The sequence below is a fragment of the Astatotilapia calliptera genome, chromosome 9 (assembly GCF_964374335.1).
Source record: "Astatotilapia calliptera chromosome 9, fAstCal68.1, whole genome shotgun sequence".
Taxonomy (NCBI): domain Eukaryota; kingdom Metazoa; phylum Chordata; class Actinopteri; order Cichliformes; family Cichlidae; genus Astatotilapia; species Astatotilapia calliptera.
The window spans coordinates 7,325,656-7,469,834 of NC_137430.1; the positions used below are offsets into that span (position 1 = coordinate 7,325,656).

Genomic DNA, 144,179 nt, shown 5'->3' on the forward strand with positions numbered 1-144,179 from the left:
TAAAAGTGGATCATAAATTAAAATTATTGGGAAGAATTCTTGCTAAATTGTGGTAATTACTGAACCATGTGAAACAGCAATCCGAGCTCAGCTTTACCTGCAGGCTCACACATCTCTGTTCTGAAACCTTTTACTGAGGTTTAAGTTGGGGATACATTTTTGCAATCTATCCCCAACTGAAACAGCCCACATATGCCCTCTCATCTCGTAATCCTATGACATTTACTCAACACCGATATCCAGGACTAGGACTCAAATCTGACACTGCCAATCTCAGCTCTGAGCAGCCAGCCAGCATTATTATTAATCACTTTACCATCTACTCTACATATCTCAAGGTCTTACTCTTATCTAATGTGGAATTCAGTTGCGAGTGAGGGCACGAGGACAGAACAAACGACACCCTGTGGAAGACAGCCAGAAATGAATAAAAAGTAATGATTAAATGCAGAGTGTTGTATAAACACATAAGAACCGAATGAAAACCAGAATCCTGTCTGTGTACACATGCAAGGAACTGGGATTGTTCTCAGTGTACTTATTAAAACAGGCAACATAGACAAAAGCAACACGTAAGAAGAAGCGCAACTTGTGTAAAATAATCAGCATTATATAATGACGGTTTAGATACCAAAATCAAGGTTGTGAAGCCTTTGAACTTCTATATGTGACACTGGACTATACAAATTCTGCAAGTTCTTCCTGGAGAACTTGAAACATCCGTTTAAAGAACTAACAGGTAAGTGATCTCAGAGTTAACTGACACACTTTTGGACAGTGACTGTAGACTTGATGTGTAGTATTTATGAGAGAGATGTTAACACTGTAAAGCTCTCCGGTTTACATTTCTGGAAGACTTGTAAATACTTGATCTGACGTTCTGTGTGTACTTCAAAGGAACCTTTTAAGAAATGTGAATTACTGCCATCTTGTGGTATTGGAAGTCAAAGGAATCTGCGCTTTCTTTATTTCGTATTTATCTACATACATAGTCGACAATGTTGTCAAATAAATCGAAATATCGGCATTAAAAATACTTTTAACAAAATGTTAAAACCCCGCATCCATCAGGTTTTACCTTTGGAGCAAAAAGAAAACAAATATAGACTTTTGTTAGTAACTCTGGAGTTAATCTTCCATTATCATTTCATTATATGTTTGTTTATGATGTTCATCTAAAAAAGTATTAGACGTTCAATAAATATACAGAGGATATACGGATGCTTAGCCACTAATGCTCGGCTGAGCGAAGAAGCGATGCACGACGGTGACGTAGTATAAGTTGTCGTGGCCGAGTGGTTAAGGCGATGGACTAGAAATCCATTGGGGTCTCCCCGCGCAGGTTCGAATCCTGCCGACAACGTGACTCTGTTTTTGTCCGATCTTTATCGAGACTGAATCTACATAAACTACGTTATGGTGGCGGCCATGTCTGTTGCAAAAAGCTACATTCAGAACTTTCCCTGTGCTACTGTGCTAAATATCTTGAATGTTGCTGCACAGTATTATGCTTACATCAGGTATGTTCCTGAATGGCAGCCACAAGATTAGGTAGAGCTGCAAATCATTCCAGCTGGATTCATTTTGTGTAGATTCCCACATATCTAAAAACATTTATTGTCCACAGCCCTGAGGAGAAGGAGTCTTTTAGTGAAATTATTTTTCTTTGAAGGAGAACATTAGAAAACAGCAAGGGCATTAGGGCAGCACTGCTGAAACATTAAATGAACACTCATTCGTAAATTTGGGCTACATGGTGGCATGTGTCATCTGTTTAGAAGGTCTAGGCTAGCTTTCTTCTTAATGGCACACCCTGTTCTTTAAATCATATTTCAGGTTGTTGTGTCAGTACATAGTAGGTGTAAAGTATTTATTTACTATTTGAAATCATGACACTAAAATTCCTATTTACAAAGGAGCAGAATTCTGAAATGTTAAATTATTTAGCAGATCTCAGGGACACATGGGTCATCCATGTGTCCCTGAGATCTGCTGAATACAGTCGAGGCTATCCTTTCTCAGAGGGATCTGCTGATAAAGTGCTCAAGTTTTCTCATGACAGCAGTGTGCTGGATTCAGAGTTTCTTCCTGTTATGAGAGCTAACACAATGCATTTCTTATGCCTCAAATGAGAAATGTAATCATGTCACTTGCTGTTTTCCTCTCATCTTTTATTGTATTGCACTAGATACTCTCCTTATGTTCATGGGTCAAAGGAACCCAACATATAAGCTGCCACATCATTTCTGCAGTTTAAGATGCACAACAAATAAGAGAGATGGGATCACTGACCTATGTGGATCCGACTTGTTTGTCCAGCACATCCCACAGATGCTCAATTGGATTTCAACTGTGGAGAATTTGGAGGCTAAGTCAACACCTCAAACTCATTGTGGTGCTCCTCAAACCACAGCCATCAGGGAATACTGTGTCCATGGCAAGGTGCTCTGCAACAATGGTTTGGTAGGTGTCAAAGTAAAATCCATATGGTTGACAGGACCCAAGGCTGGCCTCCTGATGGCTGGCCTCCTTTAGTGCATCTTGGTGCCAGGGGTTCCCCAGGTAAGCAATGCAACCATCCAGGTTGATGTAAAAAAGAAAGTGATTCTTTAGACCAGGCCACCTGGTCCATCATTTCTCTGTGGTCCAGTTCTCATATTCACGTGCCCATTTTTGGCGCTACTGTTGGTGGACATGAGTCACCATGGGAACCCTGACTGCTGTGCAGCTATGCAGCCCCATACTAACAAACTGTGATGCACTGTGTATTCTGACTCTTTTCTATCAGAATTACCATGACACTTTTCTGCAATTTGACCTTTAGCAGCTTGTTTGTTGGATCACAGCACAGAGGCCAGCCTTGGGTCCCCATGAGCATCAGTAAGCTTTGTCCACCCATGACCCTGTTGCTGGTTCACCACTGTTTCTTCCTTGGACCACTTTTCGTAGATTGTGACCACTGCAGACTGACATGTGACTTAATGTTTTGCATAAGAGTAACTGTTCTGCTCTCTCTGGCATTATATATATGCAGCTCTAAAGCTTCATACAGGTGAGTTACATTCAGACTGCCATAGCTTTAACTTGTTTGAGGGGCTGGGACATATAAGCATGCTTGAGTGATCAGAATAAAAGCATTTCTGAAGTAATAAAGGTCTGTAATGACGCACTGTAGTAATGATGGGAGAAGATTATGAAATTAGATCTAAGGAATATCCCCTTATTACACATATTGTCTTATCTTTGATATAAAATGACTTTCTTCCATTATTGTTCTGTGACAAAAAGAGCTGCGATGGCCGGGAATCGAACCCGGGTCAACTGCTTGGAAGGCAGCTATGCTTACCACTATACCACCATCGCCTGATACACATCTGGAATCAGGCTTCTGTTCAGGCAGCATTTCAGCCGGGGCTTTACACGGCTGAGAGAGGAGGGGAGTGGAAACAAGGAGGAACAAAGCAAGAGAAGAGAAGTGAAGTGTTGAGTGATGCTTGCTTCAGTTAGAAACCAAAATCTTCTCTCACATCCTACTAATCCTGAAGTGCTCACTCACCAAAGTAGCTGCCTAGGTGGAAAAAGTAGACTTTCTTTACTTAGGAGAAGTAAAGTAACCTGTATTAAAACACTCTGCTAAAAGTTGAAGTATCTATTGAACTTCTTTACTCAAGTAAAAGTGAAAATGTACCACCTCTGAAATGTACTCAAAGTAAAAAGTAAAAATATGTCTTGACTGATTTCTGTTCTCCACACTGACAGTACACTGATTATGCTGTCTTTATACTTTGCTTGTGATGTCTGTGGACGTTCCAGATATTTAATTCCTAGTGGGGCGCTTTGCCCTTTGGAGATGGTCTTGAGTTGTTACATGAGCCAAGGTGTGAAAAAGACAGCTGCGATGGCCGGGAATCGAACCCCAGTCATCTGCTTGGAAGGAAGCTATGCTTACCACTATACCACCATCGCCTGATGCGCATCTGGAATCAGGCTTCTCTTCAGCCAGCGTTTCAGCCAGGTCTTTAAACAGCTGAGACAGGAGGAGACTGGAAAATAGGAGGAGCAAAGTAGCCAACGAGGCAAGAGAAGAGAAGTGTTGAGTGATGTTTACATCATGGAAAAGAAAAGATGAAAACTAGTTGTATTAAAATCCACTAGATTGTGCATCTTACCACACACCCCCTTAATGATTTTGGTGTGCTCTCTCCAAAGCTCTCTCCTTGGCTGGGAAACAAACCCACATCACACACTGGGAAGGCAGCTATGCTCGCCACTATAAAGGCACCGCTTTGAATACATCTAAAACTTGCCTGCTGACTCAGCAGTGTGGCCTCCACGTGTGACTACATCTGGGCAGAGAGGAGAGTTTAAAAGAAGGTAGGAGAAGGAGAAGAGTGCATCAGTTAATACGTGTTTCTTTCTCTCCGTTGTGATGACAACTGAGCCCCCTTTTCCAAACATTTAATCCACTATTAATATTATTATAATCTGAAAATACCTGCTTCCAAAGCTGTAGTCCACTCTTTCAACAGTCAATTTGCAGCGTGTTTAGTTTTGCCTACAGAAAGGGAGTTGTTTGTAAAGGGTAACTTTGAGTGCACATGTAAGCAAAAGAAACATAACATGAGAACTTTAGTAAGAGATCTAAGTAACAGCCACTTACTCCACACTATATATTGTCTTATCTCTGATATAAATTGCCTTTCCTCCATTATTGTTCTTTGGAAAAAGGAAACTGCGATGGCCGGGAATCGAACCCGGGTCAACTGCTTGGAAGGCAGCTATGCTTACCACTATACCACCATCGCTTGATGCACATCTGGAATCACATGATCCATGACCATGAACACCACAGCTGCTGTGCACCAGTTCAACACAGTGCTTTACTTTAAATCCATCACAGTACAGTAAGCTAACCTGTTTATCCTGCACTAACCCTCAGAGGATCTTCAGGCAACATTTCAACAACAAAGCATACCCCACTTTCCTTTGATCAAATCCCACTGAACATCCTTACCTTAAATCTAACCTCTCTTCTTCCTCTCCTGTCTTTCTTATCTTTCTCCATGCAGCACATTCATGGACAGAGCCTGGTCAGTCCTCTGTGTACGGCTTGTTTAGTGACTCCCAAATACACAACAGTGGCAGTATAGGTTAAAATTTTACAGTTTTATTGTTGTTTACTATTGCTGGGGGTTGCTGACAGCTTTCTGAGTGGGAAATCTGAGTTGAAGGGACATTCCAGAATCAAATTCTGACTGGGAACTCCTGACTTATTCAGGAACGCATCATAAAAGCCATTTAGAGCCACTAGAGGCTAAATGTTGTCAGCATTAACTGAAACAAGTAACATTACTGCTTAAGTTAAAAACAAAACAAACAAAACATGGACATGTTATCAAAAATATATGTGGACACTTTTGACAAATACAAAAAAATGAAATGTCATTTTAAATGATATATATACTTTGATTGGGAATGGAGGCCGTACTGCTTTTTAAATCGTTTAAATGTCTTAGCCAATTACGGTAGAGCATGACAAACCTAAAGTGTTCTGACTGCCGTGGAGCCCCGTAACACTCACACTCGTTGCACTGCCTCATCTTACTAACAGATGTCACCGTCGAGTCATTTCAAGCAGTTATTCGATAATTTATTCTTAAAACTATTTTTTCTTTATAAATATATTTTCATATTTAAGTGCCCGTTACTGTGCTTATATTATTACGACCCCTCGTTGTCACTGGTAAAACTGACAAGGCAGCAGCCACTGATTGAGAGTGATTCACGTTCTGTGACTAAAATATGTAAAATATGTTTATGTTACTATTCAAAAGAGCAAGGCACAAAACAGGACGTTGAAAAGAAGAGCGCTGTGGCAGATTACAGTCGGTTACAGCATATTACATGAAGTTAAATATCTGCTGGTGTAAAACACACTTTAAGTATACTTTAATGATTATTTCTTTAATACACAGGATGCGTTCAACAGCTGGCCTCACGGTCATTTTGCAATAGGGGATGTAGCTCAGTGGTAGAGCGCATGCTTTGCATGTATGAGGCCCCGGGTTCAATCCCCGGCATCTCCAGGCTTTTGAAGTGCTGAATCAGCCTGGTGCCGCTTTGCAGCATGTCGGATTCTCAGTAAGGTAGTACACGTAGACGTGAAACGTGTGGTGTGTGGAGGTAAAAACAACGTATCCACAGTCAGTCGTGCTGCTGTCTTTGTACGCTGGTAGGTAAAATATTTGAAGACAAACATTAGATCTAATCACAGTCTTAACTACTTTTTAAAGTATTTTTGTTTTCATTTTCTCTAAAAACTTTGAAGAAGCCATAAAAGCTTCCATGCTTATGTGCAGATCAATAATATTTTTTGCCACTTCATGTCCTGACTAGTTTTCCTCCCTCGCTGAACTCTAATAAGTCTGCAAGCTTTGCAGTGTATATGAGGAACAGACGTGGAGAGGGCAGCAAATCAAGTCTATTCTTCTTTCTTGCAGCATTACACGTTCTCGAGACCAGGAGGCACACGAGGGCACCAGAGAGAAAGAAATCCTCAGTTTTTTAAGTGTTCAGTGAGCCTACAGCAGCACATGTCGAGATCTCGTTCTAGTACTTATGAAGGCTGCCGGCAGGTGGCAGTATCTGTCTGCAACGCTCAGTGGAAACCGTGACCGTGACAGTAAATACTGCAACTTTCATTGACAGGCACGTCTCTGGGCTGAGTTCACCGCCCACTCACATGTGACGCTTATAGAAAGAGGAAGAGTGGGCCCGGGCTGCAGATAGGACACAACACTTCACACCACACGGGTTTCCCTGATGCAAATTCAGTAGCAGATACTGCCCATGACTAAATATGAACAAATAAAAGTTGTCTAGTGGCGAACTTTGCTACAGCTTGATTCACGTTTGATCTCTGTGATCTAGCTGCTAGATTGGGGAATTCAGGAAAACCCACATGAAGAGGCTTCCAATGAAAAAGCTAGTTTGGGTTTTTTAAAACTTTTTTTTTTTATCGCTGTTTACTGCTGAAATATTGTAGAAAATGCGGCATGAGCATTTCTAGTCATGCAGTTGTGATTCATGTAGAGTGATTAGTGCTGGGTAAATCTGATCAGATTTGCTGAAATGTGGGAAAACTGAGAGTTAGAAAGTCAACTGGGAATTCAAAAGAGTTGTTTCAGTGAGAGAAAGCTGATGTTTCATACTCTGTAATCACCTTTTAATTTTGGTCCAGACTGAAAGGTTTCGACAAGTTTTGCATGTTAGTGCTGTGGGATAGTGCAAATGTTGGTTTCAAGCCGATAACCAGTAAATACTAGGTCAGTATTGCTGATACCAACACTGATACCCATACTGATGATCTACAGAGGTAGTGTTTATAAGGGAGAGCGTTGTGTCATGATTTATGGGATCACCAATTTGCTAATTCTGAACACATTTTAAAGAGCACTAAATCACTTTGGTTTTTATTTTCCACAATAATAAGGTAATAGAACAAAACACATCTTCCAGCTGAGTTTTGTTGTTCATGTATTTCAAACATGGGACTTCATAAAGACCTTCGGCTTCACTTCTGTTGTTTAAATGAGTCATGAGGGATAAATAAAATAGATATGACAGTCAACCAAAAAAGGTTCAGACATTTTTCAAATTGCGTATTACATATTTCGTTTTTTCTTTTTATAAAAGGATAATTTAGTGAACACACTTCAGAGGGCTACATACTGAACTTAGAGTACAGAAACGTTAGAAGTGTTGATATTTGGATTGATCCAGCCACCTCTATTGCATGGATTGTTGTGCATTTGGACATTCATAAAGTCCAGCAAGTTCATATTTGCACTCATGTCTGTAATTGCAGGTGGATTTTCTCTCTCCTCCTGGTTTGCAGTCCCCATCAATCACTACCCTTCTAATGTGTAAAAGCCATAATAATGATAATGATAGTGCAGAGTTGTAGTTAGAAACAAGGTGATTAAGGACCATCAAAGTAATTTTAAAAGATCTTAAAATCTGGTCTAAAACTTGCTGGAAGTTGGTACAAAATGCTGAAACAGGAATTGTTCTAGTTAAAGGCCTGGTCGGGGAGTTCTGTAGAGTCGGCAGTCTTTCAATGCCGTTCTGCTAAGGCAGGTGAAAAGGTAGTAATATCTCCACATAACCTTCAAAATAAAACAGGAAGTAAACCTAAAGGGGGACCAAGAGCAAACTCAAAATGAAAGAAGCAGATAGCGGGGAACAAAGGAGGCACATGAATAAAGACTAACACTCAGAAAAACAAGAACTGAGGATTTACAAGAAAAATGTATGATTACCAATAAGAGGCACAGAAAAAGCAAAAGCTAAGGATATTAAACAGGAACCTCAACAAGAGCAGTATGAACTCTGACCTTTCATCTCACGTGAGCAGAGGGGGGTAGAGTAGCCAAAATTGTAATCAAGTAATATTGGCACTACTTCATGGTAGTTTTACTCAGGTAAAAGTAAAAAGCAGCCATCCAAGAAATTACTTAAGTAAGAGTAAAAACGTTTTTTGTAAAAAAGGCTACTTGAGTAACTGATCATAGCATCTGATTTAATGTTTAAAAATGAGATAATCAGACAGACAAAAATGTAGTTTTGTGCAAGTTTGGGTATTTTAAAAGCAAAAAAAAAAATACTATTAAATACTATAAATAACATGATTACAAAATAATAAATCTAAGCAGAGGAAACACTTTTCCAAATCCTTATTAAACTAATATTTAGAGTAGGTATTACCTATGGTGCTACTTTACTTCTCCAAATGGCACAATAGGCTCAGCAGATAGAATAACATTAAAACAACAAACCTTATGTACGATTGTAGGTTTGTGTCTGTGTCTCATGCATTTTTGGTTAAAACGTGTTTATCATTCATTCCCTGGAGTTACTCACACTGAGTAGAGTCGTCAGAATTTTTTCTCAAGTAAGAATATTACTCAAGTAACAGTTAAAAGCACAGTGTAGTAAAATTACTCCTAAAAGTTATTTTTTTCTAAAACGTTACAAGTAAATGTAGCTACGTAAATGTAATCAGTTACTACCCTTCTCTGCACGTGGGTTATGTGTTCTTATGCTGATGTCATTATTCGAAACTTTGCTAACGTCATGAAGAATCTATGGCAGAAAAGAGGGAAGTGTTTGTTAGAGCCCATTTAAACTCTGTTGTATAATCAGAATCTAGGTTTCACTGGTAAATGGGTTGTCTTACCCCAAAAAGCCAAATAGAAAAGTTGCAACAGAATTACATTCATGATTTCAGTAGACCACCTTGATATCTGAACTAATTACAGTGATCTAAGGCTATATGTCATTGGATGTTAAATGTTTCATTGTATCATTTGTTGCATCTCTGATGGAATGCTTGTGTTTTTTCTGCACATTATTTGCATTTTTCCATTAGTACAGATGTAACATACAGGTAACATTCAGGTATCAAATGTTAGCGCTAACAGTCATGATTTTAATAAACCGATTCTCAGTAATGCCTCCCGTCTGTTGCTCATTCTAAAAAAAACTGTCAGCCCAGCACCAGGAGCTCCTGCAGACGTGGGAGTGGTGACGGTTAACGGTTGTAAGAAAAAGAAAGTAGAGGCAGTCAGCTGACTGAATGTGAAACATACTGACATACTCAAGTTTTGAATTTCATTCACCTTTCCAGGAATCTCCCTTAGTGAGTTCAAAAATGAATAGCAGCTAACGAGTTATGGCTGCAGTGACATATACACAGACAATTTGGGATTTTTGAGTTCATTGCTTTTATTGCAGAATGACATTTTGAAAACTCTTGGTAATTTCTACACTTAATACTAAAGAAATAGAAGTAAATTATTGTTGCTTTCAGCAGAAACACACACTCGCAAAGTGCCCAAAATGCTGAGTTTATCTTATTTAATTACATGTAAATTTTGTTTCATAATTACAATGTAAAATATTAAATTCAGTGGAATCTGGTCTGGTTTACTTGATATAAATTTGATTTGTACTGATCACATTTTCCTTTATGATGAATTATTAAATTAAATAAATCTTTGATTTGACAAATTTCAGTTGCTTCTTCATGTTCATTGACGGTGCATAATGTTTTTGTTTTAGCGAGGCATGAAATATGGGCTTTCTCTGAGAGTTGGGAACTCAAAAGAGAAGTGAAGCTGCATCCAAGCCTTATATCACCAAGCAATGCAAAGCAATACATTGGTGTAAAGCACGCTGCCACTCGAACAGCGGAGATGTGTTCTCTGGAGTGATGAATCGTACTTCTTCATACTTCATCGTACTTCTTCATCTGGCAATCCAACCTGGGTTTGGCCTGGATTTGGCAATTGCCAGGAGAACACCAAGTGTAGAGTTTGGTGGAGGGGAATAATGGTGTTGGGTTGTTTTTAAGGAGTTGGGCTCAGTCCCTTACTTCCAGTGAAAGGAACTATTAATACTTCAGCATACTGAGACATTTTGGAGAATTTCCCAACTTTGTGGGAACAGTTTGGGGATGGCTGCTTCCTGTTCCAACATGCTCCATAAAGACATGTATGAGAAGGGTTGGTGTGGAAGAACTTGGCTGGCCTGCACAGAGTCCTGACCTCAATTTTGGTCCAGACTGAAAAGGCTGGACTAGTATTGCACATATTGTTGAATGTTTAACTGTATAATTTATTGCATGTTTTTGAAACATAGTGATATACTCAAGTTTTCAGTTTCCTTTCCAGGAATCTCCCCAAGCAATTTCAAAAACGAATAGCTGCTAAAGCTAAGGCTGCAGTGACATACACACAGACCATAGGATTTTTGAGTTTATTGCATTTATTGCAGAATGACACTTTAAAAACTCTGGGTAACTTTTACACTTATTACAAAAGAAAACAGAAATAAATCACTTGCTTTTTTTCCCTTTCAGTATAAAGCAGCGCATGCTTCATCTCAGTGGATGTACAGAACATAAAACAAAATCACTCATCGCATTCATTCCACAGAAGCTTCATTTTGCAAAGCACAGTGTTGCCAAGAATATTCCACGGGAATTAACAGGAGGACGTTCGAAAAGAACTACACATCATACATGTTTACACACATACTTTAAGACACAGCTTACACTTTAAGTAACTCAAATGATACAATAACTTTTTTCAGAAGGTTTTAGGAGAAAAGAAAACAGCGTGCATTTATCACCATGAACCCAAACTGAAATAAAGTACAAACATCCCACAAAAGAAGTGTGGGAAATTATATGTAGAGTATAATGCTTATTTATTCACAATGCATCCAAACACTGTCCTGCAGCGTTTTCTATTTCAGGCCGAACTGGACCCATTCATTCCAAGTCACACTTGCTGTTTTACATCATTACGAGTCATGTTGGCTATAGCTGTCCACGAGTCTCAGCCATTTATGTGGCTTTAAGAACAGTTCAGTCTTATAAATGGTGTTGTCTGGTCATTTGTTAGCCATACTCTGAGGAAGGCGGTCCCGTCACCAGTTTAGAGTAACCCGACAAGGCCCCTAGGTCAATGTACAGCGAGCCCTTCCTCCTGATGTGTCCAGAACCTTCAGAGTACAGAGAGGATTCTGCAGAGAAGACGAGGTAAATGTTAACGTTAAGTAGCCAGCTTATTATTAATAACAGAGAACAAACTGAGCTCGGCACTAAAGGCTTTACCCTGCGTGGTGTCGTGGTGCTGACTCTGCTGCCGTAGCAAGGTGTGGGTGGCCTCTTCCAGGGCCGAGTCAAGACTCCAGCAACGCGGCTGATCCTCTCTAGGAGGGTTGATGGCGTCATCCTTTAGTAGCTCAGATGCCGAGCTCCGCAGCGCAGGGTTCCTCTCTAGGGCTCGCTCCAGGAAGGACCGCATAACTGGGCTGCAGTCCTCCGCAATGTCCTCCAAAGGAGGGGCCTGCTTGTGGATCTGTTTGGAGACAGATAGACTGTCATTAAAGAAGAGAAAAACAAAGCTAGCACTTCCAAATAACTCAAGAAAAAAACAGCTATGCAGAACCGAAGCTGCCCTTTTTTTTCAGTGGCCATGTGAGCAGTGGTTTGTAAAAGCAGTATGGTTACAATAAACAGGAACAAGGAGCAGCTGCAAAGCTCAGCCCGTACAAGTGACTTGGCCCTGTAATGCTACTTCTCCATGACGGCAGTTTCAAGTGGAAGTGAGTAAACGGCCAGAGCAAAGAAGCTGATAATCATTTTAAAAACAGAAATGGGACTAGCTAAAATGGAAAGAGCCCATGTAATGGAACGCTTTTAGAGTGGTGAATGACTAAATAAGCCACAGGTCACCCACTGCAAACATCCTCTTTATCGCCTGGCAATCTTGACTGCGAAGGGCGTGAGCATGTTGTATGCGGTAAGTGTGTCACTATTTGACTCGCAGGATACTAACAACACAGGACTGTCTCTGCTGAGGCATGTAACAGAGGCATATGTCTCCAATGGTAATTGGTAACCAAGGAGGATTTATACCTGCAGCTAGGAAAGAGCAACATTAACACTAAAGGACTTGTTTTTCCTAATTGTCTCTTTCCTTTTAGGTCTGTGTTGGCCCAACATACTCAGTGCTATTCAGTGTGCACCAGCCACTGAGGTGCAGGTAGCATACAGTGGGGTTGTTGTTGTTTTTTTAAGAGCAATTTTAGGAAAAAAGAAAAATCAAGAAATGAAAACAAACAAAAACAAAATTAAGTGATGTACTAATTTGCTGTGTAATAACTATTTCATGGGAAACCTTTCACAGTTTATCTACAAACTGATTTACTATCATGCAATCTAGCATTAAGCATAAAGGTCAGCTCATGCTGATGGGAAAGTACTTGGTCATAAATCAGAGCACTGAAACTTAAGAGATACCGACGTTTCCAAATAAGGCAAACATCAGCATCCAACGTCTCTGGTGCGCAAATTCAAACATGCCCTTTTCCTCCCAATATCACAAATTCATCCTGTGAGGACCACAAATATCTGCACCAACCATTCTGGTTGCGTTCATTTCCCTATGATGTGATTTTCATGTGCAGTACTTACAATGTACAGGTAGGATGGATATGCAGTGCGTGGGTATCTCCTGACCCAGGGAGGACTACCGGTCTGCATGTGAATGATGGTGGTGCCCAGGCTGTAGATGTCTGTCTTGGTGCTGTGTCCTCGACACAGAACCAACTCTGGACTCATATACATCTGAAAGAAAGACAGGGGATGTTTAGTGGGTGACTTTTAACATGGCTGCAGATCAGAATGGCAGAGAGAGAGAGAGAGAAACAAGTTCCCTTTTTATTCAGTGCGACAGTCAAATTCTCCGTGTCAGCGAGACACAACAAACAGGAAGTGACCTGTTGTTAGTGTAAAAGGGGTTTTCTGCCTGCAACCAAACAAGCAACCTGCAGACCCACGCTGCGCATGAAAAAAGGTAAGGGAAGTGCAGAAGTGTGTTGGCCTTTGGAGGGTGAAAGGTAAACACACCAGAGTTCATCTCTTTGTGTCTTTCTGCTGGAAATTCCAGCTTGCACTCCCATGTTCATGTAACTCTGAGCAGCCCAGCATATTTACAGGCTGTGCCTGTAAATACGCACAGGCTGTGCCTCTCTTATTATTACTCCTGGGTGTCTGCCCTGGGACTTTCCACAAGCACTTGAGAGGCCCGGGGGTGCATGTACACAGAACTATATAGACTGTCACACAAGCATGGGAAAGCAAGGACCAGTGGGTGAGAAGGTGTGTGCAAAATCTTCATCCTAAAAAAAAAAAACAACTTAAAGAGCTGAAAGCCCTGAGCATCAGCAAGCTATTAATAGTGGCTGTGAGGCCAATGAGTGCACTGACTGCTCTAAATTAATGCTTGCCAGTCACTGACTCTGTAATCATTTTGGAAAAGCACACAAGTGCTGACAAGTCGTGGGACTAATTTGCTAAAATCCCTAGGGAAGTCTAGTGTGAGTCACGTGTCAACACACGCTCCAGATCAGCAAAAGAAAAGCAAGCATTGATCGGAGAGCAATTACTCAAAACAGAAGGCCCGCATTCATTACAGGGCTACACTTACATCTTTTAAGGAGGAGCGGCTTATTTCCTTACCTCTGTTCCTCTCAGATCTCTGGGAATGTATACATCATCTGTCATCTGCACTGTCAGCCCAAAGTCCACTAGGACTGCTTTGTCTGACATCAGGACAATGTTGCTGGCTGTGGAGAGATGAAAAGGAAGGAGGTGTGATTCAAGTTGGTGCTTGAACTGATAAGATTTCAGTTTCAGGTCCACTGAGTCTGTATTGATCTTAAGCATGAAAACGATAAGTAGGTCACAGGCTTTGACGAAGGAAATTGCCACGAAGAGACTCATCCTTGTCCCTAAAATGTCACCAAGGTTTAATTACATATTTTGACTGCAGGCAGGAAATGCTAAGAACCGCAGCTTGTCAGAGGGCCAGAATGGTCATTTTAATAAGTCACTTGCCTCTCTGGACCATAATTGTAACCCTGACTGAGCATGAGAAGCAGGCTGGAATTTCCAGACAGCCAGCGAGCCTTTAAGCAGTGAGGCTGACAGACAGCTCTGCAGAATGCTTTGATCCCAGCAGCACTGCTGTGGTTCCTCAGCTGAGCTCCACCTGCAGTAACTAGGGCGTATTTGTGTGATCTGTCATGATAGCTACCAGTCACTGTGACCAGGCTACCTTTGAAGAATTACTGAAAAAGCATTAGTCAATCTATCAGATTCCTATGATCTGCTTGGTTTGTGGCTGTTCCCTGATTCATTCTTTTCAGCGAATTGAGTTATTTACAAGAGCAATATCCGTCTGTGGCTTGAATTTGACGCATAGAAGATACAAACTGTAATTGCATAATTTCCTGTAACCTATGTACTTGTTCAATACCATGGAGCACATCCATCAAGAGTAAGTGACACACATCTTTTATGCTTACGTTTGATGTCATGGTGAATGACGTTGTGTGAGTGCAGGTACTCCAAGCCCCGCAGGACTTGCTTGGTCACCCAGATGATTTCGAACTCTCTCATTGGTCCGCAGCTGTCCAGTTTCTCCAGCACAGAGCCGCCTTCGCCGGCCTCCATGAACAGGTGGATGCTCTGGTTCCAGAGCAGAACGCCGTACAGCTCGGCGATGTTCTCATGGTGAAAGCGGGCCTGAAACTCTACATCAGCGGCTTTGAAGTTCTCCATGGGGATCTAGCGAGGGAGATAAGACACATGATCACAAATAGCCCACCGTTTTGGGAAACATGTTCATCTTATTTCTTGGAGTGAGTTAAAAGGCTCGGTGACACCATTGCATTTGACTGTTAAATATGAAGCCAATGAGCTAAATGAGACATCCTGGGGACTGCTGGCCAAATGGATCCGTGTTTGCTTACAGTGACAACAAACTGACTTTTCACATTTTGCATTTTTATTGGCAAGGGTGGCTTTATTTGACAGTGCACAGAGGATTTATCAGTTATTGGTAGAGCTAGCTAGCTCGGTAAAATGCATACTTAGATCTGTCCATATATTTTCTTCCACTTCTGTATTGTGGTTTATCTGGAGCCCATCCCAACTCCACACAGAAAGGCCCCAGCCGGCCGGTGGATTTGAACCCAGGAATCCACAGTGCTAACCACCACACAGTGTGAGAGCAAAATGTGCTACTTACATATAAAATGCTGAAGTTTTGGACCCTGCCTCAAGTGGCGATTTAAGGAACTACAATTAATGGTTCATTAGGGCCCGAGCACTGAGAGTGCGAAGGCCCTATTGTATCTGCTCCGTTTCTTATTATTAGGGCCCGAGCACTGACAGTGCGAAGGCCCTATTGTAATTGCTCTGTTTATTATTAGGGCCCGAGCACCGAGAGTGCGAAGGCCCTATTGTATCTGCTCCGTTTCTTATTATTATTATTATTATTAGGGCCCGAGCACTGACAGTGCGAAGGCCCTATTGTAATTGCTCTGTTTATTATTATTATTATTATTATTCCGGCAAATGAATCGGCCTTTTGAGGGCCTAAACATGCTCGAAAACTCTTGAAATTTTGCGCACGCGTCAGGTCTGGTGAAAATTTACGTATTTTAATGGTTTTACATATGAGCACTGGGAAATGGCTCTACAGCGCCACCTATGCCTTGTTAAATGCAGCCCTACGACCACATCGTTTGAGCTACATGTATGAAATTTGGCACACATGTGTATCATGCCAAGACGAACAAAAAAGTCTGGGGGCCCATTGACGCAAACCCAACAGGAAGTCCGCCATTTGGAAGAGAAGGTGATATTTTGGCTCTAATTTTGCCATTTCCATGCCTCGAACTTTTGCGAACTCCTCCTTGGGGTTTCATTTCTTAACCTTCAAATTTGGACAGTGTCAACTACACCCTTGTGCCATGTTAAATTGCGGAGCTTTTGAGTTTTCACAATACTATGAGGCCGTGGCGCCATGGCGAATTTCGATGACTCGCCATGAAAATCTTATTGCCTCTCATTTTGTCATACATTTTCTGACCTTGACCAAAGTGAACACATATGATAAGGCTCCACCCCTGAACATATTTCAACTGCCATATTTGACCTCAAGGACAGCGCCACCTAGTGGGAACAGGAAATGTCATGTTTTACACTTTGGGGTACAGTATAGTAATGGGTGACATCTGCAGCCTCAAATTTCTCCAGGAAAGCCTTAAGGAGTTGGTCTTGGGTTACAGTGAAAACTGTGAGTTTTCGCGAAAGGGTGTGACCCCAGCAGCATGGCGAACTTTGATGTCACGCCATGAAGAAACAAATTAGTATAACTCAATGAAATCCAGTCTGATCAGTACCAGACTTTACAGGCATGATGTCAGACCCGCCCTGAACAGATTGATGTGCCCATTGTCGGAAATACGGACAGCGCCACCTAGTGGCAACAGGAAATGTCATGGCTTTAATTTTGTTGTACTGATTTTCACAGGTTCATCCTGGCCACCTCAAAAGCGGTGAATATCACCATCAGTCCCTCGTGATGCTTCAGTGCAAAAATTGTGACTTTAAACTGAACGGCGCACCCTGGTGGCAACGCTGTTCACGATGAAAGATGAAGTGGCTTTTGAGGGTCTTGGCAAGTTTATAGAGGCTTGAAATTTGGCACACACCTCCAATGTGACGAAGGCTTTGTTGTTATGTGATCATTTTCATTGAATATCCCAAAATGGCTCCACAGCGCCCCCTACAATATTTCAAAACCACAGCCCCAGCTCTGTGTTTTATGTATGAATCTGAAACCTGGTAGGCTTATAGGAGATATCAAGATGTACAAAAAAGTCTCTTGGAGCAATATCCCAAATCCAACAGGAAGTCAGCCATTTTAAAATTAATGTGCAATTTTGGCGACATTTTCTCCTCTTTTCAGGCTTCATACTTTGACGAACTCCTCCAAGGGATTTCATCATATTGAACCATTCTCCAGTGTGTGGAATCTAAAGACCTTTGTGATGTTAAATTGCGAAGCTTTTTAAGTCCAGGGAAACGGGGTGGTTATGGCGGCACTTAGAGTTTGAATCACTCGCCAAAAAGCAGTAATCTGCTGTCACTCAAAAACACAATGTCCAATCTCTCCCAAACGTCTCGGGTGTGATGAGACTCGAGCTTGGAAGTGTTTGTTATGCCATTTGTCAGTAATGGTTAGAGCGCCACCTAGTGGGAGGACTATAATGATGATTGAATGAGATGAAATGTTAGCTGGTGGTTAAATGCATGAATTCCATCAATGTGACATCAGATCGGAGGTGCTGGTTGTAGGTGTTGGGCGTGGCTCGACGCGATGGGGTGCGAGGGCCCTCATAACGCTGCTTGCAGCTTTAATTAGGGCCCGAGCACTGACAGTGCGAAGGCCCTATTGTAATTGCTCTGTTTATTATTATTATTATTATTATTATTCCGGCAAATGAATCGGCCTTTTGAGGGCCTAAACATGCTCGAAAACTCATGAAATTTTGCACACGCGTCAGGTCTGGTGAAAATTTACGTATTTTAATGTTCTCCGACATGGCCAGGGAAAATTAGCTCAGTAGCGCCACCTAGAAAAATGAAAAACGCGAGCCCCCGGTATGGGTATTGCCTACAAGTTTGAAATTCGGTACACCTATATAACGTTCAGAGTCGAACAAAAAAGTCTATTATGGCAATGTCCTAAACCCAACAGGAAGTCCGCCATTTTGGATTGAAGGTGACATTTTGGCTCTGATTTTACCGTTTCCATGCCTCGAACTTTAACGAACTCCTCCTTGGGGTTTGATTTCATAACCTTCATATTTGGTCAGTGCCAACTACACCCTTGTGCCATGTTAAATTGCTGAGCTTTTGAGTTTTCACAATACTATGAGGCCGTGGCGCCATGGCGAATTTCGATGACTCGCCATGAAAATCTTATTGCCTCTCATTTTGTCATACATTTTCTGACCTTGACCAAAGTGAACACATATGATAAGGCTCCACCCCTGAACATATTTCAACTGCCATATTTGACACCAGGGACAGCGCCACCTAGTGGGAACAGGAAATGTCATGTTTTACACTTTGGGGTACAGTATAGTGATGGGTGACACCTGCAGCCTCAAATTTCTCCAGGAAAGCCTTAAGGAGTTGGTCTTGGGTTACAGTGAAAACTGTGACTTTTCGCAAAAGGGTGTGACCCCAGCAGCATGGCGAACTTTGATGTCACGCCATGAAGAAACAAATTAGTATAACTCAATGAAATCCAGTCTGTTCAGTACCAGACTTTACAGGCATGATGTCAGACCCGCCCTGAACAGATTGATGTGCCCATTGTCGGGAATACGTACAGCGCCACCTAGTGGCAACAGGAAATGTCATGGCTTTAATTTTGTTGTACTGATTTTCACAGGTTCATCGTGGCCACCTCAAAAGCGGTGAATATCAACATCAGTCCCTCGTGATGCTTCAGTGCAAAAATTGTGACTTTAAACTGAACGGCGCACCCTGGTGGCAACGCGGTTCATCATGAAAGATGAAGTGGCTTTTGAGGGGCTTGGAAAGTGTATAGAGGCTTGAAATTTAGCACACACCTCCAAATGTATGAAGGCATTGTTGTTATGTAACCATTTTCCTTGAATAGCGCAAAATGGCTCCACAGCGCCCCCTACAATATTTCAAAACATCAGCCCCTGCTCTGTGTTTCATCTATGAGTCTGACACTTGGTAAGCTTGTGTAAGATATCAAGATGTACAAAAAAGTCTCTTGGAGCAATATCCCAAATCCAACAGGAAGTCAGCCATTTTAAAATTAATGTGTAATTTTGATGACATTTTCCCCCCTTTTCAGGCCTCATACTTTGACGAACTCCTCCAAGGGATTTCATCATATTGAAGCATTCTTCAGTGTGTAGAATCTAAAGACCTTTGTGATGTTAAATTGCGAAGCTTTTTCCGTTCAGGGAAACGGGGTGGTCATGGCGGCACGTAGAGTTTCAATCACTCGCAAAAAGCAGTAATCTGCTGTCACTAAAAAACACAATGTCCAATCTCTCCCAAAGGTCGCAGGTGTGATGAGTCTCGAGCTTGGAAATGTTTGTTATGCTATTTGTCAATAATGGTTAGAGCGCCACCTAGTGGCATGACTATAATCCTGGTTGAATAAGATGAAATGTTAGCTGGTGATTAAAAGCATGAAATCCATCAATGTGACATCACATCGGACGTGCCGGTTTGAGGTGTTGGCAGTGGCTCGACGTGCCGGGGGTGCGAGGGCCCTCATAACGCTGCTTGCAGCTTTAATTAGGGCCCGAGCACTGAGAGTGCGAAGGCCCTATTGTATCTGCTCCGTTTCTTATTATTATTATTATTATTATTATTCACCCCAAACAAGGGCCTTTTTGAGGGCCTAAACATGCTCAAAAACTCATGAAATTTTGCACTCATGCCAGGTCTGGTGAAAAATTTTGTATTTTAATGGTTTTACATATGAGCACTGGGAAATGGCTCTACAGCGCCACCTATGCCTTGTTAAATGCAGCCCTACGACCACATCGTTTCAGCTACATGTATGAAATTTGGCACACATGTGTATCATGCCAAGACGAACAAAAAAGTCAGTGGGCCCATTGACGCAAACCCAACAGGAAGTCCGCCATTTGGAAGAGAAGGTGACATTTTGGCTCTAATTTTGCCATTTCCATGCCTCGAACTTTTGCGAACTCCTCCTTGGGGTTTCATTTCTTAACCTTCAAATTTGGACAGTGTCAACTACACCCTTGTGCCATGTTAAATTGCGGAGCTTTTGAGTTTTCACAATACGGTGAGGCCGTGGCGCCATGGCGAATTTCGATGACTCGCCATGAAAATCTTATTGCCTCTCATTTTGTCATACATTTTCTGACCTTGACCAAAGTGAACACATATGATAAGGCTCCACCCCTGAACATATTTCAACTGCCATATTTGACATCAAGGACAGCGCCACCTAGTGGGAACAGGAAATGTCATGTTTTACACTTTGGGGTACAGTATAGTGATGGGTGACATCTGCAGCCTCAAATTTCTCCAGGAAAGCCTTAAGGAGTTGGTCTTGGGTTACAGTGAAAACTGTGAGTTTTCGCGAAAGGGTGTGACCCCAGCAGCATGGCGAACTTTGATGTCACGCCATGAAGAAACAAATTAGTATAACTCAATGAAATCCAGTCTGATCAGTACCAGACTTTACAGGCATGATGTCAGACGCGCCCTGAACAGATTGATGTGCCCATTGTCGGAAATACGGACAGCGCCACCTAGTGGCAACAGGAAATGTCATGGCTTTAATTTTGTTGTACTGATTTTCACAGGTTCATCGTGGCCACCTCAAAAGCGGTGAATATCACCATCAGTCCCTCGTGATGCTTCAGTGCAAAAATTGTGACTTTAAACTGAACGGCGCACCCTGGTGGCAACGCTGTTCACGATGAAAGATGAAGTGGCTTTTGAGGGTCTGGGCAAGTTTATAGAGGCTTGAAATTTGGCACACACCTCCAATGTGACGAAGGCTTTGTTGTTATGTGATCATTTTCATTGAATATCCCAAAATGGCTCCACAGCGCCCCCTACAAAATTTCAAAACCACAGCCCCAGCTCTGTGTTTTATGTATGAATCTGAAACCTGGTAGGCTTATAGGGGATATCAAGATGTACAAAAAAGTCTCTTGGAGCAATATCCCAAATCCAACAGGAAGTCAGCCATTTTAAAATTAATGTGCAATTTTGGCGACATTTTCTCCTCTTTTCAGGCTTCATACTTTGACGAACTCCTCCAAGGGATTTCATCATATTGAACCATTCTCCAGTGTGTGGAATCTAAAGACCTTTGTGATTTTAAATTGCGAAGCTTTTTACGTCCAGGGAAACGGGGTGGTTATGGCGGCACTTAGAGTTTGAATCACTCGCCAAAAAGCAGTAATCTGCTGTCACTCAAAAACACAATATCCAATCTCTCCCAAAGGTCGCAGGCGTGATGAGACTCGAGCTCGGAAATGTTTGTTATGCCATTTGTACATAATGGTTAGAGCGCCACCTAGTGGAACGACTAACTAATCATGAATGAATGAGTTGAAATGTTAGCTGGTGGTTAAATGCATGAATTCCATCAATGTGACATCAGATCGGAGGTGCTGGTTGTAGGTGTTGGGCGTGGCTCGACGTGCCGGGGGTGCGAGGGCCCTCATAACGCTGCTTGCAGCTTTAATTAGGGCCCGAGCACTGAGAGTGCGAAGGCCCTATTGTATCTGCTCCGTTTCTTATTATTATTATTATTATTATTATTAGGGCCCGAGCACCGAGAGTGCGAAGGCCCTATTGTATCTGCTCCGTTTCTTATTATTATTATTATTATTAGGGCCCGAGCACTGAGAGTGCGAAGGCCCTATTGTATCTGCTCCGTTTCTTATTATTATTATTATTATTATTATTATTATTATTATTATTCACCCCAAACAAGGGCCTTTTTGAGGGCCTAAACATGCTCAAAAACTCATGAAATTTTGCACACATGCCAGGTCTGGTGAAAAATTTTGTATTTTAATGGTTTTACATATGAGCACTGGGAAATGGCTCTAGAGCGCCACCTATGCCTTGTTAAATGCAGCCCTACGACCACATCGTTTGAGCTACATGTATGAAATTTGGCACACATGTGTATCATGCCAAGACGAACAAAAAAGTCTGTGGGCCCATTGACGCAAACCCAACAGGAAGTCCGCCATTTGGAAGAGAAGGTGACATTTTGGCTCTAATTTTGCCATTTCCATGCCTCGAACTTTTGCGAACTCCTCCTTGGGGTTTCATTTCATAACCTTCATATTTGGTCAGTGTCAACTACACCCTTGTGCCATGTTAAATTGCGGAGCTTTTGAGTTTTCACAATACTATGAGGCCGTGGCGCCATGGCGAATTTCGATGACTCGCCATGAAAATCTTATTGCCTCTCATTCTGTCATACATGTTCCGATCTGGACCAAAGTGAACACATATGATAAGGCTCCACCCCTGAACATATTTCAACTGCCATATTTGACATTAAGGACAGCGCCACCTAGTGGGAACAGGAAATGTCATGTTTTACACTTTGGGGTACAGTATAGTGATGGGTGACATCTGCAGCCTCAAATTTCTCCAGGAAAGCCTTAAGGAGTTGGTCTTGGGTTACAGTGAAAACTGTGAGTTTTCGCGAAAGGGTGTGACCCCAGCAGCATGGCGAACTTTGATGTCACGCCATGAAGAAACAAATTAGTATAACTCAATGAAATCCAGTCTGATCAGTACCAGACTTTACAGGCATGATGTCAGACCCGCCCTGAACAGATTGATGTGCCCATTGTCGGAAATACGGACAGCGCCACCTAGTGGCAACAGGAAATATCATGGCTTTAATTTTGTTGTACTGATTTTCACAGGTTCATCGTGGCCACCTCAAAAGCGGTGAATATCCCCATCAGTCCCTCGTGATGCTTCAGTGCAAAAATTGTGACTTTAAACTGAACGGCGCACCCTGGTGGCAACGCTGTTCAACATGAAAGATGAAGTGGCTTTTGAGGGTCTTGGCAAGTTTATAGAGGCTTGAAATTTGGCACACACCTCCAAATGGATGGAGGCTTTGTTGGCATGTGATCATTTTCATTGAATAGTGCGAAATGGCTCCACAGCGCCCCCTACAAAATTTCAAAACCACAGCCCCAGCTCTGTGTTTTATGTATGAATCTGAAACCTGGTAGGCTTATAGGAGATATTAAGATGTACAAAAAAGTCTCTTGGAGCAATATCCCAAATCCAACAGGAAGTCAGCCATTTTAAAATTAATGTGTAATTTTGGCGACATTTTCCCCTCTTTTCAGGCTTGATACTTTGACGAACTCCTCCAAGGGATTTCATCAGATTGGACCGATCTGAAGTTTGTGGAATCTAAAGACCTTTGTGATGTTAAATTGCGAAGGTTTTTACGTTCAGGGAAACGGGGTGGTCATGGCGGCATGTGGAGTTTCAGTCACTCGCCAAAAAGCAGTAATCTGCTGTCACTCAAAATCAAAATGTCCAATATGTCCCAAAGGTCGCAGGCGTGATGAGACTCGAGCTCGGAAATGTTTGTTATGCCATTTGTCAGTAATGGTTAGAGCGCCACCTAGTGGGACGACTATAATCATGATTGAATGAGATGAAATGTTAGCTGGTGGTTGAATGCATGAATTTCATCAATGTGACATCAGATCGGAGGTGCTGGTTGTAGGTGTTGGGCGTAGCTAGACGCGATGGGGTGCGAGGGCCCTCATAACGCTGCTTGCAGCTTTAATTATTATTATTATTATTATTATTCACCCCAAACAAGGGCCTTTTTGAGGGCCTAAACATGCTCAAAAACTCATGAAATTTTGCACACATGCCAGGTCTGGTGAAAAATTTTGTATTTTAATGGTTTTACATATGAGCACTGGGAAATGGCTCTACAGCGCCACCTATGCCTTGTTAAATGCAGCCCTACGACCACATCGTTTGAGCTACATGTATGAAATTTGGCACACATGTGTATCATGCCAAGACGAACAAAAAAGTCAGTGGGCCCATTGACGCAAACCCAACAGGAAATCCGCCATTTGGAAGAGAAGGTGACATTTTGGCTCTAATTTTGCCATTTCCATGCCTCGAACTTTTGCGAACTCCTCCTTGGGGTTTCATTTCTTAACCTTCAAATTTGGACAGTGTCAACTACACCCTTGTGCCATGTTAAATTGCGGAGCTTTTGAGTTTTCACAATACTATGAGGCCGTGGCGCCATGGCGAATTTCGATGACTCGCCATGAAAATCTTATTGCCTCTCATTTTGTCATACATTTTCTGACCTTGACCAAAGTGAACACATATGATAAGGCTCCACCCCTGAACATATTTCAACTGCCATATTTGACACCAGGGACAGCGCCACCTAGTGGGAACAGGAAATGTCATGTTTTACACTTTGGGGTACAGTATAGTGATGGGTGACACCTGCAGCCTCAAATTTCTCCAGGAAAGCCTTAAGGAGTTGGTCTTGGGTTACAGTGAAAACTGTGACTTTTCGCAAAAGGGTGTGACCCCAGTAGCATGGCGAACTTTGATGTCACGCCATGAAGAAACAAATTAGTATAACTCAATGAAATCCAGTCTGATCAGTACCAGACTTTACAGGCATGATGTCAGACCCGCCCTGAACAGATTGATGTGCCCATTGTCGGAAATACGGACAGCGCCACCTAGTGGCCACAGGAAATGTCATGGCTTTAATTTTGTTGTACTGATTTTCACAGGTTCATCGTGGCCACCTCAAAAGCGGTGAATATCACCATTAGTCCCTCGTGATGCTTCAGTGCAAAAATTGTGACTTTACACTGAACGGCGCACCCTGGTGGCAACGCGGTTCAACATGAAAGATGAAGTGGCTTTTGAGGGGCTTGGAAAGTTTATAGAGGCTTGAAATTTGGCACACACCTCCAAATGGATGAAGGCTTTGTTGTCATGTGATCATTTTCATTGAATAGCGCGAAATTGCTCCACAGCGCCCCCTACAAAGTTTCAAAATATCAGCCCCTGCTCTGTGTTTTATCTATGAGTCTGCAACTTGGTAAGCTCATGGAAGATATTAAGATGTACAAAAAAGTCTCTTGGAGCAATATCCCAAATCCAACAGGAAGTCAGCCATTTTAAAATTAATGTGTAATTTTGGCGACATTTTCCCCTCTTTTCTGGCTTCATACTTTGACGAACTCCTCCAAGGGATTTCATCAGATTGGACCGATCTGAAGTTTGTGGAATCTAAAGACCTTTGTGATGTTAAATTGCGAAGCTTTTTACGTTCAGGGAAACGGGGTGGTTATGGCGGCACTTAGAGTTTCAATCACTCGCAAAAAAGCAGTAATCTGCTGTCACTCAAAAACACAATATCCAATCTCTCCCAAACGTCGCAGGTGTGATGAGACTCGAGCTCGGAAATGTTTGTTATGCCATTTGTCAGTAATAGTTAGAGCGCCACCTAGTGGGACGACTATAATCATGGTTCAATGAGATGAAATGTTAGCTGGTGGTTAAATGCATGAATTCCATCATTGTGACATCACATTGGACGTGCTAGTTTTAGGTGTTGGGCGTGGCTCGACACGCCAGGGTGCGAGGGCCCTCATAACGCTGCTTGCAGCTTTAATTATTATTATTATTATTATTCACCCCAAACAAGGGCCTTTTTGAGGGCCTAAACATGCTCAAAAACTCATGAAATTTTGCACACATGCCAGGTCTGGTGAAAAATTTTGTATTTTAATGGTTTTACATATGAGCACTGGGAAATGGCTCTACAGCGCCACCTATGCCTTGTTAAATGCAGCCCTACGACCATATCGTTTGAGCTACATGTATGAAATTTGGCACACATGTGTATCATGCCAAGACGAACAAAAAAGTCTGTGGGCCCATTGACGCAAACCCAACAGGAAGTCCGCCATTTGGAAGAGAAGGTGACATTTTGGCTGTAATTTTGCCATTTCCATGCCTCGAACTTTTGCGAACTCCTCCTTGGGGTTTCATTTCATAACCTTCAAATTTGGACAGTGTCAACTACACCCTTGTGCCATGTTAAATTGCGGAGCTTTTGAGTTTTCACAATACTATGAGGCCGTGGCGCCATGGCGAATTTTGATGACTCGCCATGAAAATCTTATTGCCTCTCATTTTGTCATACATTTTCTGACCTTGACCAAAGTGAACACATATGATAAGGCTCCACCCCTGAACATATTTCAACTGCCATATTTGACATCAAGGACAGCGCCACCTAGTGGGAACAGGAAATGTCATGTTTTACACTTTGGGGTACAGTATAGTGATGGGTGACATCTGCAGCCTCAAATTTCTCCAGGAAAGCCTTAAGGAGTTGGTCTTGGGTTACAGTGAAAACTGTGAGTTTTCGCGAAAGGGTGTGACCCCAGCAGCATGGCGAACTTTGATGTCACGCCATGAAGAAACAAATTAGTATAACTCAATGAAATCCAGTCTGATCAGTACCAGACTTTACAGGCATGATGTCAGACCCGCCCTGAACAGATTGATGTGCCCATTGTCGGAAATACGGACAGCGCCACCTAGTGGCAACAGGAAATGTCATGGCTTTAATTTTGTTGTACTGATTTTCACAGGTTCATCGTGGCCACCTCAAAAGCGGAGAATATCACCATCAGTCCCTCGTGATGCTTCAGTGCAAAAATTGTGACTTTAAACTGAACGGCGCACCCTGGTGGCAACGCGGTCCACCATGAAAGATGAAGTGGCTTTTGAGGGGCTTGGAAAGTTTATAGAGGCTTGAAATTTGGCACACACCTCCAAATGGATGAAGGCTTCGTTGTTATGTGATCATTTTCATTGAATAGCGCAAAATGGCTCCACAGCGCCCCCTACAATATTTCAAAACATCAGCCCCTGCTCTGTGTTTCATCTATGAGTCTGACACTTGGTAAGCTTGTGTAAGATATCAAGATGTACAAAAAAGTCTCTTGGAGCAATATCCCAAATCCAACAGGAAGTCAGCCATTTTAAAATTAATGTGTAATTTTGATGACATTTTCCCCTCTTTTCAGGCTTCATACTTTGACGAACTCCTCCAAGGGATTTCATCATATTGAAGCATTCTTCAGTGTGTAGAATCTAAAGACCTTTGTGATGTTAAATTGCGAAGCTTTTTCCGTTCAGGGAAACGGGGTGGTCATGGCGGCACGTAGAGTTTCAATCACTCGCAAAAAGCAGTAATCTGCTGTCACTAAAAAACACAATGTCCAATCTCTCCCAAAGGTCGCAGGTGTGATGAGACTCGAGCTTGGAAATGTTTGTTATGCTATTTGTCAATAATGGTTAGAGCGCCACCTAGTGGCATGACTATAATCCTGGTTGAATAAGATGAAATGTTAGCTGGTGATTAAAAGCATGAAATCCATCAATGTGACATCACATCGGACGTGCCGGTTTGAGGTGTTGGCAGTGGCTCGACGTGCCGGGGGTGCGAGGGCCCTCATAACGCTGCTTGCAGCTTTAATTAGGGCCCGAGCACTGAGAGTGCGAAGGCCCTATTGTATCTGCTCCGTTTCTTATTATTATTATTATTATTATTATTATTATTATTATTCACCCCAAACAAGGGCCTTTTTGAGGGCCTAAACATGCTCAAAAACTCATGAAATTTTGCACACATGCCAGGTCTGGTGAAAAATTTTGTATTTTAATGGTTTTACTTATGAGCACTGGGAAATGGCTCTAGAGCGCCACCTATGCCTTGTTAAATGCAGCCCTACGACCACATCGTTTGAGCTACATGTATGAAATTTGGCACACATGTGTATCATGCCAAGACGAACAAAAAAGTCTGTGGGCCCATTGACGCAAACCCAACAGGAAGTCCGGCATTTGGAAGAGAACGTGACATTTTGGCTCTAATTTTGCCATTTCCATGCCTCGAACTTTTGCGAACTCCTCCTTGGGGTTTCATTTCATAACCTTCAAATTTGGACAGTGTCAACTACACCCTTATGCCATGTTAAATTGCGGAGCTTTTGAGTTTTCACAATACTATGAGGCCGTGGCGCCATGGCGAATTTCGATGACTCGCCATGAAAATCTTATTGCCTCTCATTCTGTCATACATTTTCTGACCTTGACCAAAGTGAACACATATGATAAGGCTCCACCCCTGAACATATTTCAACTGCCATATTTGACCTCAAGGACAGCGCCACCTAGTGGGAACAGGAAATGTCATGTTTTACACTTTGGGGTACAGTATAGTGATGGGTGACATCTGCAGCCTCAAATTTCTCCAGGAAAGCCTTAAGGAGTTGGTCTTGGGTTACAGTGAAAACTGTGACTTTTCGCGAAAGGGTGTGACCCCAGCAGCATGGCGAACTTTGATGTCACGCCATGAAGAAACAAATTAGTATAACTCAATGAAATCCAGTCTGATCAGTACCAGACTTTACAGGCATGATGTCAGACCCGCCCTGAACAGATTGATGTGCCCATTGTCGGAAATACGGACAGCGCCACCTAGTGGCAACAGGAAATGTCATGGCTTTAACTTTGTTGTACTGATTTTCACAGGTTGATCGTGGCCACCTCAAAAGCGGTGAATATCACTATCAGTCCCTCGTGATGCTTCAGTGCAAAAATTGTGACTTTAAACTGAACGGCGCACCCTGGTGGCAACGCGGTTCATCATGAAAGATGAAGTGGCTTTTGAGGGTCTTGGCAAGTTTATAGAGGCTTGAAATTTGGCACACACCTCCAAATGGATGGAGGCATTGTTGTTATGTAACCATTTTCCTTGAATAGCGCAAAATGGCTCCACAGCGCCCCCTACAATATTTCAAAACATCAGCCCCTGCTCTGTGTTTCATCTATGAGTCTGACACTTGGTAAGCTTGTGTAAGATATCAAGATGTACAAAAAAGTCTCTTGGAGCAATATCCCAAATCCAACAGGAAGTCAGCCATTTTAAAATTAATGTGTAATTTTGGCGACATTTTCCCCTCTTTTCAGGCTTCATACTTTGACGAACTCCTCCAAGGGATTTCATCAGATTGGACCGATCTGAAGTTTGTGGAATCTAAAGACCTTTGTGATGTTAAATTGCGAAGCTTTTTACGTTCAGGGAAACGGGGTGGTTATGGCGGCACTTAGAGTTTCAATCACTCGCCAAAAAGCAGTAATCTGCTGTCACTCAAAAACACAATATCCAATCTCTCCCAAACGTCGCAGGTGTGATGAGACTCGAGCTCGGAAATGTTTGTTATGCCATTTGTCAGTAATAGTTAGAGCCCCACCTAGTGGGACGACTATAATCATGGTTCAATGAGATGAAATGTTAGCTGGTGGTTAAATGCATGAATTCCATCAATGTGACATCACATTGGACGTGCTAGTTTTAGGTGTTGGGCGTGGCTCGACACGCCAGGGTGCGAGGGCCCTCATAACGCTGCTTGCAGCTTTAATTAGGGCCCGAGCACTGACAGTGCGAAGGCCCTATTGTAATTGCTCTGTTTATTATTATTATTATTATTATTATTATTATTAGGGCCCGAGCACTGAGAGTGCGAAGGCCCTATTGTATCTGCTCCGTTTCTTATTATTATTATTATTATTATTATTATTATTCACCCCAAACAAGGGCCTTTTTGAGGGCCTAAACATGCTCAAAAACTCATGAAATTTTGCACACATGCCAGGTCTGGTGAAAAATTTTGTATTTTAATGGTTTTACATATGAGCACTGGGAAATGGCTCTAGAGCGCCACCTATGCCTTGTTAAATGCAGCCCTACGACCACATGGTTTGAGCTACATGTATGAAATTTGGCACCCATGTGTATCATGCAAAGACGAACAAAAAAGTCTGTGGGCCCATTGACGCAAACCCAACAGGAAGTCCGCCATTTGGAAGAGAAGGTGACATTTTGGCTCTAATTTTGCCATTTCCATGCCTCGAACTTTAACGAACTCCTCCTTGGGATTTGGTCCTATAAGCTTCAAATTTGGACAGTGTCAACTACACCCTTGTGCCATGTTAAATTGCGGAGCTTTTGAGTTTTCACAATAGTATGAGGCCGTGGCGCCATGGCGAATTTTGATGACTCGCCATGAAAATCTTATTGCCTCTCATTCTGTCATACATGTTCCGATCTGGACCAAAGAGCACACATATGATAAGGCTCCACCCCTGAACATATTTCAACTGCCATATTTGACATCAAGGACAGCGCCACCTAGTGGGAACAGGAAATGTCATGTTTTACACTTTGGGGTACAGTATTGTGATGGGTGACATCTGCAGCCTCAAATTTCTCCAGGAAAGCCTTAAGGAGTTGGTCTTGGGTTACAGTGAAAACTGTGACTTTTCACGAAAGGGTGTGACCCCAGCAGCATGGCGAACTTTGATGTCACGCCATGAAGAAAGAAATTAGTATAACTCAAGGAAATCCAGTCTGATCAGTACCAGACTTTACAGGCATGATGTCAGACCCGCCCTGAACAGATTGATATGCCCATTGTCGGAAATACGGACAGCGCCACCTAGTGGCAACAGGAAATGTCATGGCTTTAACTTTGTTGTACTGATTTTCACAGGTTGATCGTGGCCACCTCAAAAGCGGTGAATATCACCATCAGTCCCTCGTGATGCTTCAGTGCAAAAATTGTGACTTTAAACTGAACGGCGCACCCTGGTGGCAACGCGGTTCATCATGAAAGATGAAGTGGCTTTTGAGGGGCTTGGAAAGTTTATAGAGGCTTGAAATTTGGCACACACCTCCAAATGGATGAAGGCATTGTTGTTTTGTAACCATTTTCCTTGAATAGCGCAAAATGGCTCCACAGCGCCCCCTACAATATTTCAAAACATCAGCCCCTGCTCTGTGTTTCATCTATGAGTCTGACACTTGGTAAACTTGTGTAAGATATCAAGATGTACAAAAAAGTCTCTTGGAGCAATATCCCAAATCCAACAGGAAGTCAGCCATTTTAAAATTAATGTGTAATTTTGATGACATTTTCCCCCCTTTTCAGGCCTCATACTTTGACGAACTCCTCCAAGGGATTTCATCATATTGAAGCATTCTTCAGTGTGTAGAATCTAAAGACCTTTGTGATGTTAAATTGCGAAGCTTTTTCCTTTCAGGGAAACGGGGTGGTCATGGCGGCACGTAGAGTTTCAATCACTCGCAAAAAGCAGTAATCTGCTGTCACTAAAAAACACAATGTCCAATCTCTCCCAAAGGTCGCAGGTGTGATGAGACTCGAGCTTGGAAATGTTTGTTATGCTATTTGTCAATAATGGTTAGAGCGCCACCTAGTGGCATGACTATAATCCTGGTTGAATAAGATGAAATGTTAGCTGGTGATTAAAAGCATGAAATCCATCAATGTGACATCACATCGGACGTGCCGGTTTGAGGTGTTGGCAGTGGCTCGACGTGCCGGGGGTGCGAGGGCCCTCATAACGCTGCTTGCAGCTTTAATTATTATTATTATTATTATTCACCCCAAACAAGGGCCTTTTTGAGGGCCTAAACATGCTCAAAAACTCATGAAATTTTGCACACATGCCAGGTCTGGTGAAAAATTTTGTATTTTAATGGTTTTACATATGAGCACTGGGAAATGGCTCTACAGCGCCACCTATGCCTTGTTAAATGCAGCCCTACGACCACATCGTTTGAGCTACATGTATGAAATTTGGCACACATGTGTATCATGCCAAGACGAACAAAAAAGTCTGTGGGCCCATTGACGCAAACCCAACAGGAAGTCCGCCATTTGGAAGAGAAGGTGACATTTTGGCTCTAATTTTGCCATTTCCATGCCTCGAACTTTTGCGAACTCCTCCTTGGGGTTTCATTTCATAACCTTCAAATTTGGACAGTGTCAACTACACCCTTGTGCCATGTTAAATTGCGGAGCTTTTGAGTTTTCACAATACTATGAGGCCGTGGCGCCATGGCGAATTTCGATGACTCGCCATGAAAATCTTATTGCCTCTCATTTTGTCATACATTTTCTGACCTTGACCAAAGTGAACACATATGATAAGGCTCCACCCCTGAACATATTTCAACTGCCATATTTGACACCAGGGACAGCGCCACCTAGTGGGAACAGGAAATGTCATGTTTTACACTTTGGGGTACAGTATAGTGATGGGTGACATCTGCAGCCTCAAATTTCTCCAGGAAAGCCTTAAGGAGTTGGTCTTGGGTTACAGTGAAAACTGTGACTTTTCGCGAAAGGGTGTGACCCCAGCAGCATGGCGAACTTTGATGTCACGCCATGAAGAAACAAATTAGTATAACTCAATGAAATCCAGTCTGATCAGTACCAGACTTTACAGGCATGATGTCAGACCCGCCCTGAACAGATTGATGTGCCCATTGTCGGAAATACGGACAGCGCCACCTAGTGGCAACAGGAAATGTCATGGCTTTAACTTTGTTGTACTGATTTTCACAGGTTGATCGTGGCCACCTCAAAAGCGGTGAATATCACCATCAGTCCCTCGTGATGCTTCAGTGCAAAAATTGTGACTTTAAACTGAACGGCGCACCCTGGTGGCAACGCGGTTCATCATGAAAGATGAAGTGGCTTTTGAGGGGCTTGGAAAGTTTATAGAGGCTTGAAATTTGGCACACACCTCTAAATGGATGAAGGCATTGTTGTTATGTAACCATTTTCCTTGAATAGCGCAAAATGGCTCCACAGCGCCCCCTACAATATTTCAAAACATCAGCCCCTGCTCTGTGTTTCATCTATGAGTCTGACACTTGGTAAGCTTGTGTAAGATATCAAGATGTACAAAAAAGTCTCTTGGAGCAATATCCCAAATCCAACAGGAAGTCAGCCATTTTAAAATTAATGTGCAATTTTGATGACATTTTCCCCTCTTTTCAGGCCTCATACTTTGACGAACTCCTCCAAGGGATTTCATCATATTGAAGCATTCTTCAGTGTGTGGAATCCAAAGACCTTTGTGTTGTTAAATTGCGAAGCTTTTTACGTCCAGGGAAACGGGGTGGTTATGGCGGCACTTAGAGTTTGAATCACTCGCCAAAAAGCAGTAATCTGCTGTCACTCAAAAACACAATGTCCAATCTCTCCCAAACGTCTCAGGTGTGATGAGACTCGAGCTTGGAAGTGTTTGTTATGCCATTTGTACATAATGGTTAGAGCGCCACCTAGTGGAACGACTAACTAATCATGAATGAATGAGTTGAAATGTTAGCTGGTGGTTAAATGCATGAATTCCATCAATGTGACATCAGATCGGACGTGCTGGTTTTAGGTGTTGGGTGTGGCTCGACGTGCCGGGGGTGCGAGGGCCCTCATAACGCTGCTTGCAGCTTTAATTAGGGCCCGAGCACCGAGAGTGCGAAGGCCCTATTGTATCTGCTCCGTTTCTTATTATTATTATTATTATTATTATTATTATTATTATTATTATTATTATTATTATTCAGGCGAAACAAGGGCCTTTTTGAGGGCCTAAACATGCTCAAAAACTCATGAAATTTTGCACACATGCCAGGTCTGGTGAAAAATTTTGTATTTTAATGGTTTTACATATGAGCACTGCGAAATGGCTCTAGAGCGCCACCTATGCCTTGTTAAATGCAGCCCTACGACCACATCGTTTGAGCTACATGTATGAAATTTGGCACACATATGTATCATGCCAAGACGAACAAAAAAGTCTGTGGGCCCATTGACGCAAACCCAACAGGAAGTCCGCCATTTGGAAGAGAAGGTGACATTTTGGCTCAAATTTTGCCATTTCCATGCCTCGAACTTTTGCGAACTCCTCCTTGGGGTTTGATTTCATAACCTTCATATTTGGTCAGTGTCAACTACACCCTTGTGCCATGTTAAATTGCGGAGCTTTTGAGTTTTCACAATACTATGAGGCCGTGGCGCCATGGCGAATTTCGATGACTCGCCATGAAAATCTTATTGCCTCTCATTTTGTCATACATTTTCTGACCTTGACCAAAGTGAACACATATGATAAGGCTCCACCCCTGAACATATTTCAACTGCCATATTTGACACCAGGTACAGCGCCACCTAGTGGGAACAGGAAATGTCATGTTTTACACTTTGGGGTACAGTATTGTGATGGGTGACATCTGCAGCCTCAAATTTCTCCAGGAAAGCCTTAAGGAGTTGGTCTTGGGTTACAGTGAAAACTGTGACTTTTCACGAAAGGGTGTGACCCCAGCAGCATGGCGAACTTTGATGTCACGCCATGAAGAAACAAATTAGTATAACTCAATGAAATCCAGTCTGATCAGTACCAGACTTTACAGGCATGATGTCAGACCCGCCCTGAACAGATTGATGTGCCCATTGTCGGAAATACGGACAGCGCCACCTAGTGGCAACAGGAAATGTCATGGCTTTAATTTTGTTTTACTGATTTTCACAGGTTCATCGTGGCCACCTCAAAAGCGGTGAATATCAACATCAGTCCCTCGTGATGCTTCAGTGCAAAAATTGTGACTTTAAACTGAACGGCGCACCCTGTTGGTAACGCGGTTCACCATGAAAGATGAAGTGGCTTTTGAGGGGCTTGGAAAGTTTATAGAGGCTTGAAATTTGGCACACACCTCCAAATGGATGAAGGCTTTGTTGTCATGTGATCATTTTCATTGAATAGCGCGAAATGGCTCCACAGCGCCCCCTACAATATTTCAAAACATCAGCCCCTGCTCTGTGTTTCATCTATGAGTCTGACACTTGGTAAGCTTGTGTAAGATATCAAGATGTACAAAAAAGTCTCTTGGAGCAATATCCCAAATCCAACAGGAAGTCAGCCATTTTAAAATTAATGTGTAATTTTGATGACATTTTCCCCCCTTTTCAGGCCTCATACTTTGACGAACTCCTCCAAGGGATTTCATCATATTGAAGCATTCTTCAGGGTGTAGAATCTAAAGACCTTTGTGATGTTAAATTGCGAAGCTTTTTCCGTTCAGGGAAACGGGGTGGTCATGGCGGCACGTAGAGTTTCAATCACTCGCAAAAAGCAGTAATCTGCTGTCACTAAAAAACACAATGTCCAATCTCTCCCAAAGGTCGCAGGTGTGATGAGACTCGAGCTTGGAAATGTTTGTTATGCTATTTGTCAATAATGGTTAGAGCGCCACCTAGTGGCATGACTATAATCCTGGTTGAATAAGATGAAATGTTAGCTGGTGATTAAAAGCATGAAATCCATCAATGTGACATCACATCGGACGTGCCGGTTTGAGGTGTTGGCAGTGGCTCGACGTGCCGGGGGTGCGAGGGCCCTCATAACGCTGCTTGCAGCTTTAATTAGGGCCCGAGCACTGACAGTGCGAAGGCCCTATTGTAATTGCTCTGTTTATTATTATTATTATTATTATTCCGGCAAATGAATCGGCCTTTTGAGGGCCTAAACATGCTCGAAAACTCTTGAAATTTTGCGCACGCGTCAGGTCTGGTGAAAATTTACGTATTTTAATGGTTTTACATATGAGCACTGGGAAATGGCTCTAGAGCGCCACCTATGCCTTGTTAAATGCAGCCCTACGACCACATCGTTTGAGCTACATGTATGAAATTTGGCACACATGTGTATCATGACAAGACGAACAAAAAAGTCTGTGGGCCCATTGACGCAAACCCAACAGGAAGTCCGCCATTTGGAAGAGAAGGTGACATTTTTGCTCTAATTTTGCCATTTCCATGCCTCGAACTTTAACGAACTCCTCCTTGGGATTTGGTCGTATAAGCTTCAAATTTGGACAGTGTCAACTACACCCTTGTGCCATGTTAAATTGCGGAGCTTTTGAGTTTTCACAATACTATGAGGCCGTGGCGCCATGGCGAATTTCGATGACTCGCCATGAAAATCTTATTGCCTCTCATTCTGTCATACATGTTCCGATCTGGACCAAAGAGCACACATATGATAAGGCTCCACCCCTGAACATATTTCAACTGCCATATTTGACATCAAGGACAGCGCCACCTAGTGGGAACAGGAAATGTCATGTTTTACACTTTGGGGTACAGTATAGTGAAGGGTGACATCTGCAGCCTCAAATTTCTCCAGGAAAGCCTTAAGGAGTTGGTCTTGGGTTACAGTGAAAACTGTGAGTTTTCGCGAAAGGGTGTGACCCCAGCAGCATGGCGAACTTTGATGTCACGCCATGAAGAAACAAATTAGTATAACTCAATGAAATCCAGTCTGATCAGTACCAGACTTTACAGGCATGATGTCAGACCCGCCCTGAACAGATTGATGTGCCCATTGTCGGAAATACGGACAGCGCCACCTAGTGGCAACAGGAAATGTCATGGCTTTAATTTTGTTGTACTGATGTTCACAGGTTCATCGTGGCCACCTCAAAAGCGGTGAATATCAACATCAGTCCCTCGTGATGCTTCAGTGCAAAAATTGTGACTTTAAACTGAACGGCGCACCCTGGTGGCAACGCGGTTCACCATGAAAGATGAAGTGGCTTTTGAGGGGCTTGGAAAGTTTATAGAGGCTTGAAATTTGGCACACACCTCCAAATGGATGTAGGCTTTGTTGTCATGTGATCATTTTCATTGAATAGCGCGAAATTGCTCCACAGCGCCCCCTACAAAATTTCAAAACATCAGCCCCAGCTCTGTGTTTCATCTATGAGTCTGAAACCTGGTAAGCTTATGGAAAGTATCAAGATGTACAAAAAAGTCTCTTGGAGCAATATCCCAAATCCAACAGGAAGTCAGCCATTTTAAAATTAATGTGTAATTTTGGCGGCATTTTCCCCTCTTTTCAGGCTTCATACTTTGACGAACTCCTCCAAGGGATTTCATCATATTGAACCAATCTCCAGTGTGTGGAATCTAAAGACCTTTGTGATGTTAAATTGCGAAGCTTTTTACGTTCAAGGAAACGGGGTGGTCATGGCGGCACGTGGAGTTTCAATCACTCGCCAAAAAGCAGTAATCTGTGGTCACTCAAAATCAAAATATTCAATCTCTCCCAAAGGTCGCAGGCGTGATGAGACTCGAGCTCGGAAATGTTTGTTATGCCATTTGTACATAATGGTTAGAGCGCCACCTAGTGGAACGACTAACTAATCATGAATGAATGAGTTGAAATGTTAGCTGGTGGTTAAATGCATGAATTCCATCAATGTGACATCAGATCGGAGGTGCTGGTTTTAGGTGTTGGGCGTGGCTCGACGTGCCGGGGGTGCGAGGGCCCTCATAACGCTGCTTGCAGCTTTAATTATTATTATTATTATTATTCCGGCAAATGAATCGGCCTTTTGAGGGCCTAAACATGCTCGAAAACTCATGAAATTTTGCACACGCGTCAGGTCTGGTGAAAATTTACGTATTTTAATGTTCTCCGACATGGCCAGGGAAAATTAGCTCAGTAGCGCCACCTAGAAAAATGAAAAACGCGAGCCCCCGGTATGGGTATTGCCTACAAGTTTGAAATTCGGTACACCTATATAACGTTCAGAGTCGAACAAAAAAGTCTATTATGGCAATGTCCTAAACCCAACAGGAAGTCCGCCATTTTGGATTGAAGGTGACATTTTGGCTCTGATTTTACCGTTTCCATGCCTCGAACTTTAACGAACTCCTCCTTGGGGTTTGATTTCATAACCTTCATATTTGGTCAGTGCCAACTACACCCTTGTGCCATGTTAAATTGCGGAGCTTTTGAGTTTTCACAATACTATGAGGCCGTGGCGCCATGGCGAATTTCGATGACTCGCCATGAAAATCTTATTGCCTCTCATTTTGTCATACATTTTCTGACCTTGACCAAAGTGAACACATATGATAAGGCTCCACCCCTGAACATATTTCAACTGCCATATTTGACACCAGGGACAGCGCCACCTAGTGGGAACAGGAAATGTCATGTTTTACACTTTGGGGTACAGTATAGTGATGGGTGACACCTGCAGCCTCAAATTTCTCCAGGAAAGCCTTAAGGAGTTGGTCTTGGGTTACAGTGAAAACTGTGACTTTTCGCAAAAGGGTGTGACCCCAGCAGCATGGCGAACTTTGATGTCACGCCATGAAGAAACAAATTAGTATAACTCAATGAAATCCAGTCTGTTCAGTACCAGACTTTACAGGCATGATGTCAGACCCGCCCTGAACAGATTGATGTGCCCATTGTCGGGAATACGTACAGCGCCACCTAGTGGCAACAGGAAATGTCATGGCTTTAATTTTGTTGTACTGATTTTCACAGGTTGATCGTGGCCACCTCAAAAGCGGTGAATATCAACATCAGTCCCTCGTGATGCTTCAGTGCAAAAATTGTGACTTTAAACTGAACGGCGCACCCTGGTGGCAACGCGGTTCATCATGAAAGATGAAGTGGCTTTTGAGGGGCTTGGAAAGTGTATAGAGGCTTGAAATTTGGCACACACCTCCAAATGTATGAAGGCATTGTTGTTATGTAACCATTTTCCTTGAATAGCGCAAAATGGCTCCACAGCGCCCCCTACAATATTTCAAAACATCAGCCCCTGCTCTGTGTTTCATCTATGAGTCTGACACTTGGTAAGCTTGTGTAAGATATCAAGATGTACAAAAAAGTCTCTTGGAGCAATATCCCAAATCCAACAGGAAGTCAGCCATTTTAAAATTAATGTGTAATTTTGATAACATTTTCCCCCCTTTTCAGGCCTCATACTTTGACGAACTCCTCCAAGGGATTTCATCATATTGAAGCATTCTTCAGTGTGTAGAATCTAAAGACCTTTGTGATGTTAAATTGCGAAGCTTTTTCCGTTCAGGGAAACGGGGTGGTCATGGCGGCACGTAGAGTTTCAATCACTCGCAAAAAGCAGTAATCTGCTGTCACTAAAAAACACAATGTCCAATCTCTCCCAAAGGTCGCAGGTGTGATGAGTCTCGAGCTTGGAAATGTTTGTTATGCTATTTGTCAATAATGGTTAGAGCGCCACCTAGTGGCATGACTATAATCCTGGTTGAATAAGATGAAATGTTAGCTGGTGATTAAAAGCATGAAATCCATCAATGTGACATCACATCGGACGTGCCGGTTTGAGGTGTTGGCAGTGGCTCGACGTGCCGGGGGTGCGAGGGCCCTCATAATGCTGCTTGCAGCTTTAATTAGGGCCCGAGCACTGAGAGTGCGAAGGCCCTATTGTATCTGCTCCGTTTCTTATTATTATTATTATTATTATTATTATTATTATTATTCACCCCAAACAAGGGCCTTTTTGAGGGCCTAAACATGCTCAAAAACTCATGAAATTTTGCACACATGCCAGGTCTGGTGAAAAATTTTGTATTTTAATGGTTTTACATATGAGCACTGGGAAATGGCTCTACAGCGCCACCTATGCCTTGTTAAATGCAGCCCTACGACCACATCGTTTGAGCTACATGTATGAAATTTGGCACACATATGTATCATGCCAAGACGAACAAAAAAGTCTGTGGGCCCATTGACGCAAACCCAACAGGAAGTCCGCCATTTGGAAGAGAAGGTGACATTTTGGCTGTAATTTTGCCATTTCCATGCCTCGAACTTTTGCGAACTCCTCCTTGGGGTTTCATTTCATAACCTTCAAATTTGGACAGTGTCAACTACACCCTTGTGCCATGTTAAATTGCGGAGCTTTTGAGTTTTCACAATACTATGAGGCCGTGGCGCCATGGCGAATTTCGATGACTCGCCAAGAAAATCTTATTGCCTCTCATTTTGTCATACATTTTCTGACCTTGACCAAAGTGAACACATATGATAAGGCTCCACCCCTGAACATATTTCAACTGCCATATTTGACATGAAGGACAGCGCCACCTAGTGGGAACAGGAAATGTCATGTTTTACACTTTGGGGTACAGTATAGTGATGGGTGACATCTGCAGCCTCAAATTTCTCCAGGAAAGCCTTAAGGAGTTGGTCTTGGGTTACAGTGAAAACTGTGAGTTTTCGCGAAAGGGTGTGACCCCAGCAGCATGGCGAACTTTGATGTCACGCCATGAAGAAACAAATTAGTATAACTCAATGAAATCCAGTCTGATCAGTACCAGACTTTACAGGCATGATGTCAGACCCGCCCTGAACAGATTGATGTGCCCATTGTCGGAAATACGGACAGCGCCACCTAGTGGCAACAGGAAATGTCATGGCTTTAACTTTGTTGTACTGATTTTCACAGGTTCATCGTGGCCACCTCAAAAGCGGTGAATATCACCATCAGTCCCTCGTGATGCTTCAGTGCAAAAATTGTGACTTTAAACTGAACGGCGCACCCTGGTGGCAACGCGGTTCATCATGAAAGATGAAGTGGCTTTTGAGGGGCTTGGAAAGTTTATAGAGGCTTGAAATTTGGCACACACCTCCAAATGGATGAAGGCATTGTTGTTATGTAACCATTTTCCTTGAATAGCGCAAAATGGCTCCACAGCGCCCCCTACAATATTTCAAAACATCAGCCCCTGCTCTGTGTTTCATCTATGAGTCTGACACTTGGTAAGCTTGTGTAAGATATCAAGATGTACAAAAAAGTCTCTTGGAGCAATATCCCAAATCCAACAGGAAGTCAGCCATTTTAAAATTAATGTGTAATTTTGATGACATTTTCCCCCCTTTTCAGGCCTCATACTTTGACGAACTCCTCCAAGGGATTTCATCATATTGAAGCATTCTTCAGTGTGTAGAATCTAAAGACCTTTGTGATGTTAAATTGCGAAGCTTTTTCCGTTCAGGGAAACGGGGTGGTCATGGCAGCACGTAGAGTTTCAATCACTCGCAAAAAGCAGTAATCTGCTGTCACTAAAAAACACAATGTCCAATCTCTCCCAAAGGTCGCAGGTGTGATGAGACTCGAGCTTGGAAATGTTTGTTATGCTATTTGTCAATAATGGTTAGAGCGCCACCTAGTGGCATGACTATAATCCTGGTTGAATAAGATGAAATGTTAGCTGGTGATTAAAAGCATGAAATCCATCAATGTGACATCACATCGGACGTGCCGGTTTGAGGTGTTGGCAGTGGCTCGACGTGCCGGGGGTGCGAGGGCCCTCTTAACGCTGCTTGCAGCTTTAATTATTATTATTATTATTCAGGCGAAACAAGGGCCTTTTTGAGGGCCTAAACATGCTCAAAAACTCATGAAATTTTGCACACATGCCAGGTCTGGTGAAAAATTTTGTATTTTAATGGTTTTATATATGAGCACTGGGAAATGGCTCTACAGCGCCACCTATGCCTTGTTAAATGCAGCCTTACGACCACATCGTTTGAGCTACATGTATGAAATTTGGCACACTTGTGTATCATGCCAAGACGAACAAAAAAGTCTGTGGGCCCATTGACGCAAACCCAACAGGAAGTCCGCCATTTGGAAGAGAAGGTGACATTTTGGCTCTAATTTTGCCATTTCCATGCCTCGAACTTTAACGAACTCCTCCTTGGGATTTGGTCCTATAAGCTTCAAATTTGGACAGTGTCAACTACACCCTTGTGCCATGTTAAATTGCGGAGCTTTTGAGTTTTCACAATAGTATGAGGCCGTGGCGCCATGGCGAATTTTGATGACTCGCCATGAAAATCTTATTGCCTCTCATTCTGTCATACATGTTCCGATCTGGACCAAAGAGCACACATATGATAAGGCTCCACCCCTGAACATATTTCAACTGCCATATTTGACATCAAGGACAGCGCCACCTAGTGGGAACAGGAAATGTCATGTTTTACACTTTGGGGTACAGTATTGTGATGGGTGACATCTGCAGCCTCAAATTTCTCCAGGAAAGCCTTAAGGAGTTGGTCTTGGGTTACAGTGAAAACTGTGACTTTTCACGAAAGGGTGTGACCCCAGCAGCATGGCGAACTTTGATGTCACGCCATGAAGAAACAAATTAGTATAACTCAATGAAATCCAGTCTGATCAGTACCAGACTTTACAGGCATGATGTCAGACCCGCCCTGAACAGATTGATATGCCCATTGTCGGAAATACGGACAGCGCCACCTAGTGGCAACAGGAAATGTCATGGCTTTAACTTTGTTGTACTGATTTTCACAGGTTGATCGTGGCCACCTCAAAAGCGGTGAATATCACCATCAGTCCCTCGTGATGCTTCAGTGCAAAAATTGTGACTTTAAACTGAACGGCGCACCCTGGTGGCAACGCGGTTCATCATGAAAGATGAAGTGGCTTTTGAGGGGCTTGGAAAGTTTATAGAGGCTTGAAATTTGGCACACACCTCCAAATGGATGAAGGCATTGTTGTTATGTAACCATTTTCCTTGAATAGCGCAAAATGGCTCCACAGCGCCCCCTACAATATTTCAAAACATCAGCCCCTGCTCTGTGTTTCATCTATGAGTCTGACACTTGGTAAGCTTGTGTAAGATATCAAGGTGTACAAAAAAGTCTCTTGGAGCAATATCCCAAATCCAACAGGAAGTCAGCCATTTTAAAATTAATGTGTAATTTTGATGACATTTTCCCCCCTTTTCAGGCCTCATACTTTGACGAACTCCTCCAAGGGATTTCATCATATTGAAGCATTCTTCAGTGTGTAGAATCTAAAGACCTTTGTGATGTTAAATTGCGAAGCTTTTTACGTTCAGGGAAACGGGGTTGTCATGGCGGCACGTGGAGTTTCAATCACTCGCCAAAAGCAGTAATCTGCTGTCACTGAAAATCAAAATGTCCAAACTCTCCCAAAGGTCTCCCAAAAGTTGCAGGCGTGATGAGACTCGAGCTCGGAAATGTTTGTTATGCCATTTGTCAGTAATCGTTAGAGCGCCACCTAGTGGGACGACTATAATGATGATTGAATGAGATGAAATGTTAGCTGGAGGTTAAATGCATGAATTCCATCAATGTGACATCAGATCGGAGGTGCTGGTTTTAGGTGTTGGGCGTGGCTCGACGCGATGGGGTGCGAGGGCCCTCATAACGCTGCTTGCAGCTTTAATTATTATTATTATTATTCAGGCAAAACAAGGGCCTTTTTGAGGGCCTAAACATGCTCAAAAACTCATGAAATTTTGCACACATGCCAGGTCTGGTGAAAAATTTTGTATTTTAATGGTTTTACATATGAGCACTGGGAAATGGCTCTACAGCGCCACCTATGCCTTGTTAAATGCAGCCCTACGACCACATCGTTTGAGCTACATGTATGAAATTTGGCACACATGTGTATCATGCCAAGACGAACAAAAAAGTCTGTGGGCCCATTGACGCAAACCCAACAGGAAGTCCGCCATTTGGAAGAGAAGGTGACATTTTGGCTCTAATTTTGCCATTTCCATGCCTCGAACTTTTGCGAACTCCTCCTTGGGGTTTCATTTCATAACCTTCAAATTTGGACAGTGTCAACTACACCCTTGTGCCATGTTAAATTGCGGAGCTTTTGAGTTTTCACAATACTATGAGGCCGTGGCGCCATGGCGAATTTCGATGACTCGCCATGAAAATCTTATTGCCTCTCATTTTGTCATACATTTTCTGACCTTGACCAAAGTGAACACATATGATAAGGCTCCACCCCTGAACATATTTCAACTGCCATATTTGACACCAGGGACAGCGCCACCTAGTGGGAACAGGAAATGTCATGTTTTACACTTTGGGGTACAGTATAGTGATGGGTGACACCTGCAGCCTCAAATTTCTCCAGGAAAGCCTTAAGGAGTTGGTCTTGGGTTACAGTGAAAACTGTGACTTTTCGCAAAAGGGTGTGACCCCAGCAGCATGGCGAACTTTGATGTCACGCCATGAAGAAACAAATTAGTATAACTCAATGAAATCCAGTCTGATCAGTACCAGACTTTACAGGCATGATGTCAGACCCGCCCTGAACAGATTGATGTGCCCATTGTCGGAAATACGGACAGCGCCACCTAGTGGCAACAGGAAATGTCATGGCTTTAATTTTGTTGTACTGATTTTCACAGGTTCATCGTGGCCACCTCAAAAGCGGTGAATATCACCATCAGTCCCTCGTGATGCTTCAGTGCCAAAATTGTGACTTTAAACTGAACGGCGCACCCTGGTGGCAACGCTGTTCAACATGAATGATGAAGTGGCTTTTGAGGGGCTTGCAAGTTTATAGAGGCTTGAAATTTGGCCCACACCTCCAAATGGATGAAGGCTTTGTTGTCATGTGATCATTTTCATTGAATAGCGCGAAATTGCTCCACAGCGCCCCCTACAAAATTTCAAAACAACAGCCCCTGCTCTGTGTTTCATCTATGAGTCTGAAACCTGGTAAGCTTATGGAAAATATCAAGATGTACAAAAAAGTCTCTTGGAGCAATATCCCAAATCCAACAGGAAGTCAGCCATTTTAAAATTAATGTGCAATTTTGGCGACATTTTCCCCTCTTTTCAGGCTTCATACTTTGACGAACTCCTCCAAGGGATTTCATCATATTGAACCATTCTCCAGTGTGTGGAATCTAAAGACCTTTGTGATGTTAAATTGCGAAGCTTTTTACGTTCAAGGAAACGGGGTGGTCATGGCGGCACGTGGAGTTTCAATCACTGGCCAAAAAGCAGTAATATGCTGTCACTCAAAGACACAAAGTCCAATCTGTCCCAAAGGTCGCAGGCGTGATGAGACTCGAGCTCGGAAATGTTTGTTATGCCCTTTGTCTATAATGGTTAGAGCGCCACCTAGTGGGACGACTATACTCATGGTTGAACCAAATGAAATGTTAGCTGGTGGTTAAATGCATGAATTCCATCAATGTGACATCACATCGGACGTGCTGGTTTTAGGTGTTGGGCGTGGCTCGACACGCCAGGGTGCGAGGGCCCTCATAACGCTGCTTGCAGCTTTAATTTTTATTATAATTATTGTTTTTTTACCCTGACAGCCTAATCGGGTAGTTCAGCTCAGTTAGTTCTGCAAATAAAATATACATTTAATACATACTTCACAAGGACACTGACTCTTTCTGTATTTAACAGATTAGCTGACATAGTAACATACTGTTATCCTGTTTTTTGTGCTTTAAGAAATCTATTGTTATTAGTTTGTCAGTGATAATTTTAAAGTTGTTTCTTTAAAGGAATAATTTCTCAGTAATTATTATCTGATGATGGCATTGTTTTAAGCAGATAAGGACACCCTAACTCCAAGCCCTTATTGCAAACTATTTCCAGTAAATCCTTCACAGCAGCGTGAAAAAAACAACACTGTGTCAACATAGTATTCTGACGATAACACCTGACTAGAGAGGAAAGTACTCCTTCCTCATTTGTCAATATTTTCCATACAACAGCGTAAGCACGCTGCCTCCCTCCCTCCTCTTTCTCAAGCATAGGTCTGCCCAGATAGAAGCAGCATGTGTGGTTTTTACATGTGTCTTTAATGAATCTGACCCTGTCACAAACATCCAGAGGAGCTGTGGGAAGTTATTGTTGAAATTCCAGTCTTACATTAATCCCAGCCCATGTTGTAAGTTTGTTACAAGAACAAATAGTTCTTCATTCAGCAACCCTGTTCCTCTTTCACCCAGTAAACATAGCAAATGTCACGCTGGCACCAACAATCTTTGTACAAACAGAGGAGTAATTGGACTGTGAACAAGCAGTATTTGGCAGGTTAAATATTTGGCACGCAGGTCAAGAGCTGTCGAGAAGTCAAGCACAGGCGGGATTTCTAGTCACCGATCAGGAAGACTCACCAGTTTGCAGGCCATTCTCTTCCTGGTGGTGGTGTCCTGAGCCAAGTGGACTTTCCCAAATGAGCCCTTAGGCACGAGGCCAGACCCATGATTCTTGTAGGTCAATTTCCATGGAAACAGGAGAACGTCCATGTTAATCTGGTAGCGGCCTTTTTTCACAGCCATGTCCTTCTATTTGTTTTTAGGAAGGAAAAAAAAGAAAATTATGCAAGTTTTTCTAGGCTGACCACATCAACTAAACATTCAGGTTATGTTGAAGATTAAAAAAAAAGAAAAAACAACAAGATTCTCACCTTATTTAGGAGGACTCCCATTTCCTCTGGCAGGTTTGGCAAGGCTGCCGTCTGCATGCTGGACAGGAGGTTGACAAAGGACAGGACCTCTGTCACAGTCCCATATCGAACTCCATTAGCGTAGTCCTTCTGCTCACTCCCCAAAACCACCACCTCCCCTGCCTCCTCATTCTCATCCATCTCCTCCTGGGAAAGTCCTTCTTCGTCTTCTAACGACAAGATTTCGTCTTCCTCCTCTTCCTCGAGCCGATATAGAGTCTCTGCAGCATTAATAATGTCCTCTAAATTCATGTGAGTCAAGAGCAGTTCTATTCCCGAATCATATTTGTAATCCATGTTAATGCTCCGTTTGTCCAGCTCCATCTAAAATCAAACATCAGGAGGTCAGTGTGGGGACTGTTTCCGTGCTGACTTGAATTGTATAAGCAAGCGGATCGTTCATGACAGGGAAGGTTCACGTGGGGAGCAGGACGTGCAGTGAAACTACACTTAAGAAGTGAAGCTTTGATACAGCTGGCTGAACACACAACTGGGAGGGGCTTCACAGGGCTGTTTTCCAAGCAAAAGAAGGGAGTTTCGCAGTAAAGCTGGGAAGCCCCCCCAGGAAAGCTTGAACCTTATTATACATTTATAAAACAACAACTGCCCATTATTATAACTATTATTAGCATTATGATGCTGCGATAAAGAGTTCAGCTCACATTATTCGATGAAAATCATACACATGTGCATTAATGCAAACCCCATGCAACATTTGAAATAAATACATAAAAAATAAACCGTATTACGATCCAAACATGCAAATTTAGAATAGGTGCCTAGAAAAATAAAACAAACAAACAAACAAACAAAAAACAGTAGCTGTAGAGCTATAACTAGCTATCTGCCAAATATTCAGCTGCTAAAGAAAAGAAAAATAGAGTTTCGCTGAATAACAGGAGTTACTTCTTTGAGTGACAGAAACCACGCGTTACCTGCCTTATGAAATTGAGTCGGAAGCTTAAGCGCACCGTCGTGTCTTCATTGTGGCGCCCCGCAGACTGTCTGATGTATGAAGCTTCGTGGATTGTGTTTAGAACGAAGTAAACACAGGAAGTGTGGCGTGTCTGTGGAGGTGGAGTATCTCTTTAGTGTCAGCTGCCATCAGCTCTCTCTCGCTGTCTTTGTAGGTTTCGTTTTCCCTTTTCTTGTTTCCTCAAATGAAAAAACACAACAAAAAAATAAAAAATAAAAAAAACCGAAAAGCTTTCAGGACTGTTGGGTGCTTTCCTATCGGGAGACGTGTCTCGTTTAATGTAGGATGCATAATATATCACCAACACTGAAGCTCATTCGTAGTAAATAAAATAAAAACAAATTTCAATTCAATTTCAAATTTGATACCTTTAAAAGACGTTACAGAGTCAGCCCAAAGAAATCGGATGATAGTTTTTTTAAACACTAGAAAGTGTCTTTTCTGGTATCTCTAGGTTGCCGTAGACAGGACCAGCCGCATGCGCATTTACGCTTCATTCCGAAAAACAATGGCGTCCTCCTTTGCTGTGTGCAGGTTACATATGAGAGGAAGGGCCAGCCTCGCGAAGTGCCTACAGAAAACCGACGCGTTTCTTCACAGAAGTATAGGAACAGACGTCGTTATTGCCCGAGCTGAGGCCACTCGAAGTGACGAAAGTGGTTAGTAATTAAGCCTAGAAGAGAAGCTGGCCTTTAGGCTAGCCCCAATACACCGCCGTGTGATGTCGAGTGAGCACCATTCCAAACTCCCCTGAGAAACGTTATATTTTTGTTGGTGAAGGCCGTAACTCTGAGTGCGTTGTGCGTTTTACACAATGTGTGACCTGTAAGAAATCACTGGGTCATACGTAAAATTCGGCAGTGTGACTGTTAACGATAACAACGCGATAACTCTTTTTGGGCTAAAATGTTATTATATAGAACGTTTTGAGCTTGTACCTGTCATTTGCGGGACGTGTATATTTACATAGAAAGCCCCACTGTAAAACTGACAGTTTTTTAAATGAGGTTTGTTGACATGTTCTGGGACAATTGCACAATGAAAACTAGAACTTAACCGACGATACATCACACTTTTTGCATTTTATTATCAATTTGGTGCATCCCAGTCTTTGAACGTTTATCAGTGCAAAACTGACGTGACACACCACAGAATTATTGCCTGCTGTCACCGGTAAATGTCATATTATTTCCCAGTAAGCTGATATCAGTCACCCAAGTTGAAACTAATGTTAGGCCTGTCTGTCTGTTAACAACGGTGTGCTTATTACACAGTTTTAAATGTCTTACTCTCAGAGAAAAAAACTTGACTTGTTGGATGGCTTCTTCTCTGTTGTCAGATGAAAAGAATGGAAGGAAGTCTCTGCACACTCTCCACATGGAGAGACAAGAACAAGCAGAGAGGTCCGTTCTCATCAGCTGTCAGTCCAGTACCAATGAGAAAAAGTTCCTCAAGTATTTATCAAAACATGGAGAAATCAATAAATACTTCTTTTATGAAAGCTATGTGAGTAAAAGACCAACCTCTTCTGATAAGCAAGTACTGCTACCTCACCACCCTGTTGGAATTATGTTACAATTATGATATTGTGTAATTCTCCAGGGAGTGTATGCTGTAGTGGAGTTTGCCAACCAGGAAAGTGTTACGTCTTTACTTGAAGGGGTGGCAATTCCTGGTGGCAGCCACGAATCCGCAGTGCCTTTCAAATCCAGACTGTTGTCACTCAGAAACCTCGGCTCAGTGGACTCATCAAACCAACTGTCAGGCCGGCAGTGCCAACCTCAGACCACTATTCCCATCAATGAGCTAATAAAGAGACTTTCCAGAGAAGAGAGTGTATGTTGACTTATCACATCAAAAGTTATACTTACATTTTAAGTCTTGTTTGAAGTTGATTGATTTGGATGTTTCCCATTTCCTGGTTTCCCTCAGATAGACAAACAGATAAGCTCCTTGACTGAAGCCTATCAACTCACAGAGGAGAACAGCAGGCTGCGTTTCCTCGTCTGTTCCCTACTCAAGGATATTGCTACCGCTTATTTTCCAGAATGCACCATCAAACCCTTTGGCTCATCAGTGAATGGCTTTGGAAAGCTTGGCTGTGACCTGGATATGTTGCTGGATCTGGACAGCATCACTGGACGCAATGTGAAACTGGTAATGAGGCTTTCTAGGTTTCTTTAGAAAATATTAGATTTATTGGCAAACAGTTTGCAGTGATTTCCTTGTGAGTTGTGAGTTAGCTTTCCTTTTAAGCATTTTATCTGCATCTAAACTAACTACTCCTTTGGTTTGTTTTGTTGTCTCTGACACCAAAAAAAGGCATATGAAAGAACCACGTTCTTCTTTTGCTTCTTTCGGCTCCCTTTGGGGGTCGACACAGCAGATCATCCGCTTCTATGTGACCTTAACGTCCTCCTCTGTCATCCATGAATCCTGTCTGTGGTCTTTCTCTTTTTCTGTTGACTTTGTCTCTAAAATGCTTAATCATAGCTGTCTCTCTGATGTACTCATTTCTAATATATTGAAAATCTTAGCATCACCATCTCCACCACCTGTAAGCTCTGCCTTCTGTGTTTATTGTCAGTGCTACTGTCTTCAAGCCACACATCATAGATGGTTTCACGACCCGCTCATAAACCTTCCCTTTCAGTCTTGCTTTCTTACTGTCATAAGTCGCCCCTGACACTCATTTCCACCCACTCACCCTGCCTGTACTCTGCTCTTCACCTCTCTTGTTCACTTTCCATTGCTTTGAATGCTTGGCTGCAGGCATTTGCACTTGTCTACCTTCACCGTTATAGGAAATTAGGTTAGTATTTTTAGACTTTTTTTAAGTACCTCTGCCAGCAATTGCGGATTTGCCACCACAATCACACATGAACCAATTTCATTTTATTATCCAGTGGCACTGAGGGAGCAATAAAACATGTGACAGAGTTATCAAACTTATTTAAGTTAATGGGCAACATGCTGTCCAAGTTGATCTCAAATGAGCTAGATCAGTAAACCCATTAAATAGCGGCATATAAAAAAATTCCCATGAAGCACTTTTTGAAGTATATTCATATAATGAAACATCACAGATGGCTCATAAAAAGTAGGAGGAATTTGAAAAATATGCCGCAGGTTGTTTCTGGTTGTTTTTATTCCAAAAGAATGCTTCTGTGCAGCAGGGGTTCTTGTTGTGTAGGTCTTACTTAAAAATGCATCCATGGCCTGCATTGAACCCTTTTGCAGGGTATGTTTGGCTCATGGCACATATGTTTGAAACCACCTATACATGTATATAAAAATTGCCCTCACATATTGATTTATCTCCTGATATCACCCCACAGCGACGCACTACCCAGAAATCCTTTGCATAAAACCAAACAAAGTGGTGCAAAAGTGGTTGCTTCTTTCTTTTTGCCACCTGCTAGATCCCCACTATTGCCAAACTAAAAATGCTGATGTGTTGGTCTGACTTTCAGACAGCTGATGTGCATGTGTCTGTCTTTAGTTTGTTTGAAAGCTATGAATGCACTTGCAGTAATGTAACGGTTAACTGGCAGCTCAACTAGAATGACCACAGACATCAACTTGACATAGAAGAGAGTCACCCTGAAACATGTATTAGGTGAATACTTTATTTACATGTCATAAGACAGAAAGGTGTGGAGATACTATAGGATCAAATGAAAATAACCACTGTATGCCTCATGGTTTCTTAGGACAAAACAATTGAAAAATTAAAGTGTAAACATATCTGTTATTCTGTATATTCCTCCCTGTGTGTGCAGCCTAAGTCAGGCCTCTCCCTGGAGTACCAGATGAAGCGGGCCAATTCAGAGCGAGCCGTTACTCAGAGCATCCTGTCTGTGATCGGGGAGTGCGTCGACCAGTTTGGGCCCGGCTGCGTGGGGGTACAGAAAATTCTCAACGCACGGTGCCCTCTGGTCCGTTTCGCCCACCAGCCGTCTGGCTTTCAGTGTGACCTCACAGCCAACAACAGGTACTCAGTCAGCGCAGATGTTCTGACGTCAGTGGAATGAGTAAAATGTCAGATTTGACTTGGTCACAGTTCTCTTGCTTCACAGTAAATGCTCTTTTTACGTTACCCATAATACCATTTTTGACCACGCTTGCGTTATAAAAGCTCCCAGACAGAAACCAGACTCTGGCAGGAAGTGCCACGATGGGTCAGTCTTGCATTTTTCCGCTGTGAAACTGAACACGAAGTGTGGGCTTGTTTGTGTTTCACTTCTTTTCCTTCCAACGTTATTGACTTGTGGTCTCTGCTGGTGTGTGACACAAGTACGCGCACACACACACACACACACACACACACACACACACACACACACACACACACACACACACACACACACACACACACCTGCTAACGTACAGAAAACCACTCTGCAGTTTCTAAGGAAATGGAGTTGAACCAGCATCTGTGGGTGGCTGTGAGAGGGGGGACTTTTCTTAAATCGTGCTCACACATCATTGAAGCATAGCACCTTCCTGCCTGAGGTGTGAATGCGTGCATTCAAGAAAAACAGACGAACAGCAGCCGAGTCAGCTGAATGCTGCTCTCCAGCGGTACATTTAGTTTCTCTGACCTGTAATGGTCGGCCCTTGCACCATTTCTCTGAACTGTTAATGCTGTTAACACATCTCCAAGTTCTATATTTAAGGCAAAATGCAGGCATTTTATAATTGAACATAGTGTCATTTATTTTCAAAAGCCATTCCATATTACTAAATTTCCATTTGAAATCTCTAAAATCAGACAGTGAGAAGTACATAACAGCCCGCCTGGAGTTTGCCAGAAATCAGCTAAAGGACTCTCAGATCTCTGACTCTCTGGCCTGAATACCGAGCGTCATGTCTGGAGTAAACAAAAGTAGTCAAAATCACCCCTACAGTGAAGCACGATGGTGGCTGCATCATTGTGGGGATGTTTCCCAGCATCAGGAACTGGGATACTCATCTGGGTCAAAGGAGGGATGAATGCAGAAATACACAGACACATCCTTGATGATAACCTACTCTAGCGCTCCGAACCTCAGATTGTGAAAACTGCATCTATCTGGATGCACCGTATGCTCAGATGTCACTCTTTGTGTTCTCCACAGGGTGGCGATGAAGAGCACAGAGTTGCTCTACCTGTATGGAGAGCTGGACCCTCGGGTGCGCAGCCTGGTGTTCACTGTACGCTGCTGGGCCCGAGCTCACGGAGTCACCAGTAGCATCCCCGGGGCCTGGATCACCAACTTCTCCCTCACTGTCATGGTGCTGTTCTTCCTGCAGAAGAGGACTCCTCCCATCATCCCCACACTGGACCACCTGCGGGACCTCGCAGGTACCATCCAGCACTCACACAGCGGACCTCTGAGAATTTGTTAATAAGGTTCAAAGTTTCAGTAGTGTTTTAGTTAATAACATTAAGAGTTTTGCTTTTTTCTATTCTTAACAATCACTCTAAGCGTAGCATTTCACAGCCCAACACAACAGTCTCGTTCTTCATGCTTCAAAAACAGTGTACTTTCCAATCTTAAGCAAACACGCGTTCACTAGAAAACATCTTTCTTATTTAAGTGTCAGGCAAAAAACAAGAAGTTCATAAATTAATAATGCCTTTTTTTTTCTTCACACGTTGCTTACTAACTGTTCCCTAAAATATAAATGCAACCACCGAGTACACTAGCGGCAGTGTGGGGTGGGGGTTTTCTCTGTACAGCTGTAGTCACACTCACAAATATACCTTGGTCAATTAGTTACTTAGAAATGAAAAATGTCATAAATGATTCAACAAAAACTTTTGGTGTTAAGGAAGTTAGATTTTCAGTGTAAGATACCTGCTTTGAGGACAGTCCCAGTGCACGTGTGAAAAGGTTCCAATTAACTGAGTCAGAGTAAAATTCACGCAGCAGGGAGGAGGTGAACAAAGTAAGAGCAGCAGTCCCCACTCCATGAATATTGTGTTTCCTGGCAAATAAAGGCAAGAAAAGCACCAAATTGTAAAATTTTGCTGAATTCAGGAAGCAAATAACACATTTTGGAAGTAACAAGAATTCTCATTTACAGCTGGTTGGGGTGATTTTCTCTGGGAAAGCAAGGGGAAAGTCTTTTCTGTCTGTAACCATGTTTAAGCACCTCTGGACACTTTGAGCTTTATTTGTTTATAGAAATACATACATGGAATCTCCAGTTAAATTGGATTAAAACAGCTTGAAAAATTCACTGACTTCATTCACGGACGTTGCACTTCTAGCACCATTTTTGCTGTCATGGAATTCCGGATCCTTCTCTCATAACATCTCCAGTGACTATTTGTTCACCTCTAATGAACCATCTATTTACAAAAGAAGTGATGAACAACACGAGATGTTGTTGAAACAACTGCAGTTTAAACAGTGTCTTTTAAATGACATCAAACAATTCAAACGATTTTTTCTTTCCACACGTTTTTATGCCTTTGTAGTAATCCGGGCATCCACTCACCACTGAGGGTCCTAATATCTTTATTGCAGCTTTCACACTCGTGAAGCCACCCGGTGGTCTAGATTGGACCTTTTGAACTTGTGGAGGGATAATTAATGGTGTCCTGTTACTGCTGCTTTCAGTGACTGAGGTGTGTGTTGGATTCTGCAGCATGCAGACCCATTGCTTTCCGGGCCTCTTCTCCCATGGCAGAGGCCCCCTCGGCCTGGCAGGGACCAGCAGCTGCCTTTGCAAGACGTGCTAAAACACTTGCGTTTTCCAGGTCATAGACAAAGCCCAGTTATCTGCTAATGTATGTATTCTTTAGCAGACAGGGCACAACCATATCACAATCAAGTTGATCTGGTAAACCAAGCTTGATGACTTGTTAAGTGTTGGTCCACCTGCTGTGCCCACTTCAGATAAAGAGAGGCGTTGTCCTTGTGGGGTCCTCAGCCTGAGCATAGGTGCCATTGCCATGCAGCATAATTGTGTTCAATGCACCTTTGCTGTGTCCATGACTTTCAAATTTAACTGTAGCCAAGAGCAGCATTTCAATGTCAGGTGTGACCCTGCAACACTGAGTACAACACACATCCTTCATCTACAGCCCTGGAGACTGTTCACTTGTTTTATTTAATACTCAGCATCCTGGGAAAGCCTTCCAGCCATCCATCTTATTACCATGTATATATGTGTTAGGAATGTTTAACCCAGTGTCCTTTTCTAATAGAACTGCCGTCACACCAATCTGCCCGCAAGTCCACTCGCCTCCCTCTGCCCCTCTTTCTGTCACCTTGGCTGCCTGATAATTGCCTTCCAAAAGCAATCTAACCTCACCTCCTCCCCTCCTCTCCTTCCTCTTCCTCCTCGGCACACCATTTAGCGCAGACTCTATCACACAGAGTGCTTACAGGACAATAAAAGGCCCATCACTCTGGGAAGGTCAATGACCCACCTCCTCTAGACACACACACACACATGTGCGCTTCCAGGCAGTTATTTAAACAGCAGTATAACACACACACACACACACACACACACACACACACACACCAGCCTCATGGTGGTGAAGGAGACTCGACAAGGGCACGGTTAAAGATGTAAACCAGCCAAGGAAGGACATGATACATGCTGTCTTTGTTCTTTTTTTTGTTTAGCACGTGCGCCTGCTCTCCCCTTGCTTTCTTGTTTTCTGGCCACGAGCGCGTGACTCCATCCATCTGTGTGTTGTTTATGGCCGTCGCAGGCGTGTAAAGGCAGACGTTTTACCTTGTATCCCTGCTCTCGTCTCCACAAGGCCCCGGGGACAAGACCGTGATCGAGGGGAACGACTGCACATTTGTCAGCGACTTCAACAAGATCCAGCTTCAGAGCAACACAGAGACGCTAGGTGAGCACAAGAGACCGCCCCCCCACAGTTTGATATGTCGGTGACATTTGTGTTAGCGGGCTTTTATGCTAATTCCAGTTTTCTATCTTTGGTTTAGAGCAACTGCTGGGTGAGTTCTTCGAGTTCTACGCCACCTTCCCATTCAGCCGGATGTCCATAAATATCAGAAAGGTGAGCATGATTATCCAGAACTGCCTCAGGTCATAGTTTGGTGCCAGTTGAAGGGAGATTCAACTGGCACCACAGATTTTCTGCTGTGTGATCTGTGTGGTCTTATAGAGAGTGGATATGACATGGTCATCTGGGAGAACAAGCCCCGCCTCCTGATGTTTAAACCTCTTGTCTGGGAGCCAGTGATTAGCAGGCATAACAGATCCATGTATATGTCCACTTCTGAGAGCTGGAAAAAAAAAACCCCATATTCTACAAAGAGAAAAGTATCATAAGCATCATTTTGGAAATGCTGCAAACAAGCTGATTTTTGAGTTGCTTAGGAAGTTCTACTCATGTTGTATCAGTCAGTACAAAGGATTTCTCCCTCTGCTAATGAAATAATAATGAGACCAACAATCGCTTCCTGTGCTTTTTTTTCTCTCCATGCCAACTGCATGAATAAATAAATAGATATCCCAAAAATTCCTCACATTCAAAAGGGAGCAAATGTGAATTAAGTGGGAGCTCCAGTTTAAAATCTAAAATCGGCAAAGAGCGGTCAAAGCTACAGCAAAACTTTTAGACTGACAAATGCTTGTAAAACATTTCGGACAAGGCAAATAGCCCTCTACTTCAAAGCTGCCATTTAGACTTCAAATCAAGTTTTCTAAACACACTGAGGCTCCTGTCTAAAGGAACGTTTGAACGGAGCTGGACTGTTAAGCTGAAAAACAGCCGCGATGGCTCCGAGTGTTCTGATATACTGTCAGCATTGCTGCATATGTCGTAAAAAGGCTCAACTGGGGTCCTTCAGTGTGGGCTTGGATTTATTAGTGGATCTGACCTCTGCAGTACTGCACAGTCGTTGCAGAGTTATGGTGGGGCACACACATACATACACATTTGGCATAACTGTATGCAGGTAGTTTTAACATCGTTTAATTGAGCTGTGCATCCTCGCAGTCATTTATTCCAGTGTTACAGTTTCCGTGATTATCTCAGTTTCTGATTGTGATGTAAATTCTGTAGCATCTGCCGTTTTTTTTTTTTTTGTTTTGTTTTAGCAACTGATGCACTACGCATGCATCCATCAGACAGACGGCTATGCTTCTTCAGCAGTCCTCATCTCTACTACTATGCTACAGAGTCCTTCTTTATCTTCTTTCTCAACACAAAAGCATAAAAACCATGTCAGTAGGTAGTTATTACCACAGTAGGAGTGCATTCTCCAAGCAGAGTATCTTAGTGGATAAAATAGATAGTGACAAAGTTTAGCTTTAAGGGCATTGCACAATCGGATATCGTCTTGTTGGTGTTGTTCCCAGATCATCATACTAAATGTTGTTCCAGGATCAACATTGCAAGTGACCAATCAGAATGTTGTGACGTCATACTTTTGCGACTTCGGGAGAAACCGCCGTAAAACAAAAAACTGTACTTAAGCTGCGAGAAACCGACTCTGTCCGCCGATCAGCGGACCCTGACCCTAACCCTTTGATAAACGGAATTTCATAAATGGACGAATGGCTTGGCGCGCAAAAGACTGACGTCAGAACAATGTGATTGGTCACTTGCAATGTTGAACCTGGAACAACATTTTCATGATATCTGGGAACAACACCAACACGACGATATCAGAACACCCTAAGGGCATCATTTGTAGTTATTGCAATACAATAATATTGTATTGTGTGTGAAGTATTTTGACAATATCATATCATATGATGTCGGGGGATTCCCACATCTACATGCTAATGTGACAAAAAATTAATATGGTTTTAAAGTCAGTCCAGTGTCTGTGTTAGTCCAAATCCTCACACCTAAGGAACTGGAATAAAACTTAAAACGCACACAGAGAGAAGTTCAGTCTTCTTTCAACTCTTGCACCCAGCTGAGCTCCGGCAGGGAAATCTGTTGGTAATAAAGACCGTGTTTGCTGGATGGCGTCTTCCCACACACACAGATGACAGCTGTCCTCGTCTCATGTGATTGATGCCGGCCCCACAGGAGCCTGGCGCCCTTGAGCTTTAGATCCCAATTAGGAGGTCTGTCACATTAACTGCAAACAAATGCATATTTGTTCTTTTTATACCCACATTTATCCTGATGTGGCTGTTTATGCCTGCGTAATACTTTCTACTGGCAACCAGGGAACATCCTCGATGGAAGTCACAGTGTTTCATCGTTGGGAGTTTTTGGGGCTAATTTTTCCTCTCTGTCTATACGCGATAGTTAATTAACCTACTGCTTAAAATGTTCAGTGCTGAATAATATGCCTCTTACTCCCTATTACTCTTCCCAGTAGAAATTTTGTTGATAAAGTAGCTCTTCATGCTTTGATGGCACAGTATATGAGATGCAGGGATTTTGCTAGAGCTTAGAGTTTAATGAATCGATACCCGTGGGAAAGAGAGACCCCAGCTTAATAAATGAGACTAATGTGAAGTTTGACATAGCCTCCCTACAGCACAGGAAGCTTTCAGGTAGACTGTGGTTGTGACCCTTGCCTATCGGCTTTCAACAGTGGAGCAACCACCATAAATCTGCTTTACTGTGCTACAATTCACCGCTTCACTCCCCTTTTCTGACTGATGGCTTTATGTTGCCATCTTTAATCCTTCCTGCCCGTCCTTTATCCCCCTGTGCCTTTACTGTCAGGCATTATGCAGGATACAGCATGCAAAGTACCACGGAAGCTTCTTGACTTCCCTCTGACCCACATTTTGATACTTTATTTGATGGCCACGGCATTTGGACAGATACAGACCATGTATGTTTTTTTTTTATTTCAGGCTAAGCTAATTTTTTTCCTTCTTTTTTTGGGTAAATTCAAAAAACTCTGCTCATTTCCCCAAGTCAAAAAAGACATGTCCATTTCCCTTCTTCATCTGCTACCCTGCAGAGAGGTGTTCTACTCAGCTATGTGTGCCCCAGATAAAGCAGCAAAAGGCTGAGTCCATGACCAACGAAATTGATGGACCATGACGCACAGGACACGAAGGTCTACACTTACAGCTGCTGCTGCTCACGAATGTGTTTTCAACCTGCCTTGTCCCCTTCCCTCTCCCTCCAGGGCAAGGAGCAGAACAAACCAGAGGTGGCCCCGCTGCACATCCAGAACCCGTTTGAAACCTCTTTAAACGTCAGCAAGAACGTCAACGCCAGCCAACTCGACCGATTCGTGGCTTTGTGTCAGGAGAGCGCCTGGCTGCTCCAGCAGAGTGAAACCAGCACACCAAGAGGTGGTGGTGCGGGAGGCGAAGGTGCACCCACACCTTGGGGACTCGCTACCCTCCTTCTGCCTTCGCAGGTCGCAGGGATCAAAAGTCGCAAGAAAAGGAGGAGGGAGCCGGCCAGTGAAAGGATCAAGGGCTTGCTAGAATCATTAAAAAATAAAAATCAACTAAAGAAGAGCTAGAAGGACTCTTCCATGTCTCCACTCTCTTGTCAGGACTTCAACCTCCTCAGTGTTGCTGTGTGATGCTTCACTGTGAAGGTGAGAGAAGAGGCTCCAGGAACTGGACTGTAGTTCCAAACATGGACACTGGAGGGTGTTAGTGAGACCTATAAGTGCATATGTTTTGGGACCTGAAATAAGGGAGTCTTGGCCATGTAGGCTGTAGACTTTCCCACTCTGTTGTGATTAAAGACAATACTGTGTAATTCAGTCTGGCCTGGTGCTCGTTTCATAGCTCAGTGTTTAACAGGTTAATTTGATTCATTATCATGTGCATCACTGTTAACAGCATCAGCACAGACACCATCTGTTTACACTTCAGGCTAAATCATTATGCATACAGTTACAATATGGATGGAATAGTTAAGGTTTTACTGAAAACTGTATACACTTGTTACACTTATGGAGCCCCAACATGAGTAAAGGCAGCAGAAGTGTAGCAAAATACATCAGAATCATAAATACTAAATAACCATGGAAAGACATTTCATACTTTTTAAAATTATCCTTGTCTGATAAAATAAATTCTAAAATTTCAGTTTTTCCAGGCAGTATGATCTTTTTTTTCTTTTTTTTTTTTGAGACATGAGAAGAGGTGTGTGTTTGTGTGTGTGTGTGTGTGTGTGTGTGTGTGTGTTTTTATCTGAAAATATATAATTTCAAGTGTAATTAAAGCAGCAAAGTGGGACAAACACTTGACTGTTAGAACTGTTACAGAAGTAGTACCATTGGTAGTTGGAGAAAGAATAAACTTTATATAAACAGCTTTTATATCTGATTTTTACAGGTTTAGTGGTAAAAACTATCCGATTTATCTGATACAGATTTATAACAGTAAAATTTGATCTACTTTGTGTGCTTTTACTGCAAATATTGTATTACAGCTAATAACCCTTGAGTAATAATAGCTCTTCTTCCTATTTACTTTGTAACTGCAGGTAATGCTAAAAAAAGTTCATGCTAATCTTTCTCTAACACTACATAACCAGTAAACACAATTTTGGAACACTTCAACTTTGAGTTGTTACTGAAGTGTACTTTATGTCATTCTGACAGCAACATAAAGCACAACTTTTCGGACAGTATTGTCGTAAGACACCCAGCTTAAATATAAAGGAACCCTTAATTATCACAGTATAACACAAAATCACTTAAACTTAAGGGATATCAATCTGTTCTGTTAGGAAGCATAACCCACTGTGAATCAGTTTCATCTGCTTTGGTGCAAGTGAAAGTGACAACAGGTGCACTCGAGAGGCAACAACAAGGCAATCCCCCAAAAGGGAATGGTTCTGCAAGTGGTGACTACAGACCATTGCTGTCTTCTTATCCCTCCTGACTAATTTTTCTGTTTCTGTTTGGTAATAAGGGCCGTGTTTGCCGGATGGCATCTTCCCACACACACAGATGACAGCTGTCCTTGTCTCATGTGATTGATGAAGTTCTATTAGCAAGACCCGATACCTGTAGTCCATTCAGGTGGAACAGGTATTTTAGTGTGTGAGTGTGAAGAACATACCAAGAGATGGACTGTTGCATAAGGCAAGATGGATTCAAGGTCAACTTGGCAGAACCAGTATCTTCTGCTTTTTGTGAGAAAGAACAGGAAGAGCATCGCCAGATAACTTTGGCCTTTGTTCAATACTGTGATTATCTACGGTTCCCTTCATCTTTTGGAGTGGTTTATACAAGAAGTTCAGGGACAGTTTGATCTCACTTTCATACAGAGAATTTTATAATCAGCAAAAGTTGGGGAACCTGAATCTACTTCCACTTCAGGAAAGCTGTAAGTTAACCAGTTCTTAACCTATAAAAACATAATCCTCTATAAAACTTTTATGTCTTTCTTTCACTTATTTTTTGATTTTACACAACTTGATTTGAAGTGCTAAAAACTGAATTGTAAAACAACTACAAAAATGGGATGCATTTTCCATATGTATAACAGACTACGATGGAACTCTAATATGATATCTTTGCAATTTTGTAGTGATGTGCATTTAGTTGAGTTTTTTCTTGACTTGGGCATTTTCTCAATAGCTATCTACAGTTTTGTGGAAGCTAGCTGGATAAAACATAGTATCTACTGCTGTGAGAGATCACACAGGGAAGCTAAGTAGTATAGTTTATGTATTGATTACAATAACCTGCATTATTTAATGGCTTTAATCAATGACTGTACAGTGATTGCCTTTATTGCTGGTTAGCTTGAATGCTATCAATGGCTGCCATTGATAGCATCAAGCTAGTCAGCTGCAGTAAGCTAAAGTTATGCTAAAACCAAAACATCTGGGAAGTAAAATAATTTGGAGAACATTGAGTGGTTGATCTTTTTTTTTATCCATCTTGCTAGCAGTTAATGTAATAGATATTTTTAACCAACTAAACAGAGATTGAAGGATAATAGGTGGCTATATATATTTATTTTTACACTTCGTTTTATCCCACAGAGATCTGATTAAATTGAACAAGTTGTACTTTTTTGTGTTTGGGATGAAATATATAGAGACATGTAATAAAATTTTCAGTTCCTGTGTTTCACATGTTGAATTTTTTTTATTTTGCTATCTTAAGGCAATGAACCTACACAGCTTTTTATGATTTGGTCATCTGTGTTAAGAAGATTGAGTTTATATATAACAAAGTGTGCTATATAAATAAAATCACCATTGTCATTACCACTGGCTTGATTTGGTCAGAGTAATTTCTTTTATTCTATCTGTATCTTCTTCTGTGTGGGAAGAAATTAGCCTTGTTCTTGGGGGTTAGGCTAAAATCCCATCACCCAATGATTAGTGAGGTCCCAGTTTCAAAGTCTGCGGTTGGCTTTGACTGATACCATAGGCTCATATTGTGACTTATTAATGACAAGTTTGGCCCACCCTGAAACATCCCCTGCTTTCTTGTGCATTTTAACTCGAATAGGGGCTATACTTTATTTAAAAAAACATGGAAGTGACACTGAGTGTTCACTCAGGTCATAGATCACAGGAACTGAATGGTTGTTTTTCCCATGGGCATCTATATAATCAGACTTCTGCACACAATGAAGCTGGCCCTTGCTGGTCATTGGAAAGAAGTAGCTTTGAGCCACTTTAACATTGTCTTCACTTTTGAGATGTGGAATCAGCATTCATACATAGTTAATGGGAAGCACAAAGGTAATAAATTAATGCTAGAAACTAATTTTCTAAAATGAAAAACTATTGGAAAATGTATTTAGAATCTAAATAAATGTAAAGATAAACTGAAAGACAATACATACCGCTGAAGAATTGCATACATACTTTTAGGCTTTGATTTTAGTTAAGACAGCCAGTGGCAATTTGGGAGTATTTTTTTTTTTCATACTCGCAGAAAATTCCAAGTTTCACTTTAGTTCTCTCTATATAGCTGTTTATTTAGATAGAAATTATGGTTGCGATTGAACAAAGAATACCACATTTTTCTTAAAACGTTTGTCAAAATTAAAGATTTTAGATGAAAACGGTGGCATAGTGGTGCTAGCGTGGGATGTCCAAGACAGCCCACCAGCTTGGTTCCCCAGTTTACTGGAGCTAAACTCAGCCAGCTCTGTGGTGAGGTCTGCTGAATAGATTGACCTTGATTAAAACCCCACTGACTGATTTGTCATACTAAATATCCAAAAAGAGACATAAAACTTAAACATTTCCTTTGGTTTTCCATTTACAGTGCCACGTCTGCCAATCACATCCCTTGAAATGTTTTCTAAGCTTGAATTGGTAAATGTTATTCACAATTTATATATTTCTTTCTTATTATATAACCTGAGTGTGTGTAAGTGAGTTTGAGGAAAGAGAAAACGCTGTAGGGTGCATGTGTTAGGAGTGCATCTACAGGTTCACATCCTATGAGAGTGCCTGACTGTGTTTGTATATGTGTGTCTCGGGCCCATGGGACAAGGTTGGAGGAGTGGGGAGTGAGTGGCCCACAGCTGTTTTTCTGCTCATTGCCGTCTGAGGTCGGAGGGGTGAGCGGATGGACTTTTAACTACCTCCCCCTCCCCTTCTGCCACCAGTCCACACTTTTACCATTGGGGGGCACGGGATGGACAGGAGGAAAGGAGCAAAGCTGCTTTGAACTCCACTCATTGTCCCTGCCTCCTCTTTCAAATTCAGCACGCCTCCCTCTCTCTATCTCGGTCATCTGTTTTCCTCTCCTCACAGACTAGCAGAGTTCTTTGAGGTTTGAGGAGTTTGTTTATTTCCATGAGTGAGTTTCTGACTGATGGATGTGCTCTAGTGGAGCAACAGAGTGGTTATGAAATGTGGTAGTCAGAAAAGCATGGGGTGGGGAAATCAACAGCTTGGGGGAATCTGATGAAATGTGACTGCTGGGTGTTGTGGGGTTCATTTTAAAGGAGTGTGATGTCAGTGCCATGGATATTCTGATTTGCAGATGGTGGTATAAAACCCACAGTACTGTTTTTTCAAATTTATAGATCTCTCTTTGATGGCACTCCCTCCATTTATTGAACACTTTATGAGGTAATTACACGGATAGATAGAAGGTGTGGGTACTAGCCAAAAGGTTGTAACGGGCCATTGTCAAGGTTAATCATATTTTTTTCTCATCCCAACCAGCAAAAAAATACAGGTTTTATGTGACCATCTCCCTGTAATAGACTGCTTTGGCTTGTAAAGGACTGAGACTGTGTTTGGGTAACCTGCCCAGCAGTGACCTTCCTCTGAGGCTTTTGCAAGTGGCACATGGTGGGCTTTGCTTTAATAGGATAACTTGTGAAAAATCAAAGATGGATTGGCCCCGTCACAAGAAGTCCTGAGGTACTCGGGGCGCTGGCCAGGGTTTATGTTGCTGCCTTTTTCTTGGCTCCTAATGCACCTTCAGGGCCTGAAAGAATGTAAAACAGTGTCTTGAGGGTTTAAAAAATACAAGTGTAAGTAAGTATGTTGTGTACATGCTTGTGTGAGGAGGAGGGTTAATATATACCCCTCAAACATCTCGAGCAGCCCCTTCCAGTGAGTTCTGGAAGAGGAAAAGGCCCAAAACACACAGTGCTACTGCAAGCTGTTTGATGTGGAAGTCTTATCGCTCGGAGCACTTTCAGAAGTTATTTTATCAAGCCATCAGAGTCACTGCACCACTCCTTCCCCTTACCTCCACGGTCTGCACAAAGGGCCTTTGGAGACTCGTGGAGAAAGTACTCTCCAGACCACTTCCCCTCGCAGTTCCATGAATTGTCCCTGCAACATTGTGAGAAGCCATTACACCCGTTTCCGTGTTCGAGGAACGAGTGTTCTAGCAGCCCCCTTTTACTCCCAGCTTTTGCACTCAGCACCCCTACGAATGGCTTTGCATATGGGACACGGTGAGAGCGAGCAAGGAGCGCTGGAATGCACTTTGCTACTTTGTCTGTACACTCTAGCTATCACCCACACTGATAATATGAGTTAAAATACTGGCCACCAACTGAGTAACGTACGTTTGGTCTTTACGGTGTATGGGAATGGCTGGGACTTACTGTACCCACCAACACAACCATTGTTTGAGTGCAGGACACAGGGCTGCCTAATTGGAGCCTGGCACAGAGTTTCTGGCAGCCGAAGCCTCTGAGTGTCAGAGACCGTGGTTGTTTGCACATTCTTTCTCTCACTGGACAGTAGAGTGGCTACATCCATTCAGCAGTGGTCGGATCAGTGGCTGCATGCTATGACCAAAAATGAATTGTTGCGCGGGTACACAAAACACACAATGCACGCATGGCAACAGGACATAGGCGGGCATCCATGGAAACACAACCCACTAGGCTCTCCTGGGTGCCTTTGCCCCATGACTGGAGAATGCGTGTGAGATGCCACATAAAATACATGTGATCAGTGAAGTTCCCAGAGCTTATCACATGATGTTTGCTGTTGTGTCAGGAAAAAGCTCGAGCAGAAGTTACTAAATGCAGAATTGTATTTAGAGGTATATACTTTAGTTATTCCTGCAGCATTCATAATACTGAGCTGCAGTATTTTATACTCAGAAGCATGGAGGTGGGTTGCAAAGTGGCTTGCAGATATGCCTCAACTGTAGACGAGCACATGAGGTCAGTGACTTGGATGTGATGGGAATACTTGGCTGTCATATTTCCTTAGGTTTTTCATCTTCAGTTGAGCTGCTGCATACAGAATAAAACACCTGGGTGGTGTTGCTCTGGCGTGTAGCTCTTAGATTTACCAAGAGTGGCAACAATGTGTAATAGCTGTTTCTGTCCCCTATATTATTGTAGTTATAAAGAAAACAGGGAATTCCAAATGCTAGTTTAACAATTTAAATATTTTTTTGTGATTATGTCTTAATTATCAACATCATCAGTCTAGCTTTAACATCCTTTACACCCATATTGAAGTCTCTTCAATCACTAGCCTACAGCTTGTAAGAAATAATTATTAGTGGTTTGAATAAAAACAAACAAATTCAAAGTGAAATAAATTGTCAGTTTTAATTTAAATATATTAATATGCTGGATCTTCACATCAGCAGGGCCTGGTGTGGGATATTTCCTCTGAACTGAACATTGGGACTCTGTCCAGATAGTTTGGCCAGCTATGGGTGGCCCCCAGAGGAGGGTATAGACACAGCTATTCCAAAGATAGTGGGTGTGGAGATGGGACTGAGAGTACAGTGGTGGGGTTGTGGAGATAATAATGTTGGACCGCTGCTGTGATCACAGAGCCCCCCCCCCCCCCCCGTTTTGTCCTCATGAGCCACATTTCTCCTCCTTTCCTATAAGAGCTTAATCTACAGTCTGTACCACAGCCAGCGAGGGCCTTATCAGAGGGCCAGCATGTTCGCTTCGGCCTTGGCTCCGTTTCACTGGTCAAACCTGGCTGAATAGATACACACTCCATACAGATACAGTCACAAGTTCAAGCTCATGGTTTACTCTGAGAGCAATAGCAGTATCTAAATAGCAGTCTATAAAGCTTACGAGTATGAGGCTGTAGAACAAAACTATATCAGTTTCACTTTAACGATTTGCAGCATCAGTTCAAGAAACATGATCAGTTTAAGGCTTGTGATTCTTTATAGCCTAATAATCACACGTCTTTTTAATAGCTTTGTTTTTGGGCATTTAAAAAATATGGAAGCAGCTTAGCTATGCTCAGCATCAACAATAAAGGGGAATGCAATGTATTTTACACATCAAAGTCTGTTTACAGGTGCTGGGAGGACTGTTGCATATGTGTGAACAAAGTTATATAAAGACTCGTGGCTCCAAAGGGAGCTGCACAAAATCATATAAAAGCACAAGATTGATACTGCTTATTACTTGAGGCTAACTGTTTGGTGCAACATTAGATGTAAGTAACAGATTGTGTGACAGATTTGGAGACAAATTGGTTGGGCTTAACTTCCGGGCAGCAGTATTGTTCTTGGAATATTTCCTTTCAGCTTTGGAACAAAGCTGCTGCTACCTTTTAGGGAGGTGAGGGGAAAAAAATCTGGAAGCAAATGGGTGTATTCACAAAAGTACAATTTAATAATCTGAACACAAAGAAATCTGTATGTACAATCCTAAATAGACAGTATATTATAACCCTTAAAAAAGCTTTTCATGTCAAACTCTCAACCTTTTTTGGTTCCTCTGGATTCTAGACCTTCAGACATAATGGCATTCATTCCAGGAAATCATAAAGATACAATTCAGCAGCTCTGTTTTTATAATCTCAAACTGGGGGCTCCTCTTTCTTCGATTGTTTTTCCAATCAAAGGCTCTGTATTTCATTCATTCTTACTGTAAAAAGATTGTTTTCCTTAAGCGGTATTACTCTGGCAGTGCAGACCACGAGGCTTCTGCGTGTCTCACTTCTATGGAAAACATTTTAAAATTCTACTCCTTCATGCACAATTAACTTCAGATGTCCCTGGTAGGTGGCTAGTAAATTCTTGAAATACTGGAGTGTTTTTTTTTTCTTTCTGCCTCACTGTATTTCAGTAAGAACAAATTGGAGATCTGTGCTTAAGAAAAAGCAACGGAAATGAAATGAGACAGACTAAAAACAAGGCTTGTCCCAGCACCCCACAGAGAAAGGCTTGTTCAAACTCACCATCAGGCTGCTGGTAGGAGCTGTGAGTAGGGAAGGGCCCCGGTATTAGAGGAAGGATAACCATGCGGATGCCACACGGAACCTAATGACTATTTAAGGCTACATTTGACGTTTTAAGGTTGCTTTCCCATTCATGATTGGAGGTCCATGCAATCTTATCTTCAGAAAGCTTGAAAACTTACATTTAACTTGGCACATATCTTTATTTATGCTAAGAAAAATCCCCGTTTGTGGTTTATAAAGCTACAAAATGTACTGAAAAATTTGGATTTTGTGGTCTCTTTGAAAAACACTTAAAGATTTCAAGTACAGAAAATAGGGGATTAAACAGGAAAGCAAGCGCACTGTTTTTTAACTTAAAACCTGAGCAAAAACAAAATTCCAACTCTAACCTTTCACCTTGCTTTTTGGATTCTGAATCTTTACGCTTCAATGTTATTGTTCTGGCCATCAATTTGGGATGTTGGCAGAAGATACCATATTTGGACAAGCGGGTGGAGTGTTATGTTAAGTTGGAGTATCAGCTAATACTAGGAAGCAATAGTTGGACAAACTGAAACAGATATCTGCTAATTTTTGCAAACTAGCAGTAGTAGTTATGAATAGTTATTATTTATTTATATAGCGCCAAATCACAACAACAGTCACCTCAAAGGTGTCAGTATTGTAAGGTAAAGACCCTACAATAATACAGAGAAACCCCAACAATCAGACGACCCCCTATGAGCAAGCACTTTGGTGACAGTGGGTGACAGTGGGAAGGAAAAACTCCCTTTTCACAGGAAGAAACCTCTGGCAGAACTTGCTTTGGGGAGAGGCATCCATGTGCCGTGACCAGTGGGAGGAGAGGGGAGAGAGACAGAACAAAAGCCACACTGTGGAAGAGCCAGAGATTTGTACTCACCAAAACTGAAGCACAAACTTGTTGAACACACAACAAGTCTTAATATTTGTCAGATAATTCCATCCAAAATGCTCTCTTACGTTAGCTTCACTGTATTTTGCTGATTTGTAATTTCATTGAAATTGTATATTTAGACAGCATGCCAAATCAGTTTCTGTTCTTAATCACATTTTGACTAATTGCTACATTGTGACTTTGTAAATCAGAGTATTTTCCCTGGAAGGTGGAGAAGCTCCGAGAAAAAGACGGAAACAAGCACTTAACTCGGTGGGCTCAGTTCAGGACAATATGTGAGGGCGAAAGCCACAAAGACAGCTTTGTATTTCAGCTTTAGCTCCGAGTGGCTCTGCTGGCAGCTACACATAGACCAGTATTGTGTCTATGGATTGTCCATGGGACCCAGAATTAAGTCACACCCCCACAGTGTCACATGAACCTATCCAGATGTGTTGAGTGTGCATCAAGAGACAGAAATCAATCTTTTATTCTGAGAGAGTACAAAACTAGGACAATAATACTGTATCTTTGTCATCGCAGCATCAATGCTAGCATCTGGATACAGAGCCGTCACCTCACATTTATCTCTGCTGCTAAAATTAGAACTGCAGATCTTGTATCACCTCTTGCACTCTGAGGTGATGAAAAGTCTACTCCAAGAGGTTGGATAAATATAGGCCCTGACTAACTTTGGAGGTATCCATACTTAGAATCAACCCAAATTCCTAAAACATCTGAAAAGTATCACAGGAGCCCGCTTGTGTCACACATCAAGTCTTTTTGCCTGAAAAAGCTCGTGATGTCTGCCATCGGCACAGCAAGATTGAGGTTTGCTGTGCAGGAATGAGAGAAACGGAACAAACAGAAAGTCATCCTCGGGAGTATTATCCTATTTTTGAGGCATATTTTTATTCATCTCTCCATTCGCCTCCACCTCTGATTTCCTCAAAATCAGGAGCAACAGCGGAAAAAGACAGAGATGAAACACGGACTGCTGCCTCTCCTCTCCCCCTCCTCCCACTTTCCTCGTTGGCTCCAATTAAACTGGCCCTAGTTCCTATTGCGTAATAAAATCCAAATAAAACCCCCCATCGGCTTCCTGTGCAGGTTCATGGTGTGGTTAATAAAGCCGCTATCAGCTCTCAAAGCAGGACGAGGTCTTATTAGAGCTAGTGGAATGCAGTAAGGCCCACTGGATCACAGACTCCCAGCTCATTAGTGAGCATCTGTAACAGCCCACTGACATGGGAGACTGGCTGGCTGATTGGGTGATAGTCTGGCTGGCTGACCAGAATGATTGACCTATGCTTTGTTTAATCCGTCCACTTTGTTTTGACGTATTTTGTTTAATTTTGATTCCTTTAGTGGACTGTGACCAGGGATGGATGGAGGGATGGATCCTAATAATAGTTTTGTCAGGCAGAAGGTCAACAACCAGATAACGCTGATGTTAATGCATTAAAGAACCATTACGATAAACATTTTGCAGACCACACAATCTTTATAATCAGTTAATAATCAGAAATGTAATTTCCTAATGTCCCTGTTTGGATCAGTGGACTGATCTAGAGGTGTTGATCCTACTGCTATTTAGCAAAATTAGACTCAAATCCTACACAAAGTATCTCATGTATTATAGTTTTGAACAAGCTGGAAGGAGATGTCCTTTTGGCTAAGCCAAGTTCTTCAGAGGCCTTTTACAGGCACACTTTAATTTTTTGACACATTTTAAGGTTTTTTGATTTCCTGAGCTGGACAAAGCATCATGTACCACGCTGGTGATTTGTATGCCAACATAAAGCTGACACTGTAGCACAGGTTATTAAGACTTTTGTCCAAGCGTTGACTCATGTTTGGGTATCTGAATAAAAAGATCTAAAATTTGGACTCAATAAGCCAAAACTGTACAATACACAGCATTTAATATGAGAAAGATAAGCCAGATAAATGGAGGAAATATGTATTTTACCCACTGGTCATCTGACCAACAGGGAGTATGAATAAAGAATAAAATAGTACCAAGAAGTGAATCCTGGAGAACGCCACATGGAGGGAATTTGAGGATGAGATGAAGTCTTGTTTTTTTTTTGTTAAAAACAAAACCAAAAAAGCAAACAGTTCTCATTTTTCTAATTTGTTTTCGCAGAACGGTGTGAAGTTATTAAGCTCTCTGTTATTCAGCAAGTTTAGAGAAGTACAATAAGATGATCCGGCCTATCATGTTTGATTAGAATTATCCTATTTGATCAACGGTATTTTGGTAGCTAAGAACTTCCTCTGTGACATGAAATTAAGGGCCTGATATGGAAAATCAAAGGTTCTTGATCCGAGACAATAAATTAAAACATTTAAACATTAGTAAGAATCCAGAGGACAGGACCAGATAAGAACTCACACTTAGTTGGAAATAAATTAAAGAAGACTCTGAGGGGAAAAAAGTGTCGGCCTTAGGCAGCTTATGAACTTGTATCTTGAATTATTTTTTGGACAGAATGAAAAGCCTTGATGATAGCAGGGTTAAACAGGATCTTTCTTGAAATATGTTACATATTAAAACTTAGTCAACACTTATTTCCAGATATCTCAAGCCTTCTCTGCCATCTGGATAATAAAATAGTCTGCAGGCTTTGTGATGAAAAGGATTTTTAACCCATTTCTCAAAGCCGTATCTGTTCCTAATCTAAAGTTCTGCTTAATTTCGCCTACAATCGATTGCTTTGCAATATATTCAAAAGTACAGAAATGGGCTGAAAATCCTTTATATCACAGAGCAGATGGAATATTGTTTTTTTCCACAGGGTCAAACTTCTTAAAGTCTTAAAGTATTCTAGGAAACAGACTGAGAACAGAGCTAAATGTTGAACACTGCTCAAAATCACATTTAGGAGTGCCTACCCATCACAAGCCTACGTATGAGGTAGAGAAAACTTTACAAATAACAGAAAAAATATTTTGAACAGTTAACAGTATATATCAACGATGATATTAACTCATGCAGGATGGGCCTTTGGCATTCTATCTTTCTTTTTTTAAGTTATACATTCCTGTTGCATTTCTAATGGTTCCAAATATTTGGTAAATAAATCTTTACTAAATTCTCAGCTGCAAATGTTCCAAGTTTGATGACGGCCTGGCTTTCTGAGGTTTTATTTTACATTTCAATTCAATTCAGTTTTATTTATACAGTGCCAAATCACAACAACGGTCACCTTGAGGCTCTTTATATTGTAAGGTAGACCCTACAATAATGCAGACATACATTTGACATGTTAATTCGCAGTCTACTTTTCTAATTTTATTGGTATTTCATGTTTTTAAAAATGACAGTAAATTCTGTCAAATTTGATAGAAAAAAAAGTTCAGTTACAGATATTTTGTGTGCAGGAGGAGGGGCGCACATTAACACACAGATTTGGTGATATTTCTGTGCACATTTATTGATATCCATTCCAATCAGAACTAAGTATCAGAAACTACCTATAAGCTACACTTTAAACAGTCCCATGCAGAAGCGTGAACGCAAACTTTCATCAGTCTTGTCATTATTGTCTTTGGCTTTCTGTGACAAAATACTGATGAGCATCCCTTGAGAAACTACAACCTACAGTGCGGCCCTGCAGTGTAACACTCTGCAGCCTAACTGCATTTCTTTTCTTTCTTTCTATTTCTTTTTTTTTTTTTTTTTTTTTACAATTTTGAACATTTTAAGTGTCTTTAGGGAAAGATGCCACGCAATAATGAGCAGTTTTAAAATGTGTTGCGTAGGCTCATTGCTGTTTAATGATTATGTCGTAGTAATGAATCACTCCATGTTTTAGGTGCCTCAGTGCAATAACACTGAGGCACCTAAAACATGGAGTGATTCATTACTACGACATAGTCATTGACTTTATTGCAATAAGAGTAATAACTCTAAACGCTTAAAAATTGCAATAAAGTCAATATACTTTCATGTCTCGGTTTATTAGCAGTGATCAAGCTTATGCATGATTTGCTCTTGTATCCTGCCCTATAGCAATGTCAATAGGCTGCAACAAAGGGTCAAGCTCCTATAATTTGTCATTTCAGTCTTAAGCGTAATGATGTTTACGCTTTGCATATCTAATATTATACTTTCTGACCCAGGAGTCTTTTAAATGAAGACACATCTTCCCATTTGTATGAAGAAGGTTAATTATGAGTTTACTGTGGCTGGAAAAAAAAAAAAAAGGAGAGACAGGCTTGGAAAAGAAGTAAGAGGAGGGACTTGAGCTTGACTAGGGGCCCGCAAGAGACAGACCCTTCCTCTAAGGGGATTCATTTGGTAAAATGATAGCCCTGTCTGGGATAATGCAAAGTAGAAGAAGAAGCCATATGGGCAGAGAGCAGCACGATGTTAATGCTTTTTTCCTCGATGGAGGCTGTTCTCCACAAAAATTTAGCCCCAAAAACTCTGGATCAAGAGGCACACTGTGGTTCAAAGAATGCCCCAGAAGTCATTGTTGCCAGAGATGGAGGGTTTGTACAAATGTAGCAGTCAGGAATCTTTGGAAAATCAGTTTGTGCTGGGAAGCTGAAGTGTGCTGAGAAACATTTAGCATATTTTAGGCAGCCAAAACAGATGATTTTTTTAAAATCACATTTCAATATCTAATGCATAAATGCGAAACAAACATTATGTAACACAATTGAAATTTTAAATGATAAAAATTCGATTCGAGGGAGATATTTACTTTTGGTTCCATTTTTCTCAAAGTTGAAGTCGGAGCAGGGCGTGCCTTCCTCTGCTGTGTTTAGGTAGCAGACGTAAGGGTAAAGAGACACGAGCCAGAAACCTCCACACGCCAACAGCAGGTTTTAATTTTTCGACCGGCGAGGCAGGTTAACTTATGCAGACACCAGTGTGTGCGTTTGGCCGCGTTTATTTTCTTTTGATTAAATAGGCATTTGGGGCATGTGCAGTTGGGTTTGAGACTCTATAATGCCTTTATTCTCCAGGAACTTGCCGGGGGATTGAAAGCGGTGGAAGGCGAGGTGAGAGAGGAGTCAGGGAGGGAAAGCAGGAGCACAGGGACAAGTGGCGGTGAACTGCTTCTTTTTGTCACTCCTTCTCCTTTATTCGCTGTGACATCTTCACCCTCTGCTTCCATCATCTACTTCTTTCCCAGGGCTCTGGCACGAAATTCCACACATGCCTTTAATTTGGAATGACGCAGCTCAGGAGGGAAGTTATCTTACCGCTGTGGAATTTTCCACTCTTGCCTCTGACATGAGCCCAGAAGCAATTAAGCAAAAGGAGGAGTAGGGTTTATTATCGGATTGGAGAAGGGGGCGATGGCTGTCCGTGAGAGAAATCGAAGGTAACACTTGCTTCTGTTTGCTCGGGCCTGTGTTTACCGGGCAGTGCCAGCGAGAGAGGCAGGATGGAGAGATAACGATTAGGGGGTGGGAGGTGACAGGGGGATAAACGCTGCTGTCCTTGGCACTAAAAGTCCACGTGCTCTGAGAATGAATTGGGAGAAGATGGGAGGAAGAACATTTATCTTGGCCCCGTTGACCCCAGCTCGCTATCTCACTTTCTCAACTCACTCGTTCAGAAAATGTTACCCTTCACATGATGGACTGAATCTGAACTGAGTCATGGCTTTCAATACGCTTCCCAACCCTCCCCGACAGAGTAGTGACCGCCGTTACATAAAAGACGGAAAAGACAACATTTTTAAATCGTCTCCTCTTCCGTCTCACTTGGCCTCCTCGGGGGGAATTTGTGGGGTCTGAGTAACCCAATCAGGGCCCGTGTGATGCATCTTACAGATATGTTAGATCCGTGGCTCTGCAATTGACCGCCTGGCCTGTTTTTGTACTCACATCCTCGGTTTGGTGTCTGCTCCTTTTGTCTAACTGGCAAAGGAAAAACTGGGTTATAAAAAGAATACTGACGAAAGGCCTTTGAAGTTTTCCACGAGAAATTGTGGAGAGGAGTGGGGGAAACAGTTGGGTCTCTTCTACTTGAAATAGTAATTATGCTAACGCTTTGATACTTTGAAAACTGGGAGCACACATTCAAGTCTCCTATTCTCAGTGCTGCAATAGGGAGGAGAGGAAGAAAAATCCCCATTCTCCTGAATAATAACCACACTGATGTTCAGAAAAGGCTTTATTCCAAAGTGACTTCAGAGCTTCTTTTTCTCTCGCACACAAAATCTGAAAACCTCCTTTTCAAACACTAATTGATATTGAATGTAATGACCAGCTTCTTCTTCTTGTCTCTCTCAGTTAATGGCACAAAGCCAGCTGCACCGCTAAAAAGAGCATTCACTCTGTGCAAATCAGTATCATATGAAGTAGAGGCTATGCTGAGGCCTTGGTCTAGTTTCCATTTGTCCAGGTTATAATCTTGGAAAAGCTCTAAAATATTTCAGATCTATAAAAAACACTTTTCTGGCTTTTATATATATATTACAAACAGGAATGGGATCCTCAGGGTCCAGCAAAACTTTGGAAGTCAGTCATATTTTTCTGTCATCTGTATCAGGGAAAATGCATGACTACGCTGCAATGAGCTATTAGCAGAACTGAAACGAGTGCAACTCTGAGCCCTTTGCACCAGTTTCAGTTACATGAAACCCACCCATAAAGTCTAGCCAACTCCTGCTCTCCACCCTGTGCTTCAAATGAAAGCAAAGGGTGTGCGCTGGAGTAGGAGGAAAACAGAGGAAGAACTGGCCATCTCTTTTCTGTCAATTGAGGATATCTACAAAAAGAAAAGAAAAAACTGTGAAAGAGTTAGTGAGAAAGGAAGGGAAATGGGAAAATAGTTACAAACTCGATGAGTCAAGAAATAGACTTCTGATATACTGTTTGCAGGAAGAAGAGGTGAGCAGCGGTACAGCGGGTTGTCTGGGTCAGCTAGCAGCTCATTGAGAGTCTGTGTCCTCTCCCTGAACTCAGAAACATGGAGGTGACACTGCCATCTCCCTCTTCAACAGTCAATATCAATAACCGCTTTAGACGTCACTGGAGGAGAAGTGGATGGGGGATGTTTGTGTGATGGTAGTGGGTGTGAAACCTGCTCTTTTTCTGTTCTTGATGAGGAGAAAGTTTAATTGTGTACTTAAATTTTATAGGTAGAACAAGAACATCCAAACAATGCTAATAGCTCATTTGCACTGAACTGCACCCGTTCGGTATATTATCCCTGTCAGTTTCAGTCAGTTTAATTTAGTGCCAAATCGAAACAACTTTCAGTTCAAGGCACCTGAGGCAACAGTTATAGTAGGGTTTTCAAACTACGGTAAATTGCAGTTGGAAGACCTTACAACATTACAGAGAAAACCCCCAACAATCAGGAGCAACCATTTGGTGACAGTAGGAAGGAAAAAAAAATCCCTTTTAACAGGAAGAAACCTCCTATTGAACCAGGCTCAGGGAAGGGACAGTCATTTACCACAACCAGTTGGTGGTAAAGGGACAAAGACAGGATAAAAGACACACTGTGGAAAAGAAGAAACCCTCATTGCACCTTTGGAAGCCCCCAGGAGGCCTATTGGAGCATAACTAAGGGATGGTTCTAACTATAAGTTTTATCAAACAGAAAAGTTTTAAACCTAGTCTTAAAAGTAGAGACTGTGTCTTCTCTCTCAAAACCAAACTGTGTGAGCTGGTTCCACGTAAGGGGGCCTAAAAGCTGAAGGTTCTGTCTCCCATTCTAGCAAAGCTAATGTGGGAGAAATCTGCTCTCTCATTCTAGTCCCTAACAGTACTCTCACTGTGGCATTTTGGACTAATTGAAGTCTTTTAAAGGAACTTTTGGAACAACTTGGGAATAATGAATTATAATAATTCAAAAGAGCCACAGTGATTTAAGCAGTGGATGGCCCAATTTACATTTTAAGAGAACTCAATTGAGTTTACTCACATACTATAATGATCATGGCATATGTAAGTATATTTCTGTGTTTCCTATCACTCATGCTATGGGCAGGGGTTTGCTAGTAAATAAAATGCAATGTCAGTGGTGTTGGTTTCAACATCTACATGCATACATACAAAATGCAGTACTGCTGTAAGAGTCAATTCCAATTGATTACAGGGTTGAGCTGGTTTCAAAGTGGGACCATCAGTTAATACAGATGCCTGAAAACTATGTAGATATACATTAGTGTAAGATTAGTTTAACATTAGTTTAAGACTGCATTAAAAGCAAGTCAAGCAAGTCAAGCTATATCAATTATGGCCTACTTTTAGACTGAAATAGCTTTATTGGATGGGAAGGGAGCGGAGTGGGGCACCTTGCTGACGTACATTTTTTAAGACTTTATAAAGCTTCATCTTGAGCATAAGTTTTTAATGTGATCTGCTCCTAGCATTAAAAATGCATGTTATGTAGGATTGTCATTTAGTGGCTGCAGTGTGCGTACTTTCGACTTCCCTCCACTCCTCATCTTATTCTAGTTGTAGGACCCTGTGTCTACTCCTGAATGCCTAATGTTCTGTCACACACATCTTATGCAATAGTATTGCGTTATATTTTCTGATAAATTCAGTGCTCATTCTTTATTTTTCATAATCTATTGAATCTGTCTTGATTGTGACCAACTCTTGAGGGAAACATCTGGATTTTAAGATGCTGAATGTTTCACTAAGTTGATGTGCTAGTTTTTAATTAATTATTTTTTTTACTATTGTTTGGTCTTTGGCAGGTTGTGACACTTTTAGAACATGCTGCAGCTGGAAATTGAATTGATGCCATCAATTGTACTGAGAGGAACTAGGAAACAAGGTCATATTTACCTTACATTGGGCCTCCTCTTAAATGAAGAATTAAATTTAAAATCCTTCTTCTCACATACAAATTCCTAAATAATCATCCTCATCATACAGTATTTTAAATATCTTGCAGCATATTACTCTAATAGAGCACTTTGCTTTCAGGCTGTGGGTTTTTTGTGGTCCTTAGAGTTCCTTTAGAATTTCCCAGAGGAACCCACCCGAGGGATTAATAAAGTTTTATCTTATTTTATCTTATCTTATCTAAAAGTAGAATGGGAGGCAGAGGCCTCTGCTGTGGAACCAGCTCCCAGTTTGGATTTGGGACTGATACCCTGTCTACTTTTAAGATTAGGCTCCTAAAAGCAGAGAGAGACGATTAGGCTCGGGCTTTTCTTTTTGCTTTTTTTGATAAAGCTTTCAGTTGAAGCTCAATCAGGTGGCCCCGAGGCATTCCTTACTTTTGCTGCTGTAGGCTCAGCCTGCTGACAGACCTCCTATGATGCACTATTAGTATTTCTTCTGCACTCACATCTTTTCACTCCCCATGTGTTTATACACCACTGCCACACATCATTAAATTTTGTCTTGTCTCTCCCACAGTGTGCGTCCTGTCCTGTATTCCTATGGTTTCCTTTTTTGCTTCTCTTTCCTCTCACCCCTAAATGCGTTGAGGCAGATGGCCGCCCCTCCCTGAGTCTGGTTCTGCCAGAGGTTTCTTCCCATTAAAAGGCCGTGCTCATTGATAGGGGATCATATCTGAGGGGTTCTCGGACTGTGTTAGGACTCCTCACTTTACAGCGTGAAGTGCCTTGAAACAATTGTTGTTGTGAACTTTTTTTATCATTGCATTCTGTTTCATTTATATTTAAGATGTGTCCCAACTTGTTTGTTATTGTATTTTTCTTACTTTCCTTCAACAGTTTAATGCTCAGATACCATAAGTAAACCTGACTTGGTCTGAATTGCAAATCCTTGTAAGCCTATTCTGCCTTAAAAGAAGAATTGTTAGTTTGCTCAGGTTTAAAACTGAAGGCTTCATTTGTATGTTACTGAATGAACAAATTGATAGATTGCATGGGTCAAGCAGACAGAGGAGAAGTAACTGGATTTAGTGGAACCATGGGGTTTGGGGAATAAGGGACTCTTAAACACTCAAATATTTCCATCCACTTCTAAAACTAACATTCCCCAAATCTGAACTTTTGTCTTCATGCACTCCGCCTCACTGGACCCTACAATTCATCTTGTTATGTGGCAACTGTTCACAGTCTGGCCCAGAAGCTTCTGTGACTGATGCAGTGCGAAACATTGTTGTTTTTTGGAGGCCAGGGTTACTTCCCTGGTTTTGTCCAGACTGGCTCTGCTGATCCGTGCACTCTGACTGCCTCGGCAGGCACTCGCCAGGCTTCTCCTCTGGCCTGCCTGCTGGGCTTCCTGTGCTAGGGAAAGAGAGAGAAGCGAGTGGCGGGCTGCCAGGAACCAGAAGCATGTGTGAGCAATGTGTAGATTCAGACCAATGGTGGAGGCTGTGTGTGTGTGTGTGTGGAGGCTGGGGTTGCTGTGTGTTTGCAGGGGCGGTGTGGGGTTGCCATACCTTCTCTGTGTAATCACATCTTAATGATATCCTTCCATGTCACTCTCTGCATTTAGTTTCCTACATGTAACTCTCTGATGGCAGGTTTCATTTGGAGGTATAGTCTGCTGCCATTTAAGCTTTTTTCTCTTATCTGCACTGGGGAGGATTCTGCCTAAAATCTGTAGGGCACAAAATGCATTGAAAAAGTATTTCTCTCTTGAGCTCTTGTTTGTTTTTGTTTTTTTAATGCCCAGATTAAAGTGCAGCATTGCACAAGCATGCAAACCATTGACCCTGATCCCTCTGAGTCCTTCCTCACCACCACCACCACCCCTGAGGCCTGGAGAGACTCTGAGCCTTGACCCGTAAAAGTGACCACCTGGCCCTAGGAGATTAACCCCCAACCTCTACCTTCACTTATATCTGACTTTCATTCAACCCCCAGAGAAGCGAGACAGAGCCCCATTCAGATGACAGACTCCCTGACTGCTTGTTAGACAGACACACACTCAAGCTCGCGCTACAGCTAGACCAAACACTGCACCTCAGATTGCTACCCTGAGATGCACTTTACTGTTTACTCCAGCATGCTGCATTTGAGGCATGACTCGGCTCTGTTTGTCCCAGAGCAGTTTATTAGTGCAATTTCCTCTCCACCTCTGGGACAACAAACTCCCTTCATTTCATAATTTAGTGGAGCTGCGGATGATCCAGCCCCCGCCCACCCATTGGCTTTTTGGGGACTGGTAAGCTGTTTACGGAAATACTTTTTTTTCCTTACCAAATTGTTGCCAACTTGGCCTCGGCACTTATCGTGAACTCCTGAAGTCAGTCTGCGTATGAGTAATGTTTGGAAGTGTATTCCAAGAAAGGCGATTACTGCATCAGCCAAAAAACAACACGCTGCCTCCTCCGACCTACATGCTAGCCTATTAAACCGACATGACAAATGGAATGCCTTTGCTCTATAAACAATCAGCACGTGGGTGTAAACTTAAAAGCTTGCGCTGTAATTATGATGGATGCCTGGGTTACTGTACCTCTTCAGAGAGGCTGTCAGTGTACAAAAAACTGCATGTTGATGGAATCAAGCTGTCTTGAAGTCTCGTATTTACACTATGTTATCAGACTTGTTTTGGAGTTGTATCACAAAGACCTGCTATCGGTTTTCCCATGAAGTTATCTCCTGGAATGCGGATCGCCACTTGCTGGGTTCCCACAGAGACAGGATGGGGCTTGACTCCCACCAGAGACACTGTCCAGAGGCAGCAGAGATGCAGCAGAAATCACAGTTTGCCTAGAAATCAAGAAATGACACTGACATCTGGATGTGAGATAAAGATGGGGAGGGGAAAGAAGAGTCATGGGAGAAAGGAACAGCTTTAGTGTGAGTTTAGGAAGATCCCTGAAAAAAGTACCTAGGAGTACACTGATGTCCTAAGCAGCAATCTCCTGACTTATCAGTAACAATTTCTTTTCGATTGTTTTAATTTACGTTTTTTACTGCTTGAAATTAATTTTATTGAATTTGAAAAATAATGAATTTTTTCTTTTTTGACACAACATTAGTACAACTGCTTTAGCCTCTATAAAATTGCTTCGCTTCTGCAAGCCACTTTGCAGTCCACCTTCACCCCAACTCAATGCTCTGTATCTGACTTAATCAATTACTCATGTTACTGATGTGTACTGTGTTATATATTCAGGTCTTACTGTTGCTCTCACAGCCTTATTCTTTTCATATATGCTTGTTTCAGGGCAGGGAGGTCCTCGAGCAGAGCCATGCTATCAAAAGAAAACAATTACTGTAGATGGAAATATTAGTCTCCAATTGACTAGAGTGGTCCTGGCTAAATGTATATTGACTTAAAAGTAGTGGTTCTGTTATTTCACCACCCAAGATATGCACTGAGTTCCAGATTCGTGTCGCCACTGTACCTCAGTATTTCACTTTGTTTACCAGCTATAGATCAACTAGCCATGCCCCTCTGCTGCTTAGTGGTGCATAGTGAGGGTACAGTGGATTTATCAGAGGCTTGTTAGTAGAAAGATAAGAAGTGAAACAATGAGCTGAAAGAGCATAAAATGCTCTTTACGTAGCTGATGGTACTTACAGTTCATCACTATAGGCTGCTGTGAGGAAAGTCAGCGAGCCAATTCAAGCTGTTTTACAGGGGTGATCAATCAAATCACAATGGTGTTGTCGTGGTCACTGACAACTTCAGAGACAGTGTTGTGAACACTTTAAGTCAATGGGGCAATAACTACCAATAAACAAGCCATGAAGAACAGAGTGATAGAGTTCAAATATCCTGGATTCATCATTTCCAGTGATGGTGACACCATCCACAATATAAGCACCTGGATAAACGCAGTGTGGACATCCTTTGTCCACACTGCGTTTGTCCACAACTGAAGCTTTGAAAGAAAATCATGTTCCCAGCAGCCCTCCATGGCATCCTGGACAGCTAGAATGAAGCACAAACATGCTTTCCACTGAATGTGGAAAATGTGCACGCTTCTATGGATAATAGGCCTCCTATGGGACTGCACCATGAATGGAGATGAGAAAATGAATGGGACTTGTACCGGTTGCAGATAAGGCGTGAGAATTGCGATGTATGGGTAGAACTACTGAAGACTTGGTGGCCGAAACCACTCACAGTCCCCAAAGACAATGACCCTGAATGACACGTCTAAAAGGAGGACATGCAGTATGGAAAAGTCACACCAGAAGACATCTTGTCATTTGCTTCAGGGTCAAATGGTGGTCTCTATCTAATGTTTTAGTTTTAGCCAGCAAGACAAAAAACAAAACATGAATGTCACATCACCAGCGGATGTTTGTAAGAACCTTAAAGTTTTTGGTGGTGTTTTTTTCTTCTTTGATTTAATTATTACTTTTCGGATATCCAAGCATGTGTCAGTGTCTGACATAAAAAACAGCTACAATACTGTCCAGGAAGAAGCAGTATCACAAAATCTACCTCAGTGTTGACCTCTACACCAAACCACTGGGATCAATGTTTCCATAGTTGTGCTTTACTTTGTCTCATTTCCCCAGACATCAACAAGGTTAATGTGGCCGGACTGTAAAACTCTGCAATATCCACTAACTGTGGGAGGTTGGGGGTAAAAAACTACCAGCGACCCAGCCCTCTAAAGGGTTTCACTATGTTGGTGGTCCTCCTCGCTTCACATTTTATGGCGCAGTCTAGTCAGAGTTTGAAGGGTTTTCTTGGATGGCAAAAGGAGCAAGTAAAAGTGGAATGCTGTAACGTATTGAATGTGGCAAAGTACCCTGATGTATATGTCCCACTATTATTCTTCTGATGGCACTAAAGCAGGCCCTGTGCATCACATCTCACACAGTTCCAGCTGCTGGGTGGGCCCACTACATTTGTGTGAAACTAATACCGTTAATTACCCACATTATATGCTATTGACAATTTGGCTGGATCCTCCACAGCTACCTTGTGTCCCTGAATCCCACCGTTGTCCCTGAGGTGCATCTGCTGATAATCAGCTGTTTGCAGAGCAAGGAAGAGATGGTGGAAGTGGCTGGTTACATAGTTGTTTGCTGGCTTGAGATCATAGGTTCTGCACATACAAAGAGCAAAAACAGAGCCTGCCAAGCAGCCCCAGATCTGCCCTGCAACATGAAATCTTAAATGCCGCTGCTTGATTTGTGCTCTAATCAGCATACACTTCACTGCACTGGTGAGCCAAAGGTAGGTAGTGCATATCTTACTATCCAGTAAAGCTAGTAATGTACTGCATTACTGCTGCAAACTTTGAGTAGGTTTGCACTGCGTCCTGGACCATTGTTAGCAGTTAGGTTGCTTTTTAATGTGCAGTGTATCATTATGGGTCCAAACTGCTGTTCTAACATTCAGAGGGGACACAGACTGAAAACAGGCCAGTGTTTAAACTCCACAGGCAGGTCGTGTCTGAGGGTGTGTGCTGTTTAAGCTTGGGATTACACTCCTTTGTAGACATGCCTACCAGCAGCTGTAGACAACACCTTTCTGTTCTAATTCTGCTGCAGGGGGCGCACACAGAGTTGGACCCTTTGTAATGTAGTTAGTATATATGCAGGTCCGTGTGAGCAGGAACACTGGAAAGTATGTGAACATCTGCACCAAGCCTCATGTGCATCTTCTCATGGTACATTTTTAAATGACTCGGACCATATCTAAGTGAGTCTTAGATATGGAAAATGGAAAATATAACACTCCCATAAAAGCAAAGCTTTTATCAGGTTACTTACATGAATGCATTTAGTGTCTTTGAACCATTTTGTAACTTGCAAACAGTTAACAGGATACCAACAGCTGGAATCAAGTTACAGTAACATATACATATTTGTTCTTTTTAATCTTCCTCTTTTGGTCTTTTGTGACAGCGCACCATTTTATTGTATACATTCACATTGCCCTGTGCACAAATTAACATAATTTTCCATCATTGCATAGAATTCATATTTAATTGCACTGTGAAAACTTCAATTTATGTTTGGTATGTTTGTTATTCATTCACCCACACACACTTGTTATGAAGGGGGAAACTGTCCGGAAATGACAATAAATATTTTTGTACTAGCCTGTAAACATTTTTTAGTTGCTGTAAAGTTGAACACTTTAACCTGGGAGTCTATGAGGGTTGACTCTTCAGCTTCAAGTGGCTGTTAGAGGAACTGAGACTTTCTGCACACTTCTCTGGTGTCTTTGGTTTGATTTGCCATTGATCATTTTCCTTTTCAGAATTCAATATATTTAGTCTGAAAAATCAGCACCAGACTTGGTTTCTGCTACACTCTGTCTGTTGTCACAAATAAGAAACACTGCTACCCTTGATATTTCTGCAGCTGGTGCCTAATCATGCAGCACGACACACATCTAAAACTGTCCTATCCTTTTCAGTCAGTTAAAAGGGTAACATAACAATGTCATTACTATGTCTTCACACGCGTGTCCTCTGATTCTCTGTAAAAAGTCAGAGTTAACAGAAAAATGCCTGTGAGGTAAACAGGAGAACTAGTACATACACTTCATATTAGGAAGTAATGCACCAAGACAAGCTGCTTGTTGATCAGGCTAACTTTGCAAACTCTGCTAGCTGATGCTTCATTGAATTGTAGCAAAAGGATTTCTCTCTTTTCATCTTTTTGTACTTTTATGCATTTAAATGAAAGAATGAGCTGTGTATTTTCCTGCACTACTGTCAGTCTGAACACATGGCCTTACTGCAGCATCCCTCCATCCCAGGCATGTGTGGGCAGGCTGTAGCTAGTCCAGACATCCCTTTAACAACTGCAGAGTGGAAGAGAAGCTGGAGGGTGGGGGCTTTGTGGTTCAGAGGTTTTATTAGACTACGCCTAAAAAGTGACAATTATTTAGTTGTCCAGTTTTGTTGGCAAAAGTATTACAAAAATTGTCTTTTCTTAATGAGGGATCTTTCCACCCTGTGACTCGAAGTGTGTGGGCAGTGGTGACTTTGTGATTTTCATGTGTGAAATTTTAATCAGACTGAGCTCTGAGGTCTCACTGTGTTTTTGTTTTTTTTTAAGTTTGGTACATGGCTCAAGACTTCCTGAAACATATCTAAAGTTGACAAATTGAACACTGTTTCTACCAGCTTGAACCGATTTGTAGGCTTTCACAGACGGAAACAGCTTGTAATGTTTAGATGCAGTGAAATTTGTATGGAAAAGGCCAAAAGCAGAAGAAAACAGCACAGAGTTTGGCTGAGATCCCAGACAAAGAAGTATGTGTGACTTCAGAGCTTACACAGGGAACTGGATATAACTTCCGTTAAGGCGGTTTATTTATTTTTATTTACGGTTTCTTCAGGTGATTCACAAGTGATGCTAGGAGTTTCTGACATCATTTTCTGCAACTATTAAAGAAAAACCTGAAGGCTCAGTTTTTGAATGTTAAGATATCCTGTACCAAATTGCTAACTATCACCACAGGGCTGAAAATCTATTAATTAATTAATGAGAAAAACTGCAATTCCTAGACTGGTCACTTGAGTTGATCGCCATGGACTCCCACGATAAATGGCCCAACTTCAGCAATTACTACAGCTTGATGAAAAGAAATGTTCTGGCCTTTATAGTATATTTCCCCCTGTATATTGACTACAGGTTGTGGTTAATATATCACAGTGATTAAAGTTAGGAGGTAAAGTGAGGTTGGCAGCTGGAGTGCTTGCACATGATGTTGTCCACGGTGTTGTAGCTACACGGTGCTATATTATACTGCTGATCCCTTTGAAAAGCTGTCGTTGACCAGCTCATTTCGAGATTGGAGCAGTTTGAGCAGCAGAGTTTTACTACAGCTACATCTGTATTCAGCAGCCCGAGTCTTTTGGCTTGGAGTAAACTCTGGAAGAATGATTCAGCTGTGTTGCACTGTGTTTGACCCTGCGTGCTGCCTCCAGTCTGCATCGATGGACTTGCGCTGAACCGGGCAATTGCTGATAATGTTAATAAATGAGTTGCTGGAAGTCGGTGAAACGTGTCGAGCACTGCGAGCACAGTAGGTCAGCACGCTGCTGATTGGAAGCAGGGCTAATCGGCTGGGGTTTGATCCACAGTACAGCATCTAGATTTGAACGCCCCTGCCCTGTATCACACTGTTTACACGTACTCAAACTTCTGCAGCTAAGCAGTCATCCAGACAAATTGAATTATGAGTCTGACACAGATGACACCCTTCGTCCCGCAGCGTGCAGTGCCAGAGACAAAATACTGGGGTAGAGACGGGCTGCGGAGAGTCGCAGATTGAACCTTTAACTTCGTTTTTGAGTGACTTTCTGCCGCGGACCTCCACCATTGCGGAGAACACAACAGCACAGAGAGGTTAGATTCCACTCAGCTCTACATGAAGAAAAACAACAAACACTTTTAGTCCTCTTGGCTCAACTTCTTCGCTCAGTCCTCTTACCTCTTTCGGGCGCTCCCATTGGAGCTCAGCAAAAATAACACCGTGTCACATTTCCCTCACCCCAAATTGACTTAATACTCAAGTGTGCTTGGGTGGTTTCGGTTTAATACACTCATTACACACACCTCTCCCACTCACTCCTCTTCAGCTCTGTACCTTCATGTGTCTTTTTTAGGTCCACTGTTCCATTTCTCTAAAATTTCTACTCCGCAATGTAGACGTAATGCATTGTCCACATAACATCCCCTCAAAGGGGAACACACAGGTAAATTGTTTTTTTAAGTGCAATGGGCCTTGTGGAACATTATGGGAAGTGCTTCTCGTGCTGTCGGCTCCAGCTCCACTCCCGCAGAGGCGTCCATTAAAATAAAGTAAAAACGGAAGACGTGAGTCTTTGACTTGTTTCCTGTATAGAGGAAGAGTAACGTTTTCCTCGCTACAGGCAAAGGACAGGGAGTTTTCTGGAACAGTAGGGTGCAGGAATGGGTGCAGATAGCCTGACACTATAATTAGTCATTGGAAAAGTTTTGTGAAAAGTGGCCGCTGTAAGTCCTCAGGCTGGAGGAAGAGAGTTCCTTATCCCCCAGCAACATGTGAAGAGAGGGAGGGAACCTGCTGAGGAATCTCAACCATGTGTACTGCATTTATGTGTGTGTGTGTGTGTGTGTGTGTATACTCTCCATCAAACCCTGTCGCTCATCCATTTCTCACGCCTGTTGGCCCCCACAGAGCGAATCGCACTGCTAATGTCTCCTCTGGGAGGCTTGGATGTGTCAGTTATAATGGAGAACTTTCTCCTAAATCACAACTTTTTTCATATGCGCCATCTGTGAAAAGCGACCTACACGAAAACAGTTTGGTTCAACAAACATGTTATCATCCCCCTCAGCTACTTTGGAATTCCATTTCAGTTTTGATAGGAAAGACTTTACAGACGTTCTGCAATCCTGTGGTTTTGGTCAGTTTCAGTGTTCCCTTTCTGCATCTTGTTAACTGAGCCACTGTGCACTTACTGAGCAATGAATAAGGAAAGAGGCCCAGTGTAGCAGGCTTTGTGAAGTAGTATTAGCTTTACAGCTTCTGAGTCAAGCAAGGGGTATTTATCCTCTTGGCAGCTCGGTGACTCAGGTGAAAGTGAATGGAGACACTGCTTGTGGCTCCAGATGTGAGTTATCTCATCCCATCTCAGTGGACCAGCATGCTATAAGTGTTTGGGGACTAAGGGGAGTAAGCTAGGAGGGTGAACTATAAGTTGGTGGGTAGAAATGGGTGCCTGGTACTGGCCAGGCTAGGAAATGCATCATTCTTCCAGCATGCAGATGTATACATCTACTAATCTGTATACTTGCTCAGCATATAGCACAGTTCAGTCTTTAACCTGTCTATTTCCTCAAGCCCACAAAACAGCAAGATCAAACCACATTTCCATGATACGACACCAACCCCCCTCATAGAAGCAACAGTCGTCTCAAGGTGTTTTATGTTGTAGTAAAGACTCTACAATAATCAGAGAAAAACAATCAGATGAGCAAGCACTTTGCCGACAGTGGGGAGGAAAAACTTCCTTTTAACAGGAACCAGGCTCAGGGAGGGGCAGCCATCTGCTGCGACTAGCTGGGTTTGAGGGAAGGAAGACAGGACAAAGAAATGCTGTGGAAGAGAGCCAGAGATTAATAATGAATAATCCTTCTTCATCATTGTACTCATTAACTACAAAAGAAACTGCCATAAAATAAAAGAGTTAATTTTTCTGATTGTTACAAACCTTTGATCCCTTCAGTCCCATGACACTTGAAAAGAATTTCATATCTTTTCAATTTCAAGTCTGTTCATCAAACAGAAAGTCAGGTGGCTCAGTCGGTGGGAGTCCCAAGCCTGTTTCTGAGCTTTACTGAAAGACGCTAACGAGCACGCTCTATGTTTACAGAATTCACAGACATTTCAGTACCTCATGGAAGATGCTTTTGAACTTGTGAACTTTTCTGATATGCCAAAGGTATTCAGATATTCAGATGAGGCACTTACCTGGTTCCAGACCTTTGAAACTGTTAGTTCCTTTGCTGTTAATCACAGCCTTGAGTGTAACCAGTGGTTTGCACCAATGTTGCAGACCCTCAGTTTTTTTCCATTCATGAAGATGTCTCTTGATTGCAGACTTGTACAAGTATCATTGTACAACCTCCTTGAGCGTGCTCGTTGACATGGAGGTCTTGCATATTCTAAAAATGGTTTTGATCACTGTTTTGAAAGTTAACCCAAAATGCACTTTTTGAAGTTTTCTCCAGTAAAAGCAGTTAAAACATACAGGGTAGCAGCAGTGCTTGTATCTGTTCCTCAATGTCACAGACATTAAACTGGTTCAGTTTTGCTCTTTGCTAAACAATGACATTTCCCAAGTTGTCGATGTCGGTTATAGAAAAAACCCCCATCTAAAAATATTTTAGATTGGCTTTATATTGTGCCATTTGGAGTGGGTGTAAAACTGATCTGAGTTCAGTTAAAATTGTTTTTCAGACCTGAAATTTTCTTGTTGGTGGGTCTTTTATTTGGGAAGCTATGATGGTTCAAAAATGCTGGAAAAATAAGCTGAATAAAATGCACTGAAACTACCAACAAATTCTGCGATATGAATTAGACAAGAAACGGTTGAAAAGGTGTTATTGCGCACATTTTCTACCCCAAAAAACTTATCTCGGCTCTTAAAAATCATTCCTTTACAAAAATCTAAAAAAAAAACAAGAGTGAACTGTACATTTTGCGTGAGGGAACTATTTAAGAACCGTACACCTCTCAGCCTGTCTCCTCCCTAATATCCACCACTTCACCCTCAAATAATGCACTTTCTCTGCATTGTCAAGACACGTAATTAGGCTAGCTGCGGTGCAATTACACATTACTGCCAACTTATAAAACTTCCTGCAGATTGGAAACACTGGGCTGTCTACACGATAAGCCTGTATTTTCCCTCTGGCGCTCCACCATCATCCTTCTCTCACTTTTCCATGTCTGGCTGGCTGGGCCTGTCTGTGCGTCTGCTGCACTCCAGTCAGATCCCACGAGACAGCCTATATTACTCCGACCATGTGCGTGTGTTACTGGGACTGTGTGTTTTGCCACTTAACATCCCGGCGATACTTGGAGGAACAGGGAGGAGCACAAACAAGACTCTGGGATGGCAAAACACACATGCAGAGTGATTCATTGAGTTGTCTACCAAGTCTGGCATGCCTTTCCCAAAAGAATGATCTATGTGACTTCAAATTCTGTGTTGTGAAATGAACCAAATGTAATGATTTAAGGGCTGTTTTTGTTTAGTGGGATTCCATATCCAGGCTGCAGACAATTAACGTGAAGTAGATCACCATGACTCCGCTACCACCCGTCCGATTTTCCATCTGTAGCGGCACAGAAGATGGCAGGCATCAGTCTGTCTCTGTGAAGTGCACTAAATGTCACTTCTGACCCACGCGGTGTGGACATATCAAATTAGCCACTATGGCTGCATGAAAGCACTTCTCTGCATTACTCATATACCAGACAGAGGTCAAATATTTTGCCCATGGGTACCTCGTGTCCTGCCTTCACAAAGCATCTAAATATTATCTAATTTAGATACACATACTTTTGCATTTAAATAACGAGATGTGCCATAGGGATCAGCAGACAAGTGCCTGTGCTTTATCGGTTCTCCGATCTGATGTGTCAGTCATGTTGTGCCTTGGAGGAAAGACACTAAAGTGCTGATCACTGTGTATCCCAGAAAGTCTTGATTGCTAATTTTTCCCTGAGTAGGATCCAGTTACTGTGCAGAATCCTCAAGGAGATCTCAAACAGGCAACAGCTGGATGAGGAGGGGGTTCGTTTTATTTACCAATGAATTCAGGTTGAAAAAGGATGTTTCATTACCTCCCAACAACTGTTCCACCACTGTTAAACAAGTATCTTAAACCAGATTAAATGAAATCTCAGCAATTAAAAAGGAAAGGCTTGAAGGAGGTCTGCAGTCAGATGGCTCACGATTTTGCAGTCCTTGGCTGCGTTTCTAAAATATCCAGTGAAACACTGTAAAGGCTGCACTGATGCAGACTGTGATTACAGTACAGGAAAATGAGCGCTTCACATCTCAAACATTCAGAGAACTACTCGAAGACCAAAGAGGAGTAAGGGTGCCTCTATGCTCACCGCTTGGGAAACGAATTTGACGTCACATTCTCTGGTGGGCGCTACTATTTCGTACCGCTTCGACTGGTTGTGCACCTCTCAGTTGTTGTAACCTGGCAGGTTGTGCCGGCACCACCACAACTAGGTCGATCGTGTCAGTTATTGCCACTTAAACAAAACATCAGTAGGGAAGCTGAGATCAACATATACAGAGGAAGCAACAGTCTGAACACATCAGACTGTGCAGGAAAAGCACTCGGTGATATATTTGCTTCTGATTTTGGCTTCTTCTCTTCCTATATCAGTGCTGATGTAGCAGTATTGTCTGAGCAGTGACGCCTATTGTTCAGAAATATAGTGCCTGAATGGTGAGCATAAATAAAATTGACCATGTGATGAAACGACCAATGCAGAGGATATGCTGGCATCTTAAGTATTGCTGTCATGGACTTTGCCTGACCTCAGTCCCTCTCAGCATTTGCCAGGACATTTGATGATTAGAAGACTAAGAAGGTCATGCATCCATTCCTGGCATCGCACAAAGCTCTTTGGAGTATTGTGAGATGAGGTTGGGAATTCGGAGATTGTCTTTGAACCGTTTTGCATCTAAGATATGACCTTTTGTCGGTCTGGCTAAGAAGTGACACAAATATATAAAAATGTCAAAGGTATGCTTAAGGTTCTTCAGAAGTGTCATATTTATTTATTTTCAATATTGCGCCATATGCTAAAGATTAGCCCTACAACAATTTGTTCCAGTTGATTCTGCCATTATTTTTTTTAGCAGCCTATGGTAATTTCCTATATGTATAAAATGCGATGCTCTGCTTTTTTTCAGTGTTAGCAGGAAGCAGCTGTACAGGCCTCCTTTTTTGTTCAAATGCGTTAATATTGTCCATATATCACATTTAGCTTGTGCAAATTAAGCAGGGGCCCAGGGCTTATTTTTGAATCCATGGCATGTCTATGGGTTAATGTGGTCCTGGTGGGAGAATGCTCCATTTACACATGTAGATAAAACCTGGTAGCTGAACATCATGCACTTTCCAAAAGAAACTCTCCTATATGATATAAAAACGGCTGTTTGCGTGAATCCGGATCAAGGTGGATCAAAGGAAATCTCTACATCAACACATAGCAGCTGTTCACTCCACTGGTTCAGAGGTGAGGCAGCTTTACATGATCCTCATGTGTTGAGAGTGGCCCGCGTGCCCTCTTCCCCACAGATCTTTTACCTTACAACAATAATCAAAATCCACAGCCGGACCAAAAACACGCAAAAAAATGCCCAGCCGGTTCCTCAGATCTCCTGAGCAGAAGCCTCTGGGTGGTGTGATACCGCCGAAGGGGGTTCAGACCTCTTACAGTCAGGCCCTTTCCACATCTGTCTTTAGTTACAGAGGGCACTTTATTCTGTCAAATCCCAGCTGTTTTGGGATTTACTTTGTTGGTGGAGGGGCAGTTTGATCACGGCTGTATTACGCGGGTAAAAGCCTTGAGATCATATTTGAGAGGATTCTGTGCATGTTTTTGTTTTTGCTTGGATTATCGGTGCTTTTTCTCAAATTTCTCTGCCACTTCAGCTAGTCGCCGAGCGCCCACTTTGGGCTTGCGGCCTTGAAAAATAAAGCCTTCCGGAGGAACGAACTGAGTAGATTAGATAACCAGTGCTGGGATGTGATGTACCGAGCTCGCTCGTTGTCACTGTCTATTCAAATTGTAATCACATCTGATCATGTGATGGGTGACTAAGACGTTTTGTTTTTAAATGAGTTTCTGAGACATACTGCTGCAGACAAAAAGACAACAGTGTTAGTGAGAAGTAAACATGGAACACATGTTCATAATCACTGCACAACAATACTCCAAATGTTGAAAGTATTCCCCTGCTGTTGATTCACAGTTTCATTGGAAGCGATGATGATGGAGAGAGGAATGTAACACACACTCAGTTTTGTGTTTATGTTACACTGTGGTGCAATTGTTTGGGTTCAGGGCAGCTCCTGTGGTTCTGCCAGATAGATTCAGTCGATGCAATGACCACTGGATACTCTGGCGTTCTTAAAATAATCCTAATTACAGGTCTGCAGATGGATTCTGATGGGAAATGGACAATTTTGGTCCAGGAGGCCCACAAATGTGCAGTTATTATAGCCGAGCCAAGTTTAGCACATTCTTTGTGTATGAAAAAAAAATACATCAAGCTTTTTAAAAAAGAAAAAAGAAATCAGCTAGATGGACTCGAAGCAGCAGAAAATCATTCTTTGGCATTCTCTTTGAGAGCGAGCCATCAGGGCGATGTTAAATAAAACCTGTCTGGAAGAGGTTTCACATGCCCCACTTTTCTTTTTTGTTGTCAGGAGGAAAGCCTAAATCATCATCAGCTATTTGTCAGAACTCAGAACAAATGCTGAGACAAGAGACTAAGAGCCAGCTTCAGCATGACCAGTGGCCATAAATTAGACTGATCACAGAGAGCGGTGTTTGCCAGGTGGCACCACAGCCCCCTGATGGTAATCTGTCTGGCCCATGCCAAGCTTTAAAAGGTGGTTGCACTCGCTACATTGGGATTGCTGCAATTACAGCCTTCCAAAGCCTATTACCTGCTGATCTATTTAAAGCTACTGTAGCGAACCTCTTTCCCCAGGCACCTTTGATGTGAGCTTTACCTCGGGGGTAACCTATACAAAACCCTTTACCCACTGATTGGACATAATGACAATCAGTCAGAGGTGTATTTACAAGTCAAGACACAGACGTTTTTTAGATCCAGCTCATATTTTTCTTTCTCTTTTCCTGTAAGTTGACAAGTTTAGCAAATACAAGTTAGAGTTCACATAGTAGAATTTATTTATTCTTTATTAAAGCTGTCTCAAGCCTATTTCCAGGTTGTAAATTTTATTCCTCATTTCTGGGCCCAAAACCTGAAGTAGATTTTTCAACTTCCCATATTACTTTTACTGAATATTGAAATATTTGCATGAACTTTTAGAACCTTTTTAACAGAGACCAAATGATTCAGAACAAAAGGTAAGATTGGATGAAATGAAACCAAGTTCTAGGAGCCTCACGAGCTTTGTTACTATGGGAAGATGGGAGGAAGTTCACCAAGTTCAAGCCAGACCGGAAACACAACAGGCGAAACAGCTAGCCTAGCTCTCAGTCTTATTTTGGGAAGGACGATACCTAGTCCTAGCTAGGCCAGAAGAAGGTTAGCTTAGCACAAACACTGGGGGCAGAGGGATACCGGTAACACAGATGTTTTTGGGATGCTCTTGTTATCTTGCCAAGAATAACAAGAGCATCTCAATTTTTCTTATCAACATGTTTGATTTATACAATAAAATGAATAAAAAGTTGTGGTTTAATGGAGAGTTGTGTGCTAAACTAGTTCCTGGCCAAGTGCAGTAATTGGCTTTGGATCTGTAGACTAAGCTAGGCTTGTTTTTTCCCCATTTTTCCAGTCTATATGCTTAACTACACTAACGGTCTATTAGATGTCGTCAATATTTAATGAAGACATATGCAAGTGATAAATCTTGTCAGCAATGACATATATACCACTCTGGTTTGGATGACCATTTAATTATCAGTTATGTCTTGTTCTCTTCCACAGCATGTCTTTTGTCCTGTCTCCTCGCCTAACTGTTCACGGTTGATGGCTGTCCCTCCCTGAGCCTGGGTCTGCTGGAGTTTTCTTCCTGTTAAAAGGGAGTTTTTCTTTCCCACCATGACTAAGTGCTTGCTCATAGGGGGTCATTATAAAACGCCTTGAGGTGACTGTTGCTGTAAATAACTGAATCAGTTAATATACCAAAGTATATAAACAAAACTTTTCCTAAACTTGCATTATTTTGCTGTATGTCTTGACCCCGAGGTGTTGTATCTACAGTTTGTTCCGATTGAGCCACTGTAGTTTGGTGCTTTTACCATTTTTTAATCATGTTATTATTTATCATTATCATTTATTTGTTTGGCTACAATAATCATGTAGTGAAAAATCTAGGGGCTCCATTTAAACATTTTTGTAATAACTAAAAGATCCATAGGTCATGTTGGGAAATGCATCCTGTGTAATGGTGTAAAAATCTGCCAAATCAAATGTATGGTGATCCCTTGTGAATAAGGATTTTTTTCAAGTAGTAAAATAATTAAAGGAGAGTTCCTCTGTTTCTACCATCTGAGAAGAAGAAAACTCTGGGTTTTCTGAATTCCAAGTTCTGCCCCATCTAAAGGAGATAACAGCAGCACGGGTTTTACACACTTATCATAAAACTTTCTAATTATAACTAGTGCTCATAATAAGAGTTTACACAAGAAACCTGCAGCAATTTCTCAGGAAGGACAATCTCAGAGGAGGAGATAGAGAAGGGTGTTCAAGACCTTTAAGTTTAACAAGTGGTCCATGATATTTGAGTTTAGTTTTCAGTCATACACAATGTTTCAGCCACAGATACAAGCAATCTAATCTGTAAGAGATGTGCTTATTGTCCTCTACACAGTATCAATCTTAAGATTCGTGAATTCATGTTAGCGTTTTCTCCCTGGTTGATGCTGCTGGATGATTAGAGGAACAGGGAGGTATTCATATAAAACCCCTCCCCACACCTAGAGAGTCAAGATGTTACACCCGAGTTCTGGGGAATCAGGGAGCGGCAAATGCAGCAGCCCACAGTGGGCAGTGCTGCTCACCGAGCTCAGAAACGCTCAACCTCAAAACCACAACTGGCAAACGGAGCAATGACATCAGTGTCTCTGCACCACATTTCAGTGCGCTGCATATGAGCTGCATATGCACAGCACAATGGAAAACAGACGCAGGCCAGTGTGTTGGGTGCAGTGCGGCTCACGTGTGGCGTGCACTCCCTGAACACATGGAAGAACCACTGGTGTTGACCTTCACTGAGCATGTGCAGATGCCAAAGCAACACAGGCCAAATGAAACATTGTATCTTATCCAAACTAGAACAGCAGCTAGAACGTCTCATACAAATTTAGTTCCTTTTGTTTTTTTCAGGTTCAACTCACTTTCTTAACATGTCAGGCAGGCCAGAGTCATCATGTCCGCTGTCTTAACTGCTTCATTCACTAGAACAAATGTGCAGAAGGGAACTTAAATATCTCGATCTTTTTGACTCTGTTAAAAAATTGGGCATGTTTTTTTTCTTCATACACTTATAGCCAGGGCGTGTAGAGTCAACAACTATGAACAATGGAGGGGAAGAGATAATCATCAAGGAGGTAATTCAACGTTAAGCTGACTTTATGTAAACATGACTGCTTTTGTTGGGAACATATTAACAGCTGTGATCAAGTAAATGGACAGTCGAGGCAATAATTAAAAATAAGTCAATGATAAGACACTGAGTCTACCAGCCTCCCTTACTTTCAGGGGAATTCAGTTATACGCAACATCTGTGTCAATATTATGGAGGCTTTAGGGTCCTCTGTTCTTTTTAAGGCCTGGAAAAGGAGTTGCAGCTCTGAAGGCTTGGAGCCGGGTGGGTGTAAAGGAGGTGCTGGCAAACTTGATGGGGGAACAAAAAAGTTTGATTAACTGCTGTAAATAACTTTTTATACTAACTATGGTATATGTAAGCTACAGTAATTTGTTGAAAATGGGCCTGCTGAAGCAAATTATGTAGATATATGTTTACTTTGGCACAAGAACTAAGGGCTGCTGCTAATGATCATTTTTCAGTCATTGTTGAAACAGTTAAAAAAAATGGAAAAGAATGGCCACTTCTCAAAAACAGCAGCCTAGGACCAAAGAGCTGTTGGGCTTCTGGCTTGAAAATTACATAAACAATAATCAGTTATTATAATAGTTTACTGTTTTCACAGTAATTAATCAACTTATTACATTTCTGCATATGTTAATAGAAGCAAGGCAAGTTTGGGCATCTAGCCTGTGTACGCTAAATGTTACAGAACCTACAGCAGTGATTTGTTCAGTGGTGACCGTCCCCCACTGAAATCTGTTGCCTGCACAGTATATTTACTCAGTACTTGAAATGAAGTGTAATTTTACTGTATTTCAGTACTTCATGTTATGCTACTTTCTCCTTGTAGTCCAAAATATTTTGGATGCAAACATCATACTACAATATTTATTTCTAAAGCTTCACTTTTGTTAGCATCACTATTTTGCAGAATTCAAAATAGAAATCTATTATACTGTCTTATTATAATTACAAATAATTAGAATAAATCTTTTGCTGCAACATTAAAGTAATACATCGGCCCACTCTTATGGCAAAACGTGAAATAAAAACAAAACTCAGTGGATTTGTTCCTGTCTATGGACATCCATGCTCTTGTTTCTTCATGTCTGTCAGCGTGACTCTAAAGCTAAAGTCGGACAATGGTAAGCATATTTTGATTGAAGGAAAGCATCATCCAACCAACCAAGTAAACAGAGTAAATCGACCAGTAGTTATTATAGTATAAACCTGAGTAGTTTTAATGACAACGAATAACAGTAATAACAGTGTAAAAATCTGTCCCGTGATAGCACTTTGATTTTAATAAGCACGAGTGAGATGTTTGTGATGAAAAATCATGTTCTGGGCAAAGGGATGGAAATTTGTGTCTGAGAACGAGAAAAATGTAAATATTTGAGTCAAGTAACACAAATTGATAAATTAAATGCTGTGACTATTTCATGTATTAATGTTGGATTATATTAATTAATCATTTTTATGATCCAAATATTATTATATTGTATGTGATGCATTATGAACACATTTACCTTTGCTACTATAGGTATACTTTGATATTAAAACTTGCATATTATTAACTTGATTTCTTTCTTCACTGACCATTTTTAACTCTCTGTGTTTAACCATTAGTTATTAATAATCTCTGGCTCTCTCCCCTCGCCCCCAAATGATTGCTGCCCCTTCCTGAGCCTGGTTCTGCTGTAGGTTTCTTCCTGTTAAAAGGGAGTTTTTCCTTCCCACTGTCACCAAGTGCTCACTCACAAGGGGTCATCGTTGGAGTTTTCTCTTTACAATATAAAGAGCCTTGATGTGAATGTTGTTGTCATTTGGTGCTATATAAAATTGAATTAAACTTAAAAAAAATCAAAAGTATTAGTAGTATGACTATATGGTATTAATTATTCAGTACTTAATTGCCAGGCTTTCATGCACAGCTGCTTTTTATGTAATACCATTTGTATGAGGGTAACAGAGAGCCAAGTTTCTACACTATTTATTTCCGATCAAAAGCTATGGCGCTATCTTTGTGCCACTATTCTGAGAGCACGTTAAAAAAAATTGAGCGCACATAAAAAGAAATTTATTTTGAGCGAAGAAAAGCTAAATTTGAGTGAACAAAATTCATTGCTGCCTGCAAAAAATGCATTTCAGTGTTTGCTATTATCCATACACACACACAATAGCAGCCCCTGTCGCTCAGTTTTTGTATTTGCGCTCGCTCGCAATGTGTTGCTTGCGCTCTCAACATTTCTGTCCGTGCGCGCTCCGAAAACGTTAGAGCACTTATGCAAATATGTGATGTATTTATAAATCGAGCAGATATTAGAAGTTTACACAGCACCATTCTCGCATGAAAATATCTTAAAAGTTTATTTTGTGACCCAGAAAGAGTAATATTTCAAACTCTGCCACTCTGTGTTCCTCCGCCACTGCCTCGTTTGAGTTTCGGACAAAATGGATTCTGGGATATTGCATTTCATCATTTCGAGCTGACTGGAGACCAAAACAGCCAATCCGATTTTTTTGCATCCAAGTCTGTGATTGGCTGATTTTGTGGCACAAATATAACTGTGTACAGAAAGAGTTGAGCGCACGGGCAGAAATGTTGAGAGCGTGAGCAACACATTGCGAGCAAGCGCAAATGCAAAAACTGAGCGAGAGGGGCTGCTATTGTGTGTGTGTGTATGGATAATAGCAAACACTGAAATACATTTTTTGCAGGCAGCAATGAATTTTGTTCACTCAAATTTAGCTTTTCTTCGCTCAAAATAAATTTCTCCTCAAAATGCAACACTTGCACCTGCAATTTTTTTTTACATGCGCTCATTTTATTTTTATTTTTACGTGCACTCAGAATAGTGGCACAAAAATAATGCCATAAAAGCTGCTTCCTGTAACCTCCCCGCTTCTTCTTGGTTCCCCCTATGCCCCCCTCCCCCTCATCAAATAAGTCCTGGAAACGCCCCTGTAGTTTATGGAGTTGCTCGTCAACTCACATATATTTCTGTTTGCAAGTCGCCTTCAGAGGCTGACACAGTGACGTTTAATGTGCATGGATAGGTTTAGCTTTAAAAGAGAATTCACTTTTATTTTTCTCCTGAAACCCTAAGTGTGAAGTGACCTTACTGCTCAGCAGTCTCCAGCTGCCTCCCTGCTAGAGAAGAGGGATGTTTCCTCGGCGCTGGTGGAGAAGAGGGGCTGTTCCCTCAGCAGATCCCAGCTCAGTCCGTCCAGAGCAGCGGCACGGGTGAGCGCCGGGGACTAGGCGGCAACGCAACGACGCATTTCACAGGTAAAAGTGGAGCGACACAGGGCGCCTTTCATCCAGGCATTCTTTTGGACTCAGGGGTCGTTGTTGGTTGTGGCTTTTTCTTTATTTCTTTTTATTTTTTTTGTGATTTCTATTTTTTTGACAACACATGCGGCAGCTGTGGAGGCGAGCTGCTGCTGCTGCTGCTGTGAGGCAGTAGACAGCGGCTGAGAGTCGCATCTGCTCTGCCCTCAACATTTCCAGCGCTCCCTCAACTTGATCCAGCTGCCTCGGCGCTCTGTCTGCTTCCTCTGGTGGAATAGGAGGTTCGGGACAAACGGCCGGGCCACCTCGAGGATATGGCATTAGAAGGTGAAGGAGTGGGAGGATGGAGCTCCTTATTTATTTATTTATTTTTAACTTGGAGCGTCTGCGGTGGCGGCTGCCACAGTTTGCGGACGCGCTCCTATCAGCTGAAGGTTAAAGACTGCTCACGGAGCTAGTCCGGCTAGCGTTAGCCGCGCTATGTGCCGTTCTGCGCGCGTGCTGGGGGAACAGAGGCCAAACTCCGTCCAAATTACGCAGTTTTTAATGTCCTAGCACGCGCGCGGACATTTCCATTGCCCGGAGCACTAATTAAAGACTTGAGCGAAAACGCTGCAGGCCATGGCTGGTGCTCGGGAGGCATCCCGCGTTACTCCAAACAACTGTCACTTATATGCAATTGTAACTTGTAGAATTGCTTTTTCTCTAATTTCGCCCTGCTGGTATCCCCTTCCTAGTGATTAGCCCGACTTACAAAACGGAGCTACCATTAAAAGATGACAGCATAGTGGATCGCCGAAATCAGCCAAGGAGTTCCACTCATCCATGTAAGGTCTCAAGTCATGTTATAACGTCTACTCGTGTGTTGCTCACATGACTAAACCCCAAACAAGCTGAATTTTCTTCTCTGTAAAACTGCGCGTTTCTGGGCTAGGCTAGTAATGCTACGGCACACAGTAATCTGCACCAGAACCAGAGGGGCTAGCAGCATCCTGCCGAGCCCGTCAATCATTTTCTGAGAACAGCACGGTGACAGCACTCGGGTCCGGTAACGCGTGTAGCTCTCGGTGCCCGTCGTACGTACGATGAGCGCCAAATTGCGACGGAAGCCAGGCGCAATGAGCCTCTGACAAATGGTCTGTCAAGTTTAGGCGGCTTTGATGTTTGCTTGTTGTCACTTTGTCACACCTGCAGCGTGTTTGCATGATGGTGGCTGCCGCTGCTGCTTGACCTCTCTTCTCCTTCTCACCGTGCAGGCTTCCTGCACGCACTGCCTTATAACCTCCGCAGAAACGCGCTGTCAAAACAGCCACCCTGCTGTCACTTTGACTGGGAAATAACACGATTTGGGGTCCACTGTTTGATGTTGATCTTAAATGTTTTTCATTGAGTAAATCCATTAAATAGCCCACAAGGCTAGATAAGTATAAAACACTGGCCTGTGTTTTGCCTCTTAACCATACATCTTAAATTATGTCACAGTGTTTGCGATGGCTCTGCCGCTTTAATTTTAGAATGGCTTTCACATAAATTCCTCCTGTCACTTAGAGACCTCTAGGGGCCAGATTGCCAAGACTGTTTTACCTGACCAGTCCAAGTTCAGGATTTTGTTACAGTTTAGTTATTACGGTGCATTTATCGCACCGATCGCTCATATTTAAGCTGACCTGACTTCAGCTGTCAAACTGCTAATTAACATTATGCAGGGGTGATCTGTTCTTTTTTGCCAAGGTCTTTCTTAGGTCAGTGAGTTTCCATCGAAAGCTGTTAGTAAATGTCAGCAAAAGACATTTCCTGGACCTCAGAGTGTGTCAGGATTTGTAGATAAGAAGCCAAAACACTGCAAAAAAAAAAAAAAGAAAAGGCTGCGTGCGTGGGTGCATGAGTGTTATGTGGTAGGTCTTTTGCACATCCTTGAGATTTGAGATGGTGTGGGAACGCGAGGCTTTTATAGATGCCCTGAGGAGGGTGTGTGTATGTGTGTGTGGAATGGAGGGGTGGGGGTGGGGGGGATAGGGAGTGCATTAAGAAGGGAAGCAGCTCATTAATTCCCTCCAGCAGTGAGAGGAAAGGTTTGGTCAGCAAAACTGGAAGGAGCCCTCCACAGCTATGAAGTGAGTCGTAGCAGTTCAACTCTCAGGACTGATCCAAACTTCTCTTTCAGTAATCTTGTCTGTATGTATGTGTGCGTCTGTAAGTGTGTGTGTGATTGTTTGTGGTGTCGTTAACAGTAGCAAGTTCTGCCCTCTCTCTCTCAGTCGGTCTCCAGCGTCTTTTATAGGCCAAGAAAATTATTGTTTCTTTTTTTTTCTGCTATTGGGTGGCTGCAGCTGAAGCCTTTGAAAGCCATCTAATGTTTGCCCGGCTACAGGGATCCCCTCTGAGGTCTCGCCTGATGTCACATGTGATGTCAGAGCAGAGGTGACGCAGGCGGGAGGGGAAGGAGGCTGGTGGATGAAGCCTGCATGAAACATGTGAAAGCTATACTGACATCTGCCAGCACGCCTCTCAGAGCGAGAATCAGAGGCATGAAATGATCTGGAAAGCGCACTCTCTCTCTCTCTCTCTCTCTCTCTCTCTCTCTCTCTCTCTCTCTCTCTCTCTCTCTATATATATATATATATATATATATATATATATATATATATATATATATATATATATATATATATATATATAGAGAGAGAGAGAGAGAGAGAGAGAGAGAGAGAGAAGTATTGCTAAGTTCTGGCTGCTAGCCGGTGAATGCCCATATGTTTGGCAGATGGCCTGAGATTGTGTCTGCTTTGTGATTTCTCTGTGTCAGTTTTATGCCAATGAAGCCCTTGAGATAACCCTGACTGTTCATTTTCATGTGTTTACATAGCAGTTTTCCACATTTACCAGTGACAGCACTACTGTTTCCGTTTGTGTGGGAGAGCCTTTTTCATCCCACCTGTGATGTGCATCACAGTCACCTGTCAACACAATTCTATCAGCTGTCTTAAAATGTGACACGCACGCAATGTGCTTAAACTTTCCTGATGATTCTGTTTATGCAGGACTGCTCGCTACCTCTCCCTCTGTGATGCTGAGCAGGAGCCATGCACAGTCCACATCTGATTAGCAGAAAGCCAGAGCATGCTAACCCTTTGATCACTGTGTTGCTGGCTGATAAACCAAACCACTGTCATCTCTAGCAAGCTCCGGACATTGACAGACACTAATTACCATGAAGCCAGTTTGGCAAGGCTTAGAATGAGTATGAGTTGGGAATAGCTCAGTGCAGGTGAAGCCTGCTGTGTAGCCTTCTGGATTAACGTGCATAAAATCCTTATTTTTTCCTCTTCTTTCCTCACATATGAAATTATGAGCATTTCCTGACTCTGGCATGGATCTCCCTTTGCATACCACTGTTGGATGCGTTCAGACGAGGAGAATCTCGTGATGTCAAATCACTGCATTTGAGCTGAACTGCGCTAAGCCTCACTGCACAATGGAAAATGAGTCCGCTGACATAATAACCGTCACATCACCAGCGCCTTTCGACTTGCCTCGTACATTAATGAGCCATCAGCTGTGCTGTTCTTGTGCCTGAGCCAGTGTTGTTGAACGTTGTCTTTGGGTTGAACAAATGTTTGGCTGGACTACTTCTTGACCGTCTGAAATGAATCAGAACCATACCACCGATGCGTTGGAATATGGTGGAGCAAAAACACCACCCTCCCCCTGGTCCTCCCTCCTTTCTCCCAACCTCCTACTCCCCTTCTCCATCCCATCCTGCCTTTGATTTTTCTGCCAGCGGAGTTTGACTGTAATAAGTTTTGGAGCGCGGCAATGCAGCAGGAATATCTTAGCGGTCCACATGCTATTGTCTGCGAGCTGCCATTCACAAAAGCAAAAACAACTGTTGCCATGGGATATGCTAAACAAAATAATGCTAGTGGTTGGGGGTTTTTTTTGTGCTTTTTTTGGCAAAACCTTTCCTTTGTGAGATAATTGACTTGGGGTAAACACACCCAGTAGTGCTGTGCGAGACTGCAATCCAATACCAACTAAATACAGGGCCGGTATTGCATGATGCCGATACTGATACTTTTAACTTCTAAAGGCATCTTAAGTAGGGGAGAACAGTGTGTCATGACCTATGACATGAATCATCATCAGTTTGGAAATTCTAAACACGTTTTAATGACCAATAAATGTATTTTCCGAAATAGTGTTCTTTTGGAGACCCGGAATGTAAATGTGCCTGTCTCTAAAGCACACTGGACCAACCTCTGTTCTTTAAATCTGCTATAAGCTATAAACAAAATAGACATGACAACACACTGGGATTCAGACATTTTTCATAGTTTGAGTTCTATTTTTGTTTTCCATAAAAATAATTAATTTAGAAGAATTTAAGTGGGCGAGTACTGAAGTTAGCGAATAGAAACAAAGTATCATGCTCGTGTTAATCCGATACCCATACCAGCGCTGATATTGATACTATCGATAATTGGATGGCTCCGCCCACCTCTAGCACCCAGCCTGTTGCTACCCTCTCTGTTAGGAGGGTGTACATTGTGGAAAGAGCACATGGGTTGCAATGTCGTGAAGAGCTCTTGTTTTGTAATAATCTTCTTGCTTTCAAGCATTTCTTTACTTGTTCATTTTTAGCTGTAATTTTTCTTTTTTTTTTGCAGAAGATAATAATTGCCCTAAACTCTAGTGGCTGCTGAGCCCAGTGGGATTTTCCCAAAGGATAGCAAGTGCCCAGAGGGCACGTAGCTCCCCGGATAATATGCCCACACTTCATGTTGCTGAGTTACACTCCTACCTGATGTGGGGAACATTGCGGGTCACTGTGGGTAAAATATGGCCTCAGGCTCGTTTGGGCTGTTTATTCCTCCGGCCTCAGCCCAAAAAATAAAACGCCTCCAAACTTCTTTCCCTGGGACAAACAGGAGCCTGCCGAGCGCCTGATTGGAAACACTTGCGACACTGCTGGCTCTGCTCCGTCCGTCCACCCCCCCTCACACACACACTCACACTCAACGCACTTCCTCAGGAAGAGAGACGGCCCCTCCGCTGGACATGGTGATGTCACATAGATAAACAATCTGCACGGCGTTGCTGTTTGCCGAATGTGTTCGGCCGTCATCTCTGAGAAGCCCCTGTGCATGCACACTCCTAACAGATGCAGCCCAAACACTTGCCAAAAACACACCCACACGGGTCAGTTGTTATAGTTCCAAGGAGACTGGGAACAATGTGCTGGAGAGGTGCGGCTCTTGTGGAATATTTTAGGAAGCGGGCTTATCGTCTTTTTTGGTTCCAGGCCCTGGTGTTTGAGATTTCTTTTGTTGTGGTGCCTTTATGCTGGAGCCTGTTAAATCCAGATTTGTTTTTGTCTGTAGTGCTTCATTTTAAACAGGAATGTGCTATTTTAACACATCTGTGTTAACTTTAATCACTGTTACTCAGTGGGTTTTGAGCACAATGTGAAAAGTCTTCTGTTTTTCTACTTCAGACTTCAACTGCAAACTGTCTGTAAAGTTTATTTTTTTTAGATTGAATTATTCTGCTAATTTTTACCGTGCTAGGTTTGTAATCCGTGCATCCCGGGGTGCTTAGTCACACCCTCTAACGCTGCAGTTCTGTGCACCTCAAGGCCTGATTTAGGTCTCCGTCCTGCATTGTGTGCCCTCTCTTCTTCCCTCCCCGCCCCATCTTAGCTAGGCCATGAATAAGGAGCTGACACCAAACTGTCAACCTGCAAGCCGTCATGCCCCTGCAGTCCGCCCCAATGTAGCCACCACACACTCAACTAAAAGAATAATGCTCCTATCTGTTTTCAATAACAGTGTACAGTTGTGGTCAGAAGTTTACACCCTCTCATCATAGAAATTCTTTACAGTGATGAGTATAATTTGGTCTTTTAATGATTTCTTTGAACTGGGTGGAATGATTGTTTATCGTGCATCTTTAATGACTTTAAAAATCAAGAAATAGATGAACAAGTTAGAATTTGCACCTTGACCAGGCACTTTTGGCGACCATCAGCATGCTTCTGGGATTATTTTGCCTGGATATTTGCCCCTTTTCTGGGCAGAATTGGTATAGTTCATTTAAATTACTTTGCTTTCTTGGCATGAACCTAAGTGAAGTCCACAAATTTTTAATAAGGTTGAAGTCGGACTTTGGGAAGGCTCTTCCAGAAGCTTAATGTTAGCCTCCTTTATCCTTTCCAAAACCAGTTTTCGTGTGTTTTGGGGATCATTGTCTTATTGGAAGACTTAGTTGTGAATACGTTTCAATTGTCTAGTTGTTGATTTGAAGTGAAGTATTTGGAATTAGTCTTTCTTCATTATTCCATCCAATCTGTGCAATGTACCACTACAACTGGCAGCAAAACAGCCCCAGAGCATGATTCTTCCCCCACCAAGCTTGACAGTTGGTTCATTGATCTCACTTTTGAAAGCCTCACCGATATACTTCCAAACATACCTCTCGTCTTTGTGGCCAAATAGCTCAATCTTCGTCTCGTTTGACCATAAAAGTTTTCTCTATAAGGCATTTGGCTTGACCATTTGTGGCAGCTGCAAAATTGAGTTGAGCATGAAAGGTTTGGTTTTCGAGCAGCGGTTTCTTTCTTAGTCAGCACGCTCTCATGTAAAACTTATTTTACTGTGGCTGCTGTTTTCTACTTAAAGGCAAGCTTGAGCTGTAGTGCTTTTCTGCATTGTTTCTGAACATCCCAACCATTCCTCTCATCTGATGTTGACAGTATAGCGCCTGGAAAAGTGGTGAGACATCCAAATAACTGGTACTTATGTACAATTGTTTGAACCGATGGTCTCTGAATCAGTAGTTGTTTAATAATGGCTCCAACAAACCTTCAATGGACTTTCCCATTGTTGACTGAGTCAATCCAATCCAGCCTCACTGGTCAATCCATTTAGTGCTGGCAAAAAGAGAAACTACCAGTTGTAGTTGATCATAATCACCAATGAGACGTGAACAAGCCTTGGACTTGACATTGTAGAACCTTCAGCACCACTGCTTTTTGTGTGAGTCAGCGTTTGTGTATGTTTGAGCCTGTATTTATAATTTTGACCCTGCGAATGAGAGATAATCAAAAATAAATTCAAATTTGTTCACACACACAATTCTTATTTATAAAAGTCATTAAAGATGTATACTACACAATAATTCCACCCTGGAAAAATAACGTTTCAAATAAATGTTCAGTGCATGTGAACTTCTGACACCAACTGTATGTTAATTGACCTCTTCTATCATTCACAAAAGATGCTACAGTAGTAGTTTATAGTATGAGGGGTGGTATGAGAATGCCAGTCCCTATATGTTTCCACTTGTTTTTAGCTTACTTTAGCAGCACATGTTATCCATAAACTATATCATTAATTTTCTCTCTGTGAGTGAGCCATGCCATTAAAAATACAGCCGATCAGCCCTTTTTTCTAGTTGCCAAATCCGAGAGGCTGCAACACCAATGTCTTTTTCACATAAGAAGGCATTGTGGTGAAACACAATGTTGTTGTGTTTTGGGGGGTTGAAAGCTGCCCATTGTTGCATACCAGTTCTCAAATCCAAGGTTTTATTTGACATAAAATCAGTAATTCCATTGCGTAACAGAATTAGTGGCATTTAAACAGAGCCCATCATGGGAGGGAAGGAAGGAGCAGGGCTGGTGACACGGTGGGGTGGGGTGGGACGGTTAGAGGGACTGAATGAATGCAGCTCACTTTACAGTAGGAAATCCTCACTTTTACTGAGGATGCAGATAATCTTCATTTAGCGCTGACACCGAGAGCCTCAGATTGAGGATTAAGATAGATTAGTGAGCATATGGATGTTGAGTTAAGCTTGGTTGATATGCAGATATCATAGCAAAAAATGAATGATCATATTAGCCCTTGGCCTAAGGCTTTAATTAATTAAGCCTTTGCCTGGTTGGAGGGATAGGCTTGAGCTGCAGGAAGGAAAGGGTACTGATACCAATCAGATTGCGGATTCTGATACGGGCCTTTGCAAGGCTGCGGGGAGGCATGGTGGTTATTCTTAATTTAAAGCACAGAAGAAAAGGCCTATCACATGAGTGACAAGCTGTCATAAATATTAACATCTTAGCGTGCATTTTACTGGCATTTATGCGATTTTTCTGCAACAGCTGTACCAAGCTTAAGTTGAATTAAAGTTCTAGGTCCACATTGCTCGCTTGAAAGCAAATGAAGCAAACTGCCAGCCCGTTTTCACTGACCTTGCTCACAAGTAGCTAAAACTCCAAACCCAGCTCCTTCTTGAGAAGATTACCCTAAAACACAAATGGAAAGAGTTAAAGTCAATAAAAGTAATAACTGGGTAAGAGCCAAGAGTCAATCCTCCAAAACTAACAGGTTTAAGGTTTTAAATGAAAAATATAATCGTATTAGGGGGCCAGACATACAAAGAAAGCAGCATTTCACGGTCTTGGATCCTGTTAATCACCTAGTAGGCTCTCCTACAGTTCAGGTACAAGAAGGAGGGAGAAGGGGTGGTGACGCTGTCCTCTGAGTCAGGACTCCTTTTATAGAAGGATTTTTTTTAATCTCTTTGTGACGATCATGGCTGAACAAATTCTATGGAGCAAAACAAATGCTAATGTGTTTGCAGCTGAATACATTTCGGCAAGGCTGCATTGCCGTCTATTTCAGAAGCGAAAACAAGCAATTTGGCTTTGCAGTTTAACAATCATAAAGTGATTGGCTCTTAAAACCGTCTGAACGGCGTTTGATTCTGGCAACGAGTCACACGGCGCTGTTCCTGTATGCCATTTCTTATTAAGGACAGCCAGGTTGTTGGCAGTCTGTTCCAGCAGAAAGTATTGAATGAGTGGGCCGCAGCAGCATCTGTCCTGTTGACAAGGCAGCAAACATGACTTCATCAAGGGCATTACATCACGAGCAGATGCACACTGGGTATCATCATTTCAGTTCTTCATCAGCCCATCATACTGATACAGTGATTGCTGGGCAGAAAGCAATTCTTAAAACGTTAAATCCAACCTTCCCCTGGGGGTCCCCGCACTGCTGCCTGTTTAGAAGGTTGCAGAGAATGGTACTTCTATGGGGGAGCTCGTCTAGCTAGCCTAAAGTGGATGTAGCACTGCAGTTCCTTACTGGGTTGCTTCCTTACTGGTTTTTAGCAAAAATGTTGTGCATCATTAGCGTCTGCTTATTTGTTATACTTAGGAGGGATGCTTCTGTTGTGAAATTTTGGGCTGATGTTGATATTTAAAATAAAAATTTGGCCTACAGCTGATACCAGTATTTTTTCTGTTTGCGTATTACCTGGTTACCCGGTTACAAGTATATGGAGACTTTTTATTCAGGGTGTATCAGAAAGAATCACTCGCTCACTCGGCAGAGAAGCTGGCGGTAAATTTTAAAATACAAAGCTGAATATAAAGTTTTCCATGCAAACATGTCTGGAGTCATTGCAGGTTGGTATGCTACCTACCTGCAAACACGTGAAACTCACGAATCTGCTTTTTCTAATGGTACGTGTTTCAAAGCTCTTTGAAGATTGATTAGACTTTTTGATACACACTGTTTTGAGGCTGTCCCATTTGTAATTTACCCATACAGCCAGGGGTTTTTCAGTTTGGCCTTACAGTTGTGATGCTCATACCGAGTAAACGTGGGGTGATGTGGGCTATCGACATACTGCACCGTCTATAAGGCTTACTGCGTGGTGCGTAGCTCTGCACAGGGTAGGAGAGAGGACAGTAACAGAGAGATATACTGAAGTTTATTTAACATTTACAGCATGAAGACAGATTAATTTAAGTAATTTATATATACCAGCAACAGAGCACTGAATCCCAATGAACCTTGATGAACACGTAGCAGTGAGTAAGTCACATTAAGTAGTGCACATAAGTTGGTGTCATGTCATAACAATTCCCTGTGTTTTTTTAATTTCCCTGCTTAATTTTTTTCTATAACAATTGAACTAATAAGATAGATTAAGTTGTAGCTTTTCTCTAAAAACAGCACACTTTTGTGCTTGATGGATTTGAATTTCCTTTGCCAGGATAATCATAGACTGAAAATCTGACATCATATGAAATTCTAATGATTTTTGTACAGAGCTTAGGAGTACACAAACGACTACTCCCAACTAGGAAATTTATTTAGGGCACATGTCTAAAAGCATGTCCTCTTCTTCTAGAACCAGAAAATACTTTTGAGATGACAGGGGAGAGAAAAGATGCGGAGGCGGGCAGAGAGAGAGAGAGGAATACAATCCCCTAGTTGCTTCATTGATGCAAAACATGAAGCAGCGGAAGGGGCTGCTAACAGCTACCTTACAGTGACTGTATGGAAGTCTGCAGGGAGCCTACTGTAAACAGTGACATTTTGCATTTTCACTGCAGCGCCAGCAGCCCCCTGAAACTCCTCTTCCCGCTGAGGAACATGCGACTGCGGCTTGTTTTTAAGGGTGTTCGTGTAGCCCCGGTTCACCATCAGTTCTGGAGCATTGACGGTTCGGTGCTGATGATGTCTGAGTGAAATGAAAAGAGGGTTGTTGCTAGGAGGGACTGGAGAAGATAGGTGGGAGGGAATGGCTGTTGGGAAGGCGGCTGGGCTGGGTTTCGTCGTAGCGACTCAGAATTTGGGGTCATTTTCTTTTTCTTCATTTTGTGCCTTCAAATGTTCACAAAGCTCGGGAACCCTAACAAAAACTGGACACGGGTGGCGGGGATAATGGTTTTATCGTCACCTTCTTTTTTTCTGTCTTCCTTCTGGTGTCTTCATGCCGTCCCCCTCTCTCTCTCTTTTTTCCCAGTGATGGCCTCAGCTGCGCAGCTGTGCCGGTGATCCCGCCGCTGCACGTAGGGAAGAAGCAGAAACGCCTTGACAACCGACCTACCTTCCTCTCTCTCAGAAAAAAAAGCAGAGAGAGGAAAAACGAAACCACACCAGCATTAACAAATGCGACCATGTACAGCGTGGAGGACCTCCTCATCTCTCATGGATATAAGCTGCCCAAGCATGCCACGTCCTCCACCCCTACCCCTACCCCAGCCCCTGCTCCCTCATCCCACCAACCCCGTTCAACCTCACCACCATCCTACAGCAAGCACCATGAAATACTAGAGAACAGGTCTGGCCCCAGGACAGTAAATGGCTATGAAAGAGGGCCCGTAGTGGCCTATGGGAATGGTGGCGGAACCAGGCAGCCCCAAGCATACGATGCTGGGGGCTGTCCCAACAACAACGAGTCCAGGGATAGGAGCCTGCCGAGACGGGATGGCGAGAACCGGTGCCAAACTGACACTCACTCCTTGGGAGAGTCGCTGACCTCAGACAGTGGGTAAGCTACAGACCCGTGATGTGCTGCTGTCTAGATGTCTTTCTGCATGCCCTGAACTGATTCTTTTTGTCCTGACTGTTTATCATTTGATGTTGTGGTTTCCTTGGATGAGATTTCTAAAATGACGTAAGTCATCAAAGAGTTTTGCACAGGGATTTTGCAGTACATATTCAATGGAACTAACACCGCTGCCGGTTTTTCCCCTGTGTGTAACTTCATCTCATTTCATCTCTATTTCCCTCTTGCCTCCTCTTTCCAATCAAGTCTTGGGTGAGGGGAGGAGGGATAATGTGTGCTGGAGTCTAATCTGCCACATGGGGCCTTGGAGTTGTAATCAAAACAGCTTTTGGCCAAACCTATGTGCCCCATTTGAGCATGCCCAGTCTTACGCACACACTTAGGTTGCCAGGCTTGTCAGAATACCCCCTTCTGTATGCCAGGTTGTACATATCAAGTATACTTTACTGGCTTCCTCTTGTTTTAAAGGCATTAAACCTGCTTACATAATGCATATCTCATCAATTATAAAGTATTCATATAGTTTTTTTTAATATGTATATGGATCATAGGCTATATTTAGCTTAGTCTGGAGTAGTTATGCAAGTGAAACCCTCTCGGGTAAGGTCTGTTAAACCTATGATATTTCCGGAGATATCGCCAGGCTGCAGCCAGCCCGTTTTTTCCCCTGAAAACAGGATTGTTTAGTTTGCCTATTTACACCAGTTCTGGGGGTTAGTGTGCTGTAACTGAGACAAAGTCAATACAGCTGTTCCCTTGTCCACACAATTAGACAGGCTTGTCAGATCTCTTCCCCAACCCCCTTTTTCCTTACATTTTGCTTGGATGATTCCCCATAATCCTTTTTAGCCAGCAGTCAGTGACGGAGCATCTCGAAATAGTCAAATGACCTTGAATAATGTCAGCAGTTGTGTTTGTGGCATTTTTCTTTGTTTTTCATTTTTGGTGTTATTCTTTGAGATGAGTAATCCGCATTTTCATGTCGCTGCTCTGCCAGTGCTATCAGAGCATTCTGCTGGGAATGAGGGAATCGCAAAGACATATGTTCTGCGATTTCAGTCCGTTGTTTGCTCATCCCTCTTTTCTTCCTCCTCATGCAAATCTGTTTTGCCTGGCAGCTTTGGTTTAGATAAGGAACGGGCCTTTATTGGCACTTCCACTCAGCAGTGCTACTTAGACCAAATTAGCCTAATGATGTTAACTCATCTTACACAAGATGCCCTCAAATTTAGCAGACTGCCACGGCTAGTCTCCCCTCCCCTCCTTCTCTTTCAAGCCAACGTCTGTGACCAGTGATGATCACGGATGGAAATGTCAAGGACGCTCGGCGGCCTCGGCCTCGAGGGGGCTACACATGCGCTTGCGTCTTGTTTACATTGTCAGTCAGTCTGTCACTCCACAAATAGGCTGAAACAATCCCGCTGCATGTAGGGACCAAATGCGGCTTGTTGTCTGTTGGGTCTGTCATCAAACATCTTCACAGAGATACAGCAGAAGCCGTCGTTGCATTTAGACCGTGCCCATTGTCTTAGATTAAGGACTAATGAGCAGTGCTGTAGAAAGACTGTCAGTGAAACATCCTCGACATTTTGATCTGCTTCGGAGGACGTCCGGGACTAACAGCCACAGCTTGTCATTGTGTAACATCTTCATTATGCCCCATAGAAAATCACAATTACCAAACACTCCATTATTACTCATAGTCATTTGTCTCCATCTAGTGGGAAATGTGCTCCTTTTTTTAAAATTGAATCTCTTCAAATTGTGAATAAAAATTTGCTACTTATATCACTTATATTTTACTTTTTAGTGCCCAGCTTTACTGAGATTTATTCAGTGCGTATGTCATGCAGTATTGCATTGGCCTACCTCTAAATCAACTATAACGATAAGGATCATGAAGAGAGCCTTACCCTATAACTAAACTACTTCATCTACAGCCAGATATTGGGGAGACACTTTCTTTAAAGGAGGGAAGAAAAAGAGTTAAAATCTTGGTTACCTAGTACCTAAATATTGGACTAGTATTTCTATAAATAATATATATGATCTTAGCTAAAGCCAGTGTGAGGTTTTTCCCTACATAACACCCTCTACCTTTAAAACACCTCTCATTAAGACTACTAACTATAGCATTTTAAATATTTTTAATGAATAAAAAAGTTTTAACATCATTAGCTTTGGCTTCACTGCAGGTTCTCCAGCGTTGGCAGTTTAAACAGGAAGTAGTCTCTGGTGTTCAGAAGTATCTCCTGTTTTCTTATCTAAACAATTTCACTGACAGATAAGGGAATTTTATGAATTTCATAGAACTTCTATTTCTATTCTTCATCTGTTATTTCTGTCCCAGTTCTTCATCCAGTTTCATCTTTATTGTGCTATGGGTTGTTTCTTCTTCGACAAGCATTTCACTTGAAGCATATGGATGCCTTTGTGTGTTTCGTCACAGGTTTTGTGATAGCACCAGAGGTCCTCAGTCTCAGTCCAAAGATGTGTCCTACTGGCGGAGGAGAGGCCAGGACTTCACTGTGCTGCTGGATTATGCTGACTTCCGAGATCCCCATGGAGGGGGACCAGGGAGCTACAGCAGACCAGACAGGCCTCAACAAGCAAGAGGCCAAGAGCTCTCTGCCGAGGAGCGTCAGAGGGCAGCTCAGGAGAGGCAGCGATGGGCGGCCCAAGCCCAAGCTCAGGCCCACGCTCAGGCCCAAGTCCAGGCCCAAGCCCAGGCTCAGGCCCGATCCAGAGACAGGGAGGCTGCTCTCCATCAGTGGAGGATGGCGACTGAGAGGAAATGCCAGAGCCTGGGGACAGATGAGTGGCGTCCAGCTGTGAACTTTGGCAGCCAGCTGTCACAAAGTGAGGGCGAGCGCTGGACACAGGAGCAACAACGGCTCCATGCCAGGACACCAGAGGGGATGGTAGTCCACCCGAGGACCAAAGCCAAATCCCAGTCCCTGCCCAGGATGCTACAGCCTGAAAGTCTGCAGTTTGTGGAAATACCTTCATCTGGTCAGGACCTGTACAGACGGGTCAATGGCCACCCATTCTTACACCATGATCTTTACAGAGCACCGCGCTGGCCAGAGAATGGCAGGCCAGCTAGCGCTAACCAGCTCTCAATGACACCAAAGCCCCGCTTCACCCGACCCCCCAGACCTCCCTCTTATGAGATGCACCAGCAGATCAGGGGAAGCTGTGAGGTGTTGTCTGGCAGAGACTCAACCATTCCCCAGTCCAGGGACAGAACGCCAATTCCCATATCAAGACCAGGTGACCTCCAACTGGACTATTTTGCACAGGACTCTGGACCTCCAGGATACATCCCTCCCCCATCATATAAAAGAGCTCCTATAATGGGAGGAGGGCGGCGGGGATATGGTGAAATTGCTGTTGACTACAGGTATGGACATGATAAGAAGCTTTAATGTTCCCTACTGTAATGTTCCCCGCTGTAAAGTACCCTACAGCAGAAGACAAGCATGACGAAATGTGTCGATAATTTTTGTAAGAAAAAAAATGTCAGAAGGAAATATCTGATACCACTTCCTATACATATTTTTCTTAAGTAGGACATGCATTTTATGCATAGACTAAAAGCAGGTAGCCACTCTAACGTCATTTGTTGGTTAGGGAAGCCCAAATATGAAGCCTTCAACTGATAATTTTTACTGTCACAAACTTGGGGTCATAAAATTAGACTTGTCACATGAGAGTTGTATCTTACTGAGAAACTGAGCAATCATTAGCTAACAACTTGTCAATTACAAGTCGTTAGCCAATGAGCATATTCCAATTTAAACTTGTCTGTGACTCCAATGGGGACCATAATTTACAAAATGAGTGTTATAATATGTTTAATAAGACTTGAAACAAGCAACCAAAAACTCATTAAGTCTTTACTAATAGATAAATCAAGGGCGCTAAGGGTTGTTTCTGTTTCATACACTTGTAGCCCTGAGCACAACTTGTATCACTTTTCACACCCAGAAGATAATTCCATCTTTTTTATTTCTGTCAAAAAGGCTCAATTTCTGTCCTTTTGGTGGTACTTGGTAAATATTAAATAAATTTACCTTGTGATGCATAATTCTGACCTGCTATACAAAAGCTGGAGCAAAGCTATGTAGTAATAGTTTAGTAATTATTCACAAATTAATATTGAAGCCAGTAGGTTGTTTTTTTTTATGTTCATCTCCGTATTGGTTAACTTTGTTGTTTTAACTCGTAGGTACAGAGGAGAGATGTACCAGCACATTCAAGTTGCTCCAGATGGGTCTCACTGGTTCACCAGACATCCAGTAGGTCCGTGGGCTGATCACCAGAGAGAGAGGAGCCAGAAGCAACTTTACCCTGTGTATACTACCCAAGAGCACCCTGGTGGAGGGGTCCAGTATATCCCCTTTGATGATCCCCGTATCCGCCATATTTCCTCAGCCCTGGGTGGCAACTCCTTGACGGATGCTGATAAGATTCGCCACATTCGTAACGAGCTTCCCAGCGTCACCGTGTCGGAACCTGCACCCGACGACAGTGCCTTTTTGCCCCCGCCATTGGGGCCTTTCATCGCTGCCAAATTGGCCGATGACGGTAACCAGACATCTTCTAGCGACTTTGACAATGACAATAAGAGGTGGCACAGCAATTTGCACAAACAGACCGTCGATAACTTCCCAGCACCTGACCAAAACTGCAACAACAGATATCCTAAAAACCATCGCCCTCCTCCTTCGCCCTCTTCAGCCTTCCAAACCCCGTTAACAAGATCTTCTTCTCGTCAGGGCTCCAGCTCAGACCAGGTCTTTGCTGAAACCATCACCCAAGTGAAGAAAATTGCCCCAGATTCAGGGCCAGAAAACAATAGGAATACCAAGAGAAGAGTGAGTGAGACCATCTTCTGCCTTGTGTCTGTCCCTGTTCATACACCGACTAACATTAACAAAGACTTTGGAGCTGATCAGAACAACAATGAGACAATACCGAGCTTGACCGTCACCAACACTGAGACATTCGCTGTAGGCCTCAAAGAGAGCCCCAATATTAGGAGCAAGTCTGTGAACGAGATGCCTATTAAATCCCATTATTCTCGCTTTCACACCAGCAGCACATCCTCAATGAGGAATTACAAGAGAGCTCCTTTAAGGAAGGAGATAATAGATGCCTGGACACTTCAAGCCAATGAAGATAAAGAGTTGTGCTATGCTGGGTCTTGGCCTGGAAACCAGTACCGTAATCAGGAAACTCAGACCGGCTCACCTTTGACAGTGGTAAAAAGTCCAGAACCCCAGAGCCCTCCGGGTGGGCAGGGACCTGTTCAGTCTGCCTCAAATACAACCACGGATATTGGCGTGGTGACAGACAACAGCTCCTCTTATGGCTATCCGATGGCAGGCCAGAAGAACCTTCATCTCTCCAGCAACAGCGCTTTTTCCCGCCTCAGCCTGAGCCCAACAGAACCGCTATCCCTTCAGCCCGCGCAGCAAGACCTGTCCTCTCCACCCAAGGTTCAAAATCAGGGAGACGAGCAGCCATCATCTCCGAGAAAAAACAGCACCCCAGAGACTGCAGAGCAAGTCGTCTTTGGTCAGTTTCTCCTAAAGCCAGTGAACCGACGACCCTGTGATGTTATTGGTGAACTGGAGAGCATCAATAAGGAAATGGAAGACACAATCAGCAAGAGGCCCATTGTGGCTCAGTGCATTGATGATCTTGATGGGATGAATAAGAGTTTAGCTCGGTTTAATGCAGGAGCACACTTTATTGCTGGTCCAGAACCAGGCAGGGAAGCAATCAGTCTTCCACCATTGCACAATATAAAGCCCAACAGTACAAAAGTCAGATCAAAGTCATTGGCATCTACTGCTGACCTAGAGTCCATGAGTATGAGGAGGTTTTTTTCCAGATCACAGGCCAACAACATACCAGCTACTAATGATCATTCAGTTCACACAAACTCAAACTGCAGAGACAACTTGTCCTCGCTACCCCCTCACAATGAGTCTAACCGCCACTATAGACAGGATATCCCAGTCCCTCAAGAGTCTTTATTGAAAGATGTGGGGTTAACTGTGTACACTGAAACTCCCGGTGGTCCCGGGGAGCCAGTGCAGCGCTCACTCTCAGTCCCCTCACCGCTGGATCAGAAAGATTTTACTCAGTCGATGGAGCCCTCCTGGGACACGAGGACAGCAATTCTTAAATATAGGTGTAGCCCTGAGCACAACTCAAATAATGAACTTGAAACCGAGGGGAATGCAAAAAGAAAGGCTGAATCAAACAATGTTCCACCATTAAGGGGAGACGTGAATTTAACCATCTGCAGGACCAGGAGTGAAAGCAGCAAATCACCCCAGAAAGACAGTTCACCACATATCACAAGGTTGACCAGGGAGGTTTCTTTTGTGTTTGAGGATGATGATGGCGATGTGAGATATGCCATGTCGGAGCCACTGACCTACAAGAATGAGTCAACAATAGCAGATAAGCACCTAGAGAACTTATTGATTCAAGAGAAAGCCAATGCTTTACGTGCAGAGGATCTCAGCAACCTGTACGAGGTCAAATGCGCAAAAGGAATCCCGGAAAATGAGTCCATCGAACAGAGGGCGGCGCGGATCCTGGGTATAGCCGTTCCAGTGGAAGCTTTAGGCGTGGCTGACAGGCAGTCTGATGACAGCCAGGATGATGCAGAAGCTACTGCAGCTGAGGAACGACAAAGCCCAACTGATGACACACAGCAAGTGAAACGAGAGTGTGAGCAAGTGAAAGAGGAGTCCTTGGTTGTCCGAGGTACAGATCAAGAAGAGTTCAAAGAGACACCATCAGGTATGGATAAACAAGTACAAGAAGAAGATAACAGGCAACAGCACAGCAATGATCACAGTGATGGCAGAGACAATGACGATACAGAGACTCAGTTAGTATTAGACCTGCCCGAATTCCCACCAAGTAAGCTTCCCCTGTCTCTGCCCATCAGCCCCGATGAGAAGCTGTCCTTGAGCATTTGCAGTTGGGAGAAAAAGGGGCGAGGTGGAGCATGCAAACTAATCGAATCCCTGCAAGATAAGCTGAACTCTACCGCGGTTTCATCTGCTACTTGTATGGACAGGTCAACAGCAGACAGAATGGCCCGTCTGAAAGAACTGGACTCTGTGTCTCGAATAAGACGCCTTAGTCTCAAAGACATCAGGTCTGGTGAAGAAGAGTACTCGCAAGAGATAAATGAAGACAGAGAGGAATGTGAAGTTCAGGAGAAGACAAAAGAAGACGTAGTCGAGCAACAATTAGAAAAGGAGGAGAACGAAATGGCAAGAGAAGGAAAAGAGGAGAAAAACCCAAGTGAGCATGATAAGTTGGAAGTTTCTGAAGAAGACTGCAGATCAAATGAAGTGAATGAAGGGGTGTGTAAGGAAGAGCCGAGACAGGAAGACGAGGTTGAAGGGATTAATGTTGAGACTGTGGTAACAGCAGACCATGAAGGAAGTAAAGAAGTAGAAACTGATGTTAAAAAGGAAGAGCCAGAAGAAGAAGTGGTTTTGAAAATTGTGGAGGAAGACAATGAAAACTCTAAAGATAAGGTGGAAGACGAACTGAATGCAGCAGGGGTCAGCAGAGCGGAGACAACTCAAGATACCGGCGGGCGAAAGTTACCCAAACCAAAGCAGCGCACTAGGCTCCAGAAGCCTCCTCTGCTTCCTAAACCTCGCAGTGTTCCCAAGAGAGAAATAACGCTGCCACTTAACTACAGCGTTGGGACCTGTGGCCCCTCAGATATGGAGGATGAGGAAATGCTCTCCATTTCAGGTGGGTTCAAGTCAGTGGCTAGATTCAACCTTTTCCTATGCCTATTTTCCCTCCTGAATAAAGCACCCTCAGTGTACTATACACATGTGATTATTAACCATTTACAAGTACATACACTGCTGATTATGTTACTGTTAATGGCTGGGGGAAAGATTTAGAAGAGAAGCTTTATAACCATTAAATATCTGTTAAGATGCAGTTAAGCACATCGAGAGTGTAGCCAGGAGTGCATGTGAGTTCACAGAAAGACATAAGTTTGCACCGTTATGTTAAGACTGTTTTTTATATTTGAACAAAGCCAGGCTAGTTGTTTCCTGTAAGATGTTTTATAGCTATAGCTTTATACTTTGTGTATCTCATATCTCACTATAACGCTTACAGCATGTTTTACATACATAGAAACATCGAGCTTTGCTATAGCTAACCTGCCTTGGAAAGAACTAGCCTACTAACATAAGTCATTAGGGAGGCTTTGTAGACCCTGCGATGTAGCCTGACATAGCCATAAATGACATTGTTGCTGTCATCTATGCTTGTTTGGGTTTAATATGTGTTAATTGTCATGTGTTCGTGTCCCAGTGTTTTATATGCAGTGCCAGCCTGTAGAAACAAATAAAATGCTAGGTCATTTTCCTCCCGTGGGTCCCGCTCTTTGTTGTGGTCAGTGTTTTGTTTTTTCATTGCAAACAAATCTCCCCTCAAGAATTTCCTAACATTACAAGTTCTTATATTGATGCTATGATTATTCTTCCTCATATTGAGACGATGTAATTGTTGTTGGTCTCTGGCCGATACATTTAAAAAGTAGACAGAAATAAACAGGAGGAATCAACGAACAGGCCAATTACAGTAGTTGCAGGATGCACCGACCCAACACGCAGTTACGTTTCTACAGAGATCGGTTACGCCGTAAGTCACGGCGTAGATTTCCTCCTGAAGCATAAATCTGCAGCAAGTTCTTGGCCCACAACAATCATCAAGCATGGCTGTTATTATTTTGTCAGTGACACCTACAAAATTTCACAAGTGTCTTGCGTAGTTCCAATTACCGTACTCCTCTTTAGGAAATCGTGAATAAATGTGTTTGTTACAGTCGCACTATAACAGTCCCAAAATGTCAAACTATTCCTTTAAGGTCCACTGAGGTGAGAGCAAATAATACCGATATGTCTTGTTTTCGGTGGCGTTGTCTCATCTTTTCTTCCTTCTCTTTTCTCATCAGACTCTTACGACCCCAGTCAAGTGGAGAGGGTGTAACCTCTGACCACTGCCTTCACCACTGTGGAAATCAGTCTTTGTCAAGTTAACAGCTTTTTCCAGCAACAAAGGCTTTCATCTCACCTCTTGGCTCAGTCAGCTGTGACCCCTCCAGTAATGTCACACATGACTTCTCACAGAACTGACTGTCCCGGTGCTGCAAGAGTTTCTTTCTTTCTTTCTTTTTTTTTTACAGCCAAATAAAGGCACTGCTGGGTGCCAACTCTCCAGGCCTTTTTCAGTCTCGTCATTGTCATCCTTCCACTCTCTCCACCTCTCAGCTAGTTTATTTGCTCGAGCAAGAGGACTTCCTCCTTTTGAAGTTGTCTTTTTTTGCTTTTGGAGGAATGCATGTCATTATTCCCGTCTGCACTCGGGGCTTTCTCAGCAAGCTCTGGTGTTGAAATATGAATGTAAAAGTGCTTCTGCTCAACAAACAAACAAAAGAAATGTAACAGAAAAAAACATACAGACACACGTGAAGGCGACAGTATTGCATTACAATCAGTATTAACCTAACCAAATGTAAATAAGAAAGAGTTATAAGATTTTATTAAGAATATTAAAAAAAATAACAACAATTTAAGACATTTAATTGCTGAAGAAATGTATATTTTCTTATGTATGTTATGAAAGAGTAGATTTTTGGGGGGATTGTAGTGTTTGGGTGTATTACCGGTAAGGAAAGCCCTTGCTCTTTATTCTTATATTTGTGTGATAGAGAATGTACCGAGAGAGGATTGCATAGAGAAACACTGTGGTCCTTGAATAGCTTCACTCAGAGCAATACAGTTGTCACACGCTGGGGTGTTTGTGAAATGATTTCAGAAGCAAGTCTCTATTTCAAGGCACTGATCTCATTTGCTTTAAAGGCTCTACCTTTTGGTACAAGCGTTAGATTTGCACAGCTGAGATTATTGGCTTTATGTTACCTATGAGCACCTGATAATCTCTGCAAATGCTCAGAGATTATACTGGGAGGGATTCGCTTTTCACACCCTCCCCGCTCGAGTCTCAGCATCAGCAGTCGAGACATGTACCGGGACTGTCTTTCGTTAATCCTCATGTTGTTCCTAAAGAAATCTCAACACATATATTTTTTCCTGGAATTTGTGGAGTCTTTGCTGTTTTTGCTCACACCCTACCTTATGTGTGACTTCAGAAGTGCTTTTTTTTGCAGGAAATGATAGATGTAGCTATGTAGCAGTGTGCCTGGTACACGCTGTCTTTGTGGAGAACTTTTTCTGTGTGCTTATTTAAACTGGACATGAGCAAATCCATTTTATTTTAAATGAGATTGGAGACGTATGAAGGTGTTTTGGCAATAATAATGATTTTAAGCCAGAAACGCTTAATATCGATGCTGTACAGAACATTGATGTTGGAATACTAATCACAGTATCTGTACATGTTCAATAATTTAACACTGACATATCAATGCTTTGTAAGTTGTGGGCATAACTGGCAATTTGGTTCAGACTCACGTCACTTATGGGGTAGCAATACAAGAAATTTAAACACAAACCAAACCAAACTTTGTGCTATGCATTGGACATCAACACTCACTGGGTTTAATGGCAAAATTCCAAGCTAAAACTGTAACTCCTGGTTTGCTTGTATGACCCTGTCACTCTTTGATCCAGTTGTATTTGGGATCTGGTTTTAGACTTTCTCGGATGTGGCTCTGACCCTGAATTCATCGGCAGGGCATTAAAAACAAGGTTTTGTCTTTGTTGTGTTAAAACAACCCAGTACCTGTACCTCTGTGTTCCAGGTAATGTGTTATCTGGTCATTCCTGTAGGTCTTTTTGTACGGCGAGTTCTTTGTAACATAATCTAGACTATTGGTGCACATCTTGCTTTGATATTTTCTATTTTCATACAGAGGTATGTACAGCTTCTTTTGTATGCGCTGCATCTTTTTTTCCCCTCCTCTTTTTTTGTGCATGTAATGCGTAAGAAGTCACAGAGAGAAAGTGTATTTGCATATAATTGCATTTGGTACAATATAGTCTATCCAATAAACAACTGTTATATTTCATATAATGTATATTTTATTTTCAAAAGTTAAGCTACATATTTAAAAAGAACAAGGTATTTTTAGATTATTGTGAAAAGGGAACTGTTTTTGAAGGCACAGTATTTGTCTATATTTGCTATGATCATTAAGAATGATCAGAAATACAGACAAGTTTGTGCTGTTGTACAGTACTGCAGACTGTTCATAAATAAAAGTCTTTGCATGAAACATTTTGCTTCTGGTTGTTTGCATTGTGTTAATGTAATGAAATATCCGTCAAGAAGCAAGCCAGTGGTGCTGTGCCATACTGCTAATTTCAATGTGATACCAAGTAAATACGGGGCTAGTGATACCAACACCTTTAACCTATAAAAGGCAGCTTATGTAAGGGAGAGCAGTGTGTCAGGACTTATGAGATGAATCATCATCAATTTGCTAATTCTGAACATGTTTTAAATCACTGTGACTTTTACTTTCCATAATTATAAGTTCAACACAAAACACAGCTTTCAGCTTTTTATGGATTTAAAAATGAAATCTTTGGAGACCTGGTATGTAAATGTGCCTGTCTCTAAAGCACTCTAAAGCGCTCAAATTCTGCTGTTTAAATGTGCTTTAGGCTTTTATAACTAAAATATATACGGTTAAAATAAATACGGTGGCACGGTGGTTAGCACTGTTGCCGCACCGCAAGAAGGTCCTGAATTCTATTCCACCATCAGGCCGGGGTCTTTCTGTGTGGAGTTTGCATGTTCTCCCCGGGTACTCTGGCTTCCTCCCACAGTCCAAAGACATGCAGTTAGTGGGGATGGGTTAATTGATTAATCTAAATTGCCCATAGGTGTGAATCTGTGAGTGAATGTGAGTACGACTGGTTGTCTGTGTCTTTGTGTGTGACTGGTGACCTATCCAGGGTGTACCCCGCCTCTCGCCCTATGACAGCTGGGATAGGCTCCAGCGACCCTGGAAAGGATAAGCGGAAGCGAATGGATGGATAGATACATGTGACAGTCAACACAAAAAGCTTTTAGTGGATGATTATATTTTTTTATTTAAAGAAAAACCTCAAATATATATTAACCTGTTCAGCTGCTTAAATGCAAATATCTAGTCAGCTAATCAGATGGCAGCAGTAAAGGCGATTTAAGTGGCTTTGAATGTAGCATTGCCTTGTTAATGACAGAGGTCACAGGCAAACAGCCAGACTGCTTTGAGTGAAAGGCAACAGAAATGCAAATGATCTGCCCGTACAGTTAGCGTAGAAGAGCATCTCTGAGAACCTCAAACAATGTCGACAGAAGAAGACCCCACTGGATGTCATGCCTGTTACCTAAGAACGGGAAACTGTAGCTACATTTCACACGGGCTTCACCAAATTTGCACAACACACGATTGGAGAATTGCAGAATTTGGTATAAACAATATGAAAGCATGGCTACATTAAAAGAAAAATAGATGGTACTTGTGTGTTATTTACTGCAATACGGTTTGTTTTTTAACTGCATGCAGGGTTAGCAGGGTTTTATGTTCAGCATCCTCTTTGATTTTGTCAAACTGATGTTCTTACTAAATATTAGGCAATCTGAAACCAAAGTGATTGATATGTACAAAATTTCCTATGCAACCCGAGACAGTCAGACAGAGACAGAACAGAGTAAGAGGACCATCTGCTGGACACATGGTTTTATGACTGCACTATGCTGTCAGGAATACGAGGTTAAGTGTGCTCAGGATGTCCTCACCTTGATGCTCATCATATCATGCATACTTTTTGGCATTAAAATTTTTGCTCCTACTTTCACTCTATTTGGAAGTCAGGACATTTATCAATAAATACATTTTCATACTGAAGGTTAACCACACATTTTCCAACAGATTAACACAGACAGCAGCTAAATTGTTTCAAAACAATTCAGAGGGTGTTTTGTATTTTCTTCTTAGCTTTTATATTTATTTCCTTTTAACTTTTTGATTTGAATTCAGTTTAGTTTTTAGTCTGTTTTCTATTTTCTAAAATTTCTATTTTTTGTAGATGTTTAGTTTTAGTTTAGTTTCAGTTTTTGTCTTTATTAATTATTCTTGAATGGAGGGCATAATGTCAGAGGCAAGACACAGACTCACAGGCTTGTAGACGTTCAAAGTCTGCATAAAAACATTCAAAAACGGTAACGGTTTTTCACATTTACTTTTAGTTATCACTTTGGTTTTAGTTAACTGCAGTAACACTGATTCAGTGATGAGATTAGAGTAAGGCACCCCCACAAAACAAAACAAAACAAAACAAAACAAAACAAAACAAAACAAAACAAAACAAAACAAAACAAAACAAAACAAAACAAAACAAAACAAAACAAAACAAAACAAAACAAAACAAAGATAGACACAAAAAATCCAGCGCTGCGATGGCCGGGAATCGAACCCGGGTCAACTGCTTGGAAGGCAGCTATGCTAACCACTATACCACCATCGCACAGAATGCCCTGAAAATCAAACACTAACTGACCGAAACACCTCTGAGCTCCGAAGTGAATCGCTGTTGTATGAAGAACATAGATTTAAAGTTGATGATCTATATTAACTGATCAAAGTGTGTTTACCGTTCTCTATAGTTCAGTTGATTTAGGGAGGTAACATGCTGGAACAAGTAATGAATTTATTTATTGCAATTACAACAATCCTAAACACCCCACGCCTTTCAGACACAGAACTTACTCTGAGTCTTTTCAGGAAGTCTAGCAGCTTTTTAACGTCAAAAGAAGTCTTTGCGATGCTGCAGAAATGAATCTGATCATAAATGTGGCGCTAAATGTTCCTTTTGCTTAAGAATTCAAACCTTTGTAATGAAATGGTATTTTTCACATGCTGTTCTCGTTTAAATTGCCTTCATAAAACAGGGTTTCAACAGGGTTAGAACACATAGTGGTGAGTTTAAGATGCGCATTTTGTAGTCCGACTTAAGCACATTGTTTAATGAGCCTGGAAACAAAAGCGTCGGGACATCTTTAAGTTTCTTGAAGACGTTTCAACACTCATCCGAGAAACCGTGGACGGGTGTGGGTCATTATCAACAGTGGTTTCGGGTGAAGACCTTGCCTAGCTCTGTCATATGACTGAGGTCAAATGACCAAAGATTTGAATGGGCGTTCAGGCGCCTGGGAAGGGATCTCAAAACTGGATTATTGGTGGCAGACACTTGGTGTGGAAAGCCACCGCCTCTGTTCAAAGATGGTCGTTCACAGTGGACATAGGTGGCTTCTTTCCCTCCTTTTTCAAACCATCTGTCTTCTCTGTCCAAATCGTAGACACTGGCATTCACAAAAGAGCGACCTTTGGTCTTCAGATACAGATGTACAGCTGAGTCTTGTCCTGTTGAGGTGGCTCTTCTATGTCGTGCCTTGCGTTTATGAAGTGGCTGTTTGGTTTCTCCAATGAGACATTGCTCTTTCAACACGGAGGACAACCAGCGTCACGCTGTTAAGGGGATTAGTGTCATGACGTATATTCTCCCCTACCCATCTTTTGTGTCATTTAGGAAAGCTGTTCGAGCAGCAGTGCGCTGGACTGCAGGCAAAGAAAATGGAGATGCCGGGGATTGAACCCGGGGCCTCATACATGCAAAGCATGCGCTCTACCACTGAGCTACATCCCCTCGACCTGCCGCTTTCGGCAACTCGGCTCAGAGGGTGTAATTTGAGAAGATTGCGCGACAATTGAAAATTGATTTCCTGTAATTTCCTTACTAATGGTTGTAAGTTTGGTAGACAGGTAGAGCTGGGTATCATCATCATAACAATCTGAACTTACTGTACAGAAGATGATGTTGCTATAATTCACAATATTGTGAAAGTGAATTTATAATTTATCAAGAAACAATTTCCCCAAGCCAAAGCACAAATGAAAGGAGAAGTAAAACAGGTTGGTCTAAAGTATGATTAAAGACAATTACTAATATATTGGAAAACCAGTAGATGTTTTTCTGTCTAACAGCTCCATTTCTAAACATGCAACTGTTTGATATAATGTGGAGAGTGTTGGTACAGATTTGATACTTAACGGCTGCGCAACCAATATAACTTACAACATAGAAAGTTGTAATACAACCAAATTAGACATAGAGTACTTATCAATAAAATAATAATTTCAATAATTCCATCTACTACTACGTCTGAATGTGTCGGATTGTCGCCTTCAGTTTGGGACTAAAGAGATGTTTTTTTTTAATGTAATCATTTCATGCTTGTTTAAAAGCCAGCTTTCAATATATACAGTTTCTAATAAGCACAATGACCAGATAAAACATGTGGCAGTGTTTTTATTTAACACAGGCTACCGCGAAATCTTTTGATGAACCAACTGTGGGTATGAAATTAAACTCTTTTTTTAGAAGAACAATCTAAATTACTTTATTTTCAACTGTAAAGCCAAACTAGATTTTAAACATTTATTGTTTAAAAATGACAGCATATGTACTTGGTATCTCTAAACTATTTTAATGTGTTGTATGGGGCTTTCTCCACAAGATGGCAATATTGGCTTTGATTCTTGCAGAGGCAATGTGAATCCAACCTGCAGTATTTCTAATGAACAGCATGCACCCTCTTTGTGTGGCTCTGTGCATTTAGACATTACAAAAATCTATAATGCAAGTATTTATATGTTGGTGTAAGATCGTTTTAGAGCTGATGTAGAGCACACATATAAGTGTGTTTGTATAATCTCACCTAGGACTATAGCAGTGGAATCCCGCTGGTCACAATGAGGTCTTTGTGTCGAGTGCAGAAGCAGCAAGTGAAAACTCATGTGATGGAAAGGCAGTACAGTGTGCAAACCCAGTCTTAACTGTACACATTTATGTCTCTGCACAGTGTGGATAACCTGCAGCACACATATTTGAGTGACTGTGTTAGGGTCAACTAAGCTTGTCAGCACTGGTGCGTGCAGCCAACCGAACTTTGGGTGCAAACAAAGCATCGATCTTTAGAGTATAGAGCTGCTGTGTGTGGATGTGCCACCAACCTGAACTTGCACAAGTTATTTAGGACAATAATTCAGAAATGATATTTTCTTCTTCTTTCATGCGAACAGTCACAGCAAACAAATCCTTCCAAAACTGAATTATTCAAGCATCTGATGGAAATTAAATAACAAAAGAAGCAGTTTTTATTCTTTCAAGTCTGTGTTGCTCCATCATCACATACAAATATGGACTCTTAGCAGAGCCAGGGCTCCTCTGTCAAGCCGACAAAGCTCTGTCTGTGCTACCACGAACAAGCCAGCGGGCACATTTACTGCATGGCCCTGATGGAACGGCATCATTTAGAGCAACTGAAATTTCCGCAGCTGCTTATGTGATGTTTTTCCACAAAGAGACTTTTACTTCACTGAAATGATCACTTGAACTTACACTGGCAACAAATTTTGCATGTTGTTGTGTCCTTCAGAGGACAGCAAACCTCTCTGACTTTATTTGCTTTCGCATGAATTGGTTTGCTCTTTTGACTCTGACTATAATAACTCTGATTGATAATTGCCTACCTGCAGAGAGTGTTTGTTGCCAGATGGGGGTAGTATCAAAAACATGTGCTACAACCGGTCTGTGGACTACTCTTGTTGATGCTGTTGTTGGTCCGTCAGAAGTGTGAAGTCATAACATAGAATGAGCTGAAGTGAAACTGAGTGTTAAAAACAATGGAAAAGGTCCACTGTCTGTACTTTTCATGCTGTATTTTTTATCTTTGATTGTTTTCACACTTATCCCATTCCTCGTGAACTCTACTGTCACTCCAATCCTTATTCCAGTAGACTTATCAACCAACTAGTATTCCACGATTGCATTTGTCATCCATGTTCAGTGATGCACATGGGACCATGTTTGCAGTGGGTGAAAACCTCTCCGTACACTGTCCTAACAGAAACCCAAGCACAGGCTGTATGATTCATGAGGCTGTAGGCAGGTATCAACGCCTGTGCCATTTCTTGAAGACTGTTTGATTAACTTGTAAATATCACTTGAACATGCTAAAAATGTGCACACGTACCTGCTTTCATCGCACACTCAGAAAGATTTACAAAGTGAGTTATACATCTGCATTTCATGAAAATGAAATCAAATTCCAGAATAGTCTTATAGCCCAAGAGAATACACATGCCAGGTTCCCTCTCTGTGTGATGAGTTGGAATATTAGGACTAAGAGAAGGCAAACAGACACAGTGAACCAAAACAACCTAGATTTCATGGGCTTACCAAAGAACGGCTGCTTGTTTTCAGATGAAGCAATCCTGGTATGGCCTCTACGGCTTTACACCCGGGGGAACAGCAACCCTACAAACAGAACTCCAATGCCCTTTCACTTTGAGAAATGCAGGAAAAAACAGCCAAAACATTCAGATACAGGAAAACAAACTCTGTTTCCAGAGTATTTCTCTGGGTGAGATTCACAGACACAAATAAAGCAAAAACACAAAAGCTCTTTAAAGCCTTCTTTTGTGATTTTAGGTGACTTTCCACTCTGCATGCCACCATGTGGAAAATTGTACTGGTACTATCTCAAGTACAGTATTTTCTCACAGAGCCCATCTGGTGACACCGGTGTGATTGTCACATTGGCAAGCCAGTAGTTTACATTAGTTTAATGTCAGCACTCATTAGAAAAATGAATCCTTTGTGCATCTCAGACCTCACACATGTTAGTTGGCCCGATTACACAGAAACTAGCACAGAATGCGTCGCAGTTATGCCAGGTGGTCCTCAATACATGTTCTTTCTCAATTTTGATTTTGTACCAAAGACTCTTCAAAGAAATCACTCCCAGTTGTTCATGATATTTTATCAAGCCTTACCTAGACACCTTTTCAGAAAGTCCATGTTGGGTACATTTAGCCTAGAGTTCAATTGTCAGATATATTTTCCTCCATTCACTATAAAGAACCAATCTGCTGAAGTGTGAGAGTGACATTTTCAGCTAGACTACAGTAGAGAAATCACAGATGTCTCTCATTAGGTCACTAGTTTGGATCCCTCTGTATCACATTACTGGCCCTAGCTGCTCTGTGATTAAGGTGTTCCTGTTCTGTGTTTGTGTTGTTTAATACTGCACAAGCCAGTAAGCTACCCGTGACTAACAATGGACACTCTAACATAATGCTACTGTAGAAGCCCAGAGACTTAAAGCCTGACATTAGTGCTTATCGCAGGTGTTTAGAGGATCATTTAATGTCTTGGCCCCTTAAAAAAGTTTAACACTAGTGACTTGGAGGGTGGGAAAAAAAGGACGTTTTATTGACGGAGCTTACATGGCTAATATCAGTTTGGTCCATAGAGTATAGATCTGAATTTAAACAAATCTGTACCCATTTTAAAGAGTCATAACCTACTACAGGCAGATGAGAAGAGGCTTGGATGAGCTGTATAAAATAGATAGACGAATAACTAAAAGTAATCTAAAATTATGCATTGTTCTATTTATATAAATATAAATAAAGAGGTAAGTCATGTAAGTCATTTATCTTATGTAAGTCATAAGATAAATGACTTACATCGGCTCCTAGGCTCCAAGTGAATGCCAGTGATAGTAATGCACGTCTAAACAAGCTTCTGTTTGCTAAGTTTTCCATAATGACTTTGAAAACCATTAATTCCTGAATGCAACCTCATGGCAGTAATGCGAGCAGAAACTTCACCATGCCTTCCAGCGGACGTGATTCTGTGCTGTTACTTGGCCAAACATCCTGTCAAACTTCCCTGCACTGAACAATATTGTTTGTTTAGCTTTAATCATCCACTGTCTTGTCTTAGAGAATTAACTTTATGACTTCCTTTGGGTCCCTCTCTGAAATTCAAACCTCACAATTCTCTGACTCCCTCGTAGTTTTCTGTCGTTACAGAGCAAACAAGCCAACTCATTATCTGTTCCTCACTATATAAACTGGAGTGCAATTCATGTCTGTGTAAATACAAGTGAAAAGAAGGATCTGCTTGAAGGAATGGGGAATATAGGTTGGATTTAACAGGTCGTGCAGTAGTTATTTTAGTATCAATTTAACGTTAATCTTTATTGCATAAGACTTTCCACACATCTGCTTTCAAACACCATCCAACAAATGTAAATATAAGCACTAAATCTGAATTAACAATAAGAATGTTTATTCTGTTCCTTGTGGAGAGATTTATCATAAAACGCAGGCTGGGGATCAGAGAAACATGAAGATGGAGTCTAAACACACAGTATACATTACAGATCATTACACATAGCGCCTGGGGCATTTTTTAAAACATGTAATATCAGTGCTCACTGCGGCCCCTAATGCTAAGAAAAGAAGGGAAAAAATCCCAGTTTAAGTTTGCAGTACATATATGTTGCCTCTGAGTAATCTCTGATTGTGCCTTCAAAACTTACACAAAATCCCCTTAGTTCTTCCCAACAGGACTGGAAATGGATGCCCCAGAAATATGGCAGGAACACACGTTGACACTGCAACTGGATTAAGTGATGTGTTTATATTTGGGAAACAAATATCCACATTTTGAATCAGTATATTTCAGTGAAAATGAAACAGCAAACATTTAATCCTTCTTGAAACCGTACCTAAAAGCAAGCAATAGAGTCTAATAAAGTGCATGAAATTTACATGTTGTAGTTTGAATTTTCATGTAATTAACATTTTTTTTATTATTATTTCTATAAAATAGGCAAGAAAAAATGTACAAAACAGAGTTGGATTGTTAAAGGTACTTTTTATATTTATTCTCTGTAGAAATTGACTAAAAATGTCACCACGGGTGCAGTGCTTTGCAACTAAGTGCGTTAAGATGGCTAATGAGCATTGCTCTTTAACCTTTGATTTCTTTTTAGCTCTACACACATTTAACCATTAGACCTATCCTTTTGTCAGGCCACTATTCTAATCAAATATAGGTTCTGCTCACTAACTGCGCCATCTTGTGGTATAAATTTGTATTACATAAAAGTAAAGCGCAGCACTTGTTTAAAATCAGTTAATATCGCTTCAACGGCATAGATATTTTGGACGTAGCAGTTATTTCTACTCATTCAGTTGACAGCATTAGTTAATTCTGGAGTCTTTAAACAGTCTTTAAACACAACAATGACATTTACATTAAAGCCAAATGAGAGAGTCCAATTCACTTTCCACCGTCCTCAGAACTGTAAACAATAAATCAATTCAATTCACTTTTATTTATACAGCGTCAAATCACAATAACAGTCGCCTCAAGGTGCTTTATATTGTAAGGTACACCCTACAATAATACATACAGAGAAATACCCAACAATCATATGACCCCCTATGAGGAAGCACTTTGGCGACAGTGGGAAGGAAAAACTCCCTTTTAACAGGATGAAACCCCAGCAGAACCAGGCTCAGGGAGGGGCGGGGCCATCTGCCGAAAATCAAGAGAGTGAAACAGAAAGAATGAGAGAGATATTCTTCAGCATCGTCACACTACCATTGTACATATTTTCACTGTTTAATAATGTTTTTAAAGAAACAGATTGGTCTTGTGAAAAAACGCGAGTGCAGTTCTACTTTTATCACACCGTCATAGCCATAAAAGTAGACTCGTATGTTACTGGAAAATTCAATGCCAAGAGTTTGAACGTCCCTACGGAGCGACAGTATCTGGTGTTTTTGCTATTGAAGTGTATGTCATCAGGCTAATATCTAACGAGCCCCTCAAAAAGTATCTGTGGATGTGCAAGAGTGTGGAAGCAGATTCAAAAAGCTCTCTTAAAAATCATTAATAATAGATATAGATATGTCTAGGATTAGCTGGCCAGCAGAAGAGCAGTATGTTTTATTGGATAAAAAAACTCAAACATGTAACCGTAACAGATAGGTAACTCCTGTATTTTTAGCATGTTATAAATTTTAATTGGCTATAAAATAATTGGTTTTCTTAGTTTTTAGTAAGTTTTATTTAAAAGCATGTTTCAATGTAAATAAAGCATATATTAGGCTTTTAAAATTGTATTTGTTGTACGTTGTGCTATTTTTGTATAAGGTACATCTCTGATAAAGTGAATATGGCCAAATGATGTATCTTTTTTTTTTTTTTTTCTTGCCTGTCCCGTTTGGCTCTTTTGCCATCAGAATTGTTGTCTAAAGGCAAAGAAAGATGCCCAACGGATTTACTTTACCAAATTGACCATCCCAGCCTTGCCATAATGGTCCATTTGATTCACCTTTTATTGTTTATTTTATTTTCACTTGCTGAATACGGGACAGACTTGACTGGGGGAAAGAAAGGGAGAAAGAAAAAGGGAAAGAGAAACAGCTGAGAAGAGGGACGGGGGAGAAGGGCAAAAACCAAAAACCAACAGAATGAGCAGAAAAAGAAAAAAAAGAAGAAAAAAAGAAAAAAAAAGCATATATCAATCACCTGGGTCACCTGCTGAGAAAGAAAAAAGAAAACAAGCAGAAGAGAACAAGAGTAATAGAATAAACAGCATCACAATGATATATGGGAATATGACAGTAAATACTAAATATTAAACATTATTGTGCAGCACATAAGATCAACAGAACACAGTGTGCTTTGAGGTAGGAGCCAAAAAGGGTGTAGTTTGTGGGTGTGATCACCCGTGTGTACACCTGTGAGCATGGACGCGCTTGTTTTTTGTTTTTTAAAAGGTTCCTTCATGTAATGATCTGCTAGAGGGTGTGGGGGGGCCACAGCCCCGTCCTCCAGGGCATGAAGCAGGTATGGAGGAGATCAAAACTCCAGACATTCAGAGGCCCCCAGAACACAAGAGACCAAGGAAAACCAACAGAGGGGCAGCCGCGCCACTGTCCCAGAAAGAGCTGAGGAGAGTCCCAGATGAGGGCTCACTCAGCAGCCGCGGAGCAGAAACCAGGGGGAGTTGCAGTGACGCGCCCGTGAGCCAAATGATGTATCACTGACATGTATCAGTACTTCACCACAAGCAGTTGCCTCTACGATGTCCCCGTCTGAGATAAACGTGCACTCAGACCCACAACAACCCTTAACCTCACAGCAAGATGGGGCCTTTTCATTCGATCAGACACCAAGTGTTTCTTTTTTCTTTCTTTCTTTTTTCATCTTTAAAGTGAAACAGTGAACCAAACACTTATGCGGTCCAAATTGTTCCCTAGGCAAACTGCTGCTGCTGCCAGTCCAGTCCAGCTTGGTCCTCCTCCTCTTCCCGCTCCTCAATCCACATGTCTCTGTCCACACTGTTGCCATTCTGTCTTCCCACTGTGAAGGCAGGACAAGGAGCTGATCCTCCACTCCAGAGACCACCAGCCTGACAGCACATACAGGCAAAGCATGACTTCAAGGCTCACTGCTTGTGGGTCATTCTTTTTGGTGTGTTTTGGGACAACTAAAGTCTGTTCTTTCTGGAAATAAAAATCTTAAAATATTTAATTCTAAGTTAAGAGGTTTTGCAATGTGATGGAATGTAGACCTCATTTCTTCTGCTGCATAATAAAAGCTTGTTGATGACTTAAATATGTGAAGCTGCAAAATTAGAAACTCACATCAAAGCAATTTAGCAGCAGTGACGCTCTGTTAGCTGAGCTCAAAGGAGTGAACGGTGCAACAGTATTTATTTAGGTCAGGGGTGTCAAACAGAAGGCCCATGGACCAGAATCGGCCAGACAAAACTCCAATCTGGCCCACTGGACAGCTCTAGAAAATGTGCAGGAGTGTACGGATTAGGTTAGGATAGGTTTTACAGCTGTATTGATAATTTGCCATTCATACTGCACCAACGCAATCAAGTAATAGATGAACAATTAAATGACAGAAAGTTCCTGTTTATTCAAAATCTGCTTTATAAATTTACACTTGATACACAAACATTTTCTTTGAATTAATGAAAACATATTTTATCATTCCGACAATGAACCAACAGAAACATTTTCTGTAATTTTACACATTTATTATGTACTTTCACTGGACTGGCCAACGTAAGATCAAAGCAGTCTGTTTGTGGCACCGCATGTCAAATGAGTTCGACAGCCCTGATTTAAGTTGTCACCTATGACATAATGCAGTCTGCACAGTGTCGTTTACCAAAATCGCTGAAGTGAACTCATTTGTGTGCAAACATGGTTGAATGAACATTTCATTAAAATCTCCACAACCCAGCAGTGAGTCAGCTACAGCGGCTTGCAAAAGTATTCGGCACCCTTGAACTTTTCCACATTTTGTCACGTTACAGCCACAAACATGAATCAATTTTATTGGAATTCTGCGTGAAAGACCAAAACAAAGTGGTGTACACGTGAGAAGTGGAACGAAAATCATACATGATTCCAAACATTTTTTTACAAATAAATAACTGCAAAGTGGGGTGTGCATAATTATTCAGCCCCCTGAGTCAATACTTTGTAGAACCACCTTTTGCTGCAATTACAGCTGCCAGTCTTTTAGGGTCTGTCTCTACCAGCTTTGCACATCTAGAGACTAAAATCTTTGCCCATTCTTCTTTGCAAAACAGCTCCAGCTCAGTCAGATTAGATGGACAGCGTTTGTGAACAGCAGTTTATGTTTGGACTCATGTATGATTTTCGTTCCACTTCTCACGTGTGCACCACTTTGTTTTGGTCTGTCACGTGAAATTCCAATAAAATTGATTCATGTTTGTGGCTGTAATGTGACACAATGTGGGAAAGTTCAAGGGGGCCGAATACTTTTGCAAGCCACTGTATATGACATTCATGGGTCTTTTCTTGCTTTGGGCTTTCTGCTTGCTCTCTGACACACAAGTGTAGCAGTTTCTTTCATTTGCATGTGTGTGTGTGTGTGTGTGTGTGTGTGTGTGATCCTAATTGTCTCCCCTGTTCTGCCTGGCATGTTTGCTTTGCTGACATAGGGCACCGTGGCTGTTAATCTGCACCTTTACTCCACACACAGGCTGTTAGGAATGTGTGTGGGAGAGGACAGCACTGAGCTAACAGGCTCTTCTTCCAACGTCATCTCTGTTTACCTGCTATTGTTCACAGCTCCTGTGAAGCGATGAAGAGAAAGAAGTGATTTATGTGTGTAGTGACAACAACAAGTGTTTGGACTGCTGTGGCGCCAGTGCATTTCTTTATCCTGTGGAACTGGCTGAAGCCCGGAGCCATTAACGCCACAGCAACTTTAATTTGTGGAGACATATTGTGTGATTATTCGCTGACTTGGAAAAAAAAATGGTGATTTTTAAATTATTTGTTAATAACGATTTCTAGCAAGCCAACACAAACAGAGACATGTTTTTTTTTTCCTAAGTTGCCCATTAGATGCCTGCTTCTCCTCGTTTTATCCCCCTTCTCCTCTCCTATGCTGCATCTGATATTGTTGATGTTGTTTTTCTTTCTTTCTTCCTGAAAAATGAATAGTGGCTCTGTCACGTCAGGGAGCACGGGGTTCTGGGTTGTCTCCTTCCTGTTGCCTGTCTTATCTCGTGCACAGATCCTGGCTTGGCCTGCTTTGGTGTCAGAGGAGGCCCCCCCCCCCCCAGCCTCCCATGGAGATAGACAGAGTAGGGGTTGGCCCTGCATTGCCCTGCCATTTTCATAATCAGTGCCCCAAGAGTTTAAAGCAGCGGCAGGAAGTTTCTAACATCTCCTCCCTCTTAAAATAGACATATATGCTGAGTATGATGCACGTTTTAAATGGAAAGTGGTAAAATGCAAGACAGGGAGGGAGGGATGGATAACGGGTTTGGTATGTGGAGGGTTTTTACTTGAGGCCCCGCCATGAGGTCCTCATTTGTTCCTGGGGCCATTACTGCGACAGACTGTTTACAATCACAGACAGATTAGGTTTACTTAAGGATTTATGTTATTCCTTTAGCTGAAATGTATAAACACGGCTAACGCTTTTCCACCACCCTGCTGTTATAAATTAATACTGCTTGCTGGGGCCGGGGGGCTTACTTTAAGTACACCAAAAATGTGTGATTTACTGAACAACGTGCGGAAAAAAAATGTCCTAATTCTTTCCCAAAGAGGTGGAATGAACGGCACGGTGAGCTCTGAACCATGGTGCTAACCGAGCTGGCTTTGGCTTCATCCACTTTCTTTGCACTTAACAGAACTCAACACCCTATTAACAAGTGTACCTGAGTCAAGAGAGCCCTGCTGCCACTGGGTGGTGCAATATGAAAGACAAGTTGCTCAAAGAATTCAATAACAGGAAAACTTTGCATTATACCTGATCAGCTACAATAGAAATATACAAGTTCACACAAAACTCTATGTATAGCTAACATGATATAAAGAAGATTATATAGCTATAAAACATTTGCATATTTCATTTTTTTTAACTCAGCAGATGGTATTTGATAGAAAACCTTAAATATAATAACAGCATACAGGTCTCTAGCATATTCTAATTAAACATAATTAGTCTGTGGGAATATGGCTTTCTCTCTTGAACTCTGTACACATGATGAGTTTCTGGGCTTACTCATTTTCTGTCATCCATCCATTTTCTTCCACTTATCCAGTTCAGGGTCTCGGGGGCTGGAGCGTATCCCTATTTTTCATCACACTGAAGAAAAATGCCAGTCTTCTGTGCAAATCTTGGTCATATTGTGTTTCAAAAAAGACGATTATCTATGTCATTCTCATTGGATGATGACTTGTTCTGACAGTCAGACCCACTTCTCCTCATCATGTTTAGTTTTTTGAAACCAAGCAACAGTGAAGACGCTGATCTCAAGGCTTCAAGACAGGCCCTGAGAAATCAATGGATGACATCATGGTAGCTATCTCAGTTTTTTACACTGTCTATGGTTACAGCATGCAAAGAGCTGAAGTGAAACTGAGAAGTGATAAAACTATAAAAAATGTGCACCTCAGCCACTGTCTGTGCTTTTCATGTGGTTTTATTGATCTAAAATATTTCTTTAGGCATCTACCAATTCTTTGTGAACTTTGCTGTTCAGGCCCACTTTTCAACCAGTCAGCATTTAACGTACACACAGCATCGTCCCCATCTGGCTACGTAGTGTCGGCTCTTTAAAGAACTGCACACAAGTATGTCTGCATAGGTTGCATGTGGATAATCCTTCTCTCTGCCATCCATTGCTCCCAGGGAATGCAGATAACTGTTTGACTGGCCTCTGGCTCTCTACCAAGTTCTGGTGGGATCTTTCTCCTCATGCTAGAAGTTGGAGATAAACACCCTGCGGTCACTTTCACTTTCTGTGTTCACACAGATACAAAGAGCAAGCTAGCCACACCTGTGCACTTGTCTTGTTTGTGCCAAGTGTCACTGTAATCTTTACTCATTCTCCAATTCACAAGAATGAAGCAGTGCTTTCCACCACCCTCTCTCCATCTTCATTTCTTCTTCCTCCTGTACTGACTTACTAAACATTCTTGCAGTATAAATAGGATCATATGTGCTCACTCACATAATGTTGATAACGTCGGGTAATTCTGGGAAAACTATTATCATTGAATGGAGCTATTTTTATTGACACTCCTTTAAGGGCTGGTTAAAAGCTAGGGAAAGCAGAGACAGCCTTAGAGTGGCCGTTCCCATGCACTGCAACCTCGTGTTAGGAAATGAGTTTGGTGGTGTTGAAGACAGTGAGAAAATGTTTCAGTCTATCGTCAAAAAATATTCTAAATATACCAATATCTTAAACTTAGACCAGCTGAACCAGTTCAATTCAATTCAATTTTATTTATATAGCGCCAAGTCACAACAGCAGTCACCTCAAGGCGCTTTATATTGTACAGTAGATCGTACAATAATAGATACAGAGAAAAACCCAACAATCATATGACCCCCTATGAGGAAGCACTTTGGCGACAGTGGGAAGGAAAAACTCCCTTTTAACAGGAAGAAACCTCCTGCAGAAGCAGGTTCAGGGAGGGGCGGGGCCATCTGCTGCGACCGGTTGGGGTGATGCTCATGGTATTATATCATCTGTATATTATACAGAGACTATGAGTGACTCCCCTTCGAAACTAAACTAATATTTAAATGCTCCGTGCCGGATGGAGGCATATTGGTTATAAAGATTTTTCTAGCTTGTGAAGATATGCTAGAAAAAGCTGGCAACTCAGCAGGATACAATCAAAACCTCCTAACTAAAATTTGCTAGTTTTCCATTTGTCTCTGTCTACACACCCTCTCATCTCTTTCAGTGCCATCCCTGTCCTGTGGCTAAAGCCAGGCCAAACCACAACTCCTCAGATCTTTCCTAATTACATGTCTGAGCCTCAGTCACAGAAGAGCTGCGCAGCGCTGAGGCTGCTGAAGCTTTTCGACAATCATAACAGAAAATGGCTTCATGCACTTCCTACTCTGCTTCAACAGCAATGACAATAACTATGGGGGGCGGGGGGCTATTTTCCCAGGCTCTTTTAGTCCCGCTGAATAATAATTTTCCAAGAGGAAATGATAAACACATGAAGCAATTACACTATATAAGAAATTCAACTCAAATCTGAATCCTTGCTTTCAAGTTTATGACTGCGGATCAATGCTGTCATTTTCAATTTGGGGCCAGGCAAGTATCAGAAATAAAACGCTCTAAGCTTGGCTCAGTGAGAGTTATGGGAGATATCATTATTGTTCTAAATTTTCTCTCGGCTTCTTCCCCATGTTTTTAACATGGGGTATTTCCATCCTGTGTTTTTTCTCAGTGAGTGTAGCCCTAACCACACAACATGAAGGCCCAAGTTCATTAGCATGCTGGCCTCAAATCCAAAGTGGAGGTATCCTGACTGACCTCTCACACACCTGCATCTGGACACTTTTAATTAACACATTCCTTTTTTCCATAGGTCTGTTTGTCCTTTAAAAAAACGGGGGAAAAGGGTAAGAGTGAGTGAAGGAACATGGCATCCTGGGCTGGTTGGTATCCGGAGTAAGGTTTGGCATGTAGCTCAGTGAGACCACAGATATTCCTTGGTCTTCAATCCCTTCTTTTTTTCTTCCTCTGACTAGCCTATCCCTCCTCCTTTGCTCACTCTTAGCTGGGCTTTAGCTAACAGTGTGGCACATTCACCACTGTGTCTTTTCTATGCTGGGGTCATAACCTCTCTTAAGAATGCTCTGCCTTTTCTTAAGGCGTGAGGAGGGTCACGCCACGCTAACAGAGGAGGCTGTCTTCCATTCATGCTCTTTGGAGATGTACAATTAAAAAAAACACAGGCCTGTTTGTCTCGTTTATACACGCAAACAACTGGAGTCTGTGCGAGGCTGTTCGTCCCCCTCGTGTCTCAGTGAGATGGATTTATACTGTCTTCTTTCCCAAGAAAAACCAGAAACGTCATTCACTCTGTCCACCAGATCCAAAAATATTTCAGCATAATTAATTTAGTGTACTTCTCAGCTCTTTATTTTTGTTTTTTGAGGACTTCACAAATTAAATTTGAATACTTGCAGATGCAATCTTTAGCGTGGTTAATTTGTACTGTTTGGCCTGTGATGAACTGGGAATCTATCCAGGGTGAACGGATGGATGGATTTGTAATTTCAGATGCTAGCACATCAATGCTAATTAGCAAAAAAGAAAAAGTAAGCTGGGGTTCATTAGCTTAGCAAATATTTTGTCATAACCCAAAGTATTAAAAACTGGTGCTGAAACTCAAAAGTTATCACAAAGCCCAAGTCATATTGAGGAGAACATGAATGTGTTTGGCGAATTACGTCAGCTGTGCTCACCATCAGTGGTGGTGATTTGTTTTAAAACCTACCAGGCTTGTTTAAAGCAAAATTATATTTTGAAAGAAGAAGAATTTGTGCAAATATGAAGCTACATTCATCCAAAAGCAGGGTGAGCACTGGATGGGGTGGTTGGGCTTTCAGTTTTGACGGGAGCAGTGATCCAAATGATGTTCATTATACAAGAGCTGGTGTTACACGATATTTTAGCCTGTGTTATGTTTTATTTTGATATCACTGATTGTAGATAAACTTGCTGCTTGTTGTGCAAGTTCTCAAATCAGGCTGTCTTTTAGTTAGTGGTTATCAAACATTATCTGGAAAATGCAGCTAAAAAAAAGCTACAGACGGCAATTTATGTTTTTAATTTTATCATTAACATGAAAAAATAGACTGAATTTTAGTAAAAAAAAAACAAAAACAAAACATTTTCACAATAACGTTAGAAGACTCATATTTATTTTCACTAAAATAAAAAATCATATTCATTCATCTGAGCTGAATTCTATTTTCCCTTAGTTATCCTTGCCCCATGTCAGGGTCCTGGGTCTGAGCGACCCAGGATCCCTGAGCAGTTATGAATTATATTGTTATTATTATTATTTGTATTTTGGTGTTGCTTCCCTTCTCTGTGCTTGTGTATATGTGTGTGTGTGTGTGTGTGGCTGAGCACCTGTTTATAGGCGGCGTCAGGCCTGGAGGGTGTGGTCCTGCAAGGGGACTGGCCACACCCGAAGCCACACACCTGCTGCTGATCAGGCCTCGTCGGGGGAGCTACTTAAGAGAGTCTTGGAGCTCCCACTGACGTGGGATCATTGCATGAGACCCCACGTTAGTCGTCCTGTTACCGAGTTAGTGTGTGTATGCCCGCAAGTTGTATGTGTCCTGACGGCTGCGTCTTTTGTTTCCCGCAGGAGGAGCGTGGAAGACACGGGAGCAGCGAGCACCGGGGGGTGCTGACACGGGAGCGGAGAGCACAGAAACACGGACTATTCACGGGGAGACACGACACGGGAGTCTGGGAGAACACGGGGATTTATTGCTACGTTGTTTTTCACTTTGTAAATAAACACTGCCTATACATAGAGCACCGCGCCTGGGTCCTCCTTCCCCACTCCTTCCACGGTGTGCCATGCCATACCGTGACACCCCATCTGATTTTTACTTTTCAGATTTTGATGTAAATCCCACTTGTCAGTACATGCTTAAAGCCTAAGTGAGAAAAAATGCCAAAGGGCCAGTGGTTTCACATTAAAAACATATTTCTGACTGAATGTATTAAATGTTGCCAATACATTTTTTACATTCTGTTGTACTTTCCGTGATCTGAACGTAGCTGGCACGTGCAACTCTGTCCAATTCAAACTCTCTCAGGGGGTTTGTTTTTGTCATTGGTGTGCCTGTTAAACACATCCTGGGCAATAGAGTCAACACAGTATTCACTACACTTTACATATACAATGTTGACAGCTGGCCTAGGAGTGGAGTTCCGATCAGAGACAGACACAGTGGTCCTCATTGTGATGATAAAAATCAGCTGGGAACGAGAGGAAAACATGGCTACAGGTGGAAACCGTAGCATAATTCAACTGCTGTGAATTAAAAAAGCACAGCGGAGGTTTTGTTCATAGAGGCCAGCTTATACAACTCACAGAGGAAGTAGCAAGAATGGCAGGGGACAAAAAAAAAGCCATGAGGATTCATGAGGCAGATTCTTGGGAATACACAGCAACAAGTCAAGGTACCCCTTGAGGGGGGAGGAAGGAGGGGATGGAGGGATACTAAAAACATGGCAGGAACGAACTCAACTGCCTCTCTCATATCCCAAAGCCTGAACCATTGTGTTGTATTTTTGGATTTCTAAAATCTGATGAAAATATGAAATCAGGTCTTGAGAAAAGTGAGTGAAGCTTATTTTAGGGCCAAACAGGAATCCAACTAAAACATCCAGAGACAGGGGAGCCATCCCTTCCCATCCCAGAGTCTCCATGCTTCCTGTTTTCTTTCAACCAAAGGGGCACTAAAAGCTCAAGACTGTGTGCGATTTGGGCGTGTGTCTGCGATTTGAGGAGGACGTTTGGCCCGGTAATGGACTTTATTAACACGGAGGAGGAAACGAGTCAGGACTTTTGGGAAACATGTCTAAAACCCAAAGAGTGGGTTGCTATTTGGAGATAAAGCCTCTTTGTTTGTGAGACATCACAGATGCTGCTGATTCAGCAAGGTGAAGGCAAGGTTATTTAAAGCTTTGAGGTTAGGCTGTTGCACAAGAACTGACCCCACAACGGTTTGGATAAGTATAGTGTAGGTCAAGTCAGTTAGCATGGTGGTGGGCTTGTTACTGTAAAACACACACGCATGCACCCACGTAAGCATTTTATAACGTCAAGAGACATAGAAGGTCTACTGCTATTACAGTAAAAGCCATGGGAGGTGTGTCTATATGCACATACATGACTATTCAGACCCTTCACTCAATACCTTCTGGAAACACCTTTGGCAGAAATTACAGCCTCAAGTCTTTTTGAGTATGATGCTACGAGGTTGGCACAACTATTTTAGGGCAGATTCTCCCACTTTTCTTAGAACCCTTCAAGCTCCATTAAATTGGGTGGAGAGTGTTGGTGCAGAGCCATTTACAGATCTCTCTAGAGTTGTTCAATCAGGTTCAAGTCCAAGCCACTCCTGTGTTATCTTGGCTTTGAGCGCTCTGGAACTGTTTATCATCAAAGATGTCTCTGTGCATTGCTGCATTCATCTTTTCTTCAGCTTGGACTAGTCTCACAGTTCCTGCTGCTAAAAACATCCCTACTGTTTGTTTCACTGTTAGGATGATTTTGGCTACTTTAGTTTCCTCCATGAACGATGCTCGGCCTTCAGGCCAAAGCCTTCTATCTTTGTTTCAACAGACCAGAGCATTTTTTCATGGTCACAGAGCCTCTCTGGTCTGACAGCTATAGAAAGTGTCCTGGTGGTTCTTCCTTTTACAGGTGATAGAGGCCACTGTGTTCACAGGGACTTTCAATGTTGTAGAAATGTTTCCGTACCCTTCCACAGATCAATCAATCTTGCCTCGGAAGTTTACAGACAATTCCTTGGACTTCTTGGTCTGTGCTCTGTCATGCACTGACAACTGCGGGATCCTTATATAGACAGGTGTGTGCCTTTCCAAATTATGTCCAAATCAGCTGACTTCCCCACAGGTGGACTCATCTGACAGATGATCAGTAGAAACAGGATCCACCTGAGCCCATTTTTGAGTGTCATGCAAAGATTGTGAATACTTGAGTACTTGTTATATTTTTTGTTTTTTATTTTTAGTTCATTTGCATGGATTTCAAGCAAACCTTTTTTCACTTTGTCATTTTATTTTGTTAAACTTTTCTGCTTTGCTGTATGCGTGCAATAGGGCTCACACTGTGGACCTAAAATCTCACCGATTTTCCTTCCACGCCTTAGCAGATCAGCTGATCTCAATGCCAGCCGACGTTGCCCGATGGCTCAACTGATACACTACTACTACTATTATTAGCTATCTAATACAGGGCACACTATTCAAACTGCTTTAGTCTGCCAGTTATTGCAAGCTGTTTTGAAAACCCTCCACCTCCATACCAGCTCCTCCTCTCATGTTGCATCCATCCACAGAAGTGAATCCTATGCACACCATTAAACACCAAGTTGCTTTTTGCACAATGCAGAATCTTTTGCACATTTCTATTGCACTGTTGTGTCTGCACGGTCTCGTGTCTCTTTGTTTTGTTTTTGTTGCAATGTTTGCACATTGCACTTCATGTAGTCCTGTGCTGATTGTCTGTTATATGTAGCACCATGATCTTGGAGGAACGTTGTCTCTTTCACTGTGACAAACTGACAAACTAACATGGGTATGAAATTGAATTAAAAATACAGGAAAATCTATTTCTTAAATTAAAAAAGTAAACCAAAGCACAAAAGTAGAGGGCTGTAATGCATCAATTATTAATGCATTTGTTAATATGCACGAAAGCAAATTGAGGAACTGTTGTTGTGATTTGGTACTATATAAATAAAACTGAATAAAAAATAATGGGCATCCAGATTTCGTGGCGCACCACCGTCCACAGGTCAATAAAGAGTATTACTGGTGATTTAAGATAAGATAAGATAAGATAAGATAAAACTTTATTAATCCCTCGGGTGGGTTCCTCTGGGAAATTCGGTTTCCAAAAGCACAGCACCGACAGAAGTTACAGAGTTATTTTTTCCAGCCATAGTTCAATATTTGAGGCCATAACTGGAGTCAGCAGCTAATGTGATGTTTAAGAAGGTTTTAAAAACAATAAAGGGCTAGTTTGTGAGAACATTGGATCCCCAGCTCCTCGACTCTTGGGCCTGTTTGTCTCTTGACGACAGATAAAGCATAGCGATAATTCCCTTCAGTTGCTGTGCACTGACAGCTGATAGATTCATGCTTTCATAATTGGTCGACCTGTTTGCACATAAAACAGTTGAAACGATTTACACGGGATGAAACACCAAGAGTGCCGTTTGGTTTTGGGTGAGAAGTGCAGCATATGTGTCTGTGTCTGACAGTGTTTAAAACTGGTAACACATGCGTGACTGCGTGCTGATCCACCCTCGGCTCTCAGCCGCTCCACACTGTACAGATAATGTCGAGCTCATCTGACAATGTCAACTGAAAAGAGTGGAGTTGTATTACACAGCACTGTAAGTTTAGAGTTAGACATTCAGTAAGGAACCAAAGGGGATGCTATATTTAGAAGGTCCAGAGAGCGTGTTTGGCTCAACATTACAAATGAGTCTTTAGAGAAGATTTTTCTCGAGTGCCAGAGGAGGGGGAAATTGAGCTCTTTTAAGTCAGCATACAGAGAGTTTTTTTTGCCAATTTATCAGCAAAAAACAGGAACTGAGGCATTAATCACAAAACAATGACTTCCTTTTTGGCTTATATGGGGAAAAATGGTGGCTGTTGTGTTCAGATATGTGAGAGAACAAAAATTTAGCAGTTTCTTATGACTCATGATATGTTTTGTGAATATCTAGTAAGTTGATGTGACAAAACTATTGGCCACTGACCACCTTCTGTTTTTGTGATTTATCAGTTAACAGTGATGTGATCTGTCCATCCCTACTGAAAAGATGTGATTTTAATGAATCAGCATAAATTTGTTGAAATTCATTGTAAAACATTACATTATATAGAGACAAAATAAAGCATTAATCAAATTGTCTGGAAAGTAGTTCAACAGTCTTATGAATATATATGTGCTAAACATTTAAACATTTTTAATTAGTTACGTTATTTTCAAGATCCTTGGATACGTTGAGAAAAGGGTTCTTATTTTTGTTCTGTACTGAAGATTTCTGCTGATAACTGCCACTGTGAAAAAACAAAACAAGAGAAAGTGAGCAAATAGGTTGTTTTGGTCATTTTTAATTAATGTTTTATTTTTCTTTGTTTCGATTTTTGCTCTTGTTGCAGATGTAATTACATTTTGTATTTCTTTCTAAGAAACATTTAGTAGGACAATGTAACAGAAAAAACAGGCTCATTAAAATGTAATTAATCTATTAAAACATGTAAATGTTTTTATTAGCATAAATATTATTATATTGTTTAAAGACTTCTTTAAAAGTCTGTCGACCCCCAGTGTGCAGAGATATTTTACAGGGCCCCTCTGTTCCCCTTAAACTCAGAGGTCCTGATGACCTTTGACCCACGTACTTGTCCCTCCACTGCCTCCCCAGCTCCACCACCTTCAGTCTGCTTTGAGACTTTGGGCGTCAGTGATCATCCTGCTGAGCGTGTCTGTGCAGTCCCTCCATAGGGAGTTCCCACTTTCAATATGGGCTCGTACAGCTGACACTCCATCTCCCTCTTTATCCACTTATCGCACACATACACCTCCCTGTGAAACGCTTGCTCCTGAGTGACAGAGTCAGCTGGGGTTGTTTCATAGGGGAAAAAGTACCTTCCCAGGCTAACAAGCAGGGGGTCTCCCCCCAGCTCTCTCCCTGCCCTTCCCAGTCTTTTAATAAGACTTTTCTCGAGCTGTCAAAGGTGTCAAAATGAAATGGGAGAGGGCCCCCTAACGTGAGGTCAGGGTGACAAACAAAAGAAAATGCCTGAACATTTGGATGTGAAATCTTCCTACAATTTTTAATGTTTAATAGAAGCAGACTAAAAGTATTTTATATTAAAGCTTTGCTGTCCATCTTTACACACACGCACACCATTCCCTCAGGCCTAAACCCACCAGGGGTTGTTGAATGGGCACTGTGTTATTAGTAGCAAGAGATCCATCATATATGGCGAGCAGTGACCCTTGCAAATACCTGCCTGTGATTAAATAGCAAAAAGAGTCTTCCAGGTCCGAGAAGCTGGAAAAAGAATAGGAGAACCACTGAGTGTACATTTGAAGCATGATGGGACTTGCTGAGATGGTGCTGTGATGTCGTTAATGGCAGTCATTTCTTTTGCTGGCATTAAAAGTGATATGTGCTAATCCCCCCCCGACTCAGAGCCAGTTTAATTAAGAATACTGTTGCGGGAGGAAATCACACTGAGGTGGAAAATAGGATTATAATACTAAAGAGGGCAAAAAAT

The 144,179-nt window shown here is 42.1% G+C and overlaps 3 protein-coding genes, 1 long non-coding RNA gene and 6 other non-coding genes across 12 annotated transcripts; 5 read left to right on the forward strand and 5 right to left on the reverse strand.

Moving 5' to 3' along the window:
- Positions 1-1,281: 1,281 nt before the first annotated feature.
- On the forward strand, positions 1,282-1,363 carry trnas-aga (transfer RNA serine (anticodon AGA)). Its single transcript has one exon. It is a non-coding gene; the product is annotated as a tRNA-Ser (tRNA).
- Positions 1,364-3,291: 1,928 nt separating this feature from the next.
- trnag-ucc (transfer RNA glycine (anticodon UCC)) lies at positions 3,292-3,363 on the reverse strand. Its single transcript has one exon. It is a non-coding gene; the product is annotated as a tRNA-Gly (tRNA).
- A 1,370-nt stretch (positions 3,364-4,733) lies between these two features.
- On the reverse strand, positions 4,734-4,805 carry trnag-ucc (transfer RNA glycine (anticodon UCC)). Its single transcript has one exon. It is a non-coding gene; the product is annotated as a tRNA-Gly (tRNA).
- Positions 4,806-6,014: 1,209 nt separating this feature from the next.
- Positions 6,015-6,086, forward strand: trnaa-ugc (transfer RNA alanine (anticodon UGC)). Its single transcript has one exon. It is a non-coding gene; the product is annotated as a tRNA-Ala (tRNA).
- A 4,718-nt stretch (positions 6,087-10,804) lies between these two features.
- map3k8 (mitogen-activated protein kinase kinase kinase 8) lies at positions 10,805-47,329 on the reverse strand. 2 transcript variants are annotated; one of them, XM_026179973.2, is made up of 8 exons: positions 47,025-47,329; positions 46,047-46,409; positions 45,754-45,924; positions 14,941-15,202; positions 14,093-14,199; positions 13,046-13,198; positions 11,681-11,927; positions 10,805-11,589 (listed from the first exon to the last, which is right to left on the reverse strand). In XM_026179973.2, exons 2-8 carry the CDS (start codon positions 46,407-46,409, stop codon positions 11,465-11,467), a joined length of 1,428 nt encoding a protein of 475 aa, XP_026035758.1. In that variant the 5' UTR covers positions 47,025-47,329; the 3' UTR covers positions 10,805-11,464. The 2 variants fall into 2 exon arrangements, with proteins under 2 accessions (XP_026035758.1, XP_026035759.1); XM_026179974.2 differs by having other exon boundaries at positions 47,021-47,139.
- Positions 47,330-47,511: 182 nt separating this feature from the next.
- mtpap (mitochondrial poly(A) polymerase) lies at positions 47,512-59,070 on the forward strand. Its single transcript, XM_026179972.2, has 9 exons — positions 47,512-47,720; positions 48,401-48,567; positions 48,664-48,897; positions 48,994-49,218; positions 50,844-51,055; positions 52,182-52,408; positions 54,830-54,922; positions 55,020-55,093; positions 58,149-59,070. Exons 1-9 carry the CDS (start codon positions 47,540-47,542, stop codon positions 58,491-58,493), a joined length of 1,758 nt encoding a protein of 585 aa, XP_026035757.2. The 5' UTR covers positions 47,512-47,539; the 3' UTR covers positions 58,494-59,070.
- A 38,052-nt stretch (positions 59,071-97,122) lies between these two features.
- Positions 97,123-120,138, forward strand: jcada (junctional cadherin 5 associated a). Of its 2 annotated transcripts, none has more exons than XM_026179677.2 (5): positions 97,123-97,793; positions 108,285-108,812; positions 111,280-112,233; positions 113,062-116,633; positions 117,856-120,138. In XM_026179677.2, the coding sequence occupies exons 2-5, from the start codon at positions 108,439-108,441 to the stop codon at positions 117,888-117,890; spliced, it is 4,935 nt and encodes a 1,644-aa protein (XP_026035462.2). In that variant the 5' UTR covers positions 97,123-97,793; positions 108,285-108,438; the 3' UTR covers positions 117,891-120,138. The 2 variants fall into 2 exon arrangements, with proteins under 2 accessions (XP_026035462.2, XP_026035461.2); XM_026179676.2 differs by having other exon boundaries at positions 97,123-97,463.
- A 2,170-nt stretch (positions 120,139-122,308) lies between these two features.
- trnag-ucc (transfer RNA glycine (anticodon UCC)) lies at positions 122,309-122,380 on the reverse strand. The gene has a single exon. It is a non-coding gene; the product is annotated as a tRNA-Gly (tRNA).
- Positions 122,381-123,487: 1,107 nt separating this feature from the next.
- trnaa-ugc (transfer RNA alanine (anticodon UGC)) lies at positions 123,488-123,559 on the reverse strand. Its single transcript has one exon. It is a non-coding gene; the product is annotated as a tRNA-Ala (tRNA).
- A 12,336-nt stretch (positions 123,560-135,895) lies between these two features.
- LOC145430903 (uncharacterized) lies at positions 135,896-138,654 on the forward strand. Its single transcript, XR_013911236.1, has 2 exons — positions 135,896-138,400; positions 138,484-138,654. It is a non-coding gene; the product is annotated as an uncharacterized LOC145430903 (long non-coding RNA).
- Positions 138,655-144,179: the final 5,525 nt, after the last annotated feature.

Coding starts and splice junctions, on each gene's coding strand:
- map3k8 (XM_026179973.2), bottom strand. CDS start 46,409: ATGGAGCTGGACAAACGGAGCATTAACATGGATTACAAATATGATTCG. Junction 13,199..14,092: donor GAGATCTGAGAGGAACAGAG/GTAAGGAAATAA, acceptor TCTTTCTTTCAG/ATGTATATGAGTCCAGAGTT. Junction 11,590..11,680: donor GCACCACGACACCACGCAGG/GTAAAGCCTTTA, acceptor TCTTCTCTGCAG/AATCCTCTCTGTACTCTGAA.
- mtpap (XM_026179972.2), top strand. CDS start 47,540: ATGCGCATTTACGCTTCATTCCGAAAAACAATGGCGTCCTCCTTTGCT. Junction 51,056..52,181: donor GACCTCACAGCCAACAACAG/GTACTCAGTCAG, acceptor TGTTCTCCACAG/GGTGGCGATGAAGAGCACAG. Junction 55,094..58,148: donor TGTCCATAAATATCAGAAAG/GTGAGCATGATT, acceptor CTCTCCCTCCAG/GGCAAGGAGCAGAACAAACC.
- jcada (XM_026179677.2), top strand. CDS start 108,439: ATGTACAGCGTGGAGGACCTCCTCATCTCTCATGGATATAAGCTGCCC. Junction 112,234..113,061: donor GAAATTGCTGTTGACTACAG/GTATGGACATGA, acceptor TTTAACTCGTAG/GTACAGAGGAGAGATGTACC. Junction 116,634..117,855: donor GGAAATGCTCTCCATTTCAG/GTGGGTTCAAGT, acceptor TTTTCTCATCAG/ACTCTTACGACCCCAGTCAA.